We start from the raw sequence: 102,792 nt of genomic DNA on the forward strand, positions 1-102,792 counted from the left end.
GTAAGACCTGAGTTATTGAAATAAAACAGGTCCACAAAAGAGGACCAGCATGTTGTTAAGTTAAGCACTTCTATCACAGTATAGTCATATCATGGGTCAGTGTTTGATAGAGCCATAATGTAGTAGTCTATGTCGTCCCATTGGCCACCATTATGCTACTGTATTATGCTGGTGTGGTTGCAGGCGCAGGAGTTCCCATGAAAGAGGACACGCCAGCCTTTTCACCAAGCTTGGCTATTGAAAACGATCTAACGTACGGAAGGCCTTGGAACACAGGGACCCTGACGGATCACGTATCGCCACAAGGAAAAGTGACACGTTAGATGCCCCCAGTCTCCCCCCTGCAGAATACAATAGGATTGAGAATGTCATTGAAGAAAGGACTGAGTTCAAGTCCATTAGGGGAATAGAGGTGGAGCCTCAGAGGAAGGGCAAAAGGGCCAATGCTAACGGCTGAAGCAGTTATTAAACCACTGGCTTTGGGTTTAGCTGCGGTTTGTATAGGATACCTCACTGAGTTGTGCTTGGCTCCAGTCATCTCTCCTAATGGCCCACAGGTGAGAGCTGGGCCTGAGGACAGTAGCTAGGCTGATAGGGACTCTTTGTACCCCGTAGTACGGACACACTATCTGATGCAATAACAAGACACAAAAGGCCCTTGTTGAGGCCAATTCACACACACACACACATACACACACACACATGCACACATGCACACACAACACAACACACACGCACAAACACACAACACACACATACACACACAAAGACACACACACACACACGTGTCATGCATACCAATTGACCAGTTTGTCTTATGAATATTTAGATACTTAGTAGTGGATGACTGTTCACAGCTTTCAATAACTCACTATAAACTGAGGAGGTGAATTACTGTATGACACTAGCCAGTGTGCAATATCATATCAGGGTGGTAACGCTTTGTGACTGACCATAACTTCTGGTTGCTATGGACCTTGAGGCCAGGCTTGATCAACCTGTTTCACAGCAGACAGAACGATAGAGAAGAACTCAGTGTTCAGGAACAACTCGCACACTTCCCCATGTGACGCCACCATTATGTCAATATTTGCAATGTACCTGTACACTTATACTCAAGGCAGCTTGTTTAGTGTGATGGAAAACCCTGTAAGGTGGGCGGTGGCGGTGACGATCAGTTTACTGAAAACAATCAGCTGTTTGAGAACTGAGTTGTGACGCTGGTCCTTGGGCACAAGTCAAGAAAACAGAAAGTGGTGATAGGCAACAAGTGCCTGTGTTTCAGGTAAACAGTGGATGTGCTGACAGGACAAGGAGTGTCCTATATCCCACTCTGTTCACTACTTTTGACCAGATCCTTACGGGGGCTGGATCCCTACGGGGGCTGGATCCATACGGGCGCTGGATCCCTACGGGCGCTGGATCCCTACGGGGGCTGGATCCCTACGGGGGCTGGATCCCTATAGAGTGGGGCTGGATCCCTGTAGAGTGAATAGGGGCGCTGGATCCCTAGAGTGGGGCTGTAGAGTGAATAGGATGGATCCAGTAGTCCACTGTAGAGTGAATAGGATGTGTCACAGGGGGCTGTATCCACTGTAGAGTGAATAGGGGCTGGATCCCTATAGAGTGAATAGGATGGCGCTGGATCCACTAGAGTGGGGGCTGAATCCATGAATAGGATGGGGCTGGTCAACAGTAGTCCACTGTAGAGTGAATAGGATGTGTCGGTGTTTCAGGTCAACAGTAGTCCACTGTAGAGTGAATAGGATGTGTCAGTGTTTCAGGTCAACAGTAGTCCACTGTAGAGTGAATAGGATGTGTCGGTGTTTCAGGTCAACAGTAGTCCACTGTAGAGTGAATAGGATGTGTCGGTGTTTCAGGTCAACAGTAGTCCACTGTAGAGTGAATAGGATGTGTCGGTGTTTCAGGTCAACAGTAGTCCACTGTAGAGTGAATAGGATGTGTCGGTGTTTCAGGTCAACAGTAGTCCACTGTAGAGTGAATAGGATGTGTCGGTGTTTCAGGTCAACTGTAGGTGTGCTGAGAGTTTAAGTGTGTCCTATTCAGCACATCATTATAATACAAAATAGTTCAAATGGCTCTTTAGATGGTTGGATGGGAGATTGACGGTATTGTTTAATTGAGTAAACTAATGCCCCTAATTGACATTAGCAGGAGTGTGGGTGACCATTGTTCCCTTGTTGAGGAAACCTACAGAACTAGTGGCACAAGAATCTCTACATAGTTAACCTCTTATTTTCTGTAAGGAAGCCAGTGACTACTTGGCTGGTTGGCATTTATTAGGATGACTCATGTACTGGAGGCAGCTCTGCATGGTAATCATTAGCTGGCACAGCCACAAAGTCATAAAATCGTATTTTAAACCTACCCCTAACCACACTGCTAACGTTATGATTAACCCTAACCTTAAAATAAGTTTTTAAAAATGTCAAGAATTTTTACAATATATAGTCAATTTTGCAGCCCTGCCTCCAGGACAAGATTCATCCCAATAAACGTCAACCTGCGCCTGAAGGTCTACATTCCAAGTGCGTGACAACACCTGATGTAATGTAGTAGAGGAAGGACAGGTGAGGTGAGTTTTTGCTGATGAGACACACTGACTGTCTGGGAAAAGTGAGAGAGGCAAAAAGGACACTGCTTACCTGCAAAATGACAAACGAAGAAAGAACCATGACCTTAACCCTGACCTTAACCCTGACCTTAACCCTGACCTTAACCCTGACCGTAACCTAATTTGAACCAATTCTGAAATGAAATATTGGTTTGCAGGTCAGGAGTGTATCTAGCTATGTCAGCCATTATGACGACCAGTAACGATACTTTAGTTCAATTTTGAACCCAGATTGTGTTAAAATAAAAACAATCTTATGAGAAATGTATAGGAATTTGACTTTAGAGAACGTCAAGTCTGACCATGTCGTGACAGCCACTTTGACATTGTTCAGGCTGTAGTAGCACAGTAGTAACACTGGTGTTGACACGTGTCTATATATCTGGATGTTCACACTTCCCCTTTAAAGTCCCAGAGACCACACACTGGTTTAATAATTAAATGCTTCAGTCAGTGATAGAAGCCCTGTTGTAGTTCACTCATAATAGGTTTACTTATCTGGTTTAATACTGGGCCTGAAGCTACAGTATAGCCACTCCTCCGTGCTGTAAGGCTACTGTGGCTCGGTTGGAGCACGGTTTGCATATGTGACCTCATCCCTGTGGGAATAGCTTGGTGCTCCCTCAGTCACATAACAACACAACAGATGCTCGGCAGAAGCATCCATAGCTACAGTGCCCTTCGACTATCTGGCTTTCACCCTCGAGTCACACGTCCACCTCTGGAATCTATGGCGCTACGGTTGATTTGCTGAACGTCTATAAATGCTTCCCTGTTGAAAGTCAACAGACATGCTGTTGACGTCTTACTGATAGTCTATTGGTAGTTTGTTGAGTATCCATCTACAGATGGAATATCCATGTAAAGTGTCACCTTTTCTTTTACAAAGCACTTAGGAGCAGAACTTACTATCGTCCAAGTCAACAGGAAGCTATGAGATGTTAAAACCTGAGCTATAGCTAACCTAGTTTCCATAGTTATGACCTCAGGGGATCCAATTACCTTTAAGTTTGGCACTGTACTCCGTTTTGTCCGACTGACTCCTCCGCACCAGGGTCCCAAGGTTGATGTCACCTTTAATGTCGGCGGGGTGTCATCGTTGGCCACCACGATGGTGTCCGTCTTCCTCCTCTCCAAGTGCATGTAGCGCAGGAAGTTAGGCCTGGTTCTCCTCTTGACCACTTTCTCTTTTTCCTTCTCTTTCTCACTGCCGTTGTTGGCCTCCTTGTTGGGATCCATTTTGACCAAGAAGCCCTCTTCTTCTCCCCCCCGTGCTCTCTGTCCAGCCAGGGAGAAAGAGAGAGGGAGAGAGGGACGGAGGAAGAGAGAGCCTGAGAAGTGCAACAGGTGTACTGTACTGCACTACTGCCAACGCCACACAGGTACTGTGGCCCCTCCCTCTCCCAGGCACCTGCCCTGCCATACCTGTCACAGGAGAGCTCTGTGGCCCCTCCCTCTCCTAGGCACCTGCCTTGCAGTACCTGTCACAGGAGAGCTCTGTGGCCCCTCCCCCTCCCAGGCTCCTGCCTGCCATACCTGTCACAGGAGAGCTCTGTGGCCCCTCCCCCTCCAAGGCTCCTGCCTTGCCATACCTGTCACAGGAGAGCTCTGTGGCGCCTCCCCCTCCCAGGCTCCTGCCTGCCATACCTGTCACAGGAGAGCTCTGTGGTCATGCCCTCTCCACTGCTGTACTTCATGGCCCTGCACCCTCCACTGCTGTGCAATGCAACGTCCCTGGGAACACCTGCATCTCTAGAGGGAGATAGAGGGATAAGAAGGGAGCAGTGGAGGAGAGAGGGACTATGACCACTGCACTAACAAATGTACTATTTTGGTTTTACTAAAGAGAAGGGTCTCAAGAGACAACATGCAAAGCTAAACAATGCATGGAAAACTCTAGGTATTATATTGGTTACAGTATGCTTCAAGACAATTAGCCAGCATTTCTACATTTTATTTGTAATGTAAATGATGGTTATTGTTTCTTTCCCATTTGAAGAACCCGGGGGTCTATATCTAAAGGTGTTTACTACTCAGAATACAAACAACAAAAATACATCAAATATATAACCAATAGATAACCTTTATTTCTGAGAGCTCAAGGAATCCCACATCCATGTTCATGAGATCATTATTTCCCACCAACTGTAAAATTAGATGCATGAATTCAACAAGTGGAGCGCTGTGGGAAAAAAGTCTGTTCAAATGTCAATTAAGTGATTCATTGCAGCAGATGCTGCACTTTAGGCAGATAAATATTGAAGGATAAAAACAGAATGCATGGAATCCACATGTTCCCAAACATACAGCATGTTCTTCATAATAGAGAAATGTTGACTATAATGCTTAAACTGGGTCCAGGAGGGCTACAAGCTATGACTAGGGCCCAGAGTTTTTCCTGGTAAGGTCACTAGGTCAGGGAAAAAAACCCTGGTCCTAATCATACTGTATATTAACAGTGATGAAAAGGTGGTTGGAAAAAGTTACTTGCTTACCTTTATAGGTCAAATCTCTTCTAAACGACAGCAAAGTAAAATGGGGATTAAAACGAGAGCACAGAGCACCAGGTCAAAGTGCACAGTGAGGAGGGTTTTAAAGTGTGTATACTCATCTACGTACAGCATTTGACCTGTGTTGACCCTTCCTAATCGGCTGGGCTTGCCAATACGTTAGCTACAGGAAACATTGAAAGCGATCAACAGTCATGAAGCACTGACTGCACTTGAGAGAAAGAGAGAGGGGCATAATAGTGTAGTTTAAACATCATGTACTCTATACAGTATGTCCAGTAAATGAATGGGCCAATCTGAAAAACACATTTTATTGAACCTACAAATGATTTGATCACAGTAACACCATAATACACACGGTTCTCACTCTGCTGATAAAACTGCCATACATTAGTTTCAATGTTTCACGTTTCAATGTCACATGCACAAGTACAGTGAAGTGCCATTCTTGCAAACTCAAAACCCAACAACGCAACAATGCATTATCTTTCATACTTCAGACAGATCTGGTTCAACAGGTATATTGGCCATACAACAATAAGCTACTACAATGGTTTCTAGACAGGTAGTGAATTCCATGGTGAGAGGACAATGAATGGAGGCATCATTTCCCTCCCCACTGAAGCACAGGGCAATAAAGGCTCATATTGTGTTTCCAGCTCACTGTGTAGTGTGTTGTGGGACACCTGTTAGTCCATTAGACTGTGTTGCTCCCTGTCAAACATCTCGTCGACTCCAATGATACTCCACTCCAACTCCATCTTCTTGACAATTTAGTAACAGAGTAGAGACTGTACCTCTGAATTACATTTTCCTCTCATACATGTGTGCCCCCCCCAAAAGAATATATGCAGCTTTTACAAAACTGAAAACAAAGGCACATGCATGATATTTAATCACTTGACTTATTTTTTTTTTATCAAGGTCAACACAGTGACATACACTAAAGTTACAAAATGCACTGTAACGTCGAGTCAGAGTATTCAAATACACATAGTAAATATTACACATCAGGTTGAATGACATTTTTGTATTCCAGAAGAATACTTTCCCCTTGTGTGCCAAGCCTGTTCAGTCTGCTGAAGTTCACATGCCCTGGGGGAGCTTGTGGAAGTTAGGTAACCATGGGTGTGGACTGAGGTTCCGGCTTGGCAGGGGGCTGCTATGCTGCTCAAACATAGACTGGCTACAATGACTTCACACATGAGAGAAAGGGATTGTCAAGAAGTGAGTCACATCTCCCTATACAAACAAACATACAAACTCAAGATAAAACACACAATAAATGCGGTAAAGAGGTCAATGGAACTCGACCAGAACAATGGAAATGCCATGGAAACGTGTGGGGGAAAGATCCCACATCTCTTCATTGCCCCCCAGCAAAATTAGCCTACATTTAGGCTATTGTTTATATGTGTATTTCACACTATATTGAGGTATAAATCAGAGTATAATACTTGTATGGATGTCAACCCCAATACATGTTCATGTCATCGTTACCAATGCATTACAGTTAAAAATGACTTTGAGTACCACCACCGATTCTCTATGCTAGCTATGCTACCAGCTTATGGGAGCAGTAGTTAGCATTTAGCAGTCACTTCTTCTAAACCTGAAAAGGGACTACTTATAAATGTTAACGTGAGACATGGTCTCAGAGAATTTTGTACTATTCTGTACGTAAATCCCAGATACTCCATTAAGTATGATATGTGTGTTATGAATTATAAACTGGGTGGTTCGAGCACTGAAAGCTGATTGGCTGACAGCCGTGGTATATCAGATCGTATTCCACGGGTATGACAAAACATTTGTTTTTACTGCTCTAATTACCATGGTAACCCGTTTATAATAGCAATAAGGCACCTCAGAGGTTTGCGTCGTGCCTAAGAACAGCCCTTAGCCGTAGTATATTGGCCGTATACCACACCTCCTTGTGCCTTATTGATTAACTGTAATTTGCACAATATGTTACAAATTGGCAAAACGTACAATATGTTACGAATTTGCAAAACTTATGGCCTCCCGAGTGGCACAGTGGTCTAAGGCACTGCATCTCAGTGCTAGAGGTGTCACTACAGACCCTAGTTTGATTCCAGGCTATATCACTACCGGACGGGATTGGGAGTCCCATAGGGTGGCGCACAATTGGCCCAGTGCTGTTAGGGTTTGGCCAGGTTAGGCGGCCACTGTAAATAAGAATGTGTTCTTAACTGACTTGCCAAGGTAAAGGTTCAATATTATTTTTTTTTAAGTATATGTTATAAATTCTCATTTGTTGTGGCTAACGTTAGCTAGGTGGCTAGCCCTAACAATAGCTAGCTCTAGGGATTAGGAGTTAAGGTTGAGGGTTAGCTAAAAGGGTCAAGGTTATGGGAAGGGTAAACTAACATGCTAAGTCGTTGCAAAGTAGCTAAAAAATAGTAAGTAGTTGCAAAGTTGCTAATTAGCTAAAATTTTAAAGTTGTCCATGATGAGGTTCAAACACACAACCTTTGGTTGTTAGACGTTTGTGGTATACAGCTACATTGTGGGCCTGTTAAAATACATCAATCATGAGTCATTGGACAAATATCCACTTTATTAAATCACATTTGTTGAATGTGCGCCAATCTGGCGTCCTTCTATCCCCCACGGTCTACGTTCCAATTACCTCTTTAACGCATCTATGTCTCAAGTGACTCCCTCCAACAGATTACTGAAGGCCAACATACGGGTCAAAGTCAATCAATTCTTCTATGTTTGTCGTGATTAAAGCACAGCGCCTTCAGAAAGTATTCACACGCCTTGATTTTTTCCAAATTTAGTAGTGCCTGAATTTAAAATGGATTAATGTAGAGGTTTTTATCACTGGCCTACCCACAATACCCCATAATGTGAAAGTGGAATTGTGTTTGTAGAAATTTTTACAAATGAATTACAAATGAAACGCTGAAATGTCTTGAGTCAATAACTATTCAACCCCTTGGTTATGACAAGCCTAAATATGTTCAGGAGTAAAAATGTGCTGAACAAGTCACATAAGTTGCAAGGACTGTGTGCAATAATAGTGTGATTTTTGAATGACGACGTCATCTCTGCACTTCACACATACAGTGCCTTCGGAAAGTATTCAGAACCCTTGACTTTTATCACATCTTGTTAGGTTACAGCTTTAATCTAAAATTAAAGAAAATGTGCTTTAATACTGCAGTTCTCTGTACCTCATGACAATGTGTAGAACTGCAGGAAATAAGCTTTAAAACCTGCAAAAAATGTCCATATCTGTGTATGTATGTGTGTGATTGTGTTTGTTTACATCAATAGTCTATTTATGAACATGGATACACTTTGAGATTTCAAACCAAGGACAGTGCAGTTTAGCCTTCCGCCCGCTGGTGTTTATAGCACTGATGTGTGCATCTTTTGTTTGAACAACCTGCAAGGCAATATGACAATAAAAGAAGACTGAGGGGAGGGAGAAACAATGAAATGGCTGGTGTGGGTGTTTGTTTATCGAAGAACGCTCGCTGAGCACAAAAACAGCAGATAAGGACTTTGGTCTCTGTGGCTTCGCCAGCTTAATTACTAGCTTCCAGAACCATTACACCATTCAGGATGTGCTAGAGATGAGAAACACAAAAGTTAGGGCACTACAAAGCCAGATAGGGCCGTTACTATGGTGTCCATAAGGAGGAGCCCGTCGCTTGAAGGAGGTTCAGAAACTAGTGGGCAGATTAGACAGCTAGAAGATTGGCTGCTGGGGATTTGAAGATCTTGAGTTGTCAGTGTCACAGCTTTAAGGAAAACTGGACATTAGCCTACAATATAGCCTAAGAAACTACCATTGTGGAATGAAATGGTATGAATGTGTTATTTAAGCAAAGGCACGAGGTGGTGTGGTATATGGCCAATATACCACAGCTAAGGGCTGTTGTTACGCACAACGTAATGCAGAGTGCCTGGATACAGCTCTTAGCCGTATATTGGCCATATAGCACAAACCCCCGAGTGCCATATTGCTATTGTGGCTTTCAGCGAATCAGCATTCAGGGCTCGAACCACCCACTTAATGTGTAATTAGTAGCCTAACTATGAAAAAACAAATGTTTTGCAACAGAATCGGCGTAATGAAGATCCCATGACTGTAATTGTATTTTTTTTTGTACTTTTATTTTTTTTCTAGACCATATATTTTTTTATTAATATCAGTCTATGACCTTTTCCAAGATGCTGGTGAACAGGGCCAACCTGCATAACGTTTTCATGCTACACAGGAACAACTTAGTGAGCTCGCCATCTACTCTGACATCGACCTCAAGAAGTCCCCCCCCCCCCAAGGTCAGAGTTCAGCACCTCCCAAAGGTCATGTAGTGTCATAAATAGTCCTATTTTTTTTTTGAAGAGATCTTTGTAATCAAAGAAAAATAAGGTAATACCACCAATTGTTTGTCAATAGCTGCACATATCACTTGTGGATGAGAAAGTGATTGCTTGAGTATTTGGGCCCAATTCGTGCCCATGTATGTAATGTTAAACAGGGGTTGTCTTGGCTGCACTGTATTCGCTATTACAAACAAAAATGTGATTCAACAGGTCAACAGATAGAGCCACGTCGACCAACACAAGACAAGTCTACATTCTCCCATTACAGTTTTTCTCAGTCGTTTTGGTGCATTTTTCACATCATCCCTAACATGTGCAAAATAATAAGTGCATTTCACAGAACAATTTGTACAAACTGCAATATACAATAGATATGTTTCTAAAGCTAGTCAGTCACTAAAAATCCTTAGTACATCTCTCAAAAGTTAATATTCATGCCAATGATCATGTCAGTGTCATCAGAATGATAAGTCATTGAGTCATTGTTCACGAACAAGGTCGTCAAAATGTTTAGGCATGTTGTCAATGTAACTGTGCACTTTGACAGTGTTACATGATGTAAACTTAGGCTACAGTTTGGATGACAGTTACTGTATTGAAAATGCACAAGGCTGCACTTCTATGGCATATATCAATTTCAACAGTACTATTTCAATAGTACTGTATGTGGGTTATTGATTGAAAGAGACTGGACAACTCAAGGGGCACCAAGGGAAAAAAATGAAATTAGAAAAAACACAGGAAACCACCCCTAAGGCACAACTTTGCCCGCAGCACTGTTGTGCTGTCTCTACACATCCAGACGTTCCTGTCTGTCGGCCCACATATTCTCATCCACATCACACCGGATATTTTCCCTTCCAATGCAACGTGGAAAGAATCTTTTGGAATGGCTTATCCATCCTCTGCAGGTGTCTACTGTGATGTCCTCACATGCTGCATCCATTGCAGCCAGCAGGGTCATCTGTGTGTGTGGCTGACGATCGTACACCTTCCACCTCCATGCTGAAAAGAACTCCTCAATTGGGTATAAGGTGGGAGGAATTCTATGAGCATCCTCGGGTGGGTCACAAACCATTGCCTTATGATGTTTGATCGATGGAAACTCACATTATCACAAATGACCACATACTTTGGCAAATCCTCTCTAAACAGACCCCTCTCATCATCAGGGATGAGTGCCCTGTAGAGAGTCTCTAAAAAGTTGAGTAGATGCTGGGTGTTGTATGGCCCTATAAGGGGGATATGGTTTAGGACACCATGCTCCGAAATAGCAGCACACATGGTGATATTTCCTCCCCGTTGGCCTGGCAAATCCACAGTAGCTCTGTGACCGATGATATTCCGACCCCGCCTTCTGCATCTGGTCAGGTTGAAGCCAGCCACATCCACGTATACAAAGTTGTGAGAGGGTTCACTTGATTCCAACTCCATTATACACTATATCCCAGAACACACAGTTGAATTTGTTTTGGTAAGGAAGAGTGACATAAAATGTACATATATTGCATGTTGTGTTCAGTTTATGCTTACTGTACTATGTATCACTATAAAATGTTGCTGTAAAGTAGTTACATAGATATATGTTTTACCTGTACATACTGGTACCGTAGCTCCTTAACTCTGTCCTCATTCCTTTGGAATGGTACACGGTACAGCTGTTTCATACTCATCTGGTTTCTATGCAGCATCCTGTCGATGGTTGAGATGCTAACCGTATGGATGTTTTCAAAGACATCGTTGTCTTCTATAATGGTCCTTTGTATTTCCCTGAGTCTCATGGCATTGTTTGCTCGGGCCATGGTGCAAATAGCCTCCTCCTGTTGAGGTGTGAAAAGGCATCCTCTGCCACCGGGTTGAGGTAATCTTGCAGTCCTAGACAAAAACTATGCGAACACACATTTTACTGTAAAACATACAGATGGGTGCATGTAAGGTGCAGTATGTATCTGTATAGAGTATATTTCTGTATGCTGTGAAATACAAGTGGACTACTGTAATATGAAGCATTGTAGGAAGTATACAGTATACTGCTTATATACAGTAACAGTGCACTGTACATTGGTGGACATACCTGTTCTCTCTTCGAAACATTTGAACTATTGAGGACACGGTTGATCTCCCAATATTCAGCTGCACCCTCCAACCAGCCTCAGCCATTGTAAGGCCATGATTGACAACATGGTCTACAATAGTGGCCCTTATGTCATCAGATATGCGCCTATGTCCTCTTCTGCCTCTTCCTCTGTTTTGCCTTCCACCACACATCCTTGCTCTTGCTCTTCCTCTACCTCCTCCTCCTATTCTTCCTCTTCCTCTTCCTCTTCTTCCTCCTCCTCCTCCTCCTCTTGGCTGTTGACCCTGTTCGTTTCCTGGTCCATCCATTATTGGAAAATTGCAACTCTGGGTTGTGGTCTGTCTATATATGCTTGCCAATTGATTCTTCATGAGATGCACCTTTGAGCAATTTAGACAACTGTTTGATTGTTGGTTGAACTAACACTTTACATTCCTTCATGAGTGAGGGTCAATTTCACCTGCACGATTCATCAATTCACGTTTTTGTACAAAAGGTCTAATAGAAATGTGTAAAACTATGCTTGACAGTTTATGACAAATGGTTCAACAATTTTGCATGTAAAGGCTTATGCAAGGAACTAATGCCTAGATGTTTTGAGGGGTAAGACTATTCAACAGAGAACCATCTACTATATTTTGATCAACATGACATGAGCAATTGATAATGTGGAAAAAAGCTGACACTTGTACATTATCAATTGCAATTTGTTCAAAGGAATAAGAAATTTCTTTAATGATGTGCACAAGTGACTAGATGATTTGGAATTTGTACAAGTAGTATCAAGAATTGCACTTTTGATCTAAGAAATGCACCAAAGCGACTGAGAAACTGTAATGGATGTCAGCCATTTTCTTTTGGCAAAGGTCTCCGTCTTCCATGTTCTCCTTCCCTTGAGGAATGACCTTGGCTGAAGATAGGGGGCGGTAAACGATAAGGTAGGAACACATTCAGGAGCAACGCAGCATCGACGTGGGGAAATACTCAACGGGAAGCAGGAACTAAATGAAAAGAAGCCACTATCATGCGTTTGCTTCTGCGCTCTTCGCTATGGTACACATCGGCATTTCTTGGTTCGCATACTGCCTTTAAAAGCGAGCTTGTCACACAAGCAATTACCTCATATCTGATAAAAACGATGCATTATCAAACCGAAGAGCGAGGACGACCGAACTCCTCTGACTACAGGATATATTTTAGTAAGTTATTAGCCTACCACCATGCAAGACACGGTAGCTCATTCCTTCACCGACGACTAAAACGTGGCCGTTAGTTACGGTAAATGGTACGGTATTAGCTAAGGATACATATTTCACAGCTGGTTTGGTAACTTACAATTATGACCGCGTGAGCCGTGTTCTGACTGAAAAACATCCATGATAATAGGTCTAACATGTTGTTGGATTAACGCTACATTTAAATACTATTAGCTGCAACACTTTCCATTTTACAGAGCTCTTGAATTTTGAAAGGACATGTTTTTGGTGGCTACAATGTTGCTGTTCCCTTTAACCTTTGTCACGTGTTCTGTCATTAAAGACTTGTTACAAGTCGCCACAAAGTCACCCGTTTTCGCTTTTTTATACTGTCTGGGCTGGTAGGCTGTCACATTACAAGTACAGGACTGATATATAATCAAGTCACATTTGAAATACTATTTTCTTTCTATGGTATATATGGGTTGTTAAAATGTGCTCCAGTGTGACATTAACAATGGCAGGTTTAAAGACAGGACCCCATTGAATGTTTTCATTGCAGAAGACATTGCTGGGGTATTCCGTTTTAAATTTGCTTTGTGGACCTCGGTTCATATAGGTAGGTCAGTGTCACGGTCTGACAGTTATAACCATTGAGGGGGTAGGGCATGTTGTCTTTAGCGTGAACTCCTGATAAGAAATGCACTCATTTACAGAGAGGGAGCGTGTGGTCACACCTATTAGTTTAAAATGTTACTTAAAGGGAAATTCTGCCATGTTCACATCTCCATCACCAAACTAGTTTTTACATGTGAAACAGTGTGTTACGATGACCTGTGTTTTAAGATAAGAAGAAAGGTCCCAAAACAATGCTTCTCTGTGACCTCACAGGGTAGGATTTAAAAGTAAAAAAAGTGATTTTCCAATAGAGGATATTTTATTGCTCCTCACATCACTGCAAATATGAACTTTTGATCATGTCATCAGGTAGAACTAACTTTTTATATATATTTTTTCTACAAAATGTAGAAATGCTCAGTTTTCACACGTTGACACTGGTATTGTGCCGGAGATAATGAAAATGTGGTTGAAAAGGGGTGGAGTTAACCTTTTTGAAGCGTTAAAGTGGAACACTATTGCATTGCTACATTTTTCTGTGTAGGGGCCTTATATTTTCTGTACCTACCAGTGGAAGCTCCTTGAGAGGACCGTCCTCAGTGAATTTTAATTTAAAAAATAGTGAAACACTAAAGTTATCCATTTCTAGATAAAACTATACTAAATATGTTCACATGTCACCAAATAATTGCCTTTTGAAACAGTTCTGCAATAAAGGTCTACAGTAGCCTCAGCAGCACTCTGTAGGATAGCGCCATGGTGTAGCCGGAGGACAGCTAGTTCACATCCTCCTCTGGGTACATCCTCCAGTGTAACTGCTTTCTGACTGTACTGCATGATTGTAGCTAGCAGGTTTACTAACACGTTCGTTCTAGCCGCTATGTTGAACGTGACATGACAAGGATGTAGGCTGTGTGTAGTGGTTAGAGTGGTCATGATATGAAGGTTTAGCTTGGAAAGAGTTTTTTTTTAGCCTGTCACAGACAGCTGATGTGTTGTGCACTGAAGTCCATAAGTGAAGGGAAAAGATGAGAGGAGGAGACAGTTACAAGAAGGATTTTTTTTATATATATATATATATATATATATATATAACAGCATTGGGATCATGCTGTTTTTATGTGGGCGCTATGAAAGTGAACTGTTTCTGTGTGATCGGGTGTATTCATTACGCCGATTCTGTTGAACAATTTCTTAAACAGAAGCAAATGGAACGGGGATTTTTTTTTTTAAACTGAATTTGTCCAATAGAAATTCACATTTGTGACTGTTGGACTAATGATTATTCCCTAGATCAGCTAGATGCAGGCAAGTGTGTGCAAGGCGGGATTGAATGTGTCACTGTCTGTCACCTTGATTACTCAATTATCTACGTTGTAAACTTGTATTCATTGGCTAGGTTGTAGCAGCCTCATGATGGTCACAGGGAACATTTGAGTCATGTATAGCCTAACTTATCGATGTTACATTGAGTTGGGTGAATGGAATATGAATGACAGTCATCCAATATGCTGTAATAGAAAAGGCCATGTTCATTAAAAAATAAAAAGAATCCTCAAAAAATGTCAGGCTCCCGAGTGGCGCTGCGGTCTAAGGTACTGCATCTCAGTGAAAGAGGCGTCACTACATACTCTGGTTCGATTCCAGGCTGTATCACATCCGCCCCTGATAGGTAGTCCCATAGATCGGTGCACAATTGGCCCAGCGTCGTTAGGGTTTGGCCGGGGTAGGCCATCACTGTAAATAAGAATTTGTTATTAACTGATAAATAAAAATCCTCCATCTTAAACGGCACCGACCACCACTGGCACCTAGTAACACTAGATGTTGCATCAAGCACTTGCGGTATACCAACAGTTCCAGAAAGGTTTGAGAATGATTTACTTTGCATGTGTTTTCTTCTAGAAACCTCTGACGGGAAATACATCTCTCCCTTTCATGATATTCCACTTATCGCCGATGGAGATCAGGTATGCTCTCGATGGTGCTACACATTTTGTTCAATCTGGTTCTATTCTTACTTGGTTGTTGTAGCTTTTATGAAACCGGTCTATGTGATGCAAGGAACGAGGCAATGTTTCCATATTTCCTTTTTGCATGTGGAAATTATAATGGGTGTGAGTATGGAACCTTTTAGGCAGGCATTTTCAAACAGAAACCACATACATTGTCATTGATTTTTGGTGCGTTCAAGTGCTAAGAACACGTGTCAAACTCATTCCAAGGAGGGCTGAGTGTCAGTGGGATTTTGCTCCACCCTTGTGCTTGATTGATGAATTAAGGTCACTGATTTAGTAAGGAACTCCCCTCACCTGGTTGTCTAGGTCTTAACTGAAAGGAAAAAACAAAAACCCGCTGACACTCGGCCGTCCTTGGAATGAGATTGACACCCCTGGCTTAGACAGAAAATCTTTGAAAAAGCATGATTTTATCTGACAAAGAAATATGTTTATTGAATATGTAAAGGTTGCGCATACTTCTCAGCGGGTTTGTCAATAGTAAGGTGACCTGCAAATGTCTAGCCATTTTGTAGCACCTCACTTGCTGGGTATTTTTCCTGTCAGACAGTCTATTATTAGTGTCTGGAACCTCGTACGTGATGTCAGATATTGTGTAGGTCTACCAAATATGTCTTTATTATTAATGCAATTTTTGTCTTACTGAAGGAAAATGATGTGCCATCTAAAAAACTGAAGAAGAATGACAATGAGGTATTTGCTCATGTTGACATCTCTACTACAAACAAAGCAAAACAATTGAATCTCTTTAGTGAATGCTGAATGCCTTGATTATATATCTTTGATATAGTTCATATTTTGTTTTACAGGTTCTGTATAACATGGTTGTGGAGGTACCTCGATGGTCCAATGCCAAAATGGAGGCAAGTATCGTTTTGGGAGCCTGTCAATGTTACTTTAAGTATTAATCTAATGCTATGGTGTGTCCATATACATGAGGATCTGAGACAACCACTGACATAAAGAAAGGCGGTCGAGGTTTGTTGTCCCTCGTTGACTGATCCAAACATCGTTGAGAGCTTTCTGACGTGCTAGCACACTGGTCTTTGACTAGAAACAGCCAGACAATAGATTAATAATGCATCTGTCTTAAAAAGAAAGGTCCTATAAATATCATCTTCCCTTAATTTATAATGATGTCTTTGCACCAGGCAACTTGTTAATGATATTTAAGCACTTCAGGCAGAGGGAGAGAGAGCTGGAGCTGTGTGAACTTTGAAAGTTGATGGAAAGGTCATCTGGCAGTGGCAGCTGATGGAATAGTAGAGGAGAATGAAAGTGCAAACTGGGTTTGTGGGTACTATTTATTTTATGAGGATTTTAAAATGGACGCCCTTCTGATGTCACTGTCTCAAGATGGTAAACTGCTGACCCAAGTTTAGACTGTCATCGTGTGTTAATTATGCATCTTTCTTTTAGATTGCAACCAAGGAACCACTGAACCCAATCAAGCAGGATATGAAGAAGGGCAAACTCCGATACGTGGCCAACGTGTTTCCTCATAAAGGTTACATCTGGAACTACGGGGCGCTCCCACAGGTGAGACCTCTGAGTTGATCATCCTGCTGTTGCGTTACGGAGTTGATCATCCTTCTGTCGTGTTACGTATTTCACCATCCCTCTGTTTTCTTCCAGAGTTGAACAAAATCAACAACTGGAGAGATTCTAAATGGACATCTATCCCATTGTTAACCCTATTCGCTAGTCCTTCAGTGGAAAACACTAGAACGTCTCAGTGGAAACTCGACTGCCAGTAATGCATTTCTTCTTTCATCCTCCGGCAGTATTGATTTGGCCAAAGTGAATGACTAATACAGGCGGATACATGGAAAACACTTCACGATTCATAAAATGGGTCTTGTTGGTGAAATCCACAGCGTGTGGCCCTGAGCGTTTTCATATACGAGTGCATTAAGCAGCCTGCCCCGCGGACATCATTGATTTTCCCATTACTTATTATTATTATTGTCTGCTGCCCTCCCCACTGGCTGAGAATGATGCGCTGTGGTCGGCTCAACAAATTTGACAGTTCATCTCACGATGTTCGAAATGACGGTATACAAACAGTGTTGACAGGGATAATGGTGTTAGTGCTGTCTCTTCTCGTGTTGAAACAGACATGGGAAGACCCGAACCACACGGACAAGGACACCAAGTGCTGCGGTGACAACGACCCCATAGACGTCTGCGAAATCGGCACGCTGGTAAGACGGTCTAGACTTTGGCTAAATCATATCCAAGAATAATAACATTACTTGTATGTATGAAAGTTAATTAAGTCAGTTAATAGTTCATTTACCAGCAATATGTGTCTAGACATTAAAATTAAGCAATAAGGCCCGAGGAGCCGTGGTATATGGTCAATATATCACGGCTAAGGGCAGTCTTATGCACGACGCAACGGAGAGTGCCTGTATACAGCCCTTAACCGTGATATATTGGCCATATACAACAAACCCCCGAGGTGCCTTATTGCTATTATAAACTGGTTACCAATGTAATAAGAGCAGTAAAAATAAATGTTTTGTCATACCCGTGGTATACAATCTGATATACCACGGCTGTCAGCCAATCAGTATTCAGAGCTTAAACCACCCAGATTACAATATGTATATAAAGTAACTTGTGGAACGTAGAATGTAAAACATGTTAATGTATAACATGTCATGTATATTGTACTTTTACCTGAGGAGTTGTCTGTCTTCTTACCTGTGTCCTGCAGGTGTGTTCCCCAGGTCAGGTGATCCAGGTGAAAGTGCTGGGGGTCCTGGCCATGATCGACGAGGGAGAGACGGACTGGAAGTTGATAGCCATCAACGCTGATGACCCAGAGGCCCCCAGCCTTAACAGTCAGTCTTAGGAACTTGTTACAATACTTCAGAACATCACTGCTGTAGTAGACATTTTAAACACGTCGAACACATATTAGGCTCCGTTTACACAGGCAGCCCAATCCAATTAGTGCTAAAAAAATATCTGGTCTTTTGACCAATCAGATTTGAACATGAGCTGATGTCTAAAAATTGGATCTGACTGGTCAAAATACCAATTAGTGGAAAAATGATCAGAATTGGCCTGCCTGTGTAAACCCAGCCTTAGACACATTATCCACAACACAGTATCCATTAACCTAGTGCATTTGATCTCAGTATTTTACATTTATGTAATTTAGCAGACGCTGTTATCCAGAGTGACTTACGGTAGTGAGTGCACAACATTTGTCATATACTGGTCCCCCGTGGGAATCGAACCCACAATCCTGGCTTTGCAAGCACCATGCTCTACCGACTGAGCCACACAGGACCAGCATATGTTTAGAATCACAGTGTATCACAGTGTAATCACGCTTGTATTCTCCTCAGGTATCGAGGATGTCCGTAAGAGCAGATCGGGTCATTTGGAGGCCACGGTCGACTGGTTTAAAAAATACAAGGTGCCAGACGGCAAGCCCGAAAACCAGTTTGCGTTCAATGGACAGTTCAAAGACAAGGTACATAGAGTTTCTCCATTAGGGCCACATACTATATATTAAAGCATAATAGCTGGTATATAGCGTCCTGTTTTCCTGAAAGTGTTCTAGTCCAGTGCCATGGTAGTTACTTTAATAGGAGGGACTCTGATGGTGCATTCCCTTCCCCAGGGGTAGCAAATGATTAGTTTCTCTCTATTGTCCTTTGTCTCCCTCCATTCCTCCTCCTCTTTAGGACTTTGCTATGGAGGTCATTAAGTCCACTCACGAGCACTGGAGGGCACTGGTGCAGAAGCAGACTAATGGTGGCGAGATAGATTGGTGAGGAGTGTGTGTGTTATCCCAGCAGGGTGTGTTAGCCCACTAGGGGGTGTGTGTGTGTTTCATCCTACGTTACACATAATACACTGCTCATGAGGTCGGTCAGCTAATAGCCCTCCAGCCCCCCTTATGGAATTACAATCAGCCTGCATTATATGTTCTTGATTTTTCTGTGTTGCTTGATAATGACCTACGTTTCTTTAACAACAGTAAAAACGTCTCTGTCTGCGAGAGCCCTTTCAAATTCACTGGGGAGGACGCCTGCAATGTGGTCAAATCGGTGAGCATATAAGTTCAGCTCTGTGTGTGCTGTAACTATAACTAAGCTTTGTCTTTTCAAGCAATGTCGTCAGGAGCATTCTTAGTATCGCGTTTGGATCTGATAGTCTTGTGACATCATATCCTGTGCTTCCTCCTTAGGCTCCTGCTGGTGGCGAGGCACTTCCTGTACCTCCAGAAGGTATGTATCAAGTGACTGACTTGCTTGACAATGAGACCCATTTTAGCCACATGATTGAATTAATAAGAAATCCATATATTCATATTAAATGTGTATATATATTACATTCCCTTTTTTAATGTCACATTGACCTCCACTATTGTCTGTTACAGTGGACAAGTGGCATTTCCTTTCCAAGTGATTCTGGACTGAAGTCCTGCGACGTAAAAAGCTGAGAACTTTTGTCCAATGTTCAGATGAAGCACTTCAAGTACTGTATTTTTTTCTATTGTTACTGCAAATGTTTTAGTATTCAGCTGATTTGGTTATTCCCATCTAAATTTGTAAATGATTATATCATGTTTTATTGCATTATGTTTGAGACTGATGTTCTTGTACAGACAGACAGGCCTATTGTATTTTATTTAAAAGTGCCAAAGTGCATTTCAGTAATGGGTTGTAATGCTATTGAAATTAGAAAACATTCTTTGATATTCATAATTTCTCAATTCAAAAACTACATTTGCACAGTTTTCTTTGTAAGGTATCCAATGGTTGGATCCACCTTCTTTTGATAAATAAAAGCATCCAGGTGTGAAACGCATGGTGTGCCTTCCATTGACATCAACAACATTTCCACTCACAAACATGCAGACCAAAATAAATATGTGAACCACTCAAATTCAAATGACAACTAGATGTGAAACTTAAAACGTGCTTTAAATAAATATAAATTTTATTAAAAACACCCACATCTCAGCAATATCAGGAATGATATCATAAACAGCTTTCAAATAAACTGCATTCAGTACATTACAATACTTACAGCATTATAACATTCTTAATTCCATGTTTAGCATACCAACCTTAAAGGGAAGCAGTAACAAAAAAAGACGGAGGCAGAAAATAACAAAACGTTTTAAAAACTTTAGTGTCTCGAACAGCAAAAATACCAACACGTGTAAATTAAACTGCTAGCTTAACATAAGAGCTGTGCACTCTCGTGCGTTAGTCAAGCTCAAAGTCATTCAAGTAATGTTGAATCACACTCCAACACTCTGAAGCTTTTCAAGTATGGCTATGCTCGTCACCCGCTATGTCTCAGACACTCCTGTTCACAACCACAACCTGCTACTGTCGCTGGGTCCTGTACACTGAAATTCAACATTAGAATGTTCTATTCTTTTTTTTCACAGAAACTGCAATCCTTTACAAAAAACTATTAAGTGACTTTAGCTAACAGGAACCTTAGAGCTGTAAACATTGCTGTTTTTTGACAGTGAGTGCGGCAATCTACAAAACCCAGGAACATTATCTTAACTGAACGTCCTGTGAACCTGGAAAAGACTAAACGATAGATTTGAAAGAAGATTGCTGATAGAAACATGGGCCGTGGGTACATTTGACAAAATTACAAGAAACCTACACCTTTTAACATATTACAATAGTAGGTTGTTATTAAAAATCAACAATTGTATTTCTGTAATACAAACACATGGTATGTACAATGTGGCATAATTTATTTTAAACACATTTACAATAATCTACTGATTTTCTTATCTTAAATAAAATGTTTTGTAATATTTTATTACGTTGTTTTTTTCTGAAAAAAAGAAAGGAAGTGCTTTGGGAAAACGATAGTATAAATGTTAAGAGTGGGGGGGGTTGTCACTCAGACATAACCGTTGACTCATCATATATCATTAAAATCAAATGGAGAGAGAGATAATCGTAATATAATTGTTTAGTGGTTATAAATACATTTCACTATTAAACTATACACAGGCACACAGATGTGCGTCATCTAGCATCATAACTGCCCTGGTCTTGCCTCACAGTAAAAGCAAACGCATCGCTCTTTACCTTGTCAATGCCATCATTTCCCTTTAATCAATTCAGTGCATATTATATGTTCAAATTTACTTCAAAAGTATACCACCAATCTACTAGCTAAAGCATAAGTACAAAAAAAAAAACGCAGGTCGTCAATGCCATATTTTTGCTGTTAAAGTTTAGTTTTCTGTTTTTTAAGTGTGTGTATTTATGAGGGGGAAAGAAACCCACACACTGCTCTTGCTATTATCACTGCTCTTTATTAAGCTTTACGTATCAGCCTCAAGCCCTTCATCAGATGGTTCTGACTAAAGCTCTGACAAGCCTTGAGGCCGATACGTAAAGCTTAAGAGCGGGGATTCTAGCAAGAGCAGTGTGCGGGTTTCTTCTTTTTTATCATCTCAACTGTTACCGTGCACTTGCGACAAAGATAGCTCAGATGTGCCAGTGACTTTTTTAAGGGTGTGTGTATACAGTACCAGTCAAAAGTTTGGACACACCTACTCATTCAAGGGTTTTTCTTTTATTTTTTGACTATTTTCAACATTGTAGAATAATAGTGAAGACAAACTATGAAATAACACATGGAATCATGTAGTAACCAAAAAAGTGTAAAACAAATCAAAATATATATTTTAGATTCTTCAATGTATCCACCCTTTTCCTTGATGACAGCTTTGTACACGCTTGGCATTCTCTCAACCAGCTTCACCTGGAATGCTTTTCCAACAGTCTTGAAGGAGTTCCCACATATGCTGAGCCATTGTTGGCACACACATCCTCCTCCATGCTTCATGGTGGGAACCACACAAGCAGAGATCATCCATTCACCTACTCTTCGTCTCACAAAGACACGGCGGTTGGAACCCAAACTCTCAAATTTGGACTCATCAGACCAAAGGACAGATTTCCACTGGTCTAATGTCCATTGCTCATATTTCTTGGGCCAAGCAAGTCTCTTATTATTATTGTCCATTAGTAGTGGTTTCTTTGCAGCAATTTGACCATGAAGGCCTGATTCACGTAGTCTCTTCTGAACAGTTGATGTTGAGATGTGTCTGTTACCTGAACTCTGTAGCCTTTTTTTTGGCTGCAATTTCTGAGGCCGGTAACTCTTAATGAAATTATTCTCTGTGGCAGAGGTAACTCTGGGTCTTCCTTTCCTGTGGCGGTCCTCATGAGAGCCAGTTTCATCATAGCGCTTGATGGTTTTGCGACTGCACTTGAATAAACTTTCCGGATTGACTGACCTTCATGTTTTAAAGTAATGATGGACTGTAATTTTCCTTTCCTTATTTGAGCTGTTCTTGTCATAATATGGAAATTCCACAAATTTTAACAAGGCACACCTGTTCATTGAAGTGCATTCCAAGGTGACTACTTCATGAAGCTAGTTGAGAGAATGCCAAGAGTGTGCAAAGCTGTCATCGAGGTAAATTGTGGCTATATAAAATATATTTGGATTTGTTCACTTTTTTTGGTTGTTGCATGATTCCATATGTGTTATTCAATAGTTTTGATGCCTTTACTATTATTCTACAATGTAGAATATAGTAAAAATAAAGAAAAACCCTTGAATGAGTGTGTCCAAACTTCTGACTGGTACTCTTAAGTAATTCATTGGGATTCAAGATGGAGGCAAATCGCTGAATGAGAGGAAAACTAGATGAATGTACAGAAATGAGTTGAAATATCCCTGATTTTGCTATTATATCAAAGCTTAAAGTTCAAGTAATTCTTCCTAGTAGATCGAGCATGAAGAAAGCAGTAAGCAATGAACTCAGCCTTGGTGGTGACCTGAAGTCTGTTATTGTAGTTAACTTTTTTTTGAAAGTGACAACAAAGGAAGGAGAAAGAAATGCCTTTGTGTCATGCTCCTGTAATATTGCCAAACTAGTTCTGAGGTATATGGCAAGTAGGTACTTTAACTGTACATCATTCATTTGCCTTCTCAACGCCCCTAGGGTCTCACATTATGTTCGCATAGCAGGTTGAGTAGCACCATATGTCATTAAAATCAGTTCAAACCCAAAGAAATATAACTTTTCTTTACAACGCTCAAATCCTAAAGCGTTAAAAAAAGAGTAATTAATTTACTGTACAAATCTAATCTTTTATCATACAACTAGATTACAATTATTTAAAGATCAACCACAGCAAGCCAGCTGCCTTCGAAACCGTGAAACTGACATTTGAGCTAACCCTGTTTCATGTCCTACACCAAAGGAAGGTAAGGAACATGTTCACAAAACACAACAGTCGCATAACACGTAATATATGCACAATTCAGGTTTTTTATGTGAACCTGTGGTCAAGAACTCTGAAACAGTTGCTGACAAAGTAAATAACCCTTGAGAGAATATGTGAGAATCACATTTTTTGTTGTTGAAACATTACCGTCTAAAAATGCACCCTTTTAGAATGGCTCGATTTACAATGTAAAGGACATGATAACAATTGTGAAACTGAAAACCAGAAAGTAAAATGTAAAAATTCGATTGGCATGATATTCTTACTGTTATACAGGTAGGCTACAGTAATTGAAATCAAGTTTTTGTGATAAATCTATCAATTTCATGTCTTGAAAATAATTCCTTTGTTGTAACTAGACGTTTTTGCACCAATCATCTGATCTGAAGGTATTATCAAAATATTTCACCTTCAATATCAAAAGTGCTTTTTTTTGCTGATATTTTGTCGATTTTGTACAGTATTTTCAGTTTCATCCATTTTCACACAAATCATCTGGAGAAACGCATTTATCTATGCAAACTGATTTGGTTCAAACATGAAGACATTTGAACAAAACTGTATAATAAAGACACGCTCCACTTTTAGCACCGTTATTGTGGTGTGTCCACAAAGTTCAGTGTTTTTTACAGTATGTCATGATTATATATATACAAAACAATGTTTAAACGCTTAATTAGAAAATTAAAGCCACCAAAAAGAAACATGGTTTCCAGTAAATATAGAAGTCCTGATGTATTGGACCTGCAAAGCACCCGAGAAACGTTAACAGTGTGTATCTTGTAAAAGTAACCAGATAATAAATACTTCCTTAGTAGAGGGGGGTCAACCAACCAATCGGTAGGTCCGAACTTTCAAGAGGTGACAAACCTGATGTACTCTATAACGTGGTACGACTTCCAATTGATCAAGTTCCTTCTCCCCTCACGCTGTGTGTTCTTCTGACACTGTTGCTTGCAGTCAGGAGAGAGAGGATGCTCTGTGTTTTGAGGCTAGTGGTGCTTCAGCTTGAGGTTTTAAGATAGCACCGTCAGTATAGCACCGTGAAGTTTAATTCTCAGTGTTATTCCTCGTGAGTGAACCCCACAGAACAGTATGAATATCTCTTGTCTAGATGAAGCGGCTGTACGGCCCTGTGACCTTGGTAAAAGCGTAGGGCGACGTGTTGACGTAGGTGTTTGTGGTGCATGACATGGACCTCTCCATGAGGGTCTGGATGAAGCGCTTGTACGGCGGCTCCCCTTGCTGCTCTGACAGCTCCGGGTGCTCCCTCTTCGCTCCCTTCTTAGTGCTCTTGCTGGGCGTCACTGTGGCGCCCTCGACCCCGTTCCTCTCGGCGTCCTCATCCTTCTCCCGTTGCTTCTCGGCCATCTTGGCCTCCCACAGCGCCAGGCCGTGCTTCGCCTCGTTCATGTTCTTGTGCTGGTAAAACACCAGGGAGATGCGAGCGGGGTGGTTGCGTTTGGGGTTTTTTAGCGGCGTGGTGGCATGCATCTCCCGCTTGGCACACTCTATGAGGATGGAGCCATGGCTGGGCGCCACAGCCACCCCGCCGATCTCCGGATCCAGGAAGTTGTGCTCGTTGTCGGACCACATGGCCGGCTTCTCCTTGGGTGTGGTGGGCGTTGGCGGACCCGACCTGGGCTCCTGCTTGATCATGGGGGAACCCCCGTGGAGGTGTTCGTTGGGGAGCCCTGGGAACCCTGGTTGCGTGGGTGTCATGCACGGGCTTTGGAGACCCATCTCGTTCTTGACTTGCATACAGAAGGGGTCCTGGGGGCCGCCCGGGGGGAACATTTTGGTGCTCTGGGAGAGGTAGGGATTGGGGTACCCACCAAACTGATTGCCTTTGCTTACTGCTGCTGCATAGTCCAGCCCTGGGTGGTGGGCTGAGGGCGGCCTGGAGAGCGTATCCAGGTATTGGGCATCGGGGGCACCACTGGGACCGTACGAGGGGGGACCGTAGGGGCTCATGGGGTGGATGCCGGACCTCATGCTGCTACAGTTGCTGTAACCATTGATCTGTAACCCGGGCTCACCATACTGCGGAGGGTAGTTGACCCCATAGCGTTGGTGCGCACCATACTGCTGCTGCATGTCAGAGTAAAGCGCTCCTGGCCTCTGTTGCCGGTACATGTCCAGGTGCTTAGGGTTCGAGGTGTAGTAAGGGTGGAAGTTGTCTAGGGGCGAACCTCCGTTACACTGGTAACCCGGGTAGGGACTACCTGGAGTCATGGGGCTGGGATAAGAGCTCGGTGGATTCGACCCATTCATGTAAGAGTTGGGTATGTGCAAAGGGGAGGGGTAAGGGCTTGCTGAGGTTGGTGGCTGGGGGTACATGCTACCTGGCTTGGAAGTGCTTTGAAAAGGGCCGGGGTGGTTGGGGAAGCTGGCGTAGGGGCTGGCTGGGTGGGGGGATCCAGGGAAGGCGTGTAGGGCATTCTGGTGCTGGAGTTGCTGGAGGTGGGCGCCGAGGGGGTGACCTGGCGGCTGACCTGGTGGCTGGGGGGTCATTCCCATGGCGCCTGGATTTGGACCTGGGAGAAGAGAGCGATGGAAACACGTCTTAGAAACAGGCAGCTTAACTAGGGCCCGCTGTTTTGGGTGATTTTTATCATTATTTTAAGTATTTTTCAGAAATTAGAATTACACCAAAAATGCAGAAATTGTCTGAGGATGGTGCTGCATCCATCTGGCATAAAATGGGACAGTTTGATGAAAAAGCTTTAAATGAAAGGTTAAAATCCAAGTCATGTGACAAAACACAGGGCCCTTAAGCATAACATATAAAATGCTAAGAAATACTGTAGACTGACTGTGTACAATATAACCAGTCATTATACAAGATGATGCCAAGTATGCATGTTGATCGATCGATAAAGATCCAATCTATTAGAGGCTGATGGAATGCTAGAAAGTGCCGGAGGAGAACAACAGTATCGTCTGTGTCTTCTATTCTAAAATATCACTATAGTCCTCCTACATTAGCGTCTTGTGTCTGAACCCTTCTACACTGTGTACATCTCCACCCACCTGTCCCAGGAGTGCTCTGAGCTATGCTCTCATAAGTGCTACTAGATTTCAGCTTGGCCTGTAGGGCTTTCTCTGCCTTCGAAGGCGTGTCCGGTCCCCCGGCATTCTTGCTTGCGGCAGCCCGCTTGGCGTCCAGCTTCTTCTGCCGGCAGGACTTGGCGGGCTCGGAGAGCATGCGGATCTGGCGGCGGAAGGCATTGAGCACCTGGATGGCACCCGTCTTGATCTTCTCCTGCTGGCCCTCTGCACTGCCAAATTCATCCGTTGGCGAGGCCTTGTAAAGGGGCAGCACATGGAGCTGCTCGTCCTCCGGAATCTTCCCGATCTGGCGGTTGTCCTCCTTGGTTAGCGTGCACACCTGGGATAGATGGTGGGTGGGAAGAGACAAGCTTGAGGGCTCTGTTTGCTTTTTGCAAATATTTTGACTAGTGTTATTTTATTTCAATCTGAATATCCACCGGGAAGAGGCATCTTCTGATTATTGCAGTATTTTTTTTGTTTGTTTTCTTTAGCAAATTCAAACACTTTATACTGTGTTGACATTTTTCTCTGTCATATTTAGATGTTGGCTTACCACAGTGCTTCCCCCTGCATGTTGTGGAGGTCTCTGTGAGCGTGAGCGCAGAAGTCCATACAGGCGGTGACCCCGGAGAACGGTCGCCCCTCCCCCTTTCCCAGACGGCAGTCTGGCGCCCTTTGCTCATGTTCCACCTGTGGATGAACAATATGGGAGTTAGTCACTGTCTGCAGACAGGTGGCATCATTCATCAGGCGAGTCACTGTACTAGTGTAGATAAGTTGTTCTATCTGGCGTTAAGAGAATGTGGGTTATTGGGTTAAGTACCAGTATGTCACAGAAATACCAGGTTTGTGTTCAGTTGAAAATGTTTTGAAAAATGGAGGTACAACTTGAACTTGTCCAATGAAGACACAGATTTTCGTCTGTGGTTGCAAAACATTATGTTACGGCGTGCCCAACTGAACACAACCCTCGGTGCAAAGAGAAGACATGGATTCCACTAGGGTTTATGTTACGAGCATGAAAAATCAGTCTCACTAAATTAAACTAATCACTGTTCAAGCTAATAAATCATTTCATTTATATGCTCTTGTTGGGGATGTGGCGGGCCCCCTTTAAATTAATCATGGGTAGGATTTTTTTTTAAAGCTTGTGTTGAGTTGTTAATGTTGATTTAATGCTATACATGCCCAGAAATCCTTACCTGGTTTTGATAGGCATCTGGTGCCAGGGTTTTGTATGTGGGGGCCATTAGGGTTGCCAGATTCTGAAGGTTTTGCTCCAGCCTTTCTTCCTGATAGAGAAGCAAAACACATTATTTCAGTGTAGCTTTGTTTTGATGACTGGCAATGCATAATTAGAGTAACAGTAAATAAATATGTTTATTAATACAGTATGTACTGTATGTTTCACCTCTTTCGGGTCGTCCCCAGTTAGCTTGAATTTGCGTGGGATTTTGCTCCTTGCAAACTTGCAGCCGTTGTAGTACATGCTCCAGGAACAGCCGAAGGAGAAGGAAGCGCCACAGGCCTCTGGGTCCAGCCCCTGGCACGCACACGTCCTCCTAAACAACAAGGATGAGAGGAATAACTCTGTTATATAATTATACTGAACAGCATGCAACAATTTAAAGTATTTTACTGAGTTGTAGTTCTTATAAAGAAATCAGTCAATTGAAATAAATTCATTAGACCCTAATCTATGGATTTCACATGGTGGGCCTGGGAGGGCAATCAGAATGTTTTTCCCCACAAAAGGGCTTTATTACAGACAGAAATGACCCTCAGTTTTATCAGCTGTCTGGATGGCTGGTCTCAGATCATCCTGCAGGTGAAGAAGCCGGATGTGGAGGTCCTGGGCTGGCGTGGTTACACTTGGTCTGCGGTTGTAAGGTTGGTTGGACATACTGCCAAATTCTCCAAATGACGTTGGAGGCAGCTTAAGGTAGAGAAATCAACATTCAATTCTCTGGCAACAGCTCTGGTGGACATTCCTGCAGTCAGCATGCTAATTGCACGCTACCTCAAAACTCGAGACATCAGTGGCATTGTCTTGTGTGACAAAACTGCACATTTTATAGTGGCCTTTTATTTTAGAGTGGCCTTTTATACCTAGAACAAGGTTCACCCGTGTAAAGATAATGCTGTTTATTCATCTTCTTGATATGCCACACCTGATGGATGAATTATCTTCGCAAGGGAGAAATGCTCACAAATGGGGACGTAAAGAAATTTGAGCAATTACTTTTGAGAAATAGGATTTTTGTGCATATGGAACATTTATGGGATCTTTTATTTCAGCTCATGAAACCAACACTTTACATTAACATTTTTGTTCAGTATATTTGTTGGGAGCTTATATTTGTCCTATTTCACACATACACACTGTATTGGTAATGTGTTTTTTTGCATATGCTAATTCTCCCTGAGACATCCTATGAGAGTGAGGTCATGGCCAATGTCTGCCATTATCAACCATGATCTTAGAGCAATTAAGCTTAAGTGCCTTGCTTAAAGGCACATCAACAGATTTTTCTCCTTGTCGTCTCTGGGATTCCAACTAGCAACGTTACGGTTATTGGCCTAATGCTCTAACCAATAGTCCATGCTATTATACAAAAATATAAACGCAACATGTAAAGTGTTTGTAAAAATCCCAGAAATGTTCCATATGTACAAAAAGCTTATTTCTCTCAAATGTTGTGTACAATTAAAAAAAATCTCTGTTAGTGAGCATTTCCCCTTTGCCAAGATAATTCATCCACCTGACAGGTGTGGCATATCAAGAAGCTGATTAAACAGAATGATCATTACACAGGTGCACCTTGTACTGGGGACAATAAAAGGCCAATCTAAAATGTGCAGTTTTGTCACACAACACAATGCCACAGATGTCTCAAGTTGAAGGAGCGTGCAATTAGCATGCTGACTGCTGGAATGTCAAAAAGAGCTGATTCCACAGAATTTAATGTTGATTTCTCTTGAATGTTGTTTTCTCTACCATAAGCCGCCTCCAACATCGTTTTAGAGAGTTGGGCAGTACGTCCAACAGTCTTCACAGCCGCAAAACACGCGTAACCAAGCCAACCCAGGACCTCCACATCCGGCATCATCACCCGCGGGATCATCTGGGGGGGTATCTCTGTCTGGTTCTGGCTCCCCAGTGGGTGGGCCTATGCCTTCCCAGGCCCACCCATGGCTACACCCATTACTCAGTCATGTGAAATCCATAGATTAGGGCCTAAGGATTTTATTTCAAATGACTGATGTTTTTCTATGAAATGTAACTCAGTAAAATCTTAAAAAATTGTTGCATGTTGCATTTATACCCCTGGCACGCACACGTCCTCCTTAACAAGGACAAGAGGAACAACTCCTTTATATCAGGCACACGTCCTCCTTAACAAGGACAAGGGGAACAACTCCTTTATATTTATATCAGACACATGTACTCCTTAACATATACTCCTTAACAAGGACAAGAGGAACAGCTCCTTTATATCAGACACATGTACTCCTTAACAACAAGGACAAGAGGAACAGCTCCTTTACATCAGGCACATGTACTCCTTAACAAGGACAAGAGGAACAACTCCTTTATATCTGGTACATGTACTCCTTAACAAGGACAAGAGGAACAGCTCCTTTACATCAGACACATGTACTCCTTAACAAGGACAAGAGGAACAGCTCCTTTATATCTGGTACATGTACTCCTTAACAAGGACAAGAGGAACAGCTCCTTTATATCTCCTCCTTACAAGAGGAACAGCTCCTTTATATCTGGTACATGTACTCCTTAACAAGGACAAGAGGAACAGCTCCTTTATATCTGGTACATGTACTCCTTAACAAACAAGGACAAGTACTCCTTAACAAGGAACAACTCCTTTATATATATCAGACACTTTATATCAGACACATGTACTCCTTAACAACAAGGACAAGAGGAACAACTCCTTTATATCAGACACATGTACTCCTTAACAACAAGGACAAGAGGAACAACTCCTTTATATCAGACACATGTACTCCTTAACAACAAGGACAAGAGGAACAGCTCCTTTATATCTGGTACATGTACTCATTAACAACAAGGACAAGAGGAACAGCTCCTTTATATCGGGCACATATACTCCTTAACAACAACGACAAGAGGAACAGCTCCTTTATATCAGACACATGTACTCCTTAACAACAAAGATGAGAGGAACAACTCCTTTATATCGGGCACATGTACTCCTTAACAACAAGGACGAGGGGAACAACTCCTTTATATCAGGCACATGTACTCCTTAACAACAAGGACAAGAGGAACAGCTCCTTTATATCTGGTACATGTACTCATTAACAACAAAGATGAGAGGAACAACTCCTTTATATCGGGTACATGTACTCTTTAACAACAAGGACAAGAGGAACAACTAATTGAATGCTATTCATAAAACTCCATGCTAGATTTACCAAGTGCTCCCTCCTAGAAGTACATTTGTCAAAACCCTTAATCAACACCCACTATTTATTGTCATAGGTTTAAATCCTGTGTATAAATATTTAATAAATATTTAATCAAACACATTCCTGTGAATTTATACATTTCCAAATACCAGGTGGTACAGTTACCGTTCCAAAAAAGATTTTATTACGTACAGTTGAAGTCGGATGTTTACATACACCTTAGCCAAATACATTTAAGATCAGTTTTTCACAATTCCTGACATTTAATCAAATTAAAAATGTCCTGTCTTAGGTCAGTTAAGATCACCACTTTATTTTAAGAATGTGAAATGTCAGACTATTATTAGAGAGAATGATTTAGTTCAGCTTTTATTTCTTTCATCACATTCCCAGTGGGTCAGAAGTTTACATAAACTCAATTAGTATTTGGTAGCATTGCCTTTAAATTGTTTAACTTGGGTCAAACATTTTGGGTAGCCTTCCACAAGCTTCCCACAATAAGTTGGGTACATTTTGGCCCATTCCTCCTGACAGAGCTGGTGTAACTGAGTCAAGTTTGTAGGCCTCCATGCTCGCACACACTTTTTCAGTTCTGCCCACACATTTTTTACAGGTTTGAGGTCAGGGCTTTGTGATGGCCACTCCAATACCTTGACTTTGTTGTCCTTAAGCCATTTTGCCACAACTTTGGAAGTATGCTTGGGGTCATTGTCCATTTGGAAGACCCATTTAACTTAACTTCCTGACTGATGTCTTGAGATGTTGCTTCTATTTATCCAAGTAATCTTCCTACCTCATGATGCCATCTATTTTGTGAAATGCACCAGTCCCTCCTGCAGCAAAGCACCCCCACCAGATGATACTGCCACTCCCGTGCTTCACGGTTGGGATGGTGTTCTTCAGCTTGCAAGCATTCCCCTTTTTCCTCCAAACATAATGATGATCATTCTGGCCAGCCAGTTCTATTTTTGTTTCATCAGACCAGAGGACATTTCTCCAAAAAGTGCGATCTTTGTTCCCATATGCAGTTGCAAACCGTAGTCTGGCTTTATTCTTATTTGTATTTATTTCTTCTGAGGTCTTGGCTGATTTCTTTTGATTTTCCCATGAAAATCAAGCAAAGAGACACTGAGTTTGAAGGTAGGCCTTGAAATACATCCACAGGTACACCCCCAATTGACTCAAATTATGTCAATTAGCCTATCAGAAGCTTCTAAAGCCATGACATCATTTTCTGGAATTTTCCAAGCTGTTTAAAGGCACAGTCAACTTAGTGTATGTAAACTTCTGACCCACTGGATTTGTGATACAGTGAAATAATCTGTCTGTAAACAGTTGTTGGAAAAATGACTTGTGTCATGCACAAAGTAGATGTCCTAACCGACTTGCCAAAACTATAGTTTGTTAACAAGACATTTGTGGAGTGGTTGAAAAACTAGTTTTAAAATGACTCCAACCTAAGTGTATGTAAACTTCCGACTTCAACTGTATACTCCCAATATCTTAAGTCAAATATAATTGTAATTGCGAATATGTAAGTATGGATAATTGAGATTTATATAGGAGCTAATCATCGCTTCCCAGTGGGAAAGTGTAGTTTCGAGCACACAAAAAAACTCCTAGAACTTTTACTTATGAGTCAGCCTAGCAGTGAAAAATTACATTGGAAACCTGAAGTTAAGCCTGTCCGTCTTATGTCCCATGCCTATGTGAACAACATGGTAAAAGGAAAATAGCATGTCGATTTTGGCTAGCAGGGCGTGCATTCATAGTATACTATCGGCAGTTGATTACATGGTGAATGACATTACATCATGCTGAAACGGCACGCTACGCCATTACACATGCGCTCCTGTAGAGTGCAGACATTACACCTCCTGTTTGAGCAGTTGAGACAGATTGAGACAGGTTGAGACAGGTTGAGACAGGTTGAGACAGGTTGAGACAGGTTGAGACAGATTGAGACAGGTTGAGACAGATGGAGACATGTTGAGACAGATTGAGACAGATTGAGACAGGTTGAGACAGATTGAGACATGTTGAGACAGGTTGAGACAGGTTGAGACAGGTTGAGACAGGTTGAGACAGATTGAGACAGATTGAGACAGGTTGAGACAGATTGAGACAGATTGAGACAGGTTGAGACAGATTGAGACAGGTTGAGACAGATTGAGACATGTTGAGACAGGTTGAGACAGGTTGAGACAGGTTGAGACAGATTGAGACATGTTGAGACAGGTTGAGACAGGTTGAGACAGGTTGAGACAGGTTGAGACAGATTGAGACAGGTTGAGACAGATTGAGACAGATTGAGACATGTTGAGACAGGTTGAGACAGATTGAGACAGGTTGAGACAGATTGAGACAGATTGAGACAGGTTGAGACAGATTGAGACAGGTTGAGACAGGTTGAGACAGGTTGAGACAGGTTGAGACAGATTGAGACAGATTGAGACAGGTTGAGACAGATTGAGACAGGTTGAGACAGATTGAGACAGATTGAGACAGATTGAGACAGGTTGAGACAGGTTGAGACAGGTTGAGACAGATTGAGACAGATTGAGACAGATTGAGACAGATTGAGACAGGTTGAGACAGGTTGAGACAGATTGAGACAGGTTGAGACAGGTTGAGACAGGTTGAGACAGATTGAGACAGGTTGAGACAGATTGAGACAGATTGAGACAGATTGAGACAGGTTGAGACAGATTGAGACATGTTGAGACAGGTTGAGACAGATGGAGACAGGTTGAGACAGGTTGAGACAGATTGAGACATGTTGAGACAGGTTGAGACAGATGGAGACATGTTGAGACAGGTTGAGACAGATTGAGACAGGTTGAGACAGATGGAGACAGATGCTGCCAGTAGAATAGTTAATGCAGTCATTGTGTGCATTGACTAGAACAAGCTGTTCTACCAGACAGAGTGTAGCCACGTACACAGCGCTTTAGAGAACTAAATGAGTTAGCTCTGTTATACATGGATTAGCCTGGTCCCAGATCTGTTTGTGCTGTCTTGGCAACTCCTGCGAATGGTCATTGTCATGTCAACAAATGACCATAGGAGTTGGCAAGACAGCACGAACAGATCTGAGACCAGGCTAGACACAGAGGGATAATGCAATAGAATGTCTAACTGACTGAGTTTAGGATGATTCTGATGGACCAGCTTTGGGCAATCTTTGTCACAAACAACGCTATGACATGATATGTGTGATCACTTCCTCTCATCAGGGGTTGGGTTGAATAGCCTTCAACTATCAATAATTCACCACCAGGTAACTCATCCCAGATAGGGTTTAGGGTATTGTAAAGTGAAGCTAACCAGGAGACAACAGAAGGGAGTGTGTGAATGAGCTGTTCTGTTCATTGGTATCAGGACCGGGACAAGCTGGCCTTTGATATTATGGTGTATCATCTGACCAAATGCCCAGCTAGTGTGTGTCATGCCTGGTTGTCAGTTAAGCAGGTATTGTTATTATATATCCCCTCATAACTCTACTACCTTAGTTTGTTTTCAGGTATTATAATCCATTTGAAGTTGTACACTAAAACAAAATGATAAACACAACATGCAACAATTTCTAAGATTTTACAGTTACAGTTCATATAAGGAAATCAGTCAATGGAAATAAATGAATTGAAATAATAAATTAAACTATGTATTTGACATAACTGGGAATACAGAAATGCATCTGTTGGTCAAAGACAGGCCTACCTTAATTTTAAACTGGTTGTACATTTGAATTAAAAACTTATTCTCCTGAGGTGGTCTTCCTGTTTTGAGTGTACTATTTTACAGTGTACTGTATTTGCATAGCAGTAAGTAGCACAATGTGGTTGCAGTCCCCCTCAGTAATGTCTTGGATTATTGCATGTTTGTCCGTGTCAAACAAATAATATGACTAAAATTAGAAAAGGTTAAGAAAATGTGTGCGCTTGGTTCAGCTGTCTAAACACATGTATGGTATGATTAGAAGCAGGGGCGCAACTTTCGTTTAAGAAGTGGGCAGTACACAGTTTCTATTTTAATTTTTTTTGCCAGATGGATAAACTCTCCAAACAGTGTACCCGACCACTCGGAGGCGCCCGCATAGTCCTAAAACACACCATTGCCTCGTTTAGGATCACATTCCAATGCTAAAACTGGGGGGGGGGAAGTTGCGCCCCTGATTAGAAATGACGATTTTAGAGGCAAAGGCCCTTACTCCTCGTTGATGGCACATCGTCGCTGGGTGAGGGCGCCGTGTCTCGTCAGAGTGTCGCTGAGCTCCATGTAGAGCTGGTCTGCCATGGTGGTGGGGATGCCGTCCCAGATCAGGATGATCACCACGATGCACGCCGCCTCGCACTTGTGGCGCTCCCGCTCACGCACCAGCACCAGGAGCTTCTCGTCCACGCTGCCACGCCGGATCACCTGGAACACACCAATGTCTTGATTTATTTGATTTGATTGTAAATCAAAAGTGCCTTTTCCCCAGAGGCATCTGGTCTGAGATCACAGTGCAGTAAAGATTCCCTTCAAATTACAATATGGTGCGTTTTTACAATTGACCATTTTGCTCTAAATACCAATCCTCGATTCTAATTTTGGCTATCCCAATTGGGTGGCAGGTAGCCTAGCGTTTAGAGCGTTGGGCCAGCAACCGAAAGGTCACTGGTTCGAATCCCCTCGTCGACAACGTGAACAATCTATCGATGTGCCCTTGATGAAGGAAAGGAACCTCTTGTTAAGATGCCACCACCACCCATGACTTCAACTCTATTCTTAAACCAATACTGTCTGATCAAAGTATGGAAGGTACACATTACAGCATCCCCAATTCAGAGTGATTCCTCCATATATTTAGATTTTAGTACCCTGATTTGCTCCAGAGGCGCTGTACTACTATGGCTGACCCTGTAAAACAACACATTTCCCTGCACCTATCTGGTGTGTGATAATTTAAAAAATGAATTTCAGAGATATTGTCATGCTTCATTCACACGTACCCATTTAGCAATGGGGCATCCCTGTGTACTCTTCCCTTCTTTGCCTGTGTACACCACTTTTTCAATCCTGATGGCACTGCCAGTTAGCCCAGACCTTCAAAAGCAAGGATGATGGTTAGAGTAGATGCATGTGATATAGTAACAGAAGAGTGTATGGCAATAAAATGAGAATATAAACGTTTGTTAAGTGTGGGTGTAAATATGGGGTCTGTTCAGAAGTGTACAACTTTACAGAGCGTTCTGATTGTAACGTCTCCACATTAAATGTGATATATATGATATATATATACACACATACACTTGATGACTGACAGGGGACTGTGTTGAAACCACAGTGCCTCCATCTTGGCACTCTCCCACTGTTGTAAATAATATTTTTAAAGCTTTAGAAATGCATTTATTAATGTCTACATTATTAATGTCTACATTTGGTTTTTGTCATGTTTATTCCATTACAGACAACTTAATGCATACTTTTAAATTATATGATGTGACCTAAACATACAAATAAAAAAATATAACATTTTCCTTCAATTATAAATTTTAGAGCTCACTAATGTTACTGTCCACCACTACAAAAACAAAATACATGTAATTCTGTCCTTAAAACACTGTAGAATTCCATTCTTTCCTAACACAGCCTGCTCCTACTGGGGAGAACCAACATGGCATCAAAGCCTCAATAGCATCAGCAATCCAGGGCTTATGTACATCATTGGATATATGCCATTTAGTAGACACCGTTATCCAAAGCAGCATACATTCATACATTTTACATATGGGTGGTCTCAGGAATCGAACCCATTATCCTGGCATTGCAAGTGCCATGCTCTACCAACTGAGCTACAGAGGACCACAGTCACACAGCTACAGAGGACCACAAATGTAACAGGAATGGAACAAATACAGGCTTGATGCACGTATTCCCAGGTTACATACTAATGGATTGTCTACGTGTCATATCCATGTCATGATTTATATGCCACCATGTTGAATTCTGGTGAGTGGTACAATCAGGAAACTGTTACTCTAAGTATGGAGGTCATGTGACCAGAAAGTGATCCCAAAATGGCTCTGGTGTGAGAAAGCTTGAGTTGAAATGTTTGTTTGAAACCATGAAAAGTTCAGTAATAGTGCACAGAAATACCTGTTCCTATGGTTTATTTGCGTGTGAGAAAGCAACCGTTAAAATGTTTGTTTGAAACATTGAAAAGTTACACATTCAGTAATTGTGTATAGAAAAACCTGTTCCTTTGTATTATGTGGGATGATGTGGGATAAAACAACCCACCTTGTCTCCATGATGTCACGGATGGCCTTGATATTCGGAGCGGAGCCCAGGTGAGTGTAATACGGCCCTTCGTCCTTCTCACTGATGGACTCTGTATCAAAACAAAGAAAGGCACAACCCCCATACCCAAATTAGACATCAACCGACAAATAATCTGTGTGTGAAGACAGACATGAAATGTGACTCACCCATGCAGTGGCAGGAAGGGATATCATACTGGGTCTTGATAGGAGTATCCAATAGGTTTTTAATGGGAGTATCCAAGAGTTTCATGGGGGAATTCATAAAACTCTGGAGCAGGGGCTCCTGCTTGGGGGTGAAGTCTAGGTGGGGTCTTTTCAGCCCATTGGAGCCAGGGCGCCCCATCCCCATGTCCTCCATCCCACCCGACCCACCGTCCAGGTCCGCGTGGGTCGAGAGCACCGTCACAGCGCCAGACTGCTCCACCTTGACCTTGTTCGGTGACCTGATGACGAGGGACTTCCTGTCGAAGACTGGCGAAAGCTGATACTGTCTGAGAGTCTGCTCCATGGTGGCGAGGATGCTCCGCTGGGAGCTGCTCTGGCTCTGCTCACCGCAGCACGACGTCTGTGGCTGTGGATTGTACTCCTGCTTGATCTGGATGCCCCCCGCTACCATACCTATCTCCCGGCCCTGCTGTTGATGCTGCATCAAGGGCGGTGGTCCAGGCCCTTGGTGGTGAGGGTGTTCAAACCGCGGCCCATTCACCATCTTGATGGGCCGGAGGCCGTGCTTGAAATCTACAGGGGTCTGTGGATGAGGGGGACCCAGAGACTCCCGCTCAGACTGCCTCTGTAGAAGATGCATCCGCAGGGCAGCGTGCCTCTGGAAGTCCCCCTGGGGGCCCCCGTGTCCCAGGGGTGGAGGCCCCCCCCTCTGGAACTGGGCGCAAGACTCCTGCTGATTCTGCTCCATTTTAGGATACATCTGCTGTTGCTGTGCAGACACCTGCTGGTTTAAAGCACTGTGTGGTAAGTGAGGTAGCGGTTGTGGGGGGGTCTGGGTAAGGGGGAAGTCCATGTGGTTGGGGTGTGGTTGTCGGAGGTGGGGCGGCTGCTGCTGCTGGTGGGAGTATTGCTTGGGTCCGGGGCTTGGAGTGTACTGCCTCTGCTGTTGTTGTTGGTGCTGCTGTTGTTGTTGCTGCTTCATCTCCAGCTCCATCTCCATCTCCATGGTATTACTGCTGCTCTGTCTCCATGACGCCTGTTGGGACTGCTGTGCGTCGTTGGGCTGAGATGGGTCTACAGGATTGTACCCAGGGTTGTTTCTCATCATAGACTGTATCTGCTGCTGGTGCCCAGGCTGGGGTTGACCACCCTGACCTCTGTAGCCTCCACCAGGGGATTTCAGCTTCTTCTCTAGCCTGATGTAGTCCTCCAGCTTGAGTTTGTTCAGCAGCTGTTGACCGTCCATCGTGCCCTGGTTGGGGTCCTGTGACTGGGGTGCGTTGACCGACTGCTGTCCCTCGTACTGAGATGGATGGGACAGCGGGCGCTGCTGCTGCTGTTGATGTTGTGGATGTTGTGGCGGCTGCAAAAAGCTAGGCGATAGTATTTCCTCTAGATCTGGGTCGCCTTCGCATAAGTGCTCTGGCTGCATGGGGGCTCGAAAACAATTCTCCCCTTGCTGCTGCTGTTGAGGAGGAGGAAGATTACACTGCTGCTGGTGCATGTGTTGTGTATGTGGCTGCTGTTGAGGAGGAAGATTACACCGTTGTTGGTGTATGTGAGATGGGCCTTTAGAGTCGGCCTGCTGCTGCCACTCTGGGGCAGTGTTGTGTTGGGCAGGAGACGCTTGGTGAGGCGACTGGGCCGGCCGCGGCTGCTGTTGCTGGTAGGCCCCTCCGGTGGGTCCTACGTCGAAGCTTTGTCCCCCCGTCTGGAACCTCCGTGCTGAGTCGGGCTCCAGCATCTGACCCCGGGAGTTTAGATCTATCCAGCCCATCTGGGAATTAGGGCAACCGGGATCCGCTCCTCCTCTCTGCTGCTGCTGGGTTGTGTCTTTCATCATCCCGTTTTGATGGGAGCGTTGGGGTCCAGGCTCGCTGCCACTGGGCAGGGAAGCTGGGCCCATGGAGCCCTGTGGGCACGTAGAGTCAGCTCCACAGCGGTTTCCTGTCTGCTGTTGCTGCATCCCATACTGTTGCTGCCGGCGCCTCCCCTCACTCTGCCCCATGCCTGGGCTGGGGAAAGGGCCGGGGCTGAACCCAATGGCTTCTTTTGTCTGCAGTGGAGTGCTCTGCTCTAGAGGGCTCGGGAAAGAGTTCTGATGGTTAAACTCCTGGTTAGGCTTCCTGTAAATGCCCTCTGTGTTGTTCTGATGTTGCGAGCCGTCAGCGGGCTGCTGTTGAGGGTGCTCTCCTCTGTAACTGTTAGAATACCCATTCACCACATACGGGGCGGCTGAGTTGTTATATCCATTGCTGCCTTGCCCTTTAGGGTCTGCTACCCCAGTCTGCTGATGTTTCTCAGAGGCAGGCATCTGGGCTGAAATGGGAGGGAACCCTGAGGTAAGAGAGGTAGGTGACTGCGTTGTGACTTGTTCGGGCAGTTCAGGGAGTTCATTGGTGAGTGAGCTAATGTCGTGGACCAACCCCACCTCCGGTTGAAACTCCTGCACGCCCGTCTGTGCTGCGATGGACACTTGTTCTGGGTAATACTGAGACAGAGTTTTCTCTAGAAGGTCACCAGGTGTGCCTTCAATGGAATTGGGGCTCACTGTAGCACCGTTAGCTATTTGCTTGTTCCTCGATAGTGAGAAAATATCGCCTCCATTTGAGAAAGTATTACAGTTTCTCTTATCCAGTCTTGTCCCATCGCAGTCAAACTCCCCAGGCTTTGTCAACTCCGGGAAATCGTCCATGATGTCCCCACTATCCTTTTTGTCCCACATCTCCTCTCCATCCCCTCCATTAATCTCCAAATCCGATCTGAGTTTCTTGGCCTGGTGAAGGCCCAGTAAGGACTGGTCACAGAGCGCATGCTTCAGATCCCCGCCATTGATCATGTTATAAGAGCCTTGGTCGAACAGTCCCTGCACTCCGGCAGGACTGCTGCAGTTTTCCCTGTGTCTCTTCATTGGGTTCATGACCCCTGACACGGCCTTGTTGTAAATGTTCCAGTTTCCATCCCCATTGATCTGCTGATGGGATCCTTCCGGCGACTGGGTGCCATTTTGGAGCTTGGCGGTGATCAGGTTGTCTGGTTGAGTGGCGGCGCTGAGTTGTGCTAGTATCAGACTTTCTTCCGTCTCCTGGCTGGCCTTTTCTGTTTCCATCTGGCCTGCTCTGAGTCCATCCACAGGGCTGCCCTCTGTGCGTCCTGCAGGGGAGACGGAGAGAGAGAGAGAGAGAGGTATTACTAACCATGAAATACAGAAACAACAGACAAACAGTCCCTTAAATGTGTAATCATAAGGTAAGATTACACATTTAAACAAAACATGTGAATGGTGCATATAGCACTGATCTTGAATTAAGGTGGAAATTGGTATTTTATGATGATAGACTATTTTTATACAACCATCCTATGATTCGTCAAATGTAATCACTAGTTTCCACTTTCCCATAACATCACATTAGTTCGAAACGAAAGGGAAAAAACACACATTCTCTCCTAAATTGAATGGAATTGGATGTATTTATAAACACAGGACAAAACACATGTGGGTGGGGACAATTTGCATGGGGGCAGCAGGTAGCCTAGTGGTTAGAGTGCTGGGCCAGTAACCAAAAGTTTGCTGGATCAAATCCCTAAGCTGACAAGGTATAAACTTGATGTTCTGCTCCTGAACAAGGCAGTAAACGCCCTGTCCCTAGGCTGTCATTGTACATAAGAATGTGTTCTTAACTATCTTGTGTAGTTAAATAAAGTGTCGGGAAAAGGTAATTGAGTCTGAAATCATCGCCAGCCTGGGTCACAGAGTTGAGTCTGGGGAGTGCTATGTTTACACTTGGTTCTGAGTGGATATCAGTTATGCGACATGAAGGAAGGCACAGAATTAAATCATCCTCAACTGGATGGCAAGCAGGGAGAGAAATAAGAATGCCGGGGAAGGTTATCCCAGGACAACGTGCCGGGTCAGCACGGAGTGACACACACACACAGTGTGGGAACCAGTGCGGTTGAAACATTTTTACTTATGAAAAAGGAGGTCAGACTTTCTGTAATACTGTCCTGTGAGTTTCTGCCTTTATGAAATCAGAGATTGTGAAATACAATCAGCTCCATTTCCCTTAGAAGTGCATTAAGTCAACCGAGCTAAATATAAAAATACCACGAGGCCAGATGCATAATATTCCCAGTCTACGTCCATCATGCTGTACCTGATGGGAGAAATGCCAGTGAAGTTGAGGAATATATCTTGTGAATGTGCTGCTTTATTTAGACACTCATGAACCCATTGGCACTCAGATTCTCACGAACACATTGGCAGCCAGAGCAGTATGAGTGCTTCTCTGAGACAGACTCTCTCAGGCAAAACATTATTGGGGAGACAAAACATCACCAAATTATGCACATTCACCCCCTTCTCCCAACCCCCCACCCCCGACACAACGAGGCATTAGAAACGGTCTCTGTCTTGATATAGAGAGACGGCTCCAGGAAGGAAGGTGTCTCAATAAAGAAAGAAAAGCCAGAGGCAGCTTGCAGCATTCTTTGCGTGCGCAGCATATTCACGACACAGCACACAGCTCCGAACCTGAGCAGCTGTCTTTGGGGCTCAGCTTGGCGAGTGAGGCTTCTCTCCACAGCTAGAAGCAGCCGAGCATGTTTACAGAAGAGCGGAGGGAGAGAGAGAGGAGACATACCAACGGCTCCTCTACTCCTCCACCATGCCTCTTTCTTCTCAGGCAGATGCTACTTGTATCAAACAAAGGGGTGCATGTGTCTGATCACATGGCTAGACACTGACCTCATTCCATTAACTGCTGCATGCTGGGAGTTTATGCTATAGAATGACTTGTTGGAGGATAAGATGACACTGCCCTTTTCTTGAAGGAGAGGGTGGGGAATAGGTTTTGTTCCATTGTTTTGCTGAGAACTGGTACCTTTTTTCATACAATATGGAAGAAAAAAAGGTTTTACACATTTGTAACGTTTTGTACGAATTGGAATTCTTAACATATCATACAAAATGGATGACGTTGTGCACAATTTTCGGGGACCCGTTTTGTCTCATGAGCGCTAATTTAAAAACTACTGGCTGAAATTATGCAAAACCTCTGTATCATCACTTTTAAGGTATATTAAATATATTTGTTGCAGGTATAGTAAATATGTATATACACTAAACAAAAGTATAAATGCAACATGTAAAGTGTTGGTTCATCTTTCATGAGCTGAAATAAAATATCCCAGAGAAAAGCTTATTTCACTAAAATGTTGTGCACAAATTTGTTTACATCCCTGTTAGCAGAATTTATCCTTTGCCAAGATAATCCATACACCTAACAGGTGTGGCATATCACAAACCTGATTAAACAGCATGATTATTACACAGGTGCACCTTGTGCTGGGACAATAAAAAGCCCCTCTAAATTGTGCAGTTTTGTCCCACAACACAATGCGACATAAACAATTGGCATGCTGACTGCAGGAATGTCCATCAGAGCTGTTGCCAGAGAATTGAATGTTGATTTCTCTACCAAAAGCCATCGCCAACATAATTTAAGAGTATTTGTCAGTATGTCCAGCCGGTCTCACAACCGCAGACCATGTGTATGACGTCGTGTGGGCAAGCAGTTTGCTGATGTCAACGTTGTGAACAGAGTGCCCCTTGGTTGCGGTGGGGGTATGGTCAGGCATGAGCTGTGGACAACATACACAATTGCGTTTAATTGATAGCAATTTGAATTCCCAGAAATACCATAATGAGATCCTGAGGCCCATTTGTTTAAGGTATCTGTGACCAACAGATGCATCTCTGTATTCCCACTCATGTGAAATCAATACATTATTTATTAAACTAGGCAAGTCAGTTAAGAACAAATTCTTATTTACAAGGACAGCCTAGGAACAGGTTAACTGCCCTGTTCAGGGGCAGAACAACAGATTTTTAACTTGTCAGCTCAGGGATTCAATCTAGCAACCTTTCGTTTACTGGCCCAACGCTCTAACCACTAGGCTACCTACCGCCGCTAGGTTAAGGCCTAATGAATTTATTTCAATTGACTGGTTTCCTCATATGAACTATAACTCAGTAAAATCTTTGAAATTGTTTCACATTGGGCTTATATTGTAGTTCAGTATATATTTATTACATCAATGCTGAGTTCCACATTTTTCAAACTGTTGAGACATGACTGAGGCTGCATCATGTAACAACGATATTCTCCTTCTGTAATGTTGATGTTTGAGACAGGCGGGGAAAGGAGGCTGGTAATATTACAGGTGGTAGATGGGAAAAGAGCTTGCTATGCGTCAGCTGTTTAGCACTGCTATTCCTCACCTTCTGCCCCATTGTAATTTACAGGTAACTGACAGAACAAAGGAAACACTTGAGTAAATGAGCCCCATCAAAGACAGTATGTTGGCGTTTCCTTTATTTTGGCAGTTACCTGTACGAGGGGTGGTTGAGGCCAACTATCTTATAGGAAACTTGGCTTTCCCCTCCATACTGTCATGTCAGTAAGGCCATACTCTGGATTGTATAACCCTGGTTCCACAGAGGTGTGAGTCCCTGGTAGCCAAGACAGACAGTCTACTCTGTCCTATACTGTAGTTATGAACTTTATCATATGGGATTAGAGGTATAGACTTAATGCAAAACTCCTAGAGGGACGATTGGGCAGTCGCAGATATTGAATTACATTATGGATTTGATTGAGTTTACGGTTAGGCCGTTGTGACAGACAGTCAACTAAGTTCTCACTCTGGGCTGTCTATTGTTCACAAGGTCAAGCGATGACATCACGGTGGAGTCACGATCGGATAACACTGGATAGGCAGGAAATAAGATACCTGATTCTCATATTATAATATGAGTCGGCCCCTGCAGTGCTCACACACCACATCTCACCCCCTTTGAGTCATTCTGGTCTGTTGTGACTTGACAACAATGCTGACTTGTCCTGCCCATTGCACCGCAATATCACCATCTTAGTAAACATCAACACAGCCAAGTCTTTGTCAAATTTTCAGCCGGCAAATGATGCTGATGTAGCATAATTACAGTATGTCCTTGTGCGGAGACATTTCAGAGAAGGGTTTCAGAGCTACTGTACACCAACGGGCCTATCGTAGCTAGGTGAGAAGCCAGTTAAAGGCTGTTGAGGGTTGTATTGCATTGTGATGCAGGGAGGCATCGCTCTCCAAGAAGAGAGAGTGAAAGAGCAATACTGTGAACCTTCACTCTTCTCCTTTCCCCTTCACCCCCTTCACCCCCCCCCCAACCCCCCCAGGGAAGCAAATAGAGATTCCAGCGATGGCATTGATTTCTGTCTGCCACACGCCATTATTAATGCATGTAACATCCGCAGCATCTGCGGAATAATTACAGCGCGCCAGGGCCAGAATCCAGCCACAGTCTAATCCATCATAATTATGAGCAACTCCTCTGCAGATGTCTCAAGGAAGAGCTGGCCGGGGCTCAAAAAGGAACGGACTTTTCTGAAAGAGAGTTTCGGTGGTTAGTTTGACGCGGTGGGCTTCTAATGTTTGTCGACAGCGCCATTAAGCTGGGAGAGGGTTGTCATCCCACCGTTGAGATTTATGCTGTATCGCATTAGTGGAAATGAAGACTGTTCTCAGGACAGGTCTGCTGCTTTTGACTAGCAGAAGTGACTTTTCATAGCAAGTTAGGAGAATTAACGTGGCAGGTTATGGCAATTAAGTTTAGGAAAGGAGTTAGGGCAACCAGGACTGTTGTCAGGGCAAGTCTGCTGCTATTGACTAGAGCCTTGTCATCCTGCCGCTGAGATTTATGGGACGTGGAAGATGAGGGGTGGTCGTGCATGGCGTGGTGGCACAGGGCTGTATCTCAATATTCTAAGATGGCTTCCTTTTGTCTTTCTTTACGCTTCTCCTTTCCCTTCATCATTGATGATTGGAGGAGCGGACTTCCTCAGATCTCTGTTCTCTTAGGGACCACACACACCGCACGGAATGATGATCTGCTGTTTGTCTGCAGTTTGTTCAGCGCGGTGTGTTTCAGGGACCACCCTCTGGTCTACGTCTGACTGCTGACATTTTTGTCCTGTTCTACATGTAGAATCAGTTTGCAAATTACAGCTGGCAATATATTCAGAGGTGCTAAGTACTCTTGGCTGGCAAACGCTACCGGTATGTCCGTGACTTTCAAAGCTCTCAAAACTCATGTCAGCAAAAATGTGTGTTTGAGGGCCACTAAATCATGTCCTTTCGTGCATGGAGCTCAGTGCAGGGGCCTCTAGAACGAAACCGCCATGGTCCGATAAGAAAAACATGGTCCCCAACCTTTGAAAAACATAATTGGATCCAGCTTTAGATTCCCATGAAAACTCTCTCCCTCCCTTAAAGAGCATTCAGCTCTATATGAAGCCGAAGACTGGTGTAGAAAAAAAGGAGATTTAATAATAAATAGCAGTGGCCGCGTGGTATGTTTCATTTGGCACAGTGTGTATGTGTGTGTTTGTGCACGTGCACACCAAGTCAGTGGGGTTGATGATCTGGAGGTCATTACAGTTGCTTATAATCATGCAAGAGAAGCTGCCATATATCTCTCTCCCTCTCTTCTCCCCCCCCCCAGCCTGAACTCCATTAGGGCAAGAGAAGACTAAAAACAACAGTTAGAAAAAGTTGTGTGTGCATACTGTATGTCTGTGTTTCAAAAATCTACTAAGGCACATATTGATGTATGGAGAGCTATCTATTTATCTGTCTAAAATAAGGGTTGACTGATAGTAGATACGATGTGCTGGCTACAGCTCAGTACAGACTAGGTTGAGGTCGAGAGGAGAAAGGGATATGAGTGTATGTAGAAAAAGCTCATATGTAACCGATTCAGCTCCACATGTGCTATATTCCGTGTGTCTGGCAGGAAAAGGAGTGCATGGGGTACAGTTCAGTTTGTATAAGTTTCTGAGAGGGAAGAATTTAAATGGGGCACCTGCTGGGGCAGACTGACAGGAAAAACGTAATTCATCATACCCGAAGTCTAGATGGAAAGTTTTTTTTACTTCTATGCCGGGGGTCATAAGGTTCACACTGTAGTGTGCTTCCAGCACTCCCAATTTTTTACCCTTTAGTGAGAAAAAAATATGGTTATTATCACATACACAGGATAGATGCAGTGAAATGTTGTTTTGCAGAGTCATCTGTAGTAGTATGATGCCCCTGCAGCAAATTAGGGTTAAGTACCTTGCTCAAGGGCACATTGACAGGTTTTTCACCATGCCGGCTCAGGTATTCATTCAACTGGCCTAACTTGCTGCCCTCTACTCCTGCAGTTTCTGTTAGTCACAATACAAAGACATTTCTTTACAGAAAAAGTTACTCGTCCACTAACTTGAGGCGATCAGATCAAGCCATTATGGCTCATGTTTGCCCCCTCCAGCTATGCAGTTGCATTGTCTGTTGAGTTTTTTTTTTTTTTTTTACAGGGACAGTGCACTTTAATCAACGTTTCAGTAAAAGTGTCGGTTTTAGCCAGCCGGCTAATTTTCAACCGCAGTCCCTGGGCAGGTTATTCAAAACAATTACAATATAGACAATCATTGAGCAGTGAGCACACGCAGAGCAACATAGGACAAGCAAGACGTAGCATACAGACAGAGCAACATAGAACAAAAAGCAGCAAGACAAAATTCATAAAAGCAACAAAGTGTTTCCACACCTCACAAGCTACAGACAACAGACAACATGGAAAGCGACAATACACAGATAGGGATGTTGGGAAACAACAATAAACTCAGACTGGTGAAACTCAGGGCAGGCTGGCTGGCTGGGCATTAACAATGTCCCCTCCTGAGACTGTGTGTCATCCCTCCAGGACATTACCACCTCAGCACCAGACCCCCGGTGTTAGAGTGATAAATCACACACTAACGAGCCAGCCTGCGAGGACAAAACAGGGTGCTGCTCTCCCTGTCACTCTCCCTGTCACAACAGAGGTGACAGACCACCTGGAGGAGGAGTGAGAGGTAGGGCAATGGGAATTCTCAGGTTAACATCCAATCCACTCTGGTTGTGTCTCTCGTGACGTGAACACGCCCCCAAGTTCTGATGTTGAATTTGTCTCACGTGGCGTGAAAATGCCCCGAGCTGAGCTCCGAGTTTGAGTATAAAGTTGTTGTTGTGAGTAAGATGTCTATTGTCTACTCTAAGATTGAGTTTGTCTCAGGATCAGGTCGACAATGAAAATGAAATGATAACGGAGAGTGGTGGAACGTTCTATACGTTATAGCTATTCGTGAAACAGTCTTTTTTGCGAGTTACAATTATTTAATTTCCAAAACCGTTTCTAGTAAACTATCAATAAACAATCAATAGCTGTCAAGATTTGAGTAAGTAAGTATGCCTTGGACAAGTAAGCTTTGTCTGAGCCTGAATGGCCCATAGTCTTGACTAAACAGGAATATAAGCAGAATATGACACGCATCAATATCCTGAATGAAACAATATGCCAGGGTTCCTCAACTGGTGGTCTGTGGGCCAAATCTGTCCCGCGGGTGATTTTATTTTTTGGAACAAATTTATTTAATTATTTTTGATGGACATAAAAGACTGTAAAAACACCAGCAAATCGTCTCCAAGTGATTTTAATTTTGGAAATCTGTTCCAAAGTATTCTCACACATAATAGAGATACACGTGATCGTATACAAATGTAAGCAAGGATTGAAATGATTATGTTTTAGTCATATATTATATCTGTTTGGGTTTCTTGCGGTCAATTAGCAGTCTACGAATTATTTGCAATTATGTTCTGGCTCCCTGAGCATCCGCTCAAGATAAACCGTCCCACGGCTGCATGTAGTTGACAATCCCTGGTATTGACCATCTATTCTAGAGTGCATGTCCTTAGTTATGATGCTGGAAACACATGGTGAAGATCAGCCATTAATAAAGCTGAACTAACTAATGTAGTTCCACTCAGACTGAGGAGCAATTGGGACCCTTAAAGATGATGAGTCTTCCAGCAAGCTGCTGATGTGTGTGTGCATGTGTGTGTGCATGTGTGTGTGCGTGTGTGTGTGTGTGTGTGCATGTGTGTGTGCGTGTGTGTGTGCATGTGTGTGTGTGTGTGCATGTGTGTGTGCATGTGTGTGTGCATGTGTGTGCGTGTGTGTGTGCGTGTGTGTGTGCATGTGTGTGTGCGTGCGTATTGCTGAGCTAATCCCTTTCAGACACCGCTGGATGTACCGTGCTACGGGCGTCCCCTCTCATCCTCCGCCGTCATAATCAGAAGTGACAATGTCCCTTTGTCCAACATGGGGGAACCCTCTTTGTTAGATAGCTTCACATATGGGCTCCAAAATACTTCAACATACCCAGACTGAGAATTAATGAATGCCTAATAGGTATTGTCTTTTCATGAACCCAAAACGCAAGACTTAGACAAAAAATATGGTCCACTTGACGAAAAAAAGGTATGGCCCCAATATAAACTACTGTCCCATGTGACTTTGTTTTGTTTAGTCTCCCTCTATGGAGTTAGTGTGTAAATCAGTAACTAAGTCAGAGGTAAAGCACTATCAGCGATCTGCTCCCAGCCCATGGCGCCCAGCCTCCCACTGGGCCAAGTCAGTGTGCGGCTTCGCTCCAGATCCTCGGGACTCCGCTCCAAAGTTTAGTGTTTGCCGAGCAGAGCTGAGCTGCTTGTCACAGTTGGATACACCCACAACGACACAAAAAAACTCTCTCTCTGAGAACACAGATAACAAAGCCAGAGATCCCAGCTGAGTGCTGTACAAGCGCGCATGCACACACAGTGAGAAAAATGTCCAATGTTGACTCTGCCATGTTCCAAAACAATAGGGACAGATTGGCTGCATTCTATGTACTGCTAATTAAAAGGAATGATTCAATCTTCCTATTTTAGCTCAGGAGTCTTCTGCATAATTTGAGAAACCAGTGTCCACAACAAACATATATATTTCTATTGGAATCCATTGTGTTACAGAGCTTTACTGAAGATGCCTGATAGAACTTCACATTACTGATGCGTTTGATCTATTTCAAGTTTCTCTCTCCAGTTCCTAATGCCCACCAGGGAAAAGCTAGGTTTGTTATTCATTAAATGACTCCCTTGCTTTAAAGGTAGACTCGGCAATATGATGTTGACGCAGAAAGCATAGTGGGTCAATTTCCGCAACATCTAAGAGCGTTAAAGCGCGAGGCTCAACTTCTCCACTGTTTTGGTCCCGTGGCTACCACACAGTAACAGCCTGAAGCAAACCCGTGCACCACACTGTGTGTGACTGTGTGAGAACTAAGCTTTGCATCTCGCTCATCTCAATATCTAAGGTGCCACTCGTGGCAACATCATTTCGATGAGTCTACCTTTAAAATGGAATTGGAATTGAGCTAGGTGCCTTTGTCCCACCAATGGTGTGGGCTCTTTGTTTTAATATTGTTGATTGTGTGCTGGGTTTTCTAGCGTATGCTAGCGTACCTGTAGACTTCTAGTTATTGCGCTAACGCTAGTTAGCATTGGCTCGCAAAACTACCAGAATCTTGCCAGAATTGCCAGATTGTTGCAGTATCCCTTTATGCCTGAGGGTAAGTGGTTTGATACTGGCAACAGTCGCTTATTGCTGTTAGACCATGTAGACAGGACACTACAGCCTGTAATGAACAAGACATTTGACTGATTTTGTTTTGTCAGATGTACTAGTCAACAATACATTGACTGGAGTCCAAAAAGTTTACAAAATACTGACATAGTTTTCAGCTTTAAATGGATGGAGTTGAAACAATTACTTAAAAAGTGTACAAAGTGTCCCCGCCCCTGTTTCGGTAAAAAGCTGAAGGATGGGACTGGAGAAATGTAACCACTCTCAAATTTGTAGACAGAGCTATGTATGCAAGGACTGACCGTCCAAAATTATAGTCTTAACCATATTATAGGGCTATATAGTGTTTGTTTGCGTTTATTTAGTTAACAAACATTGGAGTAAAAAAAGCTTATATTTTGGGTTCTGATGGGGTAAATAGTTGAACTAAATTTGAGGCATTTCTAAGTGAAATTCTGTAAGAATCGATGGGTACATATAATGAATTTATATATCCAAAAATGTAGCAACTGCAGTTTCCCCCTTTAACAGAAGTTGTTGGTTTCCCTTAGTAGCCTATTCAATGAACAGAGTGATTCATTTTGGAATTTAACTGACACAAAAACTCTCCAAAATACGCTTGGCAGACATTTATCTCGACCCTGATGCCCTTTCGTTACGTCATAATCTCAACATTTCCCTCCAAGAAATAATCCATGTCTCTTTCAACAAGAGTTAAGTGCAGCAAAGTGCATTGCAGTGGACCCACACTGTGTTTTTGTAGTTTCAGAGAGAGAGAGAGAGGGAGCAGCAGCAATAGGAGAGGTGCGTTAGTAGACAGGGCATTTTGGCTGTCGACTTGGCAGGAGTACGTGACATTCACGGATAATGACAGCCGCTAGAAGGACCATGTCTCAGTTGGTCTCAGGTTCAGACTTGGGCAATAGTGGGGTCAGAGACGGACTCAACATACAGACTCAACATGTAGGGCAATTCTGACAAATGCCAGAGGGGCTGATCCATCGTTAGCCCAGTGGGCCTGTCTAAAGTCGGGTTTTAGCCCGGAAATATCATTATTTTTTCGCTAATATTGGGGGCCTTGAGGAAGAATGGGCCGGTGTGTTATACACTGGTGGGGTATAAGGACATGCTCTGGGTCTGTATATATAGTGTCTCAGAGTGCTGATCCAGGGACAGTTTAGTCTTTTAGATCATCATTTATATTATTATATGGACAGAGGCGACCTGATCCTAGATTAGCACTCCTTCTCTGAAAGGCATTGTGAATACAGGCCCAGAGCTGGAGATATTCAAGAAGGACTCGTAAATCAGATGCACACCCTGGCCGTCAAGCACCTTTTTCTTTGTCCCAGAATGGTCCCAAAAATAAGCCATTATCTCAAGTGTATGTTTCCCCTTCGTCGCCAATAGCTGCTTAACTATGTTCCTGTCTGTCGATACGAATGGGGAGCACGCTTCCATAGAGGCTGTAAATTTTGGGGAAACGTTTGAGTCACTGCCAACCTTGTTAAACTGGATTACAAATCCAGCACTTCCAAAGTAACTTTTCTTAGTGTTTTATTGTCTTGTGTTTTTATTATTTCCACTTGATTTCCTCGTTTAAATGTGCCAAACACCTACGCAGTGAAATGTTATGCCAGGCCATGTGATTAAGAACACATTGGGGTGAACAAATGTGGCGTGTTTGTCTGTCTGCCCAGTTTTTGATTTTCTGTTGACACGTTTACCTTCAGTCAATGTAGTGATTGAGGTTTCAGATACCTTTGTTGTACAGTATTAGTCGAGGTGGACATTTGAAAAGACTAGAGAATTAATACATGCCATTTTGGACCATAGATGTTGTACTTGTAACCCAGATGTTTCAAGCATTCAAGTCTCTGCAGTCATGGTCTCTCTTTCTTTCTTTCTTTCTTTCTTTCTTTCTTTCTTTCTTTCTTTCTTTCTTTCTTTCTTTCTTTCTTTCTTTCTTTCTTTCTTTCTTTCTTTCTTTCTTTCTTTCTGTCTTTCTTTCTTTCTTTCTCTCTTTCTTTCTCTCAGTTCCCTCTTTCTTCTGTTCTTCACCCTAATGCTTTATAATTACTGTGTGTGTGGGGGGGAGGGGGGGGGGTCACAAGGTAGACCACTGACCAGCCCAGGGCACTTTTGAAACAGCCGGCCAACAACTCAGTCACAACAGGACCTTTGTTAACTCATTAGTACAGTACTCCAGTACTACAGCCTGTCTGGTTCAAACTACACCGGACCGTATGTTTATCAAGCACTTTAGCTGGTTCACATATTTACATGTTTATTTGAACAACATGGTCTCTATGCACCATTACCACAATGGGGTCCAATTAGAAGTTGTCTCAATATTTAGAGTGGGACTGACCTCTCACCTCATACTGAACCAAGCAACACACACACACACACACAAATCCATGCACACACACTTTTCACAAATTACTGTACATCTGACAGTCTAACGTTGAAATGTAGTCTTTGTCTAATGCAAATGTTTCATCTTTTCACAAAGAGATGTTCTGTTACTTCACCAGTACACCACTGTGAATAACAGACTGGCTCTACTGTATCTGTCTTCCCTCTGGTCTAGCCAGGCAGCGCTGGGCTGGTTTCAAGCTGCACACTAGCTGTAGGACTTGAGTGACACCAAATCATTGGCTTCCTGTCCGAGCTGTAATTGGGTCAGATGACTGGCGTGCTACAGCGGTTTAAATCCCTCACATAAATATAGACTGGAAGACTCGCTTGCTATGCAGAGCTCCCCACATGACCCCCCCCCTCCCCCTTCTCGCTACATTACTCCAGAGTCCAACTAGCTCTTCCTCATGCAAACAACCAAGTGAGTAATCAAGAGTCCTCGTATGTTGATTACTTTACGTTACGTTGCTGTAATGTAAAGGAACAACTTACAATAAATTGATGTAATGTAAAGTACCACTTTACAATAAGTTGCTGTAATGCAAAGTAACACTTTACAATAAGCTCTTATAGCTAAGTAGTAACACTGCAGTTACTACAGTAACCGCATAGTTATTTGTTAGTGTTACAAGTACTACAAGTATTACAGCAGCGTAATGCCAAGTGTACTGAGTTGATTCGGTCCATGTGGTAGTGCCTCAATGGTAATCCGCTCTGGATCCCTGGAACCTAAACACTGTAATACGATGTTGGTAATAAGAGAACTCATGTTTCATTGTACGACAAAGCCCAACTATGCCTTTAAACAAATAAAAAAATGACAAGTAAACATTTCATTGTATCCTGACGAATAAACATTAAGTTGATTTTGTTTTGGATCAGCACTCTGAGACACTTTATAAAATACAGGACCTGGACGATTAATGGAAAAATGTGCTACTTTCTTTGCAAGTTTTATTCTGACATCTAAGTTGCAAAATAATACTAGGCTCTGAAGTACTAGATTCTTTGTCGTGAAATATGAACTATTTCATTTTTTTACTGGGACTCTTTTACGGCCTCCTGGAATCCACACCTTATATTGACTCCTGTGGCAACAATACTGAACGAATGAACACATTTTAAGTGCAATACTAGAGCAATAGTATGCAAAAGTCAGGAATACAAAATACAAGTGAACACAAATACTATGTAATATAGGACATAATAGAAGACGTTATATATTGAGAAATAAAAGAATATACCATAACAAAGGGGTCATATAAGAATATATGTCAAGTAACAGTATACAGTGCCTTGAGAAGGTATTCACACGTCTGGACTTTTTCCATATTTTGTTGTTACATCCTGATTTTGAAATGGATTCAATTGAGATGTATTTATTTTTTGTCACTGGCCTACACACATTACCCCAAAATGTCAGTGGAATGATGCTTTTTGACATTTTTACAAATTAACAAAAAATGAAAAGATGAGTCTTGAGTCAAGTATTCAACCCCTTTGTTATGGCCAGCCTAAATACAGTGTCTTCAGAAGGTATTCAACCCCTTTGTTATGGCCAGCCTAAATACAATGTCTTCAGAAGGTATTCAACCCCTTTGTTATGGCCAGCCTAAATACAGTGCCTTCAGAAGGTATTCAACCCCTTTGTTATGGCCAGCCTAAATACAGTGCCTTCAGAAGGTATTCAACCCCTTTGTTATGGCCAGCCTAACCCCTTTGTTACAGTGCCTTCAGAAGGTATTCAACCCCTTTGTTATGGCCAGCCTAAATACAGTGTCTTCAGAAGGTATTCAACCCCTTTGTTATGGCAAGCCTAAATACAGTGTCTTCAGAAGGTATTCAACCCCTTTGTTATGGCCAGCCTAAATACAATGTCTTCAGAAGGTATTCAACCCCTTTGTTATGGCCAGCCTAAATACAGTGTCTTCAGAAGGTATTCAACCCCTTTGTTATGGCAAGCCTAAATACAGTGTCTTCAGAAGGTATTCAACCCCTTTGTTATGGCCAGCCTACATACAATGTCTTCAGAAGGTATTCAACCCCTTTGTTATGGCCAGCCTAAATACAGTGTCTTCAGAAGGTATTCAACCCCTTTGTTATGGCCAGCCTAAATACAGTGTCTTCAGAAAGTATTCAACCCCTTTGTTATGGCCAGCCTAAATACAGTGCCTTCAGAAAGTATTCACAAAAATGTATTGTTACAGCCTGAATAAAAATGTAATTGAATTTAGATTTTGTGTCATTAATCTAGACACAATACCCCATGAGGTCAAAGTGGAATTCTGTTTGTAGGGAATTTGAGAAATGTATAATAAAACATGACTGAAATGTTTTGAGTCAATAAGTATTCAACTCATTTGTTATGGCAAGCCTAAATACGTTCAGGAGTAAAATCGTGCTTAACAAATCACATTATAAGTTGCATGGACTCATTCCATGTTCAATAATAGTGGTTAACATGATTTTTTAATGACTACCCCATCTTTTTTTCACCTTTTTTTAACCAGGTAGGCTAGTTGAGAACAAGTTCTCATTTGCAACTGCGACCTGGCCAAGATAAAGCATAGCAATTTGACACATACAACAACACAGAGTTACACATGGAATAAACAAAACATACAGTCAATAATACAGTAGAAAAAAAATAAAACAAAAAATCTATATGCAGTGAGTGCAAATGAGGTAAGATAAGGGAGTTAAGGCAGTAAATAGGCCATGGTGGCGAAATAATTACAATATGGCAATTAAACACTGGAATGGTAGATGTGCAGAAGATGAATGTGCAAGTAGAGATACTGAGGTGCAAAAGAGCAAGATAAATAAATAAATACAGTATGGGGATGAGGTAGATAGATGGGCTGTTTACAGATGGGCTACAGTGCCTTGCGAAAGTATTCGGCCCCCTTGAACTTTGCGACCTTTTGCCACATTTCAGGCTTCAAACATAAACATATCCAGGTGTTAGAATGGCCAAGTCAAAGTCCAGACCTGAATCCAACCGAGAATCTGTGGAAAGAACTGAAAACTGCTGTTCACAAATGCTCTCCATCCAACCTCACTGAGCTCGAGCTGTTTTGCAAGGAGGAATGGGAAAAAATTTCAGTCTCTCGATGTGCAAAACTGATAGAGACATACCCCAAGTGACTTACAGCAGTAATTGCAGCAAAAGGTGGCGCTACAAAGTATTAACTTAAGGGGGCTGAATAATTTTGCACGCCCAATTTTTCAGTTTTTGATTTGTTAAAAAAGTTTGAAATATCCAATAACTGTCGTTCCACTTCATGATTGTGTCCCACTTGTTGTTGATTCTTCACAAAAAAATACAGTTTTATATCTTTATGTTTGAAGCCTGAAATGTGGCAAAAGGTCGCAAAGTTCAAGGGGGCCAGCTTCAATAGTTGTTCTAGTGATTCAGAGAACAAAAGGCACTGTATGTACAGAGATGCAGTGATCTGTTGAGCTGCTCTGACAGCTGGTGCTTATCCAATTTGCTAGTGAGGGAGACATGAGTCTCCAGCTTCAGTGAATCCAGGTTGCATAGCAGAGAAGTACTTGGTAAACCAGGCGAGGCAATCATTTGAGAATCCAAGGCTGTCGAGGAGAAGGCTGAGGTGCACCCATGACCAGCTCTGAATATAGCGGAGAAGGTACGGTGGGATTCGAAATTGTCGGTAATCTTTTTGTTAACTTGGCTTTTGAAGACCTTAGAAAGAGAGGTTCCAGATTGTCTAGCCCGGCTGATTTGTAGGGATCCAGATTTTGCAGCTCTTTCAGAACATCAGCTATCTGGATTTGGGTGAAGGAGAAATGGTGGGGGCTTGGGCGGGTTGCTGTGGAGGGTGCTGGGCAGTTGACTGGGGTAGGGGTAGCCAGGTGGAAAGCATGGCCAGCCGTAGAGAAATGCTTATTGAAATGCTCAATTATAGTGGATTTATCAGTGGTAACAGTGTTTCCTAGCCTCAGAGCAGTGGGCAGCTGGGAGGAGGTGCTCTTATTCTCCATGGACTTTACAGTGTCCCGTAACTTTTTGAGTTTGTACTACAGGATGCAAATTGCCTTAGCTTTGCCTTAGCTTTCCTATCTGCCTGTGTATATTTGTTTCTAACTTCTCTGTACCCAACACATGCAATTATCTGTAAGGTTCCTCAACTGAGTAGTGAATTTAAAGAACATATTCAACTACAAAGAGCAGGGAGGTTTTTCAATGCCTCTTTGAGCATGGTGAAGTTATTAATTACACTTTGGATGATGTATCAATACATCAGTCACTACAAAGACACAGGTGTATTTCCTAACTCAGTTGCCGGAGAGCAAGGAAACTGCTCAGGCATTTCACCATGAGGCCAATGATGACAGATTGGAAAGAATGACAGATTGGAAAGAAGGAAGTATTCCAAAACATGCATTCTAAATGCAACAAGGCACTAAAGTAATATTGCAAAAAGTTTGGCAAAGAAATGTACTTTTTGTCCCGAATACAAAGTGTTATGTTTGGGGCAAACCCAACACGTCACTGAGTACCACTCTTCATATTTTCAATCATGGTGGTGGCTGCATCATGTTATGGGTGTGCTTGTCATCAGCAAGGACTATGTCGTTTTTTAGGATAAAAATAAATGGAATACAGCTATAAGCACAGTCAAAATCCAAGAGGAAAACCTGGTTCAGTCTTCTTTCCAACAGACACTGGGAGACAAAAATACCTTTCAGCAGGACAATAACTAAAAAAATATATAAACTGGAGTTGCTTACCAAGGCTACATTGAATGTTCCTGAGTGGCCTCGTTACAGTTTGACTTAAACTGGCTTAAAAATCTATGGCAAGACTTGAAAATGGCTGACTAGCCATGATCAGCAATCAACTTGACAGAGCTTGAAGAATTTTCAAAAGAATAATGGGCAAATATTGTACAATCCAGGTGTGCAAAGCTCTTTAACTTACCCAAAAAGACTCACAGCTGTAATCGCTGCCTAAAGTGCTTCTACAAAGTATTGACTCGGGGGTGTGAATACTTATGTACATTAGATACTTCTGTATTTCATTCTCAAAAAACATGTTTTCACTTTGTCATTATTGGGAATTGTGTGTAGATGACTGAAAAGAAAAAGAAAAATGTAATCCAATTTGAATTCCATCTGTAACATCAAAATGTGAAATAAGTCAAGGGGTATGAGCACTGTAATGAAGTAAAAAGTGAATAGTGACCTGCTGAGCAGCAAGGTAGAGTAGCAAAACTCTATGGTATTACATAATAGCAGCTGTGTGTGTGTGTGTGTGTGTGTGTGTGTGTGTGTGTGTGTGTGTGTGTGTGTGTGTGTGTGTGTGTGTGTGTGTGTGTGTGTGCAGAGAGTCAGTGCGAGTAAACTTAAGGTGCAGGTGGTTGGCAGGTAGGTGGGAAGCCAGGGGTTAGTTGTTCAGCAGTCTTATGGCCTAGAGGCAGACACTGTCTCTGACTCTGAACCTGTTGGTCTGAGTCCTGATGCTTCGATACCGCCTGCCAGGATAAGTTTGACCTTTAAGATCATAATGACTATCGGAGACCAATCTGAGATCTGCTCTACGGAGACTCTTTATGAATATGGACCCAGTATGCTGGAGGTTTTGGGAGACAGATGTTCATTCACACATGGCCATCTCACTGTGTGACCGATAAACCACCTCACACTTGTGAGTTGTGTCACATGTGCTCGTCGCAGAATCCCATGATGCACCTCCGATGGTCACCCATGCCTCCTCTCCTCTCTCTCTCTCTCTCTCTCTCTCTCTCTCTCTCTCTCTCTCTCTCTCTCAACATGTGAGCGGCTGGCTCTTCCAACAAAAGGCTTCTGTGTTTGCAGCACTCTGCAGTTAGTCTGCCTTCTCCCCCTCTCCAAAACATTTGCATGCTGCATGGAATAGTGCAATGTTCTTCTTTCTCCAAATGCCTGCAACTCATTGAATCTGAAATTAAAATGGTTAGGCAGCGTCCCCCCCTACTCTCCTACTCTCCTACTCCCTGTCTGAAGCAGAATCGTGCAGACTCACTGCTGGTATACCAGACCTACCTGTTGGAGGCTCCCACAGTGTTTGGGATCAGTGCCTGGATGACACAGTATACTAGCAATACTCCATCCTTCTGCATGAATGAAATGAGAATGTAGCATCAGCGAGAGCATTTCACTGAGGGGGGTGTTATAGGGGAGGATGTTGACGCCAGTTCCATCAGCGACATCAAAGCAGCCAGTTTGGCTGGTTCAGATGAAATCAGACCACAGATTGCTTAGAGCAGTCTAGCGATCTACAAGCACAAACTTCATGCTCAGGACACTGCTTCTTCCTGACTGTAGAATGCTGAAAAAGCTCAACTTACTTACTTGAAGTAGGCAGCATATTCCCCTCACCTCCACTATGACTTGCTCATGTTCAAGGATCTGTTGCCTGGCGACGTCCACTGCTCTATTGGTCACTCCATACATTCAGTATGAAACTGCCACCGATGTACAACCCATCGGTTTCTGGGACCAATGAGAATGTTCAGAATGTGTTTGCATTCTACAAGACGTCGGGGAGGAAAGCAAATCCAGACTCATTATGGAGAGGAAATGGTAGTGGATGTGGCTGGCTAGTCAGACTAAAGGATCTGACTTTATTATGCAATAATATAAAAGATTAATTTATATTCTTGGTATACATTTTCCACAAACCCCATAGAAATCAAACAAAAAAACGATGGAGTGGATAGTCCATTCGGGGCGGCAGGGTAGCCTAGTGGTTAGAGCGTTGGACTAGTAACCGGAAGGTTACAAATCTGTCTTTCTGTCCCTGACAAGTCAGTTAACCCATAGGCCATCATTGAAAATAAGAATTTGTTCTTAATTTTAACTGACTTACCTAGTTAAATAAAGGTCAACATTTATTTAAAAAAAAAAAAAAACAATTTCAAGAACCGTATATCCAATCAACTGTGGCTGCATTTCCCCTTCAATTCACAATCATTTCAACTGATTGCTGCCCACTCCTGCCTGCCCGTCCAGCATCACTACTGTGGATGGTTCTGACTTAGAATATGTGGACAACTACAAATGCCTAGGTGTATGGTTAGACTGTAAACTCTCCTTCCAGACTCACATTAAGCATCTCCAATCCAAAATTAAATCTAGAATCGGCTTCCTATTTCGCAACAAAGCCTCCTTCACTCATGCTGCCAAACATACCCTCGTAAAACTGACTATCCTACCGATCCTTGACTTCGGTGATGTCATTTACAAAATAGCTTCCAACACTCTACTCAGCAAATTGGATGCAGTCTATCACAGTGCCATCCGTTTTGTCACCAAAGCCTCATATACTACCCACCACTGTGACCTGTATGCTCTCGTTGGTTGGTCCTCGCTTCATATTCGTTGCCAAACCCACTGGCTCCAGGTCATCTATAAGTCTTGCATGGTAAAGCCTTATCTCAGCTCACTGGTCACCATAGCAGCACCCACTCGTAGCACGTGCTCCAGCAGGTATATTTCACTGGTCACCCCCAAAGCCAATTCCTCATATGGCCGCCTTTCCTTCCAGTTCTCTACTGCCAATGACTGGAACGAATTGCAAAAATCACTGAAGCTGGAGACTTATATCTCCCTCACTAGCTTTAAGCACCAGCTGTCAGAGCATCTCACAGATCACTGCACCTGTACATAGCCCATCTGTAAATAGCCCATCCAACTACCTCATCCCCATACTTTTATTTAAAAAAAGTTATCCTTTGCACCCCAGTATCTCTACTTGCACATTCATCTTCTGCACATCTGTCCAGTGTTTAATTGCTATATTGTATTTACTTTGCCACTACGGCCTATTTATTGCCTTACCTCCCTAATCTTACCTCATTTGCACACACTGTATATAGACTTTTTATTTTTCTATTGTGTAATTGATTGTATGTTTGTTTATTCCATGTGTAACTCTGTGTTGTTGTTTGTGTCGCACTGCTTTGCTTTACCTTGGTCAGGTCACAGTTGTAAATGAGAACCTGTTCTCAACTGGCCTACCTGGTTGAATAAAAAATACAAATACATTTGGATATGAATTTAAATACATTTGAAAATATTCCCAAGAAAAAGCTGCTAAACTAAGCTGCTGTGTCTGTGTCTTTACCCTGTGTCCCCTGTCTTTAGATCAGGTGTCCCAGTGACCAGAGGCCATTGCTGATTCCTATCTGTTGTTGGGTAATTGTCTCTGCTCTCCCCCTCTCAACGTTTCACCTTTTCTGATGTTACAGAGGGGTACATCAACATATGAACAGAGGAGAAAGGGAAGGTTCCTCACTGGAACTAATTGGTGTTTGTCTCAAGTCACTCAATAATGCTGTAAAATTATTTTATATGAAATGTTTGCAACACATATGCATTACTTAGTTGCTATTAAAACAAGGAATTGTCCATGTGGGCATCTAGCTCCTTCCTCAAACCTTCAGAAATAAAATGGTCAAACTACACTACACACACAAAAGTATGTGTACTCCCCTTCAAATGAGTGGATTAGGCTATTTCAGCCACACCCGTTGCTGACAGGTGTATAAAATTGAGCACACGGCCATGCAATCTCCTTAGACAAACATTGGCAGTAGAATGGCCTTACTGAAGAGCTCAGTGACTTTCAACGTGGCACTGTCACAGGATGCCACCTTTCCAATAAGTCAGTTCATCAAATTTCTGCCCTGCTAGAGCTGCCCTGGTCAACTGTAAGTGTTGACCAGCTGCCCTGGTCAACTGTAAGTGTTGTTATTTTGAAGTGGAAACGCCACATAGTGGTAGGCCACACAAGCTCACAGAACGGGACTGCTGAGTGCTGAGGCGCGCAGCGCATAAAAATCATCTGTTCTCGGTTGCAACACTCACTGCCTCTGGAAGCAATGTCAGCACAACAACTGTTTGTCGGGAGCTTCATGAAATAGGTTTCCATGACCGAGCAGCTGCACACCAGCCTAACATCACCATGCGCAATGCCAGCCATCGACTGGAGTGGTGTAAAGCTCTGCACCATTGAACTCTGGACCAGCGGAAACACGTTCTCTGGAGTGATGAATCACGCTTCACCGTCTGGCAGTCCCACGGACACATCTGGGTTTGGTGGACGCCAGGAGAACGCTACCTGCCCCAATGCATAGTGCCAACTTTAACGTTTGGTAGAGGAGGAATAATGGTCTAGGGCTGTTTTTCATGGTTCGGGCCCTTTAGTTCCAGTAAAGGGAAATCATAATGCTACAGCATACAATGACGTTCTAGATGATTCTCTGCTTCCAACTTTGTGGTAAAAGTTTGTGCAAAGCCCTTTCCTGTTTCAGCTTGACAAAGCCCCCGTGCACAAAGCAAGGTCCATACAGAAATGGTTTATCGAGATCGATGTGGAGGAACTTGACTGGCCTGCACAGAGCTCTGACCTCAATCCCACCGAACACCTTTGGGATGAATTGGAACGCTGACTGCGAGCCAGGCCTAATCGCCCAACATCAGTGACCGACCTCACTAATACTCTAGTGGCTGAAGCAAGTCCCCGCAGCAATGTTCCAACATCTAGTGGAAAGCCTTCCCAGAAGAGTGGAGGCTGTTATAGCAGCAAAGGTGGGCCCAACTCCATTTTAATGCCCGTGATTTTGGAATGAGATGTTCAACAAGCAGGTGTCAACATACTTTTGGTTATGTAGTGTAAATCCTGCAAAAATCTGCAAAATGTTTGTATTAGTTGCATTACACAGAAAATGAATGGCCTTAAAAGGTTGATTGATATAAAGCTCTCAAACGCTCAAACTCTGGACCCATAACAAGACATGACAGTACCCCCCCCCACTCACCGAGCGCCTCCTGGCGCACTCGAGGAGGAAACCTGGCGGCAACGGAGGAAATCATCGATCAGCGAACGGTCCAGCACGTCCCGAGAGGGAACCCAACTCCTCTCCTCAGGACCGTACCCCTCCCAATCCACTAGGTACTGATGACCACGGCCCCGAGGGCGCATGTCCAAAATCTTACGAACCCTGTAGATGGGTGCGCCCTCGACAAGGATGGGGGGAGGGACGAGGCGGGGCGCGAAGAACGGGCTTAACACAGGAGACATGGAAGACCGGGTGAACGCGACGAAGATAGCGCGGGAGAAGAAGTCGCACTGCGACAGGATTAATGACCTGGGAAATACGGAACGGACCAATGAACCGCGGGGCCAACTTGCGAGAAGCTGTCTTAAGGGGAAGGTTCTGAGTGGAGAGCCATACTCTCTGACCGCAACAATATCTAGGACTCTTGGTCCTACGCTTATTAGCGGCCCTCACAGTCTGCGCCCTATTACGGCAAAGTGCCGACCTGACCCCCTTCCAGGTGCGCTCGCAACGCTGGACAAAAGCCTGAGCGGAGGGGACGCAGGACTCGGTGAGCTGAGATGAGAACAGCGGAGGCTGGTACCCGAGGCTACACTGAAAAGGGGATAGACCGGTAGCAGACGAGGGAAGCGAGTTGTGGGCGTACTCTGCCCAGGGAGCTGTTCTGACCAAGGACGCAGGGTTACGAAAAGAAAGACTGCGTAAAATGCGACCAACAGTCTGATTGGCCCGTTCGGCTTGACCGTTAGACTGGGGATGAAAGCCGGACGAGAGACTGACGGAAGCCCCAATCAAACGGCAAAACTCCCTCCAAAATTGAGGCGTGAACTGCGGGCCTCTGTCGGAAACGACGTCAGACGGAAGGCCATGAATTCGGAAAACATTCTCGATAATGATCTGAGCCGTCTCCTTAGCAGAAGGAGCTTATCGAGAGGAATGAAATGAGCCGCCTTAGAGAATCTATCGACAACCGTAAGAATAACTGTCTTCCCCGCTGATGAAGGCAGTCCGGTGATAAAATCTAAAGCGATGTGAGACCACGGTCGAGAGGGAATGGGAAGCGGTCTGAGACGGCCGGCAGGAGGAGAGTTCCCAGATTTAGTCTGCGCGCAGACCGAACAAGCGGCGACAAATCGACGCGCGTCACGTTCCGAGTGGGCCACCAGAAACGCTGGCGAATGGAAGCGGCGTACCCCGAACGCCGGGGTGGCCGGCTAACTTGGCAGAGTGGGCCCACTGAAGAACGGCCGGACGAGTAGGAACGGGGACGAACAGAAGGTTCCTAGGACAAGCTCGCGGCGACGGAGTGTGGCGAGTGCTTGCTTTACCTGCCTCTCAATTCCCCAGACAGTCAACCCGACAACGCGCCCCTCAGGGAGAATCCCATCGGGGTCGGTGGAGACCTCAGAAGAACTGAAGAGACGAGATAAAGCATCAGGTTTGGTGTTTTTGAGCCCGGACGATAAGAAATAACAAACTCGAAACGAGCGAAAAACAGAGCCCAACGAGCCTGACGCGCATTAAGTCGTATGGCTGAACGGATGTATTCAAGGTTCCTATGGTCAGTCCAAACGACAAAGGACGGTCGCCCCCCTCAACCACTGTCGCCATTCGCCTAGGGCTAAGCGGATGGCGAGCAGTTCGCGATTACCAACATCATAGTTACGTTCTGACGGCGATAAGCGATGAGAGAAAAACGCGCAAGGATGGACCTTGCCGTCAGAGAGAGAGCGCTGAGAAAGAATGGCTCCCACGCCCACCTCTGACGCGTCAACCTCAACAACAAACTGTCTAGAGATGTCAGGTGTAACAAGAATAGGTGCGGATGTAAAACGATTCTTAAGAAGATCAAAAGCTCCCTGGGCGGAAACGGACCACTTAAAGCACGTCTTAACAGAAGTAAGGGCTGTGAGAGGAGCTGCCACCTGACCGAAAATTACGGATGAAACGACGGTAGAAATTAGCGAAGCCCAGAAAGCGCTGCAGCTCGATCGCGTGACTTAGGAACGGGCCAATCAATGACAGCCTGGACCTTAGCGGGATCCATCTTAATGCCCTCAGCGGAAATAACGGAACCGAGAAAAGGGACAGAGGCGGCATGAAAATGCACTTCTCAGCCTTCACATAAAGACAGTTCTCCAAAAGGCGTTGGAGGACGCGTCGCACGTGCTGAACATGAATCGAGAGAGACGGGAGAAAAAAAATCAGGATATCATCCATGTAAACGAAAACAAAAATGTTCAGCATGTCTCTCAGGACGTCGTTAACTAGTGCCTGAAAGACAGCTGGAGCGTTAACGAGGCCGAAAGGAAGAACCCGGTATTCAAAGTGCCCTAACGGAGTGTTAAACGCCGTCTTCCACTCGTCCCCCTCCCTGATGCGCACGAGATGGTAGGCGTTACGAAGGTCCAATTTGGTGAAAAACCTGGCTCCCTGCAGGATCTCGAAGGCTGAAGACATAAGAGGAAGCGGATAACGATTCTTAACAGTTGTCATTCAGCCCTCGATAATCCACGCATGGGCGCAGGGACCCGTCCTTCTTCTGAACAAAAAAAAACCCCGCTCCGGTGGGAGAGGAGGAGGAGACAATGGTACCGGCGTTGAGCGAAACCGACAAATAATCCTCGAGAGCCTTACGTTCGGGAGCCGACAGAGAGTATAATCTACCCCGGGGAGTAGTTCCCGGAAGGAGATCAATACTACAGTCATACGACCGGTGTGGAGGGAGAGAAGTGGCCTTGGAACGACTGAACACCGTGCGCAGATCGTGATACTCCTCCGGCACCCCTGTCAAATCGCCAGGCTCCTCCTGTGAAGTAGAGACAGAGGAAACAGGAGGGATAGCAGACATTAAACAGGTTACATGACAAGAAACATTCCAGGATAGGATAGTATTACTAGACCAATTAATAGAAGGGTTATGGCGCACTAGCCAGGGATGACCCAAAACAACAGGTGTAAAAGGTGAACGAAAAATTTAAAAAAAAATGGTTTCGCTATGATTACCAGAGACAGTGAGGGTTAAAGGCAGCGTCTCACGCTGAATCTTGGGGAGAGAACTACCATCTAAAGCGAACAAGGCCCTGGGCTCCCTAACTGTCTGAGAGGAATGTCATGTTCCCGAGCCCAGGTCTCGTCCATAAAACAGCCCTCCGCCCCAGAGTCTATCAAGGCACTGCAGGAAGCAGATGAACCGGGCCAGCGGAGATGGACCGGAAAGGTAGTGCGTGATCCAGAAGGAGAGGCCTGAGTAGTTGCGCTCACCAGTAGCCCTCCTCTTACTGATGAGCTCTGGCTTTTACTGGACATGAGGTGACAAAATGACCAGCGGAGCCGCAGTAGAGACAGAGGCGATTGGTGATTCTCCGTTCCCTCTCCTTGGCCGAGATGCGAATACCCCCAGCTGCATAGGCTCAGCATCCGAGCCGGCGGAGGAGGGTGGCAGTGATGCGGCAGGTGGCAGTGATGTGGAGAGGGGAGCAACGGAGAACGTGAGCTCCTTTCCACGAGCTCGGCGACGAAGATCAAACCGTCGCTCTATGCGAATAGCGAGAGCTATTAAGGAGTCCAGACTGGAAGGAACCTCCCGGGAGAGGATCTCATCCTTAACCTCGACGTGGAGACCCTCCAGAAAACGAGCGAGCAAAGCCGGCTCGTTCCAGTCACTAGAGGCAGCGAGAGTGCGAAACTCAATAGAATAATCCGTTATGGATCTATTCCCCTGACATAGGGAAGACAGGGCCCTGGAAGCCTCCTCGCCAAAAAACAGAACGGTCAAAAACCCGTATCATCTCCTCCTTAAAGTCCTGATACTGGTTAATACACTCAGCCCTCGCCTCCCAGACTGCCGTGCCCCACTCACGCGCCCGTCCGGTAAGGAGAGAAATGGCGTGGCGATGCGGGCTGCGCTCCTGGAGTAAGTGTTGGGCTGGAGAGAGAACACCACATCACACTGAGTGAGGAATGAGCGGCACTCAGTGGGCTCCCCAGAGTAACACGGCGGGTTGTTGATCCTGGGCTCCGGAGACTCGGAAACCCTGGAAGTGGGCGGTGGATCGAGGTGGAGTTGGTGAACCTGTCTTGTGAGGTCGGAGACTTGGACGGCCAGGGTCTCAATGGCATGTTGAGCAGCAGACAATTCCTCCTCGTGTCTGCCTAGCATCGCTCCCTGGATCTCGACGGCGGAGTGAAAAGGGTCCGGAGCCGCTGGGTCCATTCTTGGTCTGATTCTTCTGTTATGAACTTGAGTGAAGACCCAAAAGCGGTTTTAACAGAAAACAGAGTTCTTTAATGAAAATACAGGAATGGCATAAATCCTCTTCCAACGTTGTCAGCGGAACAAAAAGAACGTTAGTATAGTGCAGGATGCTCCTGCCAGGCAGACTCCAACAGGACAGGACAAGGTGGAAGCAAACGAGACGACAGCTTGCTTCTGGCATCAAAAAACACAAACAAGAATCAGACACTGAAAGTAGCAGGAACAGAAAGAAATAGAGACCTAATCAGAGGGGAAAGAGAACAGGTGTGAAAGAGTGAATGAGCTAGTTAGAGGAGATGTAGAACAGCTGAAGAATGAGAGACAGAGAAGGTAACCTAAAAAGACCAGCAGAGAGAGAGAATGAAGAGAAAGGACAGGAACAGACATAACAAGACATGACAGTTCCACTGCTTTTTTCCCATTGTTCCCCTATAATCAGGGACTGATTTAAACATGGTACACCAGGTGTGTGCAATTAATGATCAGGTAGAACAGAAAACCAGCAGGTTCCGGACTTCGTAGGGTAAGAGTTTAATTAAGCCAGTTTAATGAGACGGTTGGTAATCTTGCAGTACATTTGGATCAGAGTACAGATTTAGATTTAGACCTATATTGTCACAGCAAAATAATCCTGTGACAACAGGATTTGAATGTTTAGTCCGTAATGTTTCTTTATTGTTGGTTTGGCTATTTTGTTCGGCTACATGGAAAGTGCAATACTGTTACTAAATCAAATCAAATTGTATTCGTCACATGCTTAGTAAACAACAGGTGTAGACTAACAGTTTAATTCTTACTTATGGGTTCTTTGCCAACAATACAGTTAAAGATAAAAAAAATAAAACATGGAAATAGTGACGCATGGAATAAATAAACAGTGAATAACAGATATCAAGTTGTGTTAATGTGTTTTTCAGTGAATTTCTGTAAATCACAAAGCTAATCTACATTTCCTGCGGCACAGGGGAATTCTCAGCGACAAAAGATGAATCCAGTTTAAGCATGAATCAGTAGTTTAAACAATAACAACAAGTTGTCCTCGCTCGTTTCGGTAACAAGTTGAGGGATGGGGCTGGAGAAATGTAACCACTCTTAAATTCATAGACTGAGTTATGGATGAAAGTACCGACCATCCATGATATACAAACTATAGTTTTAACCATGTTTTCAGGCTGTATAGTGTTTGTTTACGTTTTACTTGGTTTCCAGTAAACCAAGCTTATATTTTGGGTTCTGACCGGATACGACAGTTGAACTAAACCTCATGAAGCATTTCGGTGTTCCGTTCTTCAGGAATCAATGGGTACATATTATTAAAGTCCAGAGGTGTAGCAGACCCTTTTAACAGAAGGTGTTGATTTCCCTCAGTCGACTATTCCATGTACAGAGGGATTCATTTAGGCAAAGTAAGATCCAACATCTGTAGCTAGCTATCCACATGGCTGACTCTCTCTGATATAAGATGGATATCATGTACATTATACACAGGATATTAGATGAACAGATCAAATTGTTTTCCAGTGGAAAATGTCGGAAGTTGAATCAAAAGGGCTACATTGCTGGCAAAGTGTATTACATTTATTTGGAGAAATAGCAGTAGTGTGGTGTTTTACAGAATGAGTATAATAGTTTCTATTATTTTCTGGAAACTGAATATCTCAACTTAAGTAGTTCTCTCTAGCTTTCTCTCTCATGTCTCTGGTATAAAGTGGGTTAGTTTTGACTTTCTCTTCTATAACTGTGCGGTTTCCCTGTCTGAGGTGAAAGAGTCTAGAAACGTAATAACGAGAAGCTCAAATGTGTACATTGTAGTGTACAGTCTAGCTCGTCAGTGCTCGCTCCTGTCTCTGATTTGGTTTGAGGTGGGTTAGATTTAACATTCTCCTCTGCAACAGAACAGCTTCCTGTTGGTGCCTGCAGTCCAGGCCTAATCACCAGATTATGACACGATAAAGGCAGGGTGTGTCACATGACTTGCCTCTGGAGCCCTAGAGCACTGAACTCCCTCTCTCTCTGTGTCTCTCCCTCGACTGGCTGTGGAATCCATTTCTGTTTCTGCAGACTGTTCAATCTCATCTAGTGGATGCATTTCCCAATGCAAATAAGAATACAAGCTATGCACATTTTTATGCACCTTTTAAAAACTCCTCAGACATTTTAGGAGTTTGTTATACATACTATACATACTGTAATATTCAATAGAATTAAAAGAAACACATCATGACATCTTCAAACTAGGATAAACTGTAACCTAGTTTAAAGGCAGCCTGTTTGTATGTAATACCATTGCATTTACCGCAGTACTTTGGCTCAAATGACATCAACATACACTGTAATACCCTTCCTAAAACGTTTTCCTTGGATCTACACTAATAGATGACCTCAAACACACCTCACCCACTCCTGTTTGTAATTTCATCCCAGAAACCCCCAACCCCCTAAAGGAGGGGCCCGAGCTTGGTCCTGCCGCTGCACCGTATACCCCCAACCCCCTAAATGAGGGGCCCGAGCTTGGTCCTGCCTCTGCACCATATACCCCCAACCCCCTAAATGAGGGGCCCGAGCTTGGTCCTGCTTCTGCACCATACACCCCCAACCCCAAAAATGAGGGGCCCAAGCTTGGTCCTGCCTCTGCCTCTGCACCATACACCCCCAACCACCTAAATGAGGGGCCCGAGCTTGGTCCTGCCTCTGCACCATACAACCCCAACCCCCTACAGGAGGGGCCTGCCTCTGTAAAGTACACCCCCAACCTCCTAAAAGAGGTGCCCGAGCCTGGTTCTGCCTCCGCACAATTCACATACTCTAATTGAAGGCAGATGTGGCACTCTGTTTCTCTGTGGTACCGATTCACATTGAGGTATTTGTGCTCCTCTCTCTCTCTGTAGTGTACAGTGGGAGTTAATGGATGGCCTCTGTTACCTCCACAACTGTGCTTTGACATCTATTCATCAGCGTTTTGTCCACGCAATGTGTTTCAAATTCGACTTCAGTGTTGCGTTTAGTGAATGAATAGTGATCATTTTAATATCTGTAGAGACAGATCAATACAACGAGACATCGGAAGTCCGACTTTGTCAGACTCTGTAAGGTCGGTTCGGTTTCAGTTCGATTATTAAAAAAGTATCACTGTTTTCGATTTCGGTTTCGATTACTTGAGTTGAATGCTGTAACAACACAGAATAAAACAATGTATAAAAGTCCAATGTTGGTAGTGACCGCCCATTACTGCTCATCACTTATTTACTCTCATTTATTCACATTACTTTACTTCAATAAAATATTTCAGTTGTATATATTACATTTGTTTTATTTGATGACTTTATTTCATTCCATGTCATCTCATCTCGATAGAGCTGCGGCCTAAGCTGTCTGACAAAATCACTATTTTAGTAGTTCTTCAAAGTCCATAAGGCATACTTGTATGACTGCTGAATACCAACTATCAATCTCTTTGATCATGCATTTTCAGGTAGAGATACCTCACAAATCAACTGCTGCTCTCTACATCCCTCACGATAGTACACTCTTGTCTCTTCTGTGGCAGGTGTAAAATAAACACAGACCGGACAAGTAGATGCACAATGGATTATGGCCACTGTAGTTAATTACCACGTTTTATGTGCTAAACTCTGTGGAATATTAGCCTGTTGGAAACTACAACTCCCTTCTATATCGCACAGTTCAGGCTGGATCTGATTTATCTCTATAGAAACTATGCAATGTGTGCCATTGAGCTCACAGAAAAAAAGTAATGAAATATAATTCAAATAATTTAACCGGTATTGGTCAATTAGTTGTTTAACAAATTAAAAATAACAGGAATAGCAGTTAATCACTCAGCACTATAAGTCAGACTTTTTTGATGACTCAAATTCATATTGAAATATGAGCGTCACTCTGGTGACTCTGTGGTGACTGTGAAAAGTCTCTATAGCTACTTTTTCATCAAATACCTGGTTATACTGGCTGCGTCCCAAATTGCACCCTATTCCCTATATAGGGCACTACTTTTGACCAGAGCCCTATGGGGCACTACATAAGGAATAAGGTTCCATTCCGGATGCAAACACTGACACAGATGTCAATGATAACCTGTCTGACTGGCTTTTTCTCTGGTTGTGGGTTGGGTCCATCCTTTCCCATCCACTTCTGCCCTGATCTCACACAACTCGCTCAGCAGGAAGTATGACTGGGTCATTTGCAAGCCCTGCACACGCAAACTGCCACAAGTCATTATACAACAACTGTACTATTAGCTGTGTGGTGTGCTTACAGTTAGATCTGCTCCGCTAGCATTAGCCTTGTTTGTTCTGTAGCAATATACCTTTTGAGATGATGCAAACAGTCAAGCCCCCTACGCAATCTTGCCTTGTACTGTTGTCTTCCTATCAGGGAAGCACCACTTGTGCGTTTCATTTGGATTGACTCTTGCTGAGTGGCTTACTTACTGACGTCAGAGTTTCTTATTGTTGACGGCAGCAACAAAACCCAAGCCTTAGATTTGATCCTGAAACACAGTTATCATTTTCTGTTAATACTGCAACCAATGTTAGTGGTACATATCATCTCTGTGCTGGTTTTCAATGGCGTCAATATGCATTGACTGCATGGCCCTGTCCTCCCATATCCAGGTCCCTAGAAGTCTATGCTGATAGGTTGGGGTTGATCATTAGCCCAGACAGGACTGGAAATGAGTAACCTTGGGGTTTACCCCTCTGAACCAACTGACCCAGGATCATGGGAGACTCAGTCACCCCGGACTGGCCCTGACCCTGCACGGCTTAGCATGTGTTATTGACCTGTGCACACCAAGCTGCTATACAGATAAAGCCCTGTGTCATGTGTCGTGTGTGTGTGTGTGTGTGTGTGTGTGTGTGTGTGTGTGTGTGTGTGTGTGTGTGTGTGTGTGTGTGTGTGTGTGTGTGTGTGTGTGTGTGTGTGTGTGTGTGTGTGTGTGTGTGTGAAACCAAACAAACACGCAACTGTGTAAACCGGCAACATGCTTCACAACCCACCCAACCTCTCACAGCACACTCTCCAACCCCTCTGCCTCCCTCTACACCAACCATCCACCATTCCCTTTGTCTCTGCTCCACAGTCAATATATCTGACTAAACTTGATGAACTGTTGTGCACCCGCAATGTTAATTTCTTTCAGAGTGCACGGTAGCCATGGCGACCACCTTATTAGTGCGCTGAAGCCATCTGCTCTAAACATTAACCGGAGAGCGGCTGAGTGGACAAAAGCTACACTGGCAGGGAGTACATGTGCTTTACTCATTGATCCTACTCAGAGTGGATCGATAGAAAGCCACATTTGTGGTTGTTGCTGCTATGGTAGTGTTCGGCCATTTTGATTTTCTGTTTTCTCAAAACCAGACTTCTTTTAGTTTCTTTTTATGGTTTGCTGGAGCTTGGAGCTGCATGAACTGTTTTGGTGAAAGCAGTTTGTTTCATGTCCAAAATACTGAGATATACTACATTTCAACAGCTGTTTTCTCCCAGCATTGCTGTGGAACTCCATATTTAGACGGTGGTTTAGTATTACCTTGCTGATTGTATGCTGCCTTGCACTGTAGCACTGTTGGTGCCGCTTTTGTGAGCAATTGCTGTTAATGATTTAAATAAAAATGGAATTGAATACCTTATATGGTTGGTCTGTTACACTTGACTGAAAGCATCTTTACCCACTGACCAAAGACTCATCTATCATGAAGCGAAAAACGTATGTCATTTTTAGGCCAACTTATGAGAAATCCCAATGTTTCTATTCTGCAAGCCCCCAGACCTGGCAGTGTACTTAGCTCACCTCACTGGAACATTTATTTAGCAAATGCTTTGTTTCTGTTTGAATGATCCAAATCCAACCCAGGGTGCCTTTAAAGAGGAAGGGGAGGAGCCTTTAAACAGGAAGGGGATGTGCCTTTAAACAGGAAGGGGAAGTGAACAGTAAACAGGGTGCAGGGAAACATGAAAAGGAAATCATAACATTAGACACACATGGCAGTGGAGGAATCCAAAACCCCAAACGCCTTCTCAACAGATCTTATCATTCAATAGAATAGGGCTGATCTGTATGAATGACACATGAGAACTAGGGGCCTATCTAAAATATGTAGTAGTTGTACACAAAACAACAACAACAAATAGGCCAGTCATTTTACATCTCTTCTCTTGGTAACATTAACATTAAGTTGCTCTTGTGTAGTAATAACAATGTGTTACACAATACTTTAGTAATATCATTTAAATGATGGGCATTATGTGAGGTTACATCCAAAGCATGAATGCAGTGCTTGCCCCTGGACCTAAGTGAACGAGGAATATTAGTGATGTTCTCCACCGTTTGAGCTCAGCTGGCAAAATATTGATATCCTTCCACCGCATTGGTTTCCAAGCAGCCTGACCTAAACGTCTGTTGCTATGGTCCCTCTTTTCCCTCCACTCAACTGACATGAGGCACGTGACTCCCTCTCCTTATATGGAAGCAGCAGGATCACAAATCACTCTGAGTGAGGGATGCATTCTACGAATTAAGGTTCCCAGAGAAGGACATTGAGGCACCACTAATCAAGTGGCAGATTAATTTATTTTTCCTACTGTGCCATTTCTCTTACACCCATATATAGTTTATGTCGCTCTCATTCATTTAAATGACTCAAAGAGCTATATGAATCATGAATCATGTTGCACTACTATCAGGCCGTTTAGTAGGTTACTGTGCATAGCTGTACATATAGACTGTTGTTTTTTTCACTGTGAATGTCTTCCCTGGCCTGTAGGCCTGTAGTCAAACACATCTGGAAGACTAAGCAAAGGACTGTGGGGTGGTGTAGATAAGGGTTGATTATCCAATCAGTTGAGCAGGGGAGGACACAACAATTCACTCCACCAAGGGAATCAAAAAACAAAGATGGTTAAACCTCCAAAACCTGCTGAACCAGACTTTTTCCGCAATGTAAATACGCACGTCTGCATGAAAAACAAACAGCCTTGACATTGAAAGGGGGAAGGGATTGAAAGGAGAAGCACCAGCTGCCACACTGGTCACATTCCACTGAGGAAACCTCATATCTGAGGCTGGGCTCGGCTGTTCGCTATGAGCCTTCAGAAGAACTTAGTGATGTCATTCAATGCAAAGTATGGCCTTGGGTAAGGTTTATGCTCTTGAATGACATTCAGGACCAGCTGTCTTTGTGTGTTCCATGCTGCTCCCTTTGTAGACAACAGGGAGAGGGAGAAGCCACTTTACCTGACAGCCATTTTTAGTAGGACGTGTGAAATGCCAGGGACCTCACGATATGATATTATCACAATACTTAGGTGCCGATACGATATGTATTGCGATTCTCACGATTCTATATGCATTGCAATTTCGATACTGAGATTTGATATTTTGAAACATATTGCTCTGTCTGCTGCAGAAAGACAATAGAGAGCATGAGCAAATTAGTTTTTAATCAGTCAGGGAAATAAAAGTGCAAAAAAAAATTGCTAACTTTTAAAAAGAAGATGGAGAACAAGCTGTAGGATGAAAAATACCAGTGTTTGAGCGCAGGTACAGCCGACTACCTCTAGCTAACTCTATGTACAGCAGCATTTGATTTCTTTTTTTAAACCAATTCTTGGAGTCAAATATAATAATAATAATAATAATATTCAGTACATTTTAGATGAAGGCAAACAGTCTCAGAAGAAGCAGTTGTTTATATGTGGTCCCTGTGTGGATTCCTCAGTCATGGGGGAAGGATTGGGTTCCTCTTCAGATCATGCGACTCACTAATGAAGGCATTAGTTATGGAGATAATTTTCAGATCTTAATCTTAAAAAAAAAAAATAGACAGATAGATAATCCGTTAGATCCGGATCAGACAACTAGCAGTCAACCATACTGTATCAGACAACTAGCAGTCAACCATACTGTATCAGACAACTAGCAGTCAACCATACTGTATCAGACAACTAGCAGTCAACCATACTGTATCAGACAACTTCAGTCAACCATACTGTATCAGACAACTAGCAGTCAACCATACTGTATCAGACAACTAGCAGTCAACCATACTTTGAGTTACTGTATCAGACAACTAGCAGTCAACCATACTGTATCAGACAACTAGCAGTCAACCATTCTGTATCAGACAGCTAGCAGTCAACCATACTGTATCAGACAACTAGTAGTCAACCATACTGTATCAGACAGCTAGTAGTCAACCATACTTATCAGACAGCTAGTAGTCAACCATACTGTATCAGATAACAAGCAGTCAACCATACTGTATCAGACAACTGCAGTCAACCATACTGTATCAGACAACTAGTAGTCAACCATACTGTATCAGACAGCTATAGTCAACCATACTGTATCAGACAACTAGTAGTCAACCATACTGTATCAGACAACTAGCAGTCAACCATACTGTATCAGACAGCTATTGTCAACCATACTGTATCAGACAGCTATAGTCAACCATACTGTATCAGACAGCTAGTAGTCAACCATACTGTATCAGACAGCTAGTAGTCAACCATACTGTATCAGACAGCTATAGTCAACCATACTGTATCAGACAGCTAGTAGTCAACCATACTGTATCAGACAGCTATAGTCAACCATACTGTATCAGACAGCTATAGTCAACCATACTGTATCAGACAGCTATAGTCAACCATACTGTATCAGACAGCTATAGTCAACCATACTGTATCAGACAGCTAGCAGTCAACCATACTGTATCAGACAGCTATAGTCAACCATACTGTATCAGACAGCTATAGTCAACCATACTGTATCAGACAGCTATAGTCAACCATACTGTATCAGACAGCTATTGTCAACCATACTGTATCAGACAGCTAGGAGTCAACCATACTGTATCAGACAGCTAGTAGTCAACCATACTGTATCAGACAGCTAGTAGTCAACCATACTGTATCAGACAGCTATAGTCAACCATACTGTATCAGACAACTAGTAGTCAACCATACTGTATCAGACAGCTAGTAGTCAACCATACTGTATCAGACAGCTATAGTCAACCATACTGTATCAGACAGCTAGTAGTCAACCATACTGTATCAGACAACTAGCAGTCAACCATACTGTATCAGACAACTAGTAGTCAACCATACTGTATCAGACAGCTATAGTCAACCATACTGTATCAGACAGCTAGCAGTCAACCATACTGTATCAGACAGCTAGTAGTCAACCATACTGTATCAGACAGCTATAGTCAACCATACTGTATCAGACAGCTAGTAGTCAACCATACTGTATCAGACAACTAGCAGTCAACCATACTGTATCAGACAACTAGTAGTCAACCATACTGTATCAGACACTGTATCTATAGCAGTCAACCATACTGTATCAGACAGCTAGTAGTCAACCATACTGTATCAGACAGCTATAGTCAACCATACTGTATCAGACAGCTAGTAGTCAACCATACTGTATCAGACAGCTAGTAGTCAACCATACTGTATCAGACAGCTATAGTCAACCATACTGTATCAGACAGCTATAGTCAACCATACTGTATCAGACAGCTATAGTCAACCATACTGTATCAGACAGCTATAGTCAACCATACTGTATCAGACAGCTATAGTCAACCATACTGTATCAGACAGCTATAGTCAACCATACTGTATCAGACAGCTATAGTCAACCATACTGTATCAGACAACTAGCAGTCAACCATACTGTATCAGACAGCTATAGTCAACCATACTGTATCAGACAGCTATAGTGTATCAGACAGCTAGCAGTCAACCATACTGTATCAGACAGCTAGTAGTCAACCATACTGTATCAGACAGCTATAGTCAACCATACTGTATCAGACAGCTAGCAGTCAACCATACTGTATCAGACAGCTATAGTCAACCATACTGTATCAGACAGCTAGCAGTCAACCATACTGTATCAGACAGCTATAGTCAACCATACTGTATCAGACAGCTAGTAGTCAACCATACTGTATCAGACAGCTAGTAGTCAACCATACTGTATCAGACAGCTATAGTCAACCATACTGTATCAGACAGCTAGTAGTCAACCATACTGTATCAGACAGCTATAGTCAACCATACTGTATCAGACAGCTAGCAGTCAACCATACTGTATCAGACAGCTATAGTCAACCATACTGTATCAGACAGCTATAGTCAACCATACTGTATCAGACAGCTAGCAGTCAACCATACTGTATCAGACAGCTAGTAGTCAACCATACTGTATCAGACAGCTATAGTCAACCATACTGTATCAGACAACTATAGTCAACCATACTGTATCAGACAGCTATAGTCAACCATACTGTATCAGACAGCTATAGTCAACCATACTGTATCAGACAGCTAGTAGTCAACCATACTGTATCAGACAGCTATAGTCAACCACACTGTATCAGACAGCTAGTAGTCAACCATACTGTATCAGACAACTAGCAGTCAACCATACTGTATCAGACAACTAGCAGTCAACCATACTGTATCAGACAGCTATAGTCAACCATACTGTATCAGACAGCTATAGTCAACCATACTGTATCAGACAGCTAGTAGTCAACCATACTGTATCAGACAACTAGCAGTCAACCATACTGTATCAGACAGCTAGTAGTCAACCATACTGTATCAGACAGCTAGTAGTCAACCATACTGTATCAGACAGCTAGTAGTCAACCATACTGTATCAGATAGCTATAGTCAACCATACTGTATCAGACAGCTAGCAGTCAACCATACTGTATCAGACTATAGTCAACCATACTGTATCAGACAGCTATAGTCAACCATACTGTATCAGACAGCTATAGTCAACCATACTGTATCAGACAGCTAGCAGTCAACCATACTGTATCAGACAGCTATAGTCAACCATACTGTATCAGACAGTCAACCATACTGTATCAGACAGCTAGTAGTCAACCATACTGTATCAGAGAGCTATAGTCAACCATACTGTATCAGACAGCTAGCAGTCAACCATACTGTATCAGACAACTAGCAGTCAACCATACTGTATCAGACAGCTAGTAGTCAACCATACTGTATCAGACAGCTAGTAGTCAACCATACTGTATCAGACAGCTATAGTCAACCATACTGTATCAGACACTATAGTACCATACTGTATCAGACAACTAGCAGTCAACCATACTGTATCAGACAGCTATAGTCAACCATACTGTATCAGACAGCTAGCAGTCAACCATACTGTATCTAGTAGTCAACCATACTGTATCAGACAGCTATAGTCAACCATACTGTATCAGACAGCTATAGTCAACCATACTGTATCAGACAACTATAGTCAACCATACTGTATCAGACAGCTATAGTCAACCATACTGTATCAGACAGCTAGTAGTCAACCATACTGTATCAGACAGCTATAGTCAACCATACTGTATCAGACAACTAGCAGTCAACCATACTGTATCAGACAGCTATAGTCAACCATACTGTATCAGACACTGGATCAATCACACACACACACACACACACACACACACACACACACACACACACACACCACACACACACACATTAATTCATGAGAACTACAGTATCTGGTCATGAAAACAAAGCGTTGTTTTATATCTGTAGTCAGACACATACTGTTTTATATCAGACACTGTAGTGTAGTGTTAGTTTTTTATATCTGTATAGGATTTAGACACATACTGTATCTGTATTGGATTTAGACAGCTAGTAGTCAACCATACTGTATCAGACAGCTAGTAGTCAACCATACTGTATCAGACATTCTTGCTATAGTTTCATTTGCACCAGGTAACAGTAAATATCCCCCAGATTTTAGAAAACACATTTGCCAATGAATTGGCACCTCTTCAAATAGTCTGCCTATCAAAAGGCAACATAGAGGAAACCAACACGATGCAGACAGCTAGTAGTCAACCATACTGTATCAGACAGCTATAGTCAACCATACTGTATCAGACAGCTAGTAGTCAACCATACTGTATCAGACAGCTATAGTCAACCATACTGTATCAGACAACTAGCAGTCAACCATACTGTATCAGACAGCTATAGTCAACCATACTGTATCACCACCACAACACCCCTGCCAGTTACACTGGATCAATCACACACACACACACACACACACACACACACACACACACACACACACACACACACACACACACACACACACACACACACACACACACACACACACACACACACACACACACACACACACATTAATTCATGAGAACTACAGTCAAAAATCTGGTCTTTGATGAAAACAAATTCCCCTGGCGTTGTTTTATATCTGTATAGGATTTAGACACTGTAGTGTAGTGTTCAGTTGTTTTATATCTGTATATTAGACACTGTAGTGTAGTGTTCAGTTGTTTTATACTGTATAGGATTTAGACACTGTAGTGTTCAACCATACTGTATTGGATTTAGACACTGTAGTGTAGTGTTCAGTTGTTTTATCTAAGTCTGAACTTTGCCAACCCGACCTATCAGAACTGCTATATTTGGATCAGCAACTCCACACTCAGTCACGTGGTGGTTTTGACTTACTCTACATTCTTCAAAACCAGTAAATATCCCCAGATTTTGAAAACCACATTTGCCAATGAATTGGCACCTCTTCAAATAGTCTGCCTCATCAAAAGGCAACATAGAGAAACCAACACGATGCTAGGGCAATGCTAGGGCAACTAGTAGTCAACCATACTGTATCAGACAGCTATAGTCAACCATACTGTATCAGACAGCTATAGTCAACCATACTGCATCAGACAGCTAGTAGTCAACCATACTGTATCAGCTAGGAGTCAACCATACTGTATCAGACAGCTATAGTCAACCATACTGTATCACCACCACAACACCCCTGCCGAGTTACACTGGATCAATCTTACACACACACACACACACACACACACACACACACACACACACACACACACACACACACACACACACACACACACACACACACACACACACACACACACACACACACACACACACACAGACACACACACACACACACACACATTAATTCATGAGAACTACAGTCAAAAATCTGGTCTCTGATGAAAACAAATTCCCCTGGCGTTGTTTTATATCTGTTTAGGATTTAGACACTGTAGTGTAGTGTTCAGTTGTTTTATATCTGTATAGGATTTAGACACTGTAGTGTAGTGTTCAGTTGTTTTATATCTGTATAGGATTTAGACACTGTAGTGTAGTGTTCAGTTGTTTTATATCTGTATTGGATTTAGACACTGTAGTGTAGTGTTCAGTTGTTTTATCTAACCCCGAACTCTCTGAACTTAGCCAACCCGACCTAGTCAGAACTCTACCCAGCTTGGCTATATTTGGAGTTGGAAGGCAATGCTAGGGCAACTCCACTCACTCAGTCACGTGGTGGTTTTGACTTACTCTACATTCTTGACAAAGGAAAAATGAACTGGTTTGCCATTTGCACAGCAGGTAACAGTAAATATCCCCCAGATTTTAGAAAACCACATTTGCCAATGAATTGGCACCTCTTCAAATAGTCTGCCTCATCAAAAGGCAACATAGAGGAAACCAACACGAAAGATTCTCGGAAGGGGAGATATTTTAAAGTGAAACTAATCTAAACGCCTTCAGAAGTGTGTGTTTGACACTCCAATATTCCGCTTTTTGGGGTTTCATTTCTGCCATGACTTCAACCACAGTAAACTTCTTTCCTTTATTCATCTGAGAAAGGCTCAACCAGTAGAAGTTACAACCAGTGAGTAATGACAAGAAAAGCACCTAGTCATTCCATGCGCTGGGCAAACTGAATACCCGTTTCTCATAACCTTTGTTTTGATCTTTGGACTGAATATTGCAACACGGTATGAAAACAGATAGCATGCTTCTAGTTCAATTACTAGTTTGGAGCCAGCCGTACTGGTGTGTAGGTTTATTTGGGCGTTCACGTGCTCTGGAGTCTTTGCTGTCAGCGTGGCGGGAGCTCAGAGAGACGCTGACGCTGTCTTTAGTGTTGCCATGTTCTGCTTTCCAGACACTACCTTGGCCAGCGTCAATCTTCGTCTCTCGCTCACTCGCTTCACCTCTCCGCCTCCCCCTTCCTTTCGCTTGTGGTGGTGTCGGGGACCGATGGCAGCGTTCAAATATCTTAGGAGCAGAGAGGAGCGGCCGAGTGGCGGGAACGGGGAAGAGATGCTGCTCGCTGTCGGAGCCGTTACGTAACGAGGTCTACTCTGGAATGCCTGGGTGGTGTTTGTAAACAGTGGCGGCCATGTGCTCACACTCACGTGGAGACCGGAAAGGGAGTCCTGTCCTAGTTGTGCCCTCACCGGCAGGTCTACTCACCCCTGAGGTAAACCCCAACCGGCTGACATCGATACACACTTCAAGGGCCAAAAGAACACTCCCTCTGGTCGGCCCGTGCCACTTAGTCTCAACGAGGCAGCCGTATCACTCCAAACCGTAGCCGTAATTAAAACACAGACACACGGATGGAAGGGCCAAGGCCTCTTCCAGAGAAAGAGAGAGAGAGTTACAACACTGTATATACATATGTGTAATGTTTACTGTACATTTTTATTGTTTATTTCACTTTTGTTTATTATCTACTTCACTTGCTTTGGCAATGTTAACATATGTTTCCCATGCCAATAAAGCCCTTAAATTAGAGAGAGAGAGAGAGAGAGAGAGAGAGAGAGAGAGAGAGGTGTTCTGTAGTGGGTAGAGTTGCTTAATCGCAGGAAGAAGATAATTGTGTAATTCTAGCGATGAGTAACAACCAGGGCAGGGCCAAAACTGTGGTTTCTACACCAACAGTCAAATGCCAAACAAGGACAGAAATGCTAGGTAATCTTTTGGGAAATGAAACTCTTTCATAATATTGTTTAGAAACACACACCATAGAAGCTGAAAAGCTAGAAGGGACTCATTTGAACACGAAATGAACCTAAATGCCTTGTGATGAGACAATCGAGAGGTTATAATGTAAATCATAAAGTAGACTATCTGGACAACATGCACATTGAAAGTAAAGACCATGCACATTGAATGAATGAAATTGCATCCAATAGACTCATGTAATAAGGCAGTAATAACCGGTGCACATTTTACCACGATTCTTCAACTATCGAGGCTGGGAGCAGCAGAGAGCTAAATCAATATCTCCAGAGGTCATTATGAGACACAGTATGTCGCCATTTTGTCTGAGGAGGAGGAATGTGATCAACAGAGCCAGGTTGGTAGCTACACAGAGGCAATGCATGTCTCTTAACCTGTTCCACTGTGTCATCTCTGCAGCAGGGTTACCGTGGCCTTTGGGGTCGAAATGTGATGAGTGGCCTGCGGTTGGAGGTCAGAGGTAAAACCCTGCCCATTGTGAATGGACAGCATTGTTGCAGAAACCATGGAGACTGAAACCACTGGACATTCTTACCCCCAAAGCTTGATATTGTCTTTTCTCCCTTAGATAACATAAAGAGGAAGAAGCAAGAGGAGTAGTCCAACCATACCCAGCTTTATCAGTGGGTGTGGATTGATGAGAACAGACATGTCCATTCTTGTGATTGATCTTTCTGACTGGACTGCCCCCCCCCTCCTCTAGCTACCATGTGTTGACATTCTCCCTACTAGGATCTGTGGCTCAGATATGGTGCCTTTTTCCAATGCTGATGTAACAACACATGTGGTGCTAATGAAAACAACACAAAGGGAAAATGGAGGTTGTGTGTTCAAGACAATATCTTGGCTTGCCAAGTGACTCCTGTCTTGTGTAAAGGCCTCCTTCTGTGCTAAAATTACACAATCTAGTCCTTGCTTTGGGCACAATATTTTACCCATAAATGAAGTATCAACTCTGACTTTTTTGTCTCGCTTTATATCTGTACTTATGATAGAACACATCTCTTGATAGAAGTTGAGAAACAAACGGTTGTATAGCAATCTTGCTGTCTGATACCATCTAATGTATCCAATGAAAAAGAAATGTCTTCCTCGGCTAACATCCTGCAGTATCAATGATGTAAGCAGTGCAATGTGCATTGCATTCATTTTACTTACTGAGAAATGCCGTCAACAACTCAAGGAAGACACTTAACTCAAAGACAAAGTCCATGCATCCTCCAATATTGGCTTGCAGCTGTTTGATCCACTACAAAATAAAGCTAGTCTTATCCTTTAGCTTAGGATAAGCATACAGCTCCAATATGAATCAAGTAGAATTATTTTCACTCAAGGCCTATTTCTCTACATTATCTTATCTGGGGCAAATGAGCCTCAAATGGCACAATTAATTTCAAAACATAAAAAAACAGTATACTACCTCATCCAGTCAAAACAAACTTCACGAGAACTATGGAGGACTACGGTGCACTCCCCTAGTTACGTTACGAGATAGGTTGCCGCTGCGAGTCACTGACCATGCTTACCAAATCAAAACAGAGCCGGAGCCACGCTGCCATTGTTGCATCGAAAGCTTTTGATTCCTTCTTCAAAATATATATCAACTGTAAATATTTAAATATTGCTCTCTGTTCTCTGATATCACGGAGGAACATTTTAGTTTGTCAATAGTTCTGTGGTAAAGATAAATATATATATATATTTTAAACCCTCTGTTTACTTTATATGGTGGAGTTGACTAAAATGCAGATGAAGACTTTGCCTTAATCAACAGTTCAAATAGCTAGATTAGCTTTGACGGTTGTCCTCGAGGCCCGTTTGACAAGCAACTGACATTTTTGCTGAATATAACTGCAGTTCCCTCCAATATGTTTCACCCCGTTAGGCTAGCTTTAGCCTAGTACATTTACCCTGGCATTCCAAGCTATCACAGGTGATATTAGTTTGTAGCACTTGGCTGAGATTCCGTCATTGTTCTAGCATTAGTATATGTTAGCCTCTGCACCGTGCACCTCCCCTTGGCTGTGGTGTTTATTTACAACAGCTCATTAGTAGCCACTTGTTGTGCTGTGCTCCCCCTGGGCAGGCATGCCTTACTTTGCATTTCACACAAACTACTACTGCTAGCTGCTATTGTGGGATGACCCCCAATTGAAAGTGCATGCAGGACCAGCGCAATACACAAGCCGGAATACACAAATAAGGGCAAAAGATAGCAGGCCTTTATCTGTGTAATATTCTAGTAGCTCATTATGATGCTAATCCTAAATGTGGCCTGTTAGCAAATTCAGCAAAGATAACAGAAAAACAACACTCTCCATTAGCAACTCATTTGTTCAAGGGAAGAGAGGTGTTGGACTAATAAAACCAGTCATCTTGGTTAGTGTAGCTTGGATGTGTGTAGGAATCCCTGTTATTCGTTTGTACTGTATCTGACAGCTAGCATAGCATAGCTATGTATTGATTGTCTAGCTAGCTAATGCTGATGTGCCTTGGTTTGTTTTATATTCAATTCAAGTAAATGTATGTCAAATAAATACATGACAAAATATGGCAAATTGTGACAAAAACAAATGTCAACAATATCGAATCATTTCTGTTCATCAGTAAAACATAAATGCAAATTGAGATCGAGTAAATGCTAGAAACACCTCCATCACTGCCTTTGTTTTGACAATAATCTGTTTATTAAAGTGCTGTGTGCTGCCTTCTTGCATGGCAGCGCATGTGGACTTGCCCAGACACATGATCTCAGACTCTCACAAAAGGCAACATATATCATTTTAATATGTAAAACAGTAGGAAAACTGTTTGCATAATGCAAAGCTAACATGTCCTAAAATGTTATATTATTGTTGTTGTTGTTCAATTGCTGGATTCTTAACATTTTCATGGTGACTTCATGGTGTAACAGAACTGAGTCAACTTCTGGGAGACATATTTGTTGGGGTCCAGTTGGGGAAAAAATCTATTTCAACCTTCGGAAAAGACCTGCTTCCAGAATTCCAATTCTTGTGTCGTTCAGCTAATGGTGTGATGGGATTGAGTTTCAATATCCTTTCAAGCTTCTGACCTCATCATCCCTCTGCTATCCACCACAATTCTCTTCTCTCTCTTCCACTCCTTGGACTGTGCTGGCCTGCCTTTGTGTCTGCTTGTCATTCACCGGTGAAAGCTGATTCACAGGATGCACAGAGCCAGAAGCTACACTCTCCCCCGCTCCCAGCTCTCGCTCCCAGCTCTCGTTCCCAGGCACTACAGTCTTAGTGATGGACTGGAGGCATAGTGCTGTTCTAAATTAGACCCAATCCATCTTTTTAGCTTGAACATAATCAACACAAGAACACAACCGTGAGACCACAAAGAAAAAAGGACAGAAACTGACTGCATGAATGATTTCTGGTTAAAGAGTCCTTCACTATGATAGATTTGCAGAAGTAAAATTACAATATTTTCCCTGGAAAACAAAGCACTCAAATAAAACATCAAAATAAGGACAATTACCATTTTAGAGATGAGATATATTTTTCAACTGGGGAGCGAGCTGCGTCTCTGTTGCACTGAACATCAGAGGATTTGCCTTGTTCATAATGCCTCAAGAAAAGTACTGAACAAGGTCTCCATTTTCTACACTAGACACATTCCCTAAGGCTACTTGAGCGTCCACTGACCAACATCAGATGCAAACAAACTGAGATCTCTCTATTTCAACTAGCAAAAAAGAAAACAAGAAAATTGTCAGCCATGTTGGAAGGAGAAGCTTTATCTAATATCCCCCACCTTATTAATTTAGCTAGCTCATGCTTTTGCTGAGGAACATTAGCATGCCTTGTACTAAGCCACAGAGCCACCGAAAAGACCAACAAAGGTCAAAAGGAGAAGGACAACGAGTGCCAAAAACAAACGGAGCTGAGTCTTACCTCTTTTTACGTCCCTCCACTTTGTAGAAATTCCAACAAACCGTCTGGATCTCCTCTTTAACAAAATCCTAAGGGCCGCCATCTTGCTTCCTTCTGTTCTTCTATGAAACGGACTATCCTCCAACATCAATATTCATGGGGCCAGTCTCTGACGTCAACGTCGACTCTTATCATCAGGAGGAGAAGCCCGGTCGGTCGGTGGTGTGTCTCTGTTGGCCACTCTGAGTGCCACACACATATGTAACTGGCAGAGAAGCAGCCAGCCAGCACGCCGTGTAGACAAGTTGAATGGTGTGTGTGTGTGTGTGTGTGTGTGTGTGTGTGTGTGTGTGTGTGTGTGTGTGTGTGTGTGTGTGTGTGTGTGTGTGTGTGTGTGTGTGTTCGTTGTGTGTGTGTGTGTGTGTGTGTTCGGTGTGTGTGTCAGTGGTAGAGTCTTGCCTTGCCTTGCCTTGCTGGCAAAGCTAAAGTAATGAGAAAACCTCTCCTGGTGAGTCCCTCCACCACACAAAGGGCCTGGTCTTTCTTTCCCCCTTTTTTCCCCTTCTTCTCCTTCAGCCGCACACAATAGTGCACACTATGACTACGGCTGGCCCCAAACACCGGACTGGATCTGCACAGTGACAGGACATGGGTTCCGCTTCGTCGTCCAATCCCTTTAAACTGACTCTACAAGCTTTCTGAGCTTAACTGTCTGTCTGAGAAACAGAGGATTGGAGAGTAGGAGGAGTGTACCACTCCCCCTTCCTTTAGTCAGACAGGAAGAGTGTGTGTGTGTGTGTGTGTCTCAGGAAACTCATGCCGAGCTCTAGGGGGATTTTTCCCCCACCCCTCTCTCAGTCTTGACTTCCTGGTTCTTCTTTCGGTTTCATCAGTTTTTCTCAAGCTGTCATAGGTCGCAGGAGTTCCCCTATTGCCTCGTGGCTTCTTTACGACTCCTTGGAGACTTGCTTCTTCCACTCCAGTCTCTCAAGACAGTTAGCTTCGTCTTCAGAGTACGCGAGTCGAGCCCTGCCCTCATTTCCAATGCTTCTTCTGGGTTTTGTTTTGGCATGCCTTGGCTGTAATGCAGGCTCATTTCTGGAGCAGGCGTAAGACAACACTAACTTTGAAAGGATCCATACAGGCAGCAGCATCTTTTTCTTTGTGTGTCTGCCAAGAGCCCCACCTCCTGTTGACATTGGCCACGTGGGCTAGTAGCGAGGGAGAGGAGACGGCGGGAGAGGAGACGGCGGGAGAGGGAGACGGAGGGGAGAGGGAGACGGAGGGAGAGAGAGGCGGTGGGAGAGGGAGATGGCGGGAGAGGAGACGGCGGGGAAGAGACGGCGGGAGAGGAGACGGCGGGAGAGAGGGAGACGGCAGGAGAGAGGACGGACGGAGAGAGCGAGAGGGACGGAGAGACAGAAAGAGAAAGAGAGGGGTGAAAGCGGGAGAGAGAGAAAGTGAGATAGGGAGTGAGAAGGGAGAAAGGAGAGGGTGTGTGAGTGTTTAAAAATACAAAATTCAGCTCTGTGAGGTATTTGAGAAACGAGGACGGACCTAGCATGGCTGTCAGGACGTTTAATTAGCTGCTACTGTTTAACACACCACCCAGCCAGGGGGCTTTGTTTTTGAGTTTCCCTGACAGTTATGTAGTAGTTGCCACTGTTTCCATGAGCTACTATGCTTACCCTCTGTCAGCATAATAACTGTGTTGGACTGTTGCCATCATGATATAACCCAGAAATTAGGAAGTCGGCAAACTTGTATCTTACATTAATGTAAAATCGCAGTTATAGGATTTCTTTTAGAACTATTCACTAGGTTTTGTGTTGAAATACTGTTGGTGAAGTGTTTGCAAATGGGCTTCGTATCTATCTTTCCCCATTAGGCCTATTTGCTTCATTGTTTTGCAAGAAGAAGAGGCAATGGCACTGCATAAGACCTAGACCAGCCTACTTAGTACATGACTAAGTGTATGTCTATGTATGCTGATGATTAAACATTGTACACGTCTGTTACCACAGTCAGTGAAATCAATGCAACACTTAAAAGAGCTGCAGTCAGTTTTTAAAATGGGTGGCAAGAAATAAGCTGGTCCTAAATATTTCAAAAACTAAAAGCATTGTATTTGGGACAAATCATTCACTAAACCCTAAACCTCAACTAAATAATGTCTAAATTGAGCAAGTTGAGGAGGCTAAACTGCTTGGTGTCACCCTGGATTGTAACTGTCATGGACAAAACATATTGATGCAATGGTAGCTAAGATGGGGAGAGGTCTGTTCGTAATAAAGCGCCGCTCTGCTTTCTTGACATCTCTATCAACAAGACAAGGCAGGCCCTACAGGCCCTAGTTTTGTCTCACCTGGACTACTGTCCATTAATGTGGACAAGTGCCACAAAGAGGAACATAGGCACATTACAATTGGCTCAGAACAGAGCAGCATGGCCCTTAGATGTACGGTGAGCCAGCATTTTAAAAAAGTTATCATTTTTAGACAAAAATATACTAAATACAATCACGTCTCCAAATAATTGATTAAAATACACTGTTTTGCAATGAAGGTATACAGTAGCCTCAACAGCACTCTGCAGGGTAGCACCATTGTGTAGCCGGAGGACAGTTAGGTTCTGGGTACATTGACATCAATACAAAACCTAGGACGCTCCTGGTTCTCACCCTTCCATAGACTTACAAAGTAATTATGACAACTTCCAGAGGACGTCATCTAACCTATCAATGCTCTTGTAGCATGCACTGACATGTTGTCCACCCAATCCAAGGATCCAGAGAATGAATATAGTACTGAAAGCATAAGCTACAGCTAGCTAGCACTGCAGTGGTGATTAATTAACTAAAAGAGAAGCACAATAGTTGGAATAGTTTGGAACAAATGAATTTCTTAAAAAGTTAAGGAGAAGCGAAGAGAGCGAGAGAGAGCTATATTTAGTTGTATTTTTTCACCTACTGTACACTTAATTCGTTCGTGAATGCAGCTAGCTAGTTTAGCTTGACTCAAACATCCCGATTAAACAGAGAGGGATGCTATGTTAGCTAGCTGGCTATGGCTATCCAACACTGGAACTCAGGTAAGCTTTTGGTTTTTATTAATTTATTGCCTGCGGCCGTCGGTGTGACTGCTTGCTGCTGACTGTACACTGTGCTGCATGATTGTAGTGGGTTTACTAATGCGTTAGTTCTAGTAGCCATGTTGACTATGATGTTAATATGGTGACACGATGTCGGCTGTGTGTGTAGGCTGAGTGCAGCAGTTAGTGGTTATGATATGAAGGTTTTGCTTGTAAAGTTTTTTGTTGCCAGGTCACAGAGCTGATGTGTTCTGCACTGAAGTCCATAAGTGAGGGGAAAAGGTGAGAGGAGGAGAGTGCGTAGATGCAAGAAGAATTATACAGCGATCAAAGGGATCATGCTGTTTGTATGTGGCTGCAAACTGTGTTTGCGTGTGATCAAGGGTTTATTCATTCCGACGATTCTGTTGAAAAAAGTTATTTAAACAGAACGAAATAGAACCGTTCAATGTTTGGCATGCAACAGTTACACTAATGATTACACCCTAAAACAGCTAGATTCAGGCAAGAGTGTGCAAGGCGGTATTGAATGGGTCAATGTCTGTCACCTTGATTACTCACATTTCTCTTGACCTGTGCACCTCGATTTAAACTTTCATTCATAGAGCTAGCTTGTAGCAACCTCATGATGGGTACAGGGAAAATATGCGTATGATAGTAGTAGCCTAAACCTATACGATGTTACATTGATCTGGGTGAATGGAATATGAATGACAGTCATCCAATATGCTGTAATAAAAATAAAGCTATTCTCATTAAAAAAACATCCTCCCTCATCTTAAATGGCACCGACTGCCACTGAAGTCAATCTCTCCTGGCTCAGAGTGGAGGAGAGATCGACTGCATCACTGCTTGTCTTTGTGAGAGGTATTGATTGACATGTAAAAAAACAGAGAACTTTGCGACCTTTTGCCACATTTCAGGCTTCAAACATAAAGATATAAAACTGTATTTTTTGTGAAGAAGTGGGACACAATCAAGTGGGACACAATCATGAAGTGGAACGACATTTATTGGATATTTCAAACTTTTTAACAAATCAAAAACTGAAAAATGTGGGCGTGCAAAATTATTCAGCCCCCTTAAGTTAATACTTTGTAGCGCCACCTTTTTCTGCGATTACAGCTGTAAGTCGCTTGGGGTATGTCTCTATCAGTTTGCACATCGAGAGACTGAAATTTTTTCCAATTCCTCCTTGCAAAACAGCTGAGAAAGCCAGTGAGGTTGGATGGAGAGCATTTGTGGACAGCAGTTTTCAGTTCTTTCCACAGATTCTCAATTGGATTCAGGTCTGGACTTTGACTTGGCCATTCTAACACCTGGATATGTTTATTTTTTAACCATTCCATTGTAGATTTTTGCTTTATGTTTTGGATCATTGTCTTGTTGGAAGACAAATCTCCATCCCAGTCTCAGGTCTTTTGCAGACTCCATCATGTTTTCTTCCAGAATGGTCCTGTATTTGGCTCCATCCATCTTCCCATCAATTTTAACCATCTTCCCTGTCCCTGCTGAAGAAAAGCAGGCCCAAACCATGATGCTGCCACTACCATGTTTGACAGTGGGGATGGTGTGTTCAGGGTGATGAGCTGTGTTGCTTTTACGCCAAACATAACGTTTTGCATTGTTGCCAAAAAGTTCAATTTTTGGTTTCATCTGACCAGAGCACCTTCTTCCAAATGTTTGGTGTGTCTCCCAGGTGGCTTGTGGCAAACTTTAAACGGAACTTTTTATGGATATCTTTAAGAAATGGCATTCTTCTTGCCACTCTTCCATAAGGCCAGATTTGTGCAACTGATTGTTGTCCTATGGACAGAAGTCTCCCACCTCAGCTGTAGATCTCTGCAGTTCATCCAGAGTGATCATGGGCCTCTTGGCTGCATCTCTGATCAGTCTTCTCCTTGTATGTGAGCTGAAAGTTCAGAGGACGGCCAGGTCTTGGTAGATTTGCAGTGGTCTGATACTGCTTCCATTTCAATATTATCGCTTGCACAGTGCTCCTTGGGATGTTTAAAGCTTGGGAAATCTTTTTGTATCCAAATCCGGCTTTAAACTTCTTCACAACAGTATCTCGGACCTGCCTGGTGTGTTCCTTGTTCTTCATGATGCTCTCTGCGCTTTTAACGGACCTCTGAGACTATCACAGGGCAGGTGCATTTATACGGAGACTTGATTACACACAGGTGGATTGTATTTATCATCATTAGTCATTTAGGTCAACATTGGATCATTCAGAGATCCTCACTGAACTTCTGGAGAGAGTTTGCTTGCTGCACTGAAAGTAAAGGTGCTGAAAGAAAAGTTTGAAATATCCAATAAGTGTCGTTCCACTTCATGATTGTGTCCCACTTGTTGTTGATTCTTCACATACAGTTTTATATCTCTATGTTTGAAGCCTGAAATGTGGCAAAAGGTCGCAAAGTTCAAGGGGGCCGAATACCTTCGCAAGGCACTGTACATTTGAATATTGTTATTTTGCTTTATTATTGATTTTGTATTGTAGATATGTTATGGTAGAGTAGTATGTAATAATGTCTTGTGTTATGTATTGTAGATATGTTATGGTAGAGTAGTATGTAATAATGTCTTGTGTTATGTATTGTAGATATGTTATTGTAGAGTAGTGTGCTTAATAATGTCTTGTGTTATGTATTGTAGATATGTTGTAGAGTATTATGTAATAATGTCTTGTGTATTGTAGATATGTTATTGTAGAGTAGTGTGTAATAATGTCTTGTGTTATGTATTGTAGATATGTTATGGTAGAGTAGTGTGTAATAATGTCTTGTGTTATGTATTGTAGATATGTTATGGTAGAGTAGTGTGTAATAATGTCTTGTGTTATGTATTGTAGATATGTTATGGTAGAGTATTATGTAATAATGTCTTGTGTTATGTATTGTAGATATGTTATTGTAGAGTAGTGTGTAATAATGTCTTGTGTTATGTATTGTAGATATGTTGTGGTAGAGTATTATGTAATAATGTCTTGTGTTATGAATTGTAGATATGTTGTGGTAGAGTATTATGTAATAATGTCTTGTGTTATGTATTGTAGATATGTTATGGTAGACTAGTGTGTAATAATGTCTTGTGTTGTATTGTAGATATGTTATGGTAGGTAGTGTGTAATAATGTCTTGTGTTATGTATTGTAGATATGTTATGGTAGAGTATTATGTAATAATGTCTTGTATTGTAGATATGTTATGGTAGACTAGTGTGTAATAATGTCTTGTGTTATGTATTGTAGATATATTTATGGTAAGTAGTATGTAATAATGTCTTGTGTTATGTATTGTAGATGTGTTATTGCAGAGTAGTGTGTAATAATGTCTTGTGTTATGTATTGTAGATATGTTATGGTGAGTATTATGTAATAATGTCTTGTATTGTAGATATGTTATGGTAGAGTAGTATGTAATAATGTCTTGTGTTATGTATTGTTTTATTGTATGTAATTGTTATTGGACTGCAGGAAAAGTAGCTGGTGCAGCTAATGGAGACCCTTAATAAATACAAAATGGAAAGTACAATGGAAAACTGAATTGGAACCAAATTTGGCCCCTTGATTACATATCTCCGGAATAGTACACCATGGAAAAAATACTATAAATCCACACAATTGAATTCCCATATAGTGCCTTGAAGTCATTCAAATACCTTCCAGGGGCCACTCTTTGGCCAACCACATGTTAGAGAGCCATCGGTCCCTCCTTCTATAGCTCTCTCTCTGTTAAATTCTTCCTTTTTTGTCCCTGTGCTGATTTTAACAGGTGGTTATTGTGTGAAAATAATCTGCCTTTGGCTCCAATCCAGGTTTATTAAAGAGAGACTCCACCTTCCTCCATCGGCCCTGGCGGCTTGCCTGCCTGTCTGCCTTGCAATCTCTGGTTGGCATTTGTTGACTCAATAGTTTCAGGGCTTGGAGCAGGAAGGAGATTTTTGTTTTTACAGCGTGGAGGGGGCATGGGGCAGGGGCAAGGTTCGGGGGGGTCCAGCATAGTTGCAGCTCAGATATGTTAGGGCTAGGAGTGAGACTGGGACTGGGGCTTTGCTTGCAGCCTGAGCTGCTGAAGGAGGATTCCACATACCTCAAATGGTTCAGTGTGGAGGTGGTGCTGGAATGTGTATCTAGACAACTTGCCTGTCCTCTAGTGTTGTCATGTTAGGTACCAGTTTGCTTCACATGATTTCAATTAAGAAGGAGGCCTGTCCACTCTGCACCTTTCCACTTTTGTCCCCCAGAGAGCAACTGTAAAAATAAAATAAAAAATATATATAAATAAAAAATATAAATAAAATATATATTGATTCTTCATCTACTATAGTCCCCAACATTTCTATATACTATATTTAAATGGTTTTTTAAATAATGTTTCAACTTATATATTGAAAGGTTTCTAGTTTGCTCAGTTAATATATTCCATTTCTTTATTGCTCTAAATCGAAATGTTCTTTTGCCTATTTCTTTTTCTGTCTGGATAACGCATAGATGAGAGAAGGAGAGAAGGGAGGGAATGTTTTGTACCTGTCTTTGTAGCTTGTCTTTCTTTTTCAGAGGCTGAGGTCATCTTACTGAGACAATCCTATTATCCTGTGTCAAGCATTAAATAATGTCTTTGATATTGGTCACAGATTTCCATATTTATGTAGGCTGTTGTGCAAAAAAAAAAAAAAGATTTTGGGTTATAAACTTGATGCTTTTCCAAACCTGCTAATAGATGGGTGGGTTGACGTAACAAAAATGATGCTCGCGTGCATCGTAAAGGCAAAGTGTGGTGTTATCATTCTGAACGGTCAGATAGCTAGCAACAATGACAAGAAGCTACCATGTGGGGAATTGTGGTGGCTTGTTTCAGCTCGTTGTATCTTCTTCTTGATACCATGTCTTGTTTTGTGGTGTTTTGACTTTACATTACATTACATATACAGTGCAATTGGAAAGAATTCAGATATTTGTTCCACATTTTCCTACTATACAGCCTTATTCTAAAAATGGACTCAATTGTTTCCCCCCTTTTTCCCCCTGACAAAGCAAAAACAGGTTTTCAGAAATGTTTTCAAATGTATTAAAAATAAAAAACAGAAATACCTTATTTACGTAAGTATTCAGACCCTTTGCTGTGAGACTCAAAATTGAGCTCAGGTGCATCCTGTTTCCGTTGGTCATACTTGAGATGTTTCGACAACCTGATTGGCGGAAACCTGGCACCATCCCTACGGTTAAGGATGGTGGTGGCAGGATCAAGGGAAATATGAACGGAGCAAAGTACAGAGAAATCCCTTGATGAAAACCTGTTTGAGAGCACTCAGGACCTCAGACTGGGACGAAGGTTCACCTTCCAACAGGACAATAACCTTAAGCACACAGCCAAGTCAACGCAGGAGTGGCTTTGGGACAAGTCTCTAAATGTAATTTAGTGGCCCAGCCAGAGCCCGGACTTGAATCAGATCAAACATCTCTGGAGTGACTTGAAAATAGCTGTGCAGCAACACTCCCATCCAACCTGACAGAGCTTGAGAGGATCTGCTGAGAAGAATGGGAGAAACTCCCAAATCCAGATGTACCAAGCTTGTAGCGTCATACCCAAGAAGACTTGAGGCTGTATTCGCTGCTTCAATAAAAAGTACTGAGTAAATACTTATGTAAATGTGATATTACAATTTTTATTTCTAAAAACTAGTTTCTGCTTTGTCATTATGGGGTATTGTGTGTAGATTGATGAGATTATACTTTTTAAAAAAATCTATTTTAGAATAAGGCTGTAACAAAATGTGGAACTAGTCAAGGGGTCTGAAACTTTCCGAATGCAATGTGTATATATAGTGTATATGGACACCCCTTCAAATTAGTGAATTTGGCTATTTCAGCCACACCCGTTGCTGACAGGTGTATAAAATCGAGCACACAGTCCCAGCGATCCCCATAGACAGACATTGGCAGTAGAATGTCCTTCCTGAAGAGCTCAGTCACTTTCAACGTGGCACTGTCATACGATGCCACCTTTCCAACATGTCCGTTCGTCAAATTTCTGCCTTTTGGAGCTGCCCCGGTCAACTGTAAGTGAAGTGGAAACGTCCAGAGCAACGGCTCCAGCCGCCAAACTGGTAGGCCACACAAGCTCACGAAAGGGACCACCGAGTGCTGAAGCACGTAACGAGTAAAAAATCACCTGTCCTCGGCTGCAACACTCACTACCGAAGGCAAACTGCCTCTGGAAGCAAAGTCAGCACAATAACTGTTCGTCAGGGAACTTCATGAAAATGGTTCTTGCCACCATGGACTCTGGAGCAGTGAAACGCATTCATAATATGCCCCTGTGAACAAAGCGAGATCCATACAGAAATGGTTGTCGAGGTCAGTGTGGAAGAACTTAACTGACATGTACAGAGCCCTGACCTCAACCCCCATCGGACACCTTTGGGATAAATTGGAACGCCGACTGCGAACCAGGCCTAATCGCACAACATCAGTTACCGACCTCACCAATGCTCTTATGGTTGAATGGAAACAGGAAATCCCAGCAGCAATGTTCCAACATCTAGTGGAAAGGCTTCCCAGAAGAGTGGGAGGCTGATATAGCAGCAGAGGACGGACCAACTCCATATTGATGCCCATGATTTTGGAATGAGGTGTTAGACGAGCAGGCATCCACATACTTTTAGTGTATGTACTACGCAAATATGGCAAATATTCACTAGCTAGCGAGCCAACAACTGTAACTGAAGGTATCAACTCTCCATTTGGGCTGATCTGTGATCTGCTAGCACCTCCGGTCAGAGGGGAATGTGGCAATCTCGCAGAGTTTATAAAGTGAAAAATCGGAGTTGCAGCATTATTCTGTCACCGTGGAATTTCCCCATACCGCACAACAGACAGGGAATAAACGTGGGAAGGATTTGGTTCTGTAAAACAGGAGATAAACAGTCATGAATAGGCTGTACACAATTAGCATTAACGAGCAAGCATCCAATGTAGTAGCAATGCAAGAGCAATGATACCATTTGTAAGGACTGTAGAAATATAAATGGCTGCATTAAGACTGTATAGATCCAAGGCTAGATAAGATAACAATTATCAGTAACTGCTACCAACAGTAAATTGTAAACGGACACAAGATTCCAAAAACAATATTAACTCACTTATGCACGCACTCCATCTCGAAGTCTACTCAGAGGAGGTAGGGGGACAGGGAACCTGCACAGTCAGGAAGGGCTGCCCTGCCCCTAACAACGTGACTAGCAACCAATCAGGGGCAGGTCACACGGGTCAGAAGAGAAGTTTGGTGACCATTTCATGGTACTTCGTTCGACCCCTCAAATTCTGCACCTCAAAATCAGTTTCACCGCTTTTGGGGTTAATTCTTGCATTATCACGCTGAAAAATAGGTGATGGTGTCAGATAAGATAGCCGTCAATGTGCCTCAGGGTCTCGTCACAGTATCTCTTTGCATTCAAATTGCCATCACTAAAATGCAATTTTTGTTTTTGTCCGTAGATTATGCCTGCTCATACCATAACCCCACCACTTCCATGGGGCACTCTGTTCACAACGTTGACATCAGCAAAACAACACCATACACTTGTCTGCAGTTGTGAGGCCGGTTGGACGTACTGCCGAATTCTCTAAAACGACTTTGGAGGCGGCTTATGGTAGAGACACATGAACATTCAATTATTTGGCTACAGCTCTGGTGGACATTCCTGCAGTCAGCATGCCAATTGCACACTCCTCAAAACTTGAGACATCTGTGGTGTTGTGTTGTGGGACAAAACTGCACATTCTAGAGTGACCTTAAATTGTCCCACCACAAGGTGCACCTGTGTAATGATCATGCTGTTTAATCCAACTTCTTGATATGCCACATCTGTCAGGTGGATGGATTATCTTGTCAAAGGATAAATGCTCACTAACAGGTATGTAAACAAATTTGTGGACAATATTTGAGAGAAATAAGCTTTTGTGCATGTGTAACATTTCTGGGATCTTTATTTCAGCTCATGAAACATGGGACCAACACTTTACATGTTGTGTTTATATTTTTGTTAAGTGTATGTTTTTAGAAACATTTGGGAGGAAATATATTAAACCAAACTGTCTGTTTTGCCCCAAGTTGCGCACGCCCTTGCATCGGTTTGCTGCAACAACAAAAAAACACCCGTCTATATAGCCAATTATCTATTATCTATGTAGGCCTACTGTTTGAGGCTTGTTGTGAGTTGTCATTGCTGAGGCCAGAAAGAGCTAGCTGCATGTTGTGCTCATTCCCTCAACTACTACAGTAAACATTAGAATACCCTACTGCTACAGTAAATGCATTGTAAGCATCAGATTACCCTACTGCCATTCCCCTTACCTCCCTCTTTCCTCCTTTTTGGAAGTGGGGAAACCTCTCACCTCATCAGTAAACAGGGAGGAGTGAAGTGAGCGACCCCCATGCCCCGGGATATGGACACACTTGTCAGAGAGAATTCACACCTCAACTTGACTGTGTGGGTATTAGGTTGGAGATGGGCGAGTGGGATTAGAACTAACATTTTTCTAAAGTGGAAAGGGTGGAGGGATGGAAGAGTTGGACAGGTGGAGGGGTGGAAGGGGATGGAAGGGGTTGGACAGGGTGGAGGGGTTGGAGGGGTGGAGGGTGGAAGGGGGGTTGGACAGGGTGGAGGGGTGGAAGGGTGGGGTTGAAGAAGGGTTGGACAGGGTGGAGGGGTGGAGGGGATGGGACAGGGTGGAGGGTGGAAGGGGTTGGAAGGGGTTGGACAGGGTGGAGGGGGTGGAGGGGATGGAAGAGGGGTTGGACAGGGTGGAGGGTGGAAGGGGATGGAAGGGGTTGGACAGGGTGGAGGGTGGAGGGGTGGAAGGGGTTGGACAGGGTGGAGGGGTGGAAGGAGATGGAAGGGGTTGGACAGGGTGGAGGGATGGAAGGGGTTGGACAGGGTGGAAGGGATGAAGGGTTGGACAGGGTGGAAGGGATGAAGGGGGTTGGACAGGGTGGAGATTGGAAGGGATGGAAAGGGGTTGGACAGGGTGGAAGGGATGAAGGGGGTTGGACAGGGTGGAAGGGATGAAGGGGTTGGACAGGGTGAAGGGATGAAGGGGATGGACAGGGTGGAAGGGATGAAGGGGATGGACAGGGTGGAAGGGATGAAGGGGATGGACAGGGTGGAAGGGATGAAGGGGTTGGACAGGGTGGAAGGGATGAAGGGTTGGACAGGGTGGAAGGGATGAAGGGGTTGGACAGGGTGGAAGGGATGAAGGGGTTGGACAGGGTGGAAGGGAGGGTTGGACAGGGTGGAAGGGATGAGGGGTTGGACAGGGTGGAAGGGATGAAGGTTGGACAGGGTGGAAGGGATGATGACGGGGTGGAAGGGATGAGGGGATGGACAGGGTGGAAGGGATCAGCACTTTCCGGGCTCAGTGGTCCTGCTGATTTTTATACCGCCACTTAGCAAAATAAAGGCACACACACACACAGACACAGACACACACACACACACACAGACACAGACACACACACACACACACACACATACAGGCCCTCTACAGAGGGGACTGGAGCTACTGGATACTTGGGTTAAAGGGAGTTAGAGACCTGCATCACTATGATGTCACGCAATCTGATGATGCATGACATAACACCCTGAATGGAGTTTTTGTGGCCTTTATATTGTTGAATTGGGTTAGGGTTTATTATTATGTTGCTAATTTGATTGTTGTAGTATAGAAAAGCTCAGGTTTTTAAATACTCACATAACAAAACCTCATCCGTTGATGTTGGTTAGTATGAATTATTATTCTCACAGTCTACCTCTGTTGTGTGTGGATCATGTGAATTGAACCATGTTTGTTAGTAGCTGGAATCGGCCTGTACCACAATGACTTAAATATGTCTTCCAATGATTTTGAACTTTTCCTGTTGAAAAGCAATATCTCAAGTATAAATACATTGAAGGACACGCACTTACGGGTAGGAACAACTGCAATCTCCAAAGAGGCCATTACAAGGAGTTGATCTGTGAGGACAATTCCTTGAGCCAGCGAGCAGGGGTTAGGGTGTCTCTAGAAGTGCTACTTGGCCTCAGAGGTGCTGTCATTGCCTCCGGCTGACAGCTCTCAGAGGCCATCTGTGGAAGTTCACACAATCATCTAGAGTGTTTAGACACACACACACACACACACACTCCCCAACGTCAGGCTCCCTCTGAGGCAATACACAACTGACCGGATCGCTGCATCCCCTCTAACAACATGTCACCCACTGTCCCCTCCTCCCTCCCTCCTCTTCCATCCTCCTCAGTTATCTTAAAAGACCAGGGAGAGTCGTTAGTGTGTATCTCGCATGGCCTAATTGCTTCAGTCACAGTAAGGGGTGTAAGGAGCTGGGGGAGGGGGGTTAGGTTAAGATTAAACTAGGAGGAAGAGGGCGGGGGACTTCCTGAACTGCGGCTCCTTTGATTTATCTAACATTCTGTGCCAAGTAGAGTTTGAATTGTAATTCTATTTTTATTCTTATTTACAGCTGACTGCAGGTTTAATCTTATTGAGCTATTTTGCAGCTATATTTCTGATCTTTCCCTAGCAATGTTGATCAATGTTGATCAAATGAACCTAGGCCACTTTTCCATTTTTGAGTATGTTTTCATCAAGAAAATGGCTCGTGGCCATTCACGTTTGTTGTTGTTTTTCCACCTTTTGTCCTTGTCTATCTACACCACCTTGCTGTCTGCAGTGTGTGTCATCTAATAATTGACAGAGCCTATTGGGCTCACAGGGGTGGGATGAGGCCGATCAGGAATGAGCACTGTTCCGTGGCAACCTGCTGCTTCCAAATAGGGTTTTAGAGGCGATTCCCGCGTGGATGCCTCCAGCCCATCCCACTCAAACCCTTCACAACAGCTCAAGCCAAATGATCCAGAAGCAGGCTGTTATTCAGGGTTTAGGAGCACCACATTCAGGTAGCGGTTGAGCAAGCCCCCTATGGTCTCGCGTAGCTCAGTTGGCAGAGAATGGCACCAGGGTTGTGGGTTCGATTCCCACAGGGAATTAGTATGAAGAATATTTAAATGTATGCTCTCACTACTGTAAGTCACTCTGGATAAGGCGTCTGGTAAATGATTAAAATGTCATATGTAACTGGCTGTAGATTACTGAAGTTAGTGGTTCTCATACCTGGGTCTTGGAGGGAGGGTTGGTTGTAGGCTGGTTGCCTGGCTGTGTGGACCTCTTCTGAGATTCCTTGCAGATGGGCATGGGGGATCCATTCCCAGCTTCTAGCCCTGATCCCATCCAAATGCACCTGCAAGCTGGGTAGAGTGAGAGGGGTTTTAGTCAGTCAATACTGGGTATAAGTGGGTCCCTAGTGGGCACCTGCAGATCACTTAGCTCATTAGTCCAGCCGCACTGTTTTACTCCTAATATGGCTGAAATTACAGCGTGAGGGGCACTTCCTGAGCCCACTGCCCAGATGCCACACTACTGGTATGCTGATTATAATTTACTTTGTATAATCTATACGTCAAATAATCAACGCGCATGTTGGTCAACTCTACTCTGGGTATCAGGGAAGCTAGCTAGGTATACAAGTAGCCAATCAATTTAGGCTGGACAGCTCTGCCCTGAAGAGAAACCTGATGCTGTCTTTCTTTTTCAGATTACTGCAGATAATTCCCAGAATGCTCTTCAGCATCGCTTGTTACCATGGGAGTTTCAAAAGGTCCCAGGAGTTAATGAGGACCATGTGTGACATGTCATGTCAAACAGCACTATGGGAACGGTATCATGCCAATCACTGGGACAAGATGGTCATGTGAAATGGAGGGATGGACTGCCCCCTACTGGCTGAACAAGATAATGAAAGCCTTCAGTCCATCAAAGTAAAATACTTACAGGCAGTAGTTTATAATCTCTGAAATGGTGAAACAATCGTGAAGCCGTTTAGATTCCCAGGCTGTGGTTTCTGCATGGTTTCCTAGCGTAATATTCATTATTTCAAGCAATCCACTATCCAATATATTCCTTCCCACTATGCATTGTCAACATAGTCACCAATAATTTCAACTCAGACCTACTGTTTCCAGATGACCATAAATAACAATAGCAATGACCTGACAAATGTTTGTGTGTTCGAGGTCGATTGAGGTAATAGAGCCATGTTATGTTTTTGTTTTTGAGAGATTTTCCTGGAAAAACTGTTTATTTTGAAAAAGTTCATTCCAAAAAGCTATATTTATAGTTATCCATCCAATTTCACACAGGAAATGTAAGAATAGACATTTCCCCACGGCTGTCGGACAAATTTCCCATTTAGATCCTTGAAATTCAAGGATCTGTACCTCAAATACAACATTATTGTTTGATGTGAATGGAAAATATTTTGTTTTATTGTCTGATGGTATTCCCAACCCTCCTGACATGCACATGAGGGAGACTACGGGTTCAACCAAATAGACTGAAAACAGAGACAGATTTAGTCATGGTCAGGGTTTTGCTCCAATGTTGGCTATGTGCTGTATATAATAGTAATAATAATATGATTAATAATTAGGGGTTCTTATATAGTCCTGTTTCACTATATGTACAAGTGGGTAACCTGTACAGGTGTGAAGTGTGAAATGGAAATGTGTTTTTGCATATCTCACTCCCCCTGAGAAACCTTCGGAGAATGGGATCACGGCCAGGGGATCAGCCACTAATGACGATGACCCTGGAGAAAGTAGGGTTAAGTGGCTTGTTCAAGAACAGAACGCCAGATCTTTTGAGTCTCTCTATAGAAGGGATCATCAACTAGATTCAGCCACGGGCTGATTTTTGTCTTGAGCGGATGGTCGGGGGCCGGGAACATAATTACAAGAAATGTGTAGACTGCAAATTGACCTCTAGGCCCAAACAGATATAATATTTGACAACAAAAAAATTCAGACCTACCTCACATTTGCATACGATCACATATATTTGGTATTGTATTAGGATCCCCATTAGCTGTTGTGATGGCAGCAGCTACTCTTCCTGGAGTCCACACATCATGAAACATGAAATACTACAGAACACTCATTGACAAGAACAGCTCAATGACAGAACTACATACATGTAAAACTTCACACGTACGGTACATACACACAAAATATCTAGGTCAAATATCTCTTTATTACGGGTGGGAATACTTTGGAACACATTTACAAAATTAAAATCACTTAGAGCTGATTTGCTGGTGTTTTTACAATCCTTTATGTTCAACAATTAAATAATAAAAAAATATACATTTTAGAGGGCCAAATGAAAATCCTCTGCAGGCCAAATTCAGCCCGCGGGCCGGCAGGTGGGGATTCCTGCTCTACAGTATCTGTGAGTGTAAATCTCAACCGACTGGAGAGAGGGAAACATTGTGTCCCTGTGCTGCAGTAGTCAGACAGCTGGCCCTGGACATCTGTCTGTGCCCCAACACTAATTCAACATCTCCTCACGGCAGCCCTGTGTAGCCTACATGGTCCCCATACCGACCAAACAACAACCAAACAACAACCTAATTCAACATTACCATCCAGGTTACCGCCTGCACGCACGCCTTCACGCACGCACACACACACACACACACACACTCTAACAACTGTCCCTACAGCAGGCAGTCCTAAACCCACCACTGTCACACGTCTGTCACACCCATCACCACAGTTGTTTTTCAATTGCTAACATACATTAGTCAAAACTGAAGTCACATTGTCAAAACTCTTCACACAGTCAGCAAAACAGAAGTGTATGTGGACCAAACTGAGAATCATTTTTCATTGCCTTCACACAAAATGCATCAATGACCACATTCTCCGAAATCCATCAACTCTTTTCTCATTCATACTCCAGTTTCCACAACTGTTAAAAACACATTCTAAACAGAACGATGGCAAATGTTGTGCATTTCTGCAGTAAGCAGATGGAAACATATGGAAAATCTCAGCAGAATATTTAATAATTCTAAACACACCTGATTGCAGTTTCAGCTGAAAGCCGACCCAAGTGTCCTGTTTTTATTCTCGTTACCAAACAGACAAAAGAGGACGACACCGGAAGGATTTCTTTTGGAAACATGGATCAAGG

General features: G+C 43.2%; 3 protein-coding genes and 1 long non-coding RNA gene across 4 annotated transcripts in view; 1 reads left to right on the plus strand and 3 right to left on the minus strand.

Annotated features, from left to right (window-relative positions):
• Nucleotides 1-4,013, minus strand: part of arhgef38 (Rho guanine nucleotide exchange factor (GEF) 38) — a 19,318-nt gene extending 15,305 nt beyond the window's left edge. Inside the window, 2 exon segments of the mRNA XM_064926619.1 lie at nucleotides 3,638-3,724; nucleotides 3,727-4,013. Coding sequence (XP_064782691.1) covers nucleotides 3,638-3,724; nucleotides 3,727-3,874 — 235 coding nt within the window. The 5' untranslated portion in view covers nucleotides 3,875-4,013.
• A 204-nt stretch (nucleotides 4,014-4,217) lies between these two features.
• Nucleotides 4,218-5,166, minus strand: LOC135506543 (uncharacterized). Its single transcript, XR_010450540.1, has 3 exons — nucleotides 5,131-5,166; nucleotides 4,718-4,780; nucleotides 4,218-4,387 (listed from the first exon to the last, which is right to left on the minus strand). It is a non-coding gene; the product is annotated as an uncharacterized LOC135506543 (long non-coding RNA).
• Nucleotides 5,167-12,542: 7,376 nt separating this feature from the next.
• Nucleotides 12,543-20,252, plus strand: ppa2 (inorganic pyrophosphatase 2). The gene is made up of 12 exons (XM_064926626.1): nucleotides 12,543-12,786; nucleotides 15,307-15,371; nucleotides 16,068-16,112; nucleotides 16,229-16,282; nucleotides 16,839-16,958; nucleotides 17,537-17,623; nucleotides 18,142-18,268; nucleotides 18,782-18,909; nucleotides 19,124-19,209; nucleotides 19,420-19,489; nucleotides 19,630-19,669; nucleotides 19,822-20,252. The coding sequence occupies exons 1-12, from the start codon at nucleotides 12,612-12,614 to the stop codon at nucleotides 19,848-19,850; spliced, it is 1,026 nt and encodes a 341-aa protein (XP_064782698.1). The 5' UTR covers nucleotides 12,543-12,611; the 3' UTR covers nucleotides 19,851-20,252.
• Nucleotides 20,253-20,363: 111 nt separating this feature from the next.
• tet2 (tet methylcytosine dioxygenase 2) lies at nucleotides 20,364-86,049 on the minus strand. Its single transcript, XM_064926625.1, is given in 11 exon segments — nucleotides 20,364-26,268; nucleotides 26,765-27,122; nucleotides 27,339-27,355; nucleotides 27,358-27,475; nucleotides 27,988-28,077; nucleotides 28,197-28,347; nucleotides 35,451-35,659; nucleotides 36,235-36,328; nucleotides 37,526-37,616; nucleotides 37,714-40,866; nucleotides 85,630-86,049. Coding segments are annotated over 11 exon segments (5,835 nt in total). The 5' UTR covers nucleotides 85,757-86,049; the 3' UTR covers nucleotides 20,364-24,841.
• Nucleotides 86,050-102,792: the final 16,743 nt, after the last annotated feature.

Source organism: Oncorhynchus masou, chromosome 20 (assembly GCF_036934945.1).
Source record: "Oncorhynchus masou masou isolate Uvic2021 chromosome 20, UVic_Omas_1.1, whole genome shotgun sequence".
Classification (NCBI taxonomy): Eukaryota; Metazoa; Chordata; class Actinopteri; order Salmoniformes; family Salmonidae; genus Oncorhynchus; species Oncorhynchus masou.

What these genes read in the sequence shown, in the direction of transcription:
- ppa2 (XM_064926626.1), top strand. Translation starts at nt 12,612, where the DNA reads ATGCGTTTGCTTCTGCGCTCTTCGCTATGGTACACATCGGCATTTCTT. An exon ending in AGAGGCCCCCAGCCTTAACA is followed by an intron (nt 18,269 to 18,781) that starts GTCAGTCTTAGG and finishes TATTCTCCTCAG; the next exon opens with GTATCGAGGATGTCCGTAAG. An exon ending in ATGGACAGTTCAAAGACAAG is followed by an intron (nt 18,910 to 19,123) that starts GTACATAGAGTT and finishes CCTCCTCTTTAG; the next exon opens with GACTTTGCTATGGAGGTCAT.